The following is a 144,179-nucleotide window of genomic DNA, read 5'->3' on the forward strand; positions in this document are numbered from 1 at the left end:
TAAATCATGTTTATTATAGACTGAATCTCCAGAATTTCATTAACTTTTACTTCAATGTCAATAATCAGGAACCTGAAAAAAGTTCCACTTATTTCTTCCATAAAACCTATTCACCCCAATTTTCAAAACTGTCTATGGTACACTATTTGCATTCATATGTGGACACACGGAGATTTATGCTAGCATTGTATAATTTGTGTGTCTCAAAAGTGCATGTGTATGTTGTAAAGCACATGTATTTGTGAAATACATGAACATGTATACTTTCTCCACTCATTTTTAGAAAGTCCATGTGCATATTTTATATACAAAATAATGATAACAATGTATGCAGGCCTGCAATACTTTAGAAAATGAGGCCCATAGTTTGTGGTGCTTTGTCTCTCCTACTATCTTGGGCTGTTCATTCTATTGATGGTGCTGCTCTGCTCCTCTCATGGTGCCCTGGGCTGTTCATGCCACTTTGGATGCTGCTCTGCTCCTCTCATGGTGCCATGGGCTGTTCATGCCACTTTGGATGCTGCTCTGCTCCTCTCATGGTGCCATGGGCTGTTCATGCCACTTTGGATGCTGCTCTGCTCCTCTCATGGTGCCATGGGCTGTTCATGCCACTTTGGATGCTGCTCTGCTCCTCTCATGGTGCCATGGGCTGTTCATGCCACTTTGGATGCTGCTCTGCTCCTCTCATGGTGCCCTGGGCTGTTCATGCCACTTTGGATGCTGCTCTGCTCCTCTCATGGTGCCATGGGCTGTTCATGCCACTTTGGATGCTGCTCTGCTCCTCTCATGGTGCCCTGGGCTGTTCGTTATGCTTTGCCCCCTTTATAGTGCTTTGGGCTGTTCATGACACTATTGGTGCCAATTTGCCCCACTCTTGGTGTCTGGGAGTGCTGTTACTTTGCTCTGCTGCTTTTGGCAAGTTTCATTAATTTGGATAGAAAGTCCCAATATTAGAGTCCAAAATAGGATGCACTGCTTCCCCCATTGGTGTTAATGGGAATGAATGAACTTGGGAACCAAAACTAATAAAAATGAATAAAAAAAATAGCATCTGAACCTAAATTATGAACCAAACCAAACGTTTTTTTCCATGCACTTCCTTAATCTCAACACAAACAATCTCCTCTTATAAAAGGTAGAACACATAACATCTATGTTCACTTTTTAGAATCTAAGTAAATTAGGGAGGGAACTGCTGTGTTCATTCTCATTAGAATTTCATGCAGGCATCGTCCTGTAGACCTCAAGTCTGAATACAACATGAACAGCTGATGAATAAACTCAGAGAAGGAAATATAACCAATAAGCAGTGTGGGACACACAAAAACACAAAATGAGAAAGGAATAAAACTGAGAGAAATAATAATAAAGCCAAGAGAAAAGGAAGGTGCTGTTCTCAGTAATCCAGAAACTGAAATACTGTTGCCTTAAGTGAACTCCATGTGGCATATGGAATAATCCACTATTCCAATCTACAGCAGAGATGTGCTGTAGAAAAAAAAAACACATTAAAAGAAATTAATGCACTGTTACACAGAGATGATAACAGAGGAAGCATGCTGATAGCCTCAAAAATTAAATAATCCATTATCCTATTCTCCTGCTTAGATATGTGAGAACCAAACTGTGCTGTGATGGAATCTTCTACTATTTTTTTTTCCAGCAGACTTTCGGAAGAATGTTTTTCATGAGAGAATAATCTACACCATTCTTTCCTTCAGCAAAACACCATGAGAAATGAACTGATCAACATTCAGATTGGCTTCACCGGGCAACAAAGCAGTCACAGGAAGGTTAAAAAATATCAGTTCAGTACATTTTTTTTTTTTGTTCAGGGAACGCAAGCATTTTGTATCTTTCAAGGTCTTCTCAGGATTTTATTTTTGTCTTCTGCTGCAATTTGTGAATTTTGCTTTTGGTCTTCTGCTTTTTTGCACAACAGGCTGGAAAACCGGGCCGTCTGGTCCAAAACAGGGCAGTTGGTAATCCTACTTGCGGGGGAAGATGGGTGGGGGAAACAAAAGGGCCTGGTCACTTAAGGCAGCTGGGAGGAATGCCTGGAGGGAGGGGTTATTTAATGTTTATGTTGGTTCAGCAAATGAAATAAACCACCCTGCTTCCCCACCCGCAAACACAAATGAACTCACTGAAACAAAATGTCCCCCTGCACATTCCTAACGCTTATTACTGCTCTCCAAACTTTCCACTTTAGCTCTGAGGACCAAATTTTCATTAATGATTGAACAGTGGATATCCCAGAAATTTCAAAATCAAGAACTTAAAATTTAGCATTGTGGTCCACAAATTTAGTATCGAGTATGTACAGTTTAGTTTGAACTTCTTTTTTCAAGTAACAGAAACTTCATTAAAATGCCTAGATATTTATGGGCCAAGTATTCAAAGATATCCACTTATCTAGCTTATCCGGATAACTTGAAGGGATATTCAGCGGCACTGCTTATGTTGCTGAATATAATCGGATAAGTTCTATTCAGCTAAGTGGTGGCTGCTGAACATAGCCAGATATTCAGTAGCTAGTACTACTTAGCCGGATAAGTCCCTATTTAACCAGCTAAGTAGCACTAAATATCAACCTCATATTTTTCTAAGGACTTGGTGGCCACCCACATAAATTCTAGGATTATAACTTTAGATCCTACCAAGCTGCTGGTCCGTTCAGTCTGTAACATCTTTTTAATTTTGGTCCAATAAAAGGTATCACAACAAACAGAGACGGTAACTTTCGAAGGGGTGAGTGGGCGCACATTGACGTGTGTGCATCAGTACGCACTCAGGAACATGGAAATTTAATAACATATGTGCGCCTACGCACAAATGTTATAAAATAGCCTGGTACATGAGCTTTTAAGGCCACATAGGTACCTTTTAAAGAAAGGAACCTGAGGGCTCTTAGGAACTCATAATGCGACATCTTATTTGTTCATCTATTAAAGGGTATCAGGTCCTACAAGAATTCCAGTTCTTAGAGCAGGAAACCTTGAGAGCTCTATGCCTAGTAACTACAACTAGATACCATCATAAAAATGGACAAACTAGCTGGGCCTTTAGTCCACATCTGTTGTCATAATCTATGTTCTATCTTTCCCCTTCCTCTCCTTCACAGATAGTGAGTCTCACTGCAGAAGGACTCCCAGCCCATATCACCCCAAGGAAAAGGAGTCCAAGTCAGGAATGTAGCTCATGTCTCCAAGAGGACAGAGAGAAAAGCATGAGCCATTGCTCTATCCCTTTGTATCTGCATTTTGGTTTAACAGATGAACAAAAGAAGTGATGGATGTGTTATTAGAAAACCTAATCTGAATTCTTCAGTAGTAAGTGAATTGCTGAAGATTAAGACATTAGTTCTGGGGAAGAGAGATCATCTTATTTATTATTTAATCTTAGCTCTAAAGAATGTTTCTATGAATTATTAAAAACTTGACTTATAAAGACAGTTGCTTAGCTCAGAGGGGGATGAAAACAAACATTACCTTTTGAATTCTTCATTTTTGCGCATATGAATGAGCTGATATATTTTCATAATAACTTGAGATAGCAATCCAGGAGTGAAAGCTGGGGGATCAGAGGGGTCAGAATGAAGGTCCATCATACTGGGTCCAACAGTGACCAATCCAGGTAATAAGTACTTGGCAAGTACCAAACATAAAAGATCCCATGCTATTAATGCTGGTAATAAGCCACTGTGGCCGAAAACAAGGGAGGCGCCAGTGGGCCATGAATGGATCTCATTCCGCTCGTGGTCGTAGATGCGGGAAGCCCCGATGGAAAGCGAGCAGAGCCCATGCTGCTTGTGGCCGAAGAGGAAAGAGGCCTGGTGGGCAGCAAGTAGAGCCCATTCCCACTCGCAGATGAAGACAGAGGCCCCAGTGGGCCGCGAGCGGAGTCCATTCCGTTCACAGCTAAACACAAGGGAGGTGCCAGTGGGCCATATGCGGAGCCATCCATCTTGCAGCTGAAGTTATGGGAGGCCCCGATGAGCGTGAGCAGATCCCATCCAACTCATGGTCAAAGAGGACAGAGGCCTGAGTGAGCCGCGAGCAGGACCCATCCCGCTCGCAGCTGAAGGTGAGGGAGGTACCCATGGGCTGCGAGCATATCGTGGCCGAGTACCAGTGAACAGCTGACATCGACGCAGCCCGAGAGTGTGTGTGTGTGTGTGTGTGTGTGCAGAATGATAGGCACAAGAGAGCATGTGTGTGATTTGGAGCCTCTGTGCCTAAGTGAGGGTGTGTGTGAGCTAGAGATTTTATGACGATGCATGTTTATGTGTGAGAGGGAGCCCATGTGAAGGGATGTATGTGAGTATGAGAGAGAGCCTATGTGCAGTGGTGTATGAGTGTGCAAGAAAGAGAAGGAGCCTGTGTTGAGTGTGTGTTTGCTAGAGACAGATGGAGCTTATGTAACTGCCTGATATCTTTATGCAGACTACCTTTATGCAGATGATGTCCAAATCCTCATTCCAATTACCAAATCTCTGCAAGAAACCCTTCATCTTTGGAATTCATGCTTCACTTCCATATCCAATCTCCTTGCTGATCTATGCCTAATTCTCAATGCCAACAAAACTGAATTCCTCCTCATCACCCAAGATGGCAACTACCAGCTCCCTAACACTCATCCAGTGGCACCACTTTATCTATCTTCCCCGGGTCAGAAACCTAGGAGTCATCATGGATAACCAACTGAATTTCAAAAGCTTTATCAGTAACACCGTGAAAGAATGCTTCTTCAAACTCCAAGTATTAAAAAGACTCAGACCCCTTCTTCACCCCCGTGATTTCAGATCAGTTTTGCAAGCAATTATATTCTCTAAAATTGATTACTGCAATTCTCTTTTACTTGGTCTCCCAGATATCTCCCTAAAACCTCTACAATTGCTACAAAATGCCACTGCTAGGATTCTAACTAAAGCAAAAAAAAGGGACCACATTACTCCAATTTTAAAGAATCTCCATTGGCTCCTTATAAAATATAGAATCCTCTACAAAACCCTCTCAACCATCCATAAATCTATCTACAAAACCTCACACCTCAACCTCAGGATCCCATTGCAGTTGCATTCTTCCTCCCGTCCGTTGAGATCTGCCCAAAGAGGCTCTCTAAAAACCCCTCCAATCAAGATATCTTCAAACAAAAGAGCCTTCTCCACAGGGGGTCCTAACCAATGGAACTCGCTCCCTTCAGACCTTAGGCTCGAACAATGCCCCATCACATTCAAAAAAAGACTCAAGACTTGGCTTTTCACCCAAGCCTATGCCTGAGTTGGACTTTACTAACACTCTCCCTCCCTGGTCTATTCATTATGTCTCCCAATGCTTAATAATCCCAGAACATTTACAATTTACTCCTGCCTAAGATCGTCCACCTGTCACATGTTTGATCCTAACCGCTAGTTTGTTAGATCTCTGTTATTTAAAAATTACGTATTTCATAATGTGTTAGTTAATTATTCCCAAGTTCCTCATTTCCTGGTTCTCTGTAAGACACACGGGTTATGTCTTTTCAATGTTATATGTAAACCAAAGTGATTAGTAACATTGTTACCAGAACCTCGGTATTTAAAAATGTTAAATAAATAAATAAATAAATGTAAGGGGGAGGAGTGTGTGCAATAGAGAGAGTGAATCTATGTGAGTGTGTATGTGAGTGCATAAGAGCGAGGGAGCCTGTGTGGGGTGGTACATGAGAGAGAGTGCCTGTATGAAGGGGTGTGATTGTGTGAGAGAGGGACCTGTTTGAGGGGTGTGTGTACTTTTGTGTGAACGAGGGAGGACCCTCGTGTGAGGGTATGTGTGAGAGAGAGTGGGACAGAGTGAGCCTGTGTGAAAGGCTGTATGAGAGAGTGGTCAAATTCTAGGAGTGGAGGGCTGCAGGGTGGAGATAGTGGAAGGGGTTGAGGGTGAATGGGGAAAAGGAGAGATAGGGGAGAGTGGAGAAGTTAGAGCCCTAGAGGGCAGAGTGAAAGGGATCTGGCCAGGGTAGAAGGGAGAGAGGGTAGAAGGGATACTCCTAAAGTGTACTTCTAGGGGAATTCTGCTCAAAATATTTAAAACTCTGTATCTTTGAATAATAATTTTTCTGTATTACATTGTAAGTTAATTACTCAAAGACTGTGATCTATATTGTGTTATTTTGACCAATATAAAGTATGCAGAATTTAAAAATTTTGTGCACAGAACTTGAAAATTTTATGTGCAGAATTCCCCCAGGAGTAAACCTAGTCCATCTTCAGTTCACCAAAAATTGCAGAAAATAGACAAGTCAATTTAACCTGCACCAGCCAATTAGCAGGTATAAAAGTGTACAAATAAGTTAGATAATTTCTATGCATAAATATTTTATAAAATAGCAACTTATGTATATGCCTTTGGATACGACCATGGAATGCCCTTAAAGCACCCCGTTTTTGCGCAAGTAAATGAGCGCACCACACCAAAGATACGTGCGTGCTTTTGATATTTATAAAATAGCCTGTACAGGATTAGATGCTACTTATGTGCATTATATACTACATTTCCATGAGTAACCCATTTGAAAATGTAGTCAATATTGTATTTATAGGGAGCAATATTGAAAGCTCTTGCACTGCTACAAAGTCTGCAGGTACATTTTAACTACAAACTTTGCATTCATTTTCAAAGGAAGACTGAGGCTGATTTTCAAAGGGTTTAGGAGCCTAACTTTGGGAGTTAGGTTCCAAAATTGGCCCTTTTGAAAATTTACTAGGTCTGAGTTCCTAAATGTAGGCTCCTAGATTCACTAGTCTCCTAAATTTAGGAGCACAAAACAAATGGGCAGTTATGAGGGCATATTTAATTATTTAAAAACACTTGTAATCCGCCGATCCAAGTGATATTCTCAATGGAGTACAGCAAACATATGAATGCATCTATACATAAAGACAATCTCATCAAATTTAAAATACAAATGGAGAAAAAAAGTTAGATGCTTAGCATTAGGGATGTGAATCGGGCTTCGGACGATTGAAAATATCAGACGATATTTTCAAAATCGTCAGAAATCGGGGGCTCCCCCAAAACGATAGGAAAACCCCACAGTATTGATCGTGGGGGTTCTCTTTTCGTTTTGGGGGAGGGCGGGAAAAACGGCACACAAAAATAACCCCTAAACCCACCCCGGCCCTCTAAAACTAAATCCTTTGCTTCCCCCACCCTCCCGACCTCCTCAAAAACATTTTACAGGTACCTGGTGGTCCAGTGGGGGTCCCGGGAGCGATCTCCCACTCCTGGGCCGTCCTCCCACTCCCGGGCCATCAGCTGCCACTAATCAAAATGGTGCCGATGGCCCTTTGCCCTTACCATGTGACAGGGTATCCGTGCCATTGGCCGGCCCCTGTCACATGGGAGGAGCACTGGATGGCCGGCGCCATCTTGTCTCAGAGTTAGAGAGTTTGCAAGATCTTTCTTACCCTTATGCTCTAGAGATGAGCAGCTTGCACTCCTCTTTACTACACATCTTGGATTCAGTGTCTACATATGACTCTCTCTCTCTCTCTTTCACCCTTACCTGGCACTTATGTACTTGTGCACACCAACCCCAGGAGTCCATGTGACTGTACTATCCATCTTGTTACCAGGCATGGAGTTAATTACTCTTAGTAAACTAATAGTCCATAGGCATTACAGGAGTATTAAAAAGACCGAAGGAACTCTTCAGTGAAAACTGAGTTTAGCAAGTATGTGATACCTTTGAGGGCTATTAGTTCTTTGCTGTGTTTGCGGTCTTCTATCTTTAATCCCAAGAGTTAGCAATTACTACACTACATAATCAGCCTGTGACTCTAACTGTAAAATAATATTACCATCATCTATTTATCTAGAGAAGAGAGACTTGACAGAAATATGTACCTGGTGTGCTCCATTCAACTTTGACACCCCACAGTGTAAAACGCTCCACTGTCTGCACATTCTTCATGGATGAAAAAGTTAATTGAGTGAAATGAACTTTACTTTTTTAATTACAATTTGCATCGTCAACAGGGATGGCGAAAATGCTTAAACTCTGAAACAGTCTAAATGCATTTCTTAGAGGGTATTCTCTCTTCACAATGTATTTATATATTTCTTTAGTACACTGCTACCCTGTGTCATCTTGTAAGATTGCTTGGCTTAGTTTTTCTACAGGATACAAGCTTTCTCTATTCTGATTGGTAACTGTTTGAATGTTGCTGAATTGCTTATTGGATTTGTTCCTGGCTTGCTCGCTCCCTCTCTCTGTGCCCCTCTCATCTTTCTTTTGGTCTTCTGACCAAAAGCAACCCGGAAGAGCTTACTTCCTGAAGAACTTTCAGTTGGCTCTTGGCATGTTAACCTCTTCCAAACTCAGCCTCAACCTCCCACAGGAGCATTGCTTTTCACCTTATAATCATAGTCAGCTTCTACTACCCTTCCAGTTATTTCCTTCAGTCTACTGGGCTTCCTGACAGAACTTATCCTACCTATGGCTACTCTTGATGTCTTCTCATTCCGTAAAAGTTGAATTGCTCATCATTCTAGTAAATGTTCAGTATTCAAGAATGGAATTTTCACTGGTACCTGAAGCTGGGAAGAAGGTTTAACTGTCTGTCTAGGCTTTCAAGCTAGAAATCAACATCTGAGGGCAGTGCAGTGAAAAGCATGAAAAACTAAAGGGATTATTGGTCAGAGGTTCCAGTAAATGTTTAGCTGAGGACTCTCAAGTGAGAGAAGCGAGAAGGTCCCCTCTCCCAATTTAAGCATGGACTTGGATTTGCTGCTCATATCTCTCCAAAGTCATTCACACTGTGCAACCCAGCCACAGAGCAGCGAGTTTCAGTTATTTAGCTAACAGAACTTTTCAAAACCTGCTACTCCTTCCCCATCTGTGATTGCAAGGCAACCTGAAGGAACATGGAACATGGTTACCTCTTATTGAGCTGGTCCTGCCCTCAGAGTTTGCCCTTTAGTTTGAATTCTTAGACAGTCAGCTAAACCTTGTCTTCCCAACTTCCAAATATCAGAGAACTCAGTTCTTTAATGCCAAACAATGTTCAACACTCACAGAGATTAGCGCCATACAGCCACAGTCTGGTAAGCTGTTATGAGTTCAGGCCCTCAGCAATCAGACAAAAACCACTGCCGCTTGTGATAGAAGTTGTAACTACTAGCAATTAAGGCAGATTAACAGCGAATGGGAAATAGATGTAGAAAGTAAGGTGACAGGATGATGGCTTTCTAGGAGCTTGAAGGAGAGATGTTAGCATGTAAGAGCCTGCTTCTAAATGAAACCTCAGCAGAATATTAGACAATCCCAGATTGCTTTGAGTCAAAGGACCAAAAGGAAGAGGAGAGAGAAACCAAGCAGAGATAGAGGGCAAGCACGAACATATCCAGTAAGGGTTCAGCAACATTCAAACTGCATCCAATAAGTAAAAAGAGAGCTCTACATCATGAAGAGAATCTAAGCTGTGCAATATCACAAAATAGCACCAGATGGCAGCAAAATAAATATATGCTTATAGAGGTTAAATCTCAGAACTGCTCATATGTGCCCTGTGGGACTGAGCAGTGATCCTCCAGGCCTGGAGACATAAGCACAGCCTGACTCCAGCCTTTCTTAAAACACTATATCTTTAGTAGTAGCTTGAACATGGACACATCAGTAGACCACCTTCGCCTTCAGATAATGTATTCTCTTTACTCACATTTTACTACTGCTTCCCTCAGTACTCACACAGCTTTGTCACAGCTCAGTGTTTGGACAGCATTATTCTGCAGGAGCTGCCTTCCTTCTGGAGACCCAGGCCTGCTCTGACTAATCCACCTAGGCCCCAGCTCTTATTTCTCCCCTGTTGGGCCCCACCCACAGAGCTCTCTCTCTCACAAGGGGAATTAAAGTGAACCAGGCACCTTGCCTGATCCTGCACCAGTTTAAGGGGGAACATAGGAGCACTGCATCACATGCCCATATATGCATGTATAATATGGGTACACGAAAAGTTGTTACAGTATTTTATAACCTGCACAGAAAGGATATGTGCAGGTTATAACATACAAGCACATATGTGTGCAGAAATGCTCACATATGTAAAAACCACAATCTGGTGACAGTTGTGTTGGGGAAGCCATGGCCTTCATGGCTGTGAGTGCTGCTGGTTGTGGGAAGGGCCCATGACCAGCAAATGTTTCAGTGCCCACCCCTTCTAAGTCCCTCTCTCTAAGCCTCTTGTATTCAGCTTCTGGGGAGAACAACGATGGAGTATCTTTACCATCTGGGGACCTGGGAGGTTCAACATGAGTTCCAAAGAAGGTTCCAAGAATTGTTTGGCTTTGGAAGGATATGGAAAAGCATCATCTTGTTGATACACTTCTACAGGAGAGGTTTCTTCAGAGAGAGGGTTGTCATGTTGAATAAGGAGAGCCCTGCCTTCCCAGCAGGGGCATCTACATTCATGATGAAGAGCTTCAAGGAATCTGAGTAGTAAGCAGAGCTTCAAGTCAACAGAGTCTTAGGTTTTTGCTTAAAGCATAGGTCAGTAAGTGATGTGTGCCAGCAAGGCGGTCTGAGCCACTGTAACCAGAGTGGCACAATGTTCTTGGCAGGAGGGACCCCAATGGGAATTCTGCAATGTAGGTCAGTCAATAGAAGGTTGGTGGAATCTGAGCCAGGGTAACCCAATAATAACAAGGTTGACTGTCTTAGTAGCACATAAAATCAATCTGCATAGTTATGGGCAAGGTGGCCATAATCATGTAGTCAGGCAGAGGCTCGCCCTAAACTAAAGAAATGATGCAGCGTGTGGTCAAGGCAGTAGTGGGCTAGTCATACTGGCACAGTAATGAATCCTGAATGAACTTGCCCCCGACTCTGGAATCAAAGAATACCTCATTTTGGACAATGTGCTTCTTGAAGGTGAGGCACACCAAGTTCTACCAGCTGCAGAGAGGAGGCAGGATGATGAATAGGGAGGAGGAATAGCCTAGTGGTTAGAACAGTGGATTATGAACCAGGAGACCAAGGTTCAAGTCCCGCCGGGTATATAAAAATAATAAATAAATAAATAAAATGATTCAGGACTGTCTTCCTGACTAAGCCCCCATTCAGAGTGTTTCCCAGCTTTTTGGGGCAGTGGCTAGTGAAATGCCCCTGCACGGCGCAGTAGAGGCAGACGTTATTCTGTCTCCTCCCCCATTTCTCTTCCTCACAGAGCCAAGACTACCCAACTGCATAGGTTTTTTTTAGCAGAAATAACCATCATAGGATTTGAGGTGGCCTTCAGGGGGTAAGATATTTTCTTCTCCTAGGCTTGTTACTTAAACCTTAAACCCACACAGATAACCAGGGCAATGAGTGCTTCCAGAAAAGGTGGAAAATCCCGACCTGCCAGTTTATCCTTTATTTTCCCCGCTAACCCTTGCCTGAAGATGACCATTTGACTGTCCTCACCCTACCATAGCTCAGAGATCAGGGTGTGAAATTATATTGCATACTCACCCATGGTGTGAGTGCCTTGGTGAAGACGTAGCGACTCCATGGCTGTAGATAAAATATTTATTTATTTATTTAAAATCTTTTCTATACCGTCGCTAAGTTATATACCATCGCAATGGTTTACATGTAGGCACATAAATTAGTGTAAGTGAGGGCGTACAGTAGTACATTCTAACAAGTGCTGTTAAAGGTTCGGTAACAATATATCATTAAAGACAATCAATTGTTCATTGAAGTAGGTCATGACCAACTGTACCAGTAAGGTACTGTTCAGGGGTAACATTCATTTATTCATAGTGGTGTAGAGTTTATTTATTTATTATAGTGGTGTAGAGTTTGTAGACCACTCTACTGTGTATTCCTAAGTGTTGTGCGCCAGTGTTCTTTTGCCTATTCCTGTACATAGTGCAGTTTAATAATTGTACATAATTGTTTCGCTCCTCCAATGATTGTACATAAATTTCATTCTGTAATACTATCTATACCCTATTCCCCCTCCACTCCCCTTCTCCCTTCACCCCTTCCCCCTCCTTCAATAATTGTACATAAATTTCAATCTGTAATACTATCTATACCCTAATTTTCTCTCATGCATATTCATTGTGGATATCCTGAAAACCCGACTGGCTGTTGGGCCCCCAGGATAGGGTTGGGGACCACTGAGTTAAATGAATACCTGATGGAACATGATATAATGCACCCGAATCAACATGACTTCAGAAAAGGCCACTCAACTGAAACTCTTCTTCTTTCTTCATTCGATACATACATCACAGTTTTGACTCCAACACAGACTTCATAGTAGTTCTGTTAGACATTTCTGCTGCATTTGATACTCTAGAACACAAAATACTAATATCTAGACTTCAGTCCATTGGACTGCAAGATACAGTCCTAAACTGGTTCAACAGTTATCTCACTAACCGCTTCTGTCAAATTAACATTGGATCTTGTTCCTCTTGTTCTTCTACTCAAGCCACAGGAGTCCCACAGGGTTCCTCCTTATCACCCATATTGTTTAATATATACTTATTACCCCTCTGCCAAATATTATCAGCATTAAATGTCCAATTTAAAATTTACGCAGGCGATATACAGATTTTCGAACCGTATAAATCCTCATGGACTGATACCCTCTCTTTGATCCAGATTTACATTAAAACTATTGAACAATGGCTTGCTCATAGCAGGTTAAAACTAAACGCAAAAATCCCCAAAATTCTATTTCTAAGTGTTATTGAAAATCCTACTAACAGTAGTCCACCATCTCACATTACAATAGGAAATGAGAAGATACAAATTAAAAAAGTGGCTCGTAATTTAGGAACTCTATTGGACATAAACTTATCACTAACTCAACATATTTCCAAAACTGTTAGGAATTCAGGAAGAACAGTTATCTTGGTTTACAGCCAGTCTCGGTGTTTCCCCTCTTTCCAAATAAACCATAACCTTCCTTTATTGAAACAAAGGGCATCAAACCTACTAATAACAAATAGTAACATCTGAAGGAGCGGCAAGATTTAGATCATCCTTTTGATAAAATTGTTTTCGAATTGTTCACAAAGGTGACGAAATGTACACGTTGCCATTTTCTGCCTTGGTTCAATTTGCCAACACTTTTCTAAGTCAGATGTGTGAATCTGAATACACAACAGCGCTGTATGAAGAGGTTTACGCTGAACAGAAAAGGAAAAACATCTGTTCTGTCTCCACAGGTATTTTTATGTCGATTCTCTGTAGTCCTGCTTTCACACAGTGTCCAGCTTCACAGTAGCCCCTCTGCTACTATTGCTAATGCTGTGTTCATAATTTTATTCCGCAAAGTTTCTTTGTTTACTGCGAACTGGTGGTCAGCCTGCACCTTCAGTGCAGCTGGATCTAAAAGGAAGCAGGGATTCTTGGGTATTTGTAACCCCCATCCCCAGCTGCAGACTGCTACCTCTTAGGGCCATTAAAGTATTTATAATCTCTTTGGGGCAGAGAGCTCTTCTTCTTCCCTTAACTCCCAAGCGGTGGATCCTTTCAACTGGGAGAAGAAAGGGTCCTCTTAAATCCCAGTACCGAGAGACCACCTACCTCCGCTTGAATTCCTTGGGTGAGGGGAATTTTTTGCACTCTGTGTGCAATGTGCCCAAAGAAGACGCAGGAATCACAGGATTAGTATCCAAAATAATAACCTTACTGAAGACAATAATGGATTGATGGCACAATAAATACGAATGACAGCACCACAGTCTTTCTGGCTCTTTAGTACAAATCTTGTTCCTCTATCTGTGCAAGAGTCTTTTCGACAGGCCGGGAATCCAGTCACCCTCCTGGCTTAGGTTAAGTGGTGATCCCCCTGTGGTCAGGGCCCCTTTTTGTGGTTGGGAAAACCCTTCCCAGATGGCAAAAAACAGTCCCTGCAAAGAAAGTGATTTTCTCTCTCTCTCTCTCTCTCTCTCTCTCCAAGGCTTGTAAAACCTGTGGATGGATGCTCTCTCTGGCAGATGGAATCTAACGCACAATTAGATGTTCTTTGTCTTGATGGGGATCCCTGATAGAACTGCAGGACTCACAGGTCTGTGCATAGGTAGGAAGAGGGGCAGAAAAGATGCTTCTTCCCAGATCTTCAAACTTAACTTCTTCAGTTCCCCAAAATAAGTAACACCTGAGCTCCCTTGCAACAGGTCACACCAATTCAGGGGCAGGTCTTCCCTAACCCTGGGAGTCCTGAACACAGGGTTCCTCACTCCTTGAGTCCCAGAAAGGCCCAGGTGTTCAGCAATGCTCCTAGCAAGCAAAATGTCCAAAAAATCCAAATTAGACCCTGGACAACCACTCTGTGCCTCTGAAGAACAGCAGTGTAGCCCTATCCCGCACTGAAGGATCTTGGATGGATTCCAAGGCCTCAAGTAGGCCAAAAATGCAATGCAGAAAAATCTCCAACCTTCCTCTCAAACTGCCAACTAAGACTCTCCACAGAGCCCTATATATAAAAAACAAAAGCCCTATAAAACCTCTTGCAGGGGATATCTATTACAGCACCCACAATGGGAGGGGCTGCCAATGAAAAGATCCTCCCCCTAATTATCTGCACTAACATATTGCCCCAGGGCTTACAGGTAACCCAGAAAAGATCCCAGGTTACATGTTTTTCCTCTGTTTTCAGTCAGCTCTGATTATCTCTGATCAGCCATGTGTGATTCAGCAGCTAATTTGACTTTCCAACAGAATTATTCCTATGACCCAGACTATGCTGGTTCCTGTCTCCTCTTTATGCACAGTAAAATTGCTCCCTCTCTCGTCGGTTCCTGAACCAATTGCTCCATAAAGCTATCATTTATTCCATCCAGGAACGTTATCTCTCTAGCGTGACCCGATGATGCATTTACCCAGTCAATATTGGGGTAATTTATTAATATAATATTAATAATATTAATAATTATTAATTATAAAATAATTAAAATTATTAATTATTAATAATAGTAATAATATTGGGGTAATTGAAGTCTATTAACACAAGGAGTCGTCAGTTAACCACCGCAACCAAAATCTAGCAATATCAAGATGGACCAAAATGAAATTTAATAATGATAGCCTAAGAAGGTGTTATCAAGCCTGACGTTGTGCAACTTATTCAAGACACCAACCGGTCTTCTCAATCATTCACCTTCTATATATTTTATTAAATTCAAAAATATTTTTTCTTAAAGTTTTCTATTTTTACTCAAAACAGTCCTCCATCAATGAAAAATAGACTCTTAACCAATTTTTGCTTTAACATATGACAGCCCAACACGGCCAGTGTTTCACTCTTAAGCTTCTTCAGGGGCATGTGAAAAACGTGCAGATAAGAGTCTTTCTCCCGTTTATCAAGACATAGCGTCTTAGCAATTGTAAGAGTCTCTCTCCTATAAGCATGAAAAATAAAATATCTTTAGAATATTATCACATAGAAGATGAATATACTTATCTTTAGAATGATCAAGCTACCCGTTTATCAGGACATAGCGTCTCAGCAATTATAACCGGAACAATTTGGTTAGCTTCCCTAATTTCTCTTAGCATTTCACTGTCCGTCTCACCATCTTGACCAGGTGGACGGTAGTATACCCCTATCACTATAGTCTTCCCCGACACACAAGGGATTTCAACCCATAAAGATTCAATTTTGTATTTAGTCTCATGCAGGATGTTTATCCTGTTGGACTCTATGCCATCCCGGACATAAAGCACCACACCTCCTCCCGAATGCTCCTCTCTGTCATTGCGATATAATTTGTACCTCGGTATAGCACTGTCCCATTGGTTATCCTCTTTCCACCATGTCTCTGAGATACCAATTAAGTCTATGTCATCATTCACTGCTATACATTCTAATTCTCCCATCTTACTTCTTAGACTTCTGGCATTAGCAAACAAACATTAAGTTTGTTTTTTGTTTGTATTTTCATTCTGCTTTTTAATTGATAGGGATAAGTTAGAATTTTTTAGCTCAGGTGAGTTTTTAGTTACAGGCACTTGGACTACTTTTCTTATTATTGGAACCTCACTGTCGGGATGCCCTAATTCTAATGCATCATTAGTATCCTTTAAAGATACCTCTCTCCGAACCATGCGCTGCTGAGCGACTGTCGGCTTTCCCCTTTGTTCTAGTTTAAAAGCTGCTCTATCTCCTTTTTAAAGGTTAGCGCCAGCAGTCTGGTTCCACCCTGGTTAAGGTGGAGCCCATCCCTTCGGAAGAGACTCCCCCTTCCCCAAAAGGTTCCCCAGTTCCTAACAAAACTGAATCCCTCTTCCTTGCACCATCGTCTCATCCACGCATTGAGACTCCGGAGCTCTGCCTGCCTCTGGTGACCTGTGCGTGGAACAGGGAGCATTTCAGAGAATGCTACCCTGGAGGGTGTTAACCTCTGACTTGGAACCAAGGGTTCCTGGATGTTTTTTTCTAATGTTCTTCGGTCAGCTCTGGCCAAGCCTGTGTAATTCAGCTGCTAATCTGACTATCCCCACAGAATTATCCTAATTTTACCTTTCCTTATTTCTGTGGCCCAGACTGTGCTGGTGGCTGTTATCTCCAACAGTAAAACTTAATTTGAAATGCCCGTTAATAAAGTTTGTAGGTGAAGAAGCAGCCTCCTCTGTCTGAAAATAAAGACTGAGTTAAGCTCTCTGTGCAACAGAGACAGAATAACATCAGCTATGTGTTTCATTTTGTGGACCCAAACTCACAGAAGCATATCATAACGTATTTTATTTATCTTACTTATATTCCACCTTTTGGTACTTTAAAGCACATTACATTCAAGTACTGTAAGTTTAGCATTTCACATTTCACAATTCACTATTGATTTTACATTAGTTTTTCATAAAAATTCATTAGAATTCTGATTTTTCCATTTTTCTTACATAAATATACTCAGAGGTTTCCTTTGTGTAATATAAACTTACTAGATTTTAACTTCAGACAATATTCTGTATTAAACTTTATAGCAAAAACACCAAACTCTTTCAAAGATTTATTCACCAAGCAAGAAATGTGCTTTTCACACAACCTTATATTCCAAGTGTGCCTCAACACTCTAAAATACACATTTATCCCCATGTGAACGGCACTGATATTATGAACTTAATTTGGCCTATTTTAATTTAGAATAAACAATTCTAGTGTTCTCTTACCTTGCACTTTGTGCAGCCATACTATAGCTTTATTTCTGTCACACTTTTGATGTACTGCTTCTGGGACATGAGGTTGCATCAGGCTGTCATTTCCTCACGGGACAGCACGATGCCCTGATCACCTGACTCTAAGAGCCAATGGAGTGCAGGGGAGGATTTGACCACTGAGAAAGTTGAGATGACAAAGGGCTCCATATTCAGTGTGTTTGTCCAGCTTAGTTTGGCACTTAGCCGGGCAAATGCCGAGATTTAATATTTCCCAACTGCTGTCCCTCCAGTTTATCCAATTAATAAATAGCCAGATGAGTCTTAGTTGGATACCCAAGGGTGTCCGAGGGTGGAAATGGGTTATCTAGCTAAGGGGGTCATTTATCAAGACATGATATTTTACTATAGGAGGGGCGAAATATCGTGGGGGAATTCCCATGATAATGGGTTCCTCCCCAGTAAAATATTACAGCCATCTCCCTACGATATTTTTTTATTGAGGAAAAAAATCGCAATAAAAAATATCATGGAAAAAGGCCTAAAACGCACGTCGGCAGCCCTCTTCACACTGGGCTGCCATTTTATAAAAAGGCCAGCATTGGCCCTAACCCAGCCCCTCCAATGTGCAAAACCCCCACTGTGGATCTGATTAGACCCCACCCATCCCTCACCAACTGTAGAGGCAGTGCAGCATTGAAAAAGTATAAATAATAGAAAAATAATTGTATCTCAATGCTCTGCACCCCTACCCAATCCCCTCCCCTTTCTAAAAACCATCCCTCTAGTTCAAAACCCCTCTAGTTCCAACACCCCAAAGACATCCTATCCCCTCAACTCCCCCAGCCACTCAGCCCTCCCCCGACCCCAATAGTAGATATAATCCCTGAGAGTCTAGAAACCCCCCACACTGACCCCACCCCCTGTCTATGAAAGAAATCCTTGGTAGTATAGTGGTTTACCCCCACCCAACAGATCCCCCCATAACTTTAGAGCAATCCCTGGTGTCCCTAGCTCTGGGCCAGTCAATGCCATTTTGCAAAATGGCCCAGCCATCCTTTGGCCTATCACATGTTAGAGGCAACGGCAGTCAATGCCATTTTGAAAGATGGTGACAATCAGCCTAGAGACTAGAGCGTAGCCACAGTAGACACCAATTATTCTTTCTAAAGATATGGGGAGTCTGGGAGTTTGGCCACAAGACTACCAGGAACTTTTTTCATAGAAGGGGGGAGTCGTGTGGGGGGGGGGGGCCATTAGACTACCATGGACTACTTCTACTGTTGGAAGGGGCTTGGGAGTGGCCAATGGGCTTAGAACCTGGGGAAAGTTTGTTTGGAAAGAGAAGGGGTTTGGTAGGAGGCAATTATCACTATGAGATTATTTTTTCTATTTTTTACACTTTTTTATGGCTGCGCTACCTCTAAGGCAGGGCATGGCCAAGAGTCTATCCAGACCTCTGGGAGGGCTGGCACATTGGAAGGAGGAGGATTTTTTCAGGCTGTATGACCTTTTAAGAAGTATCCTGGGGGCATTGGGATGCACATTAGCATTCTGATACCCTGGGATTATTTAACAACAACTCCAAAATTGCTTTATGTACATTTTATATACATAATATTGTCTATGAGTTAGCTATTTTGCATGTATTTGTAAATTTTATGCATGCAATTACATGCAGATAGGCTAATTTAAATGGGGCAGATTTTTTTAATGCACATATTATCACCCCAATATGCGATGATCACACAATAAACTGCATTTTACACACAATAAGCACTGTTTTTTGTGCATTGATCGATTATTACAACTTAGTAAATTTACTCCTAAATTAGCTAGATTTTCCTAATATTAGCTGGATAAATTTATCTGGCTAACTTCCTGATAGGTAGGTAGTACACCTGCAACACTGAATGTTTGGTATCAATTAGATGGATAAGTTTATCCTTCTAATTTATGTGGATGCCTACTGCTGAATATTGCTCTCAAAAATTCAGATCCACCTCTTGTTCTTTGATATGCAGTTAAATAGAGAGAAAGAGTTAGGAAAGCAGAAATGTGGTTTGTGACTTTACCCTTTAGACATTGCGAAGGGGCAAAGCAACACAGAAACTGAGAAACATGATGGCAGAAAAAGAACATTACACCCTATCTAGTCTGCCCATCCACACCAACTAATCAGCTTTACAATCCCTACCACTCCCCTCTGAGATATCCATGCTTTCTTGTACTCTGATACTGTCCTTGTCTCCACCTCCTCCACAGGGAGGATGTTCCATGCATCCACCACCCTCTCTATAAATACATATTTCCTTAGATTACTCCTGAATCTACCCCCTTTCACCCTCATCCCATGACCCCTCGTTCTAATGCCTCCTTTCCTTTGAAAGAAATGGAAATCTCAGAGGTATTTAAATGCTTTATCATATCTACCTTATCCTGCCTTTCCTCTAGGGCACACATGTTCATATCTTTAAAGCGAGAACCCCGCGAAAGGGGTAAAGTAGTACCAGCAGAGGGACAAGGGGTACCAACAGTAGTGGCACAACCATCCAAGGCACCACAAGAAGGACAAAGCAGCACCAACAGTGGCAAAAACAACCCAAGGCATTGTGAAGGGGATAAAGTGTCGGAAGAGATGGTTCAAGCTTTGTGTTTAAAGCAGTCTAACAGAAAGGATGCACACGCCTCTTAATAAGTTCTGAAAAATAGTTTAGTATTTATTTGAGAAAGCAAAACATTTATACAGAATAAGAAAGTGCACTCTTTAGAAGCTGCAGGGAAGATCAGAAGATGAAACAGGAAGCAGCAAACAGGAAGAGAGAGAGAGAGAAACAAGGTGTGTCTTATGACATCAGCTCAACCTCCTTATCCAATCACAAGCAGTAAGTGCCAGCAGAGGAAGAGGGAAAACATATTAACGTGATCTTATTTTACATGATTGTGCATTAGTTCAATACACAGAAACATGGGTAAAAAACTTCCCTGCCTTTTACACTTTTAGGAACTGATGTTTGCCAACAGCGGCAGAAAGATCCATGACATAAGTGAGAGGGGCAAGGGATATCAATAAGAGTGACAAACAGCCCAAAATACCCAAAGAGTGGCAAGAACACCTCAAGGTATCATGAGAGGGGCAGGACCAGGCCGGGAAGTAACAGTGGCAGAACACAACACAGGAAGGCCCTCAACCGGGACAGAGGTCGGGGTGGGAGAAGAAGGTTTAACCAGGAGAGAGGCAGGGTGGGAGGAGCAACCGTGGTAAAAACAGCACAGCAAGGTGCTCACTCTGAGTTTTGAATTGGGTCATAGAGTTACATTTTCTTTGTGTGGTGGCCCCCTCGGGATCTCTCCACCAGATGGCCCGAGCCTAGGACGTGGGCTTAGAAGTAGGATAGGATCATACCATTTCCTAACAGCACCCCCAGGAAGACTGGTTGTAATGGTGAGCTCCTGTCTGCACAAAAGCAGCAGGGGGGGCGTTTGGTGTGGCACTCTTTGGTTAGATTCACAACGGGAAGGCGTATTTCTGTGGGTTTCCGTATTCCTGGTGGACTGGGGGCAGCTTATACCTTTCTTTTCCCTATCCTCATAGGGTAGGTTGACTCTAAGATTTAGACGTTAGTTTAAGGAAATTTTTTATTTTCTTGAGTCTCGGACTCCCTAGTCCTGCCTCAGGAAAAGAAATCTCCTGCCTCGGGTAGGATAGGGCCAGAGGAGCTGCTGATTCCATCTCACCCCCAGGGGCTGGGCACTGGTGACTCTTAGCTGTTTGAGCAAGTAGTTTGATGTGAAGGGTTTCTTGTTTTTTTTCCCATTTTTGCTTGGGAGGAAGTTTTGCCAAACAGAGCAGAGAGGAGAGGAGAACTGAGAGTGAGAAGGATTCTCATCTGGAGACTCCCACCAGAGTCTTCATCCTTGGAAAGAGAAAGACGATTTTTTAGTGGGAGACAGAGTGCATAAGGACCTCGGGCATTGTGAGGATCAGAGACCCGAAGATATAAGAGACCCAGGCTCCCCCTGAAATGCCCTGGAAGGTCAGATCAAGTCAGGACCCCAAATCTGAGGGACCTATTCACAGACAGAGAAAGAGAGCAAGAATTGAGAATAACGTTGGGACATGGATGTAGCCAGATTCAGTCGGTTACCCCGGAAGATCTACAGTAAAGTTTCGTTTTGGAACACCTATCCACAGTGTCCCGTCTGTTTTGTTTTGGTTTTGTTTTTTGGCACCTGCACCAACCATAACTTACACCCAGTGAGATGCCAAGAGCCCCCCCGCAACCCCAATTCAGAGAATTCACATCCCAGGGCTGTGGGACTTTGCGAGGACTTAGTCCCAGGTCTGAGTGTGACCCCGCACTTCTCAGCCTGTCCAGAAGAAGGCGGCTACATTTGCAAAGTCTGAGTATGACTGAATCAGAAAGTGTGCATTCTTTTCATAACATGGACCGGTTTCGAGCTTTGAGTCCAAGCAAACTTAAACAGAGAGCACATCTGGTAGTTTTAGAAAGAACAAAATGAAAAAAAAAAATAGCCAGAGATTGTCCTTCCTAAGATTCCAGTACTGCTGCTATGGAGAAGGAATCTGCTGATATACTGATTAATCACCAAACAGCACAATTTATTAAAAGGGTCGGCATTTTTGAGGCAGCCTGTGCCTCCCATCTGCAGTGCTATTGTTACAAAAGAAAAATAAGTGTAACGGCGCCACCACCACCATGACGGAGTGAGAGGCATCCGCGTGCTATGAATGGCCTCTATTCTGTTCAGGGAGCACGCACTAAGGGTGGAGAAGAGGGACAATTTTCAGAGCTGGATAAACCAACTTGTCTGAAAACTGAGGGCTTCCCCAGCACGCAGGCATTCAGCTGGGGTAGAAAGAGGTGTTCCCGAGCTGAGTAGGGGGAGGGGGCAATCTGAAAAGTCATGCACGATTTTACCCCACTCGCACAAAGAGCTGCTGCTGCCTACCCGGGTACTTTCTCTTTAAAAAATGCTCCTCCAGATTGTTCTGGTCACAGGGTTAAAAGAAAGCCCGCTCTCCTCTGCTGTGTTCAATTTCCCGTAGGGTCATTTCTTGACACAAAACATCTGAGTTTATTGTTGCTGCACTGCATGAATAAGTGGCCTTTCTGACTGCGTCCGCTCTTACCACTCACTGAATGGCTCCCTAGTTCTCACTGCTAATTCTTGCCACATGCCCCAGGAATTCTCATTCAGGGCCTGAGTTGCCAAGAGCTGATATTCAGCCGGCTGTGTGTGGCCAAAGTTAACTGGACAACTTTCCTCAGTTAACTTTTTCTGGATATTCAGCCCAAATAAGGTTACATAAGAACATAAGAACATGCCATACTGGGTCAGACCAAGGGTCCATCAAGCCCGGCATCCTGTTTCCAACAGTGGCCAATCCAGGCCACAAGACCCTGGCAAGTACCCAAACATTAAGGGCTAGATTTTCCTATGTCACAGAGTTCCCTGAATCGCACGCTAATGGGGGGCGGGCCTGCGAAAGCTGGCAGCGATGGCACCTCTGCGGTGCCATCGCTGCCAGCTTTCGCACCCAATAGCACCATCATAAAAGGTGGTGCTACTGGGTGCGAAATAGGCAGCGAAAAGGGTTCTTGCCTTTTCACTGTCCGCGATGTCCTCGCGACGTCCGCCCTGGTGCCGCCCCGACTCCTCCTGTTCTGGTCTTGACGCCGCCCCCATTTAGTGATCGCACGCGAAAAGTCCCTTTTGCGTGCGATCGCTTTGGAAAATAACCCCCACAGTTTATTCCATGCCAGTAATAGCAGTGGCTATTTTCTAAGTCAACTTAATTAATAGCAGGTAATGGACTTCTCCAAGAACTTATCCAATCCTTTTTTAAACACAGCTATACTAACTGCACTAACCACATCCCCTGGCAACAAATTCCAGAGTTTAATTGTGCGTTGAGTGAAAAAGAACTTTCTCCAATTAGTTTTAAATGTGCCACATGCTAACTTCATGGAGTGTCCCCTAGTCTTTCTACTATCCGAAAGAGTAAATAACCGATTCACATCTACCCGTTCTAGCCTCTCATGATTTTAAACACCTCTATCATAACCCCCTCAGTCGTCTCTTCTCCAAGCTGAAAAGTCCTAACCTCTTTAGTATTTCCTCATAGGGTTGGACTGACTATCTGGTCTAAAGTTAAGCAGACAAATGTGTCCGGTCAGCTTCAGACTTGCTATTTATTGGACCACTGGATAATATCAGCGCTGGTTGACCAGGCTTTAACCATGCACCTCTTTTGTTTGGGCAACATTTTGCTGGTCAACGGGTGGGAGGGGGAGAAAAGAAGGGGGAATTGAAACAGCAAGGTTTGTCCAGCTAATTCCCAAAGTAGGCTGGACATCTATGGCTTTTCTCCTTTTCTGTTTCTAAGTAAAAAAAAACAACTCAATGAATCTCTGTCTTTCATTTTATCATTCATGTATTCTCACTGCATAACTCACTAATTCTTCTGAAATCAATCACTAATCCTCACTGTCCTCCAGGTGATCCAGCCCTTATATTTCTGCATCAACATGAAGTCCAGCAGCTGGGAGAGGGATAACAAAAATTCATTTCATTTTCATCGCTCATGAAGGGGAAGGATTTTGCAGCCCAGTAGAACCTGCCTCTGTTGTTGACCCGTCTCTTCTGCTCAGGAATATTGATGCTAATCCCTACTTTCCGTACTTTGCCTGCACTGCATGGCTCCCAGCTCTCCATCCTCGCATTGCAGCCTTACCTTCAGAAGGTGCGCACATGCCAGGGTCATTCTGAGCACTAGAGGTTGGCGCAACGTGCAGGAAATGACTTGAGCTCATGAGGAAGATGCTGTCCCTTCATCTGTCGAAAGTGGGGAAATTTGTTCCTTGAATGGCAAGTGGCCTATTGCAGACAAGACGTTGCTAAGGGAGGTGCTTTAGGAGTATTTCCTGGGATGTGCAGGAGAGATGGTGTGGGTTATACAGTAACCTTTCTAATAAGGACAACTTTATTAGAAATCAATCATAGGGCAATGATTTCAAATGGTAAGAAAATGCTTCTGTCCTCTTGCTTCCTTTCTCCCTCCCCTCCAGTCCTCCCTCCATTTTTTAATCTTTCCGACTCCCTGTTTCTCCCGCTCTTCTGTTATCTCTTTTCTTCCTGCTCCTTATCATCTTTCTCTTTTTTCGTTCCTTTTTCAGAGCTGGAGTGAATAAACTGCATTCTACACTCAGAGATGAACTCTTGGGTATAGCTTTCATTAATTAAAACCGCAGCGCTCAAGAGGTCAATATTTATTGTATTTGCTGCTAGGAACATTAAGTTTATTGCCTTCTCCTTTGTTCACTTAAAAAGAGTTCCTCTTTGCATGCATAATGCTATTCACTTTTTAACACTTTTAAGTTTCTTTAAATTCAATGAAATACAGGAGGGGGTCAGCTTCCTTGCAACTTGCAGATTGCAGCATATTGCAAGAGGGTAATAATGTTTCGAAAAACGGTGGAGTAAAATGGTTTCCATGGTACTAAAGTTCAGAATTAAATAAAAGCTGTGATCAGGTCTGGATTTACAGTCCAGTGAGCCCCTAGGAGGATTATCTTTCCTGGGAACTTTTGATTTCTAGTCACTCTGAGACTGTCATGGGGTAGCAGGAAACAGTAACAGCATGCTCACAAACTTTATCTCGCACACATTCACGACTTCACCCACACGCACACACACATACATGCTCATTCTAACACATATGCTTATTCTCACTCCTCATTCACCCACATACATACATTCTCACACACATATGCACACTCACTCCTCTCCCTCTTCCACACACACATGCATTCTCATATACACATGCACACTCACTTACTCCTCTACCTCTTCCACACATATGCACTCACATACAGATCTTCGATTTGGGAGCCTCTGGATAGTGTGTTCATGGGTAGAGCATGTACAGAGTATATTTCTGTGTAGCTTCTGCTACTATGTTTGCCCTGGTTTCTCTAGCATCTCCGGGTTTTGGCTTTCCTCCACCTTTTTTTTGGGGGGGGGGGTGTTTCAGAGATATGAATTCTCCCCCTGAGCATGTGCAAAGGGTCTTTTCTTTGAGGACCCTACCCTAAGGACTGATCAGGTTCTGTCCGCTCCCCTGGCAGAGACGGACCCAGGAGTTTTTGGAGAACTGAAGGGGTTTGGGAAGTAGAGAGAAGAAAGGGATATTGTAGGATTTTGGAGACTTGTTGTCATTTCTATCCGGTGAAGACGAGTTCCTGAGTAAAAGGGCAAACCCCCATCTGGAAGGACTGTTCTTGTGCCGAGTTAACAGCAAAAGAGGAGCTCTGGGGATCTGTGATTAAGAAGAGAGTTTTTGTAAGCTTCTGTTTTTCTCCCAAATAGAGGTTTCTCTGCTACCCCAGTTTATGATTGTTGATGAGGACAATCTTCCCACCCTCTATGAGGAAGGGATAGTGGAGACTGAGTAAGGTGGAGGAAGGAGCGTGGCTAGAAGATGCTCCCTAGGTAAAGAAGCCGCTCCTTCTCTTGTGATGACTTTCATTTTGCTATTTATGATTTTTGCAATAGTGTTTTGGATCATCTCGTTTAAGTTAAGATTTTTCACTTGAACCCCTAATACTGGTTTCCAGCCATTCTTGTTAATAGTGCATCATTTTCAAAGCAGATCAGGCACTGGGAGAACCCACCGAGCCGAGCGTTTGAGCGTTGGATGAGTGCGTTGTCCCATTTCTGCACCAGGGGGCCCTTGAGATGTTAACCTTCTCCCCGTCAAAGGAACCCTGACGTCCAAACGGCTGTGTAATTTACCCTGGGGAGAGAAAGATAGGCCCGGGGGGGGGGGGGGGTCTATGTAACATCCTGGAGTCAGCCCCCCCTGGCAAACCAGGGGTCTCACTACATACTGTAGGACATCTCAGTGCATTTTTAACAGGTTAGCTTCTTTTGCTGGTATTCATATAAGCCGATTCTCTGCATGTTCATATTTATCTGTAGACCTCTGAGACTCTAAGGCCTTCTCTTGCAGATCACTTCCAGGCTTGCCTTCACTTTTCTTGCTTTTTTTTTTTTATATATTTCTTCAGTTTCCAAAACACAAAACTTTTCTACTTCCAGTGCTTCCCTCCAGCTAAATCTGACTGGCCTTTCCAACTGGGGACCTCATTATCTGAGTTTATAACAGAAAATATTACATCTTGCCCTTCACCTTCCTCCTTGCCCCTCCTTCCTCCAGAGCACTGGGCAGCCAATACATTGCTCCATCTCCCAGTAGCCAAATCAACTTATTCTATAATACTAGCATAAGCAAAAAAGGGAACCACTGGAACAGCACCCAGCTACAACCCTATTTATCAGATATGTAAGAGAGACAGGGCAGATTGCACAGGGTTGGTACAGTCTAATTTTGCAATGTTGGGAAATGTATTGATCTTCGTCTGGATATATTGTTATGTATGAGGGAGAATATACTGTTGGGAAGATAGATTCTTTGTTTGTATATTGTTTTAAGTGTCTTGCATTTTAAATCGCTTTGAGTTGTTATGAAGTTAAGGCAATGCATAAATGTAAAAAAAAAACCAACCACTCCTGCAGACATACCTAACCAGCCACAATGACTATGCCTGAGATAATTCTGCATGCAGTGCCAGTGTATGCAGATCTATCTCATGCATATTCATCGTGGTTATCCAGAAAACAAGACTAGTCAGGAATGCCTCCGGAACAGGGCAGTGAAAGGATGATCTGAGGGACAGATGCAGTTTATAGATTAGCATTAACAGGGAGCTTTGTGTATTTTAAAGGAACCTGTGCAGGCACTGCAGTCAGATGGGGAGCAGCTGGCAGCGTCTCACAGTTGTGCTGAATTAGAGGAGATTCACTCTATTTCCAGCATGGGCTAGAAGTAAAACACAATGACATCTGCAGAGCTTGTGAAGACATTTCACGCAAAGCGTTGTCGTGCTGTGCTGATTGTGACGATATCATGAGCATCAAAACAGGGCTGTACCCAAACAGGTCTGCTGTGGGGTGCTGGAGAGGAAAGACTAATCCAAGAGGTATCAACTAATTCCGAATCCTCAGAGACAGGATGAATCAGACCCGTGTATTTCACTTCCATCTCAGCATTCTTACATTTGTAGTTTTGCATTCTGAATTCTGGAAAGGACCACACTTTCCAGAATCTAACAGAATGGGAGTTACTAAGACAGTCCAGTTTTAAAGTGTGTTTATTTGGAGTTAACTGAGGCAGTGACGGGGTCAGTTTTCAGGAGGGCTCCTAACCGGCACTCTATGCACCCTACTTTTTAGTCTGCTCAAATCAGCCAATATTTCCTTAAAATATTTTTTTAAAAAATTGAAAATCTGCCCGCGGCCCGGAAGACGGACGCTCAATTTAGCCGGCGTCCATTTTCTTAACCCATGGCTGTCAGCGGGTTTGAGAAAGAACACCGGTAAAATTGAGCATCTGCTGTCAAACCCGCTGACAGCCGCCTCCTTTTACCGCAGGCCCTAATTTACATACCTGAGTTTTCTGAATCACGCGCGTGTCGGGAGAGTGGGCGCTCGCCGGCTCTCCCGTGCATTTTTCTGTATCAGCCTGAAAGTCATGCTGGTGAAAAAGAGAGCAGAACGCTGTTTTCGGTGTCAGTATGGATCTTCAGAGAGCGATGTGAGAGCACTTGGTTGGGGGAGAGAAGGGAGCTTGGAAGGGATGACCTGGGAAGGAATCCAGCCACCCTGACTCAGCAGGGCATCAGCATCCGACCCTTTCCCTCTTTGCAACCACCCTGTACTATGGCAGTGAATCACCCTCTAGTTATTTGACCTGAGCCCAAACATAACCTGCCTCGCTATCTACTGACAAGGGATCCATTTGGAGGCCCCAGAATTCTGCAATATCTTCTTAATCACACTAAACAAGGATCCTGTTCAGCAAAGCAGCAGCAACCCCTGATGCCGAGAATAGTTCTCCAAACTCTGTTCAGTGTTGGGTTGTTGCGTTCTGGCATGTTAACAAGATAAGCGTGCACCAATTATTGAAGAGTTTTATTGGCAATGAAAAATAAGAGACCTATGATGATAAAATTCCCCATAGTATGAAGTATTTTGGAGGCTCAGTATTTGATATTCAATGTAAGAATATGCAACATCCTGCAGAAAGGTGGATTATAAATGAAGTATAGTTTTACAGCGCCATGGTCTTCATTTCTCTGGCCCTCTGTCTGCAGTTTGCTGAGCCTTGTCAATAGCGTGCAAGTTTAGAAAGTGAACTCCATATTTCATACAGGCATCAAATTTTGGGTCAATGGCAATTTCATGCTATTTTTGCACGTAGGAAGATCATAGCATGCTATTTATCTTGCACAGGCCAAAGCCTCATTTGAGCATGATGTTCCTTCATATGCATGGACACACTAATTTTACCACGCTCGCAGTAAGGTCTGTCTGGGCCACTTTAACACGCACATTAACGTTTATTGCATCTGTCCCTACGCCTTTGAAAATGTTCCCCATAATGTATAAAGGAACTGCTTTTAGAAAACACGGTAGCATTGAAATGGATTTCGTATACTTCCCTGAATCCTTCCAGATCTGCACACCCTATTATGTTTGTGCTGAGACAGAAATCTGGGAGTAAACAGTGAATTATATGTAACAACTGCAATTATTCCAATAATATTTAAAACAGGGAAACAAGTGCATTGCTCTGACAACTGGAACTAGCGGGTCAACTTGCAGATGCTATTTTGAGAAACATTTAGAACATTTGAGAAAGCCCAAAAGCCTCACTTAAAGCTTGTTGGCATGACAAAGCACAAATTAATTTTTTCATCTAAGTGCATCTGTGTTGGTGGGGGGAGAGACAGGGAGGGTTATAATAAGAATAAATGGAATTTAGCAATTATGGTCTGCAAGACCAGAGTATTCATTTATACATTTTTCTTTTCTTTTTCATCTGGGCATTTCTTTTGAATATGTTTCAGTTGTGTATTTGAAAAATTAATAAATATATAGATTAACAAAATCATATTTATTGGTAGAAATTTTCAGTATTACAATAGCAAACAATATCACAATACAGTTACAAAACTGAAATAACATCACTGTCTCGCAAGGTGAGGTTGCCGAAACAATTTCTGTTTGGAAAGAGTAGGGAAGTCCTCCTCAGAGGGGTCCCCTTGAAATGCTAGGGAAGTAGGGAGGCAGGGACAGGACTCCCAGCGGAATGACACATAATGTGTCAATAATCATATGTAACCCCCCCTTTTGGCAGTTACGGGTGGTGAGTGATCCTTCTGCAGTCCTGGAACAGACAAAAAAACAGAGTTCACACCGGTTGGTGACCAGAAAAAGCTGGAAGGCCCAAGGGAAGACTGGCACACAAAAACAACAATGGTCCACAACCGGATAGTGTTCCAAAGAAAATAAATTATTTTAGAGATCATAGTAATAAGAACATAAGAACATGCCATACTGGGTCAGACCGAGGGTTCATCAAACCCAGCATCCTGTTTCCAACAGTAGCCAATCCAGTACCTGGCAAGTACCCAAACATTAAATAGATCCCATGCTACTGATGCCAGTGGCTGTTCCCTAAGTCGATTAATAGCAGTTAATGGACTTCTCCTCCAGGAACTTATCCAAACCTTTTTTTAAACCCAGCTACACTAACTGCACTAACCACATCTTCTGGCAATGAATTCCAGAACTAAACTGAGTTGAAAAGAATTTTCTCCAAAATGTTTTAAATGTGCTATTTGCTAACTTCATGGAATGCCTTCTATTCTAATCCTTCTATTATCTGAAAGAGTAAATAACTGATTCACATTAACCCATTCTAGTCATCTCATGATTTTATAGACCTCTTATCAATTCCCCCACTCCAAGCTGAACAGCCCTAATCTCATTAGCCTTTCCTCATATGGGGAGCCATTCCAGAAAGTTAGAAAAATATTGAGAAATACAATCCAGCATTTAATATCGGTAACCCTACCAAAGGTCAGTAACTTACTCAAAAGGTTCTAACACTTTCTGGATGGTTCCTGCTGTCCAGGATTCACCCACAGTTTAGGGAGTTCTGTGTCAGATGCAGAACTCTTGCCCTCTGCAAACATCGTCTGTAAGGAGGGGTACTAAGGGGGATGAGGTAATGCTAGTTGCAGAGACACAGATGCATGAGGAAGATAGGATGATATAAGGGGGAGTTGCATTCTCCCCAGGAGGAGTGAGTTTTGGGAAAAAGCTATTTAAGATGCTGAAGAGGCATCTCAGGGACGAGAAGAGTGAAGGAGTACTCTGGAGCGCGAGGGCTCCTGAGCCGGTAGATTTCTGCAGATATTGAAGATTCCTGTTAGCCATTCAGAGGGAGGAAACCCTAGGAGAGAGAGAGGGTGGAAGTCCTGCTGGAGAAGCTGCAGGAAAAGAAAAGATTTTTATTGGTTTTGATCTCGAAAGAATGTTACCCCGAAGGCCTTGGGGCTGAAGTCTGAATGAGAGTCTTATCTTCAAAGAAATATTTGAAGACATGGGAGAAATTTATTTGAGTTGCTAAACTTTAACCTGTTACTACAAATTTAAGAAGCTTTGCTCTGAAGAAATTATATGTTTCTATTTGGATTTACAAAAAAAAAATAAATTATATTTTGGAACCAACTCGAAGTGTGGGACATTGGATCTTGTGTTTTGGTAAAGCCTTCCCTTGGGTTTCCCAGAGATAGTCTGGTCCCCAATTGGCGATCCCTGGTGGCCTTTAGCTGGTCCTAGGATTGCAGCCACGGCACTCACATCCCTCTGAAGCTCTGAAGGTGATCCCCAAGAAAAAGGGGGATATGAAAAGCAGTTTGTCAGTCAAATTATAAAAACCTTCACAGATATTACTCGCAGTTTAGTCTCAATCATTGCTGCAGAAAATCGCCTAGATATTTTTCCCTTTCCAGCTCCCCACTATGTCTCTTCCTTAAGACCCCACTGAAAAACATTGTCAGGAAATCTTCACTTCTTACAACACTTCTGCCACGTCCATGTTCCAAGCACCACGTCTACGTTCCAAGCTCCACGTCCACGTTCCAAGCTCCACGTCTACGTTCCAAGCTCCATGTCTATGTTCCAAGCTCCATGTTTACGATCCACGCTCCTGACTCCCAGACTTGAACTGTCCTCACCGCAAGGGCACACTTTCTCCTTGTTCCATGCTGGAAAGTTCCCGGTTGCGCTGCGTCCCATCGTCAGCGCAACTGAATTGCCAAGCCTTGAGCGTCCCGAGCTCAAAGCCGACGCAAGCTCTAACAATTTGGTTAGACCATCTCTACTCCTCTCTTGCTGCTGACAAAATAGGACCACAAGCACCCAGGATGTCTCCCCTCTTCTAAAAATAACTAAATGCTAACCAAATGAAAACAAACTTTCATTTGCATTTCTCTTCATGTTATTTTAAAATGATACAAAACGAAACAGCTTGTTTTGTTAGTGTTTTTATGTTGTTTGAAAACAAATGAACATTTCTATCAATTATTGGAGCTGTTTCCATGGGAGGAACCATAAATAGATGGTAAATATTTTCTGCTGCTATATTTTCCAAGTAAAGGGCCCTTGTTTTGGGAGCTGCGTGTTCTGCGTCCTGTGTGACCACTGATCAGCAAGCATGCCTTTAGGAGCAGCCAAGAAATACAGGGAAGCCTTTGCAGGATGTGAGAGCTTGTGAGTAAGGAGTGAATTAGGGGGTATTAGTTTTGTTCTTACCCCTTATGAGAGAGAGAGTAGGAGCTGGAATGATTATTATTATTATAGTTATTTGAAATGTGATTATATTTGTAATATTTTATTATACTGTATGTATTTTATCATTGTCGTAACCTGCCCCAGGTCATTTTGGGGAGAGGGCAGCACATAAAAATAACTCTGGAGGGCTTTAAAGATTTACTTTCCCACTGTACAAACAAAAGTATTGTTATTTTTTTGTGTCACCAAATGAGGTGACACATGGTTAGATTAGCATCCTAAATTTGAATACATTTAAAGAAAAATATACACATGTATATTGAGCACATGGTTTGGTGACAGACACAAAAGGGGTTTGAAACTTGGGAGCAGTAGCGCCAATTGTCAAGGCTTCAACCTGGCTATTGCCTGCTCTTGCATCTTTCATATGCATTAAACGTTCAATCATCTTAAGAAAAAAAAAATGTTAAATCTAAAGTGGAGAATATTTTTCATATTTACCTACCTCATGCTTGGATGAGAAATGTGTGAGCAGCATTCAGGCTGGAAGCTGTTGAGGAGTGTTGCATGTCCTTGGGAAATTTAAATATCAGTAGATTTGTAGGTGGATATGATTGTCCAGGAAGGGGAGGGGGCCTGGGAGAGAAGTACATTTAAAAAAAAATAATAAAAGAGGCTAGGATGCTTTCCTCAGAAATGAGACTGAAATCATACAAAGATGCAGAAAGAATCAAACATTGCCACTGATCCTGCCATGATCCTCATCCATTCACTATTCATTTCAAATCTTATTTAATGCTGTTAATACATTTGAATGTATTAACAGCATGTAGTTATATTTAATGCATTTTAAGGAAACCTCTGGACATATTGTGCTTTATTATGTGACATGTCCATTATAATGCCTAAGTTCTCCCTGAATTCCCCTCATTAGTGAAGCAGCAGCAAGTAGAGAGATTCTGCCAGCGCTCAGCTGCTAGGGAGTATTTTGACCGGGCAAGTTCTGAAAACCTCTCTGCTTGTTTTCTCACAGTTACCTCTGCCCATGCCGAACGTGATCAGGACCCCACAGAAAATGCAATTAGAAATTCTAAAGCCTGACTGAGAGATAGCCTGCAGTACAAAGGATCTCCTGGGCTGAGCTGCTATTTAAAACAAAAAAAAATTGAGGAACTGGATACCACAAAGATTCATGAATAAAAAAGAAAAGAATTTAAAATAGCACATACCTGCCACTTAAAGAACTGCATACTTCTCACTAGTATTTTGTGCCATCTGATATAAGTTAGCCTTGACAGAACTGGTAAGTCCTTGGTTTTTTAATATTCCCAAAACACTGCGTTGTGCATTTTTTTTTTCTTATTTAAACATAGGGCAGAATGCATTGGAATGGAAGCAACTCGGCAAGTCAAGTGGGTTGGTCTCCAGTGGTGTTTCCTATGTAAAATCCTTGCATTTTCTCTCTTTTAATACCACACATTTGGTTCCATCTTCTTCTGCATTCTGTAGACCTTAACAAAAAATATATACTTTAAAATGTTACTAAAAAGGCATTTGTGGTGGGGACAAGTCATTAGGGATCCTTTTGGTCAATCTTGGATTTTTATCTCCCATATCTAAATTTTCAGTGCTGCTAAATTGGGGCATTAAATGATATAAAACTTTCCATGCCTAATGAAGAGGAAGGAGTAGGAGAAATCGGAAGTTGCCATTGGCATTTTGATTTGGGGTTTGGGGAGGGGTTGGCCTGGCAGTTTCCTTTCAGCCTTCATTCTTCTGACTTTTGGGAAATTTTGCTCTTTTAAGAAATATTCTGTAAGACTGGCCAAAGCTGATTTTAGATGGAAGGGGGTTGATGTTTATGATGTTTATGTACATGTTTAGTTTTATAAATTTACAATTATGGAATGCTGAATTGTGAAATGTCTGTTATTATATGCAATCTTTTAAATGTATGTTGTTTTATAGTATCTGGATGTGTAAATCGCTTTGAGTTTTTATGAAGATAAACAGAAATAAATACATTCAGATGTTCCCCTTATTTTTTATATTCCACGTCCAACTCAGCCCAGCCATCAGCGTGAGGATGCTGCTTGCATCCATGAACTGCAGCACCCTTGGGATAAAGCAGATCCCAAGATGGGTCACTGGGTATCACTACTGATTGATGAACGGGGCTGCAAGGGCTGCATCTCGACTCCTAACTCAAAGAAGATTGCAATATCCTGATAGAGACCGAGGTGATTATAAAAGCTGAAAAAGCCCAGATGTATATTTAGCATTCAGATAAAAATGACTCCAAACTGCCCGTCTCATCTGATAATAAGCAGGCTGCGAGTACATATAAGAACAGAAAACAAATAAGCCTACTTTAAAATGTCTGTATGCAAATACGGGTCTGAAAAAACCAGGAGCTTTAGAAGGTTTGGCGCTAAAGGAAGATAAAGTCATAACAGGCATTTCAGAGGCCTGGCGGAACTGCAGTACCAGGGTCAGAGGTTACATCAACATGACAGGGCAGATAAAAATTTGTGGAGGGGGCATTATATGTCAAGGATGGCATAGAGTCAAGCGGGATAAAAGTTTTGCAGGCAATAAATCCTTATGGCGAGAAATCCCAAGGGTGAAAGGGAAGACTATAGTAATGAGGACATAATAGCGTCCACTTGGCCGGCAGTCGTTTGGCTTTCCTTCAACCTTTATTTTTAATGCACGGAATAATTCTTGTCTGGACCTCAAGGATGATAATTTTAAACAACGTCAATGCTTCCTGCAAGTTTTTAAGCTTGTGAATTGACCCTTTTTGTTTTGGTTTTTTTCTAACCAACTTCCTCATTTTATCAGAGTCTTCCTGCTTATGGTTAAAAGTTACTGCAGACGTTTTCCTTAGCATTTGCCCTCCCACGATTATGTTAAATTCTATGACACATTCTGATCACTGTTGCCAAGCAGATCCAGCACCTGTATCTCTTGCACCAGATCCCGTGATCCACTGAGAACTAGATCTAATATGGTGTCGTCGTCCCCTGCTCGTTGGTTCCATGAGGCAGTCATTGGGGGCATCTAGGAACTTTCCTTGCCTGTCCTGATGTGACATTTACCCAATCAATATTCAATACTCAGATAACCGAAGTCTCCTGTTATTATCGTGGTGCCAGTTTTGCTCTCCATTCTAACCTCTGTTAGTATTTTCCAGTTTTTCTTCAACCTGGCCAGGTGGGCGCTATTATATGCTCATTACTATACTCTTCCCTTTTGCCCAACTGTCGGCGTGGTTTAATAGCATGGGGAAAGTGGCAATTAAAGCCAAAAGGGCATCATTCAAAAACTAGAAAGCAGATCCAAATAAAGAAAATAGGGAAGCAAATAAACATTGGCAAGTTAGATGTAAAAAAAAGTAATTAAGCAGAATTTAAAATACCCTCTTAGGGGGTAGATTTTCAAACATATGCGCACGCGTCTGTGTGCGCGTGGTTCCCGGTGCGTGCACATGGACGTGCTAATTTTATAACTTGTGCGCGCCGGCGAACGCATGTTATAAAATCAGGTGGCCATGCACATATGTGTGCCAGATTTTACAATCTGCGCATGCATGTGTGGGCGGCACGGGCAAGGGGGTGCTCAACGTTTGCAATTTCTGCGCAGCAACGCAATCGGGCCTTCTCCAGTTTCCTTCCAGTAGGGAACTTCCATACCCCCTGCCTAAACTCTCTCCCTCTTCCCCTCTCCTCCCCACTCTCTAAACCCTACCGATCTATTTTTTATTTTGAGGCGGCCTGGCACTGGTGCGTGTTCCAGGGTTTAAGCACATGACCGTGCCCCTTTGAAAATTCGCCCGGCGTGCTCAAGGCCCGTCCACATGCATAAACCCTGGGATTTACCCACACAGGCATTTTAAAATCCTCCCCTTAGTATTCCCATAATGGTAATATTTATCTATCTATCTATCTATCTATCTATTTATTTATTTAAACAGTTTTATATACCGACAACCGTTTGCACATCGTGTCGGTTTACAGATAACTTAAAACCAGGGTATATATAGGCATTGCCTTTACAGGGAACAAATAATAAGTAATAAATAATAACAAGTAATAAATAATAATAAATAATAACAAATAATAGCAAGTAATAAATAATAACAAGTAATAAAATCTTTTCAAGTACATTTGAAGCAAAAAAAACCTGTGAGGGAGTCAGTTGGAGTGCTAGATGACCAAGGGATAAAAGTATTGCTCAGGGAAGACAAGGACAATTAAATTAATTTTTTTGCCTCTGTTTTTACTGAGGAGGATGTGGGGCATCAAAAATAATATTTTTGAGGTGATGACTGAGCAACTAAACAAAATCACTGTGACATCAGAGGATACAATAAATCAAATTAACAGACTAAAGAGTAACAAATCACAGGGACTGTATGGTATTTACCCATGAGTTCTGAAGGAACTCAAACAGAGAATTATAGACCTGTTTTTAATGAGTTGCAACCTATCGTTTAAAGTAGCCATGGTAATAGAAGATCAGAGGGTAGCCAATGTGATACCAGTTTTTTGAAAGGGCTCCAGGGGTGATCCAGAAATTGTAGACCAGTGAGCCTGATGTTGGTGGCAGGCAAAATGGTAGAAGCCGTTCTTAAAAACAAAATTACTCACCACATAGATAGACATGGTTTAATGGGGGAGAGTCAATCTGGATTTTGCAAAGGGAAGTCTTGCCTCATTAATTTGCTAGATTTTTTTTGAAGGATAAATAAACATGTGGATATAGTTGATATCGTATATTTGGATTTTCAGAAGGCATCTGACAAAGCCCCTCATGGAAGATCATGGAATTAATAACTGGATAAAAGACATAGTATGCAGGGTGTAGGACCAAATGGTCAGTTTTCTAAATGGAGACAGTTTTTTAGTGGAGTGCCCCAGGGATCTGTAATGGGCCCTGTGCTATTTAACATATTCATAAATGATCTGGGGAAAGGAACAAGTGAAGTGACCAGATTTGCAGACAATACAACATTTTTTCGAGGGATTAAAACAGAGCCAACTGTGAGGAACTGCAGAAGGACCTTATTGAGACTAGGAGACGGGGCATCTAAATGGCAAATGCAACTTAATGTGGACAAGTGCAAAATAATACACATAGGGAAAAATAATCCCAACTACACGATGCTGGACTTTGTTCTAGGAGTCTCCATCCAGGAAAAGGATCTCAGAGTCCTTGTAGACAATACCTTGAAACCTTCGGCTCAGTATGGTGGTGGTCAAAAAGGCAATAGAATGTTAGGAAATATTTGGGAAGGAATAGAGAACAAAATTGAGAATTTCATAATGCCTTTGTATAGATCCGTGGTATGACCCCAACCTTGAATATTGTGTGCACTTCTAGTTGCCCCATTCCTAAAAAGACATATTGGACATGGAAAAGGTACAAAGAAGGGCGACAAAAATGATAAATGGGATGGAAAAGCTCCCTTGTGGAGAAAGGCTAAACAGATTAGGACTCTTTATTTTGGAAAAGAGAGAACTGAGAAGGGATTTATAAAATCATGACTGAAGTGGAACCAGAAGGCAAAACTGACCAAGACAGACCAGTCGTCTTAGATTGATGATATTTATTTGCACACATATCATGATAAAAAAGCCCAGCTCTCGATATACTCAGCAAACTATGGTGAAGATAGGAGTCGTGGCGTATAATAATTGCTGCACTTAGCGCACCATTATAGGAGTTTGACGCTGCCTGAATCTTTTATTTTTTTACTATAGCAGAATTTTAACTTTCAGAGATTGAAATATTGAACCAAAAAAAAGTTCTTTTAAAAGCCCCTGAAGCAGCCCTGTGCGAACCTCGGACAGAGTTGGGCTTTTTTATCATGATATATGTACGAATAAATATCACCAATCTAAGACAACTGGTCTGTCTTGTTCAGTTGTGCCTTCTGGCTTTGACAGACCGTCTTCCGGTCTGTTTTTTGGGACCCTCCCTTCTTCTAAAGTGGAACCAGTAAACAGGAAATGGTTATTTGCACTTTCAAATAACACTAGGACTAGGGGACACACCAAGAAATTAGTAAATGATAGATTTTAAAACATCATAGAAAGTAATTTTTCACTCAGCATAGTATAATGCTATGGAATCTGTTGCCAGAAGATGTGGTCAAGGCAACCAACATGGTAGGGTTGAAATGAGGATTGGAAAAAGTTCAAAAATAGCCAGATAGACTTGAGAAAGCCAGTGCTTATCCCTGGGAGTAAGATACTAATTGGTATCTGCCGGGTACTTGTGACCCAGACTGGCCACTGGGAGATAGGATGCTTGGCTCGGTAGATGTTGGTCTGAAACTGCATGGCACTTCTTACTTTCTTAAAAAAATCTGTGCAGTCACTTGCTAATGTGTAAGCAGGAATAAACTATTGCAGCATCCTCCAGTCCAGGTGCTGTGGTAGACATGGTACAATCCTCCACTCTATACTGCATGACATTGCTGCTCCAACCACATTCCTTAGGATGGATCCCAAAGGGAACCTACATGTTGACAGAGAGCTTAAATAGAAATATTGAGGGATGAGTGAAAGGGGGGCTGTGCTATTTATAAAACAGCAGTACCACCACCTACTCAGAGCAGAACTCACCTTCGCGGCTAGCTGCAGGTTAGCTTTCACTCTAGTGAGTGAGAACAATCAGCAGGAATATTTTTTTTTTCTAAAATTGTTCCCATTTTAGTAAAATACAAAACAATCTCATGGTTTTTTTTTTAAACATGGTTTTTATTAAATTAACAAGGCAGTGGGTCCATGGTTGCCTACCTTTTATTCTTCCTCTTTTCCTCATGGCTGGAACCATTAATTGACTGCCTAAGTACTGGCCCCTGGTTGGTGGCCTGAGACATGACAAAAGAACAGGAAGGCCACTGGTCATTGACTTGGTTTCCTAGTCAACTGAAACTATGTTTTTTTTTATATATTTACATGCGGGTCCCCGTTGAGAAAGTAAACATCCCAGCCCACTGACATTCACCTGACTTCTTTCTGTGTTGACCTAATTAGGTTTAAGGGTTCCCTGACACTCAAGAAAAGCTTGGGGGACACTTGCAGACATTCCTATAACTTCACTCCATTCAGGCACTTGTGTTTCCTGTCCCCGGTTATGAATGGCCTCACTTCTGAGTAATATCAGTTATAAACTGCATTTTACTTTTGCAACTGTATTTTGTGAGTCATTTCTATTTCAGCGTTACTTGTGGGGGAGGAGGGCAGACATGAAATGGAGAGCAATTAGCATTTCAATTGATGCTACGTGAGGATAGCAGCAGGGAATTATGCTATTTAACAGCTGTTAAATGGTATTAATTGGATACTTCAGACCGTTACTTGGACAATTCTGTGCATGCAACTTAAAACCCTGTGAACATACTGTTGACTGAATACTTGGGGTGATGTGCACGGTACGAGAAAATTGCTCCTGTGAAAACGTCTGCACCAGTGCAAGATCCATTTGGACGTAAAAAGCAGGACCGCTGCAAGGGTCTGTAGCGCCCCTAGGCAGACCAATGTAACCCCCCCCCCTCCCAAAAACCAACACCAAAACCCACCACCCTGACTTGAATGTGCCCCCTCTTTCAGTGAGATATATAGAGTCATATTCTCCTTCTTAAAATTCTCTCTCCCTGCCCCCCCAAATGTTGCTTACAGTAGCCGCGATCACCACCGATCCACTTTTAAATATGACGTTCTTCCCTATCAGTAACATTCCAGTGCCTATAAAAATCCAGTGCCGGAGGCTGTTGCCTATGTTGGGCTATGTGGCTACATCTGAGCCTATGTTACTACTTTACTATGTATACTTACATTTGACATCGGAGAGCTATAAATGTATTCTATAACATCAAGAAAGAATCCCCCTTACAGTCACTTCTCAATTAAAAAATAAATTGAATATTTATTTATTTAGATTTATATTCCGCTTTTGCACTTTTTCACAGCACTTCAAAGTGGATTACATTCAGGTAGTATAAGTATGTCCCTATCCCCAGAGGGCTTACAAATCTTACAATCCTTCTGTCCATCTTAGGTCACTTATGCCATCCACCAACCCTGAATAAAAGGTACATAATTGTAGTGATTACCTGGAAAACACAGTAAACCCCACTCTTCTTCTGACTGAGCTGAAGCCCGGGTTTCACACCTTGGTTCCTGCCCATGGATTTCACTAGTGACAATCTGTGGTTTTATTCCTTGTAAATCTCCCCTACTTCCTTCTGCTCAGGATGACAACACACGGAAGAATCCGCTAACCAAGGGACACAGTCTATACTCCCTTCAGAGCCTGGTACGAGGCTATCCAGGTCCAGCGCTCCTGAGTGTGCAAACCGGGCATTTGCATGGAGCAGCACACCCATGAGGGCGGCAGACGGGCCCACCATGAGCAGTGAGAAAGCCCATGTGGCCACCGATGGACTCCATCCCACCAGGCACAGCGGAAGAAGTCAAGAGACCTTGCTAACGCTAGTGGGCCCCATCTCACCTGGCGGCAGAAGAAGAAGGAGCTCATTTTGCGGCTCCTTCTTGTGTGTTGGCTGGCCAGCCCTGTGGTAAACCCTCATGGTGCTAGCACTTCCTGTATTATCATCTCATGCAATGCGAGATGAGGCATACAGAAAGTGCTAAGACTGCAAGGCCTGAGTACCACAGGACCAGCTGGCACAGGAGGAGAAGCTGCAGGAAGGACTTTAGTAGCAGTGCAGCTTATCCTCTCCCAAGGAATAAGGCATGGGGTGGTGGCAGCAGCAGAAAAGGAATTAGAGACCCATGGACACTGCTTGCATAGATGTTGTTTGTTTTTGTGAATGGGAGCTTGGGGGCATGGGTGTGTGTGTGTGTGAATGGGAGTTTGTCTAGGGGGGATGAGTGTGTATGTGTGAATGGGAGCCTGTCTGGTGGGGGAATGGGTGTATATGTGTGAAGTGTGTGTGTGTGTGTGTGTGTGTGTGTGTGTGTGTGTGAAATGGGAGTTTGCCTAGTGGGGATGAGTGTGTATGTGTGAATAGGAGCCTGTCTGGGAGGATGTGTATGTGTGTGTGAGAGAGAGAGAGAGAGAATGAATGGGAAGCTATCTGGGGAGGGATGGGTGTGTGTATTTGTGAATGGAGCCTGCCTGCCTGGGATGGGCGTGGTGTGTGTGAGAATGGGAGCCTGGCAGGGATTGGTGTGTGTGTGAATGGGAACCGGCATGGGGTATGTGTGTGTGTCAATAGAAGCTTGCCTTGGAGAATTACCGTAGTGTTTTATGTTATGTTTTGTTTCAAATTGTGAATTTGTTATTTTATTGTTTGCCATTTGTAAATTTGAGATCTTATGTAGGTTTTTATTGTACACCCACTTTGAGAGGTTTTACAGGTTGGTACATTATAAAGTATTAAATAATAATAATAAATAAAAGTCCCATATCTAAAGGCAATGGGCAAAACTAAAAATGAGATAATCATAAGGGTAATTAACCTTTTTGTTTGGAAAATAAGTAATGAGGAAAAAGAGAGACCACAATGCTTAGTAAATGAAGCAGCTGAAAAGGTAAGGAAAAAGCTACCTGCCAGAAAAGCTGACAGAAGATGGGAAAGTAATCAGAATGCAGAGATGCAAATGGAGAGAAAAAATAGCCAGGTAGGGTAAAAAGGACAAGACTTTTAAGATACTTTAGTAATAGAATGAAATGCAAAGTGGCATTGGGAACTCAAGAGGAGGAATGTGGAGAGGATGACGCAAAAGTGAAATTGCTTAATAACTATTTCTGGTTCAGTGCTCGCTGTTGAAAGGTCCATAGAGAGGACCACATGAAAGAATACAAATAGGACTGGAAGTGAACCTCAATCAATTGTCAGGCTCTAACGAAACTTAAAACAGATAGAAAAAGAGCCAGATAGGTACATCAAAGGGTTTTAAGGGAACTCAGAGGCATTCTGGCAGCTTCGGTGGAAGATCTTTACAATGCTTCTTTAGAGTCGGAAGTAGTTCTGGAGGACCGGAGACGGGCAGATGTGGTTCCTATTCACAAAAGTGGAAATAAAGAAAAGGCTGGTTAGTCTGAGCTCTGTGGTGTGCAAATTAATGAAATTGCCGCTAAAACAGAGAATAGTGAAGTTTCTGTAATCCATTGGATTACAAGATTTGAGGCAGCACGACTTCACCAGCGATGGGTCTTGTTAAATGGATCTGACCAATTTCTTCAGTTGGCATGACCAGAGATTTAGCTCAGGGGAGAGTGCTAGGTGCAGTATATATGGATTTCAGTAAGGCCTTTGACTCAGTTCCACATAGCGCTCTTGGTATGGACCCTAAAGTGACTGACTGAGTTAGAAATGGGTTGAGTGGGAGGCAACAAAGCCTAATGATAAATAGCATTCACTCCAAGAAGAAGGACGTTACTAGTGGTGTGCTGCTGGGATTGGTCCTTGAACTGGGGGTTTTTTTTCAACATTTTTGTAAGCGACATTGCTGAAGCATTATCGGGAAACGTTTGTCTTTTTTGCTGACTATACCAAAATCTGCAACAGGAAAAACAGCCAGATGGGTGTGGAAAACAAGAGGAGGGTTCTGGCGAAACTCAAGATATGATGTAGGATCTGGCAACTATGATTCAAATTTTAAAAATGGAGAGTTATACATTTAAGGTGCAAAAACCAGAAGGAGAGGTACAGTAAAGGAGGCTAAATTCTTCTATGTATGGAAGAAGTGCAAGACCTTAAGTGGCCAATCAGGTGGATAAGGCTACAAGAAAAAACAGAAAGATATTTAGGTGCATAGGGAGAGGAATGGTCAGCAGAAAAAAGGAGGTGATATTGCCCCTGCATAAGTCACTGGTGAGATCTCATTACTGTGTACGGTTCTGGAGACCACACCATCAAAAGGATACAGTTGGAGTTGGACCAGAGAGTGGCTACAAAAACGATTAGTGGTCTTCATTCCAAAGCAAATGGGGGTAGACTTAAAAATCTAAACATGTACATGCTAGAGCAGGGATTTTCAACTCAGTCCCTGGGACACACCTAGCCAATCAGGTTTTCAGGCTATACATAATGAATGTGCATGATTTAGATCTGAATGCGCTGTCCCCGCTGTGTAACTTCAAATCTATCTCGTGCATATTAAATACCTAAATATTAATTGTGGATATCTTGAAAACCTGACTGGCTAGGTGTGTCCCAGGGAGCGGGTTGAGAATCCCTTGCCCTAGAAGAAAGGCGGGATAGAGGGAGGATACGATAGAAGACATTTAAATAATCCCAAGGTTTCCATGCAGGGGAACTGGGCCTCTTTGAAAGGAAAGATGTCTCCAGAGTGAGGGGTCGTGGCATGAGGGTGAAAGGGGGTAGACTCCGGAACAACTTTTACGGAGAGGGTAATGGATGCATGGAACAGGCTCCCCATGGAGGTGGTGGAGGCAAAGATGGAATCTGAATTCAAGAAAGAATGGGAGAAACATAGGGGGATGTGTGAGGGAGTGGTAGGAAAATCATAAAACTGGTGAGGTTGGGCAGACTGTCTTTTTCTGATTTCATGTTTCTACTCAATATATCTCCCGATGTATTCTCTTGGAAATCACTCAAGGATTTAACCGGCATGCTACCTTTTCCTACCCCTTCGCTGACAAACTTTGCCCCCCCACCCACACTCACACACACACCCACACACACACACACACTCACAAACTCCACCCTGAGGTTCTTCCCTCGCACTGAAGGATTTATAGCAGGATTCAGATTCCCTTAGGGGGCCGAAGCAATAAATATGCGCAGAAAGCGGGCGCTGAACAGTCAGTGCCTGCTTTCTTAAAGTGGCCCCAGGAGCCCCCCCTAGGGGCAACGTGCAATATTTAAATTAGGGGGGGGTCACGTTAGCTTGCGCGCCCCTAGCTCCTCCTTGCTAAGGAGAGCCCGATCGGCGTCGGCCATCGCCGGTTAGGAAAACCCACGCCGCACAGCCAAGGGGGCTCAGGAAACGGACGCTTGTCAGCTGAGCGTCCGTTTCCTGCACCCGACTGCCGGTGTTTTCTTTTTAACTTGGTTTTTTTTTAACTTTATTTAGTTTTGTTTTTCCTCCTACTTAATATCGCAACGATATTAAGAAGGAGGCAGTACAGAAAAGCAGTTTTTTATGCTTTTCTGTACGTTTTAAGCGCGCTCAGCTATGAACGCCTGCTCCGGGCAGGTGTTAATTTCTGATCGCTAAATGTGCGGTCCTAGATGCACGTTTTTTTATTTTTTTTGCATCAGGAATGAATGCTTGATAGCCTCATTCACATAAGGGGATTAGTTAGCGTCTATACAACCCGTGTCCAACTGCTGAGCGCGCCGTATTGCAGCGGCCCCTTGATGTGTGTGCTAGGAGGATCTCCGTGTCGTTCACCAGTCGGAATAACTCTCGGCGACGGGGATTGTGTATCCCGGCCAGGAGCCTGGCATTCCCTTCCATTACTGTTGTCTTCTAAAGACTCTCCGTATTTCTCCTCCAGCCTGCACAAGCTGCTTTATACATTGCACATTCTCTGACTCTCTAGAGCGTATTCACAAGCGTTCACCGGGCACTTCCAGGAGGACCTAAACTGCAGGGGTTCAGACTCTAAGGGACATAACCACAGAAGATCATTCATCAAAATTTATGCCTTTAGGACCTCACTCACTATGGGGGTTTTTTTTCCCATTTTGTGTGTTTAAGAAAAAGACCTTGATGAATCTGGTCCTTATTTTTCTCGTGTGCATAATTTTTTTTTTTTACGTTACTTCAAATTTCACACAAGAACCAGATCAGGGCAATGCATTGTACTTGACGTTGGTGTTTTATTTGCAAAATACTTAAGTTGACTTGCCTACAGTGAAACCCTGCAGCACAAATTGGAAGCACTAGGATTTCTTTCAGATCAGAAATGGGAGAGACTGACTATTTAATCCAGTCCGGATGGGTGTCACAGTTATGACTTCTTCACTTTTATTTTTGAACTTTTTGTTACTTTTTTGTTTGAACAGCAGGCACATCTTGTAAAGCTTCCCTTTCCTGGTTCTTTCTGTCTTGTTTTTTTCTTGTGGGTGCTACCTCTTTCTTCCCTTCATTTTCTTCTCTGAATTCCTTTGACTTGTTTTTCCCATCTTGTTAATATTATACCCTGCTCTCTTTCTTCTGCCTCTCTCTGAGACCTTATCTTATTTTTACTCTTTACCTAATTTATGTGTTTTCGCTGTCCCTTGCTGTCCCTTTCCGTTCCTCGTTTTTTCCAGCCGCAGTCTCTTTTCTTACTGTTTATTCCTTTCTATTCACTCACACTCTCTTTTCTTGGTGCTTTTTCCTTTTTTTTCTCCCTCTCATTATTCACAGGATTTGACTTACGAGAATTAAAAAAAAAAAAATCATACTTAATATGTGAAAGAAGCTCTATATATTGTTCTTCTAGTTGAAGCTGAAACAAAAGATGCAGAAATATGAAAATGAAGGATAATGGAGTGGATGGGCTTTAGTCTGAAGCATTCTGGTAATGGATATAAGCTCTGACATCTGCAATTATCTAAACATCGGAGGCCCTGCTAGCTTATGCTGAAGGTCAAAAATGTTTTAAAGCAATGTGGCTGGAAAGCGGAGGCAGACAGCGATCAGCGGCCTGAAAAATGATCTCTCCTCTGTCTGGGAAATCATTTGCATGTATCCGAGATTCTGCTCTACCCCAGAATAACTTTAGTCGAAAACACTAATAAATAGTTGAGCTGGACTGGTTCATTTCCCAGCCTTCGCTGGCTTATTTCTCTCACCTGTGACTCCGGCAGCACTGTGACTCCGGCACACTCGCCTCCGGGGGGAGCTCTTTCGTTTTTCCGTATGGAGGATCTCGCACCATTTTTTTTTTTTTTTTTTGCGGCACCCCCTCTTCCTGCTGGAGGGGCAGGCTGACAAGTTTTCCTGTTTGAGGTCTGCCCTGATAAATCTCTCCTTCTCTGAAGGGTAAATAATATGGTCGAAAGCACCAAAAAGCCTCCCGTTCACACCCCCTCCCTCCCCCAAAACAGGATGGCTTCCTGCAATACCAAACACTCAAGCTACCGGCTAACAAAAAAATAAACACCACAGACGACATTTCCATTCCTGGCTGCTTTATAATCTTCAGGAGCAGACCAGAGATGTTTCTCACCTTGAAGCAGCTTGTTTGTCTGCAAGGCTTCGGCGAGGGGGAATGCAGGGCACGTTTTTGAAAGGTGCATAGACGGAGCTGTCAGAGATGGTACGTGGGTGGCAGAACTGTTATTGCTGCCCACTTGGCGATAGGACAGGGTGGGGGGAAGGGGGGATGAAGTTTATTGCTGTTTCAGCACAGGGCACTAAATTTCCTAGCTAAATATGACGAAAGCTTTAATGCTGTGTAGCACTAAGTTATAGGGAAGAAATTTTACAAAAACAATGATAATTTGGGGAACGATCTGCTTTTTGGTTGTCCTGCATTTTGCCACAGTTCTTGAAAGGTTCGAAACACTAGGCGCACGTTTATTTGTAGCCTGGAAGCATCCATCCTTCCGCAGTTATCCCATGAGGTTTCAGAAACTGTGAGGTTGTTTTAAACTGTAAACCCTGGTTCTTCCTGATCATAGCCTCATTGACTTTAGACATGTTTACTGCAGTAACTATTACTTGTCCGTCTCTGACCAGACAAGTAAGTTGCTTGCATCTACAGAAATGAGAAACCAGGGCGTCCCAAACCTTTAGTCAAACTGAACCCATTTAGGCAATTGAAAATTCTATGACCCCAGAGGATGAGCAAACCAAGCTAAGAGGGATGTGATCCCTCTTGAACAATCACTCCTCTCTTCCCCTCCCTGCCCTCCAATTGATCCCCTTCTTTCAATTTCCACACCCTCCAGTCAATCCTCTCTCTCAACCTCAAACCCCTTCAGAGGACCACCTCTCTCTCAACCTTCACCCCTCTTACATTCCCCAGCTCTTCTCACCTTCCCGGTCCATCCCCTTTCTCTCACCCTCTCCAGCTTTTCTTGCATCCCCCAGCTGATCCTCATCACCTCCAAGTCATTTTTATAACACCCAATTGATCTACAGTCCCCTCCTCCCCTCCAACCATTTTCACACATTCTCCTTAGCTGATCTACTTTCACCTCATCTCTTCTCTTACATCCCCCAGTGGATCTTCTGTCATTCCTCTCCTCTCACTCTCCGCAACCAGTCTCTCTCCAGTTGATCCAAACATCTCCATGGTCAGGGTCAGTGGCTTCACTTTCCTTTGGGCCCTTAGTCAAATGTAGATGACAACGAATGAGAAGAGAGAGCAGGCTGATGACGGGGGCAATATTTGTCTCTTGGGTAGGTTCAGTGGTAGGTGAGGAAAGAGGAGAAGTGGCAATCTCCACTGGCTTGTGCACACTTGGCCCTCTCTTCCACTCTTGGCAGGTCCCAAGCCAGATGGTCATCTGCAAGCAGCAGCATTAGTCATGAAAGTCAGCATGGGGGCCTATGAGCCAATGCTAACTCATAGCCCATGCAGTGGTCCTTTTGATCCTTCCTCAAGCAGAGCTTCCCATTGCCACAGAAATTCATGCAAGGCCAGAGTCACTGCAGAGCCTGTGGAGTGCATGCTGGCTCACAGGCCCCACGCTGACTTTGCCTACTAAGGATGCTGCTAGTGCGTGAAGAACGCTGTTGTTTGAGGCATATGTGACCCCCCCAGCTGAAGATGTTGTGACCATTTTGGATACCAGTTTGGGAAGCCCTGTGCTAAGCAGTAATAGTAGGAAGACCTTCAAGCAACACTGTGTGAAAATACTATTTGGCTCTTGTGGCTCAATGGAAGTCAGGGGAGAGGGCATGTTCTCAGAGCACTTTCTTTTCTAAGGCCCTATCACCTTGCTGAGCAAAAGGCTGAGGTGCTAAACTGCAGTGATGTTCGTGATCTTGATAACACATGTTAAAAACAACATTAACATGCATCTCTTCCATAAAGTGTGTGATAGGACTTTTTAATGAACATTATTTAACTACCGCAAACATCAGTACAAAATATAGGCATAACAGGTAAGAAACTGAATAATGAATTCATAGGACAAGTTTTGTAATATTACTTGTACGATAAGATGTTTAAATAATTAATTAATTAATTGATTGATTAAGCAACACACATTAAAATGTACAGATAGCAAGATATCCATTAAAGCAAGAAACTTAACTGCTCCTCCAAGAGATATAATTAAGGGTTTTTTTGGTATTAATGTCTGCTTTATTACACTAACTAACAGGAGAAATTTAATGCATAAGTGATTAGCATACCATTAACATGTGATAGGCTGTAATTGCATCTTTGACATCAGCCTCCAAGTGAACTAGCAATCTTTAGCTCGATGAGTGATGTCACCCTGTAACGTCCCACTGGATGTGCAGTAACCACTTTCTGTCAGTAGAGGCAGTGCAGGGACCCCTGATGGAGATTTTTCTGTTTGTGTTTCTCCTGGGTAGAGAGAGGAAGCAAAGTTCTGATCTTCCCCAGAGGAAAGAGAAGGTCGTAGAGAACTGGGAAAAAGAGCATCTCCCTGGCGTTACCGCTACGCCCACCTGCTGCAGAGCCAGGACTCTCTAGTTTGGAGTTCCTATCGTTCACAGAGGAATTCCTGAGAGCCTTGGACATGGAGGAACCACATTAGAGTTGCAGGACTATAAGTACCCGCGTGCAGGGGAGTAAAAGCAGGACTGGATCAACCTGTCCTGAAAATCTGGAACCAGTTGGCAACCCTAACCACATGAGTAGAGAAATCTTTGTGCTTTGATCTAAAGAAACTACCAACATGGTGTTTTAAACCGGAAAAAGTAATAGCCCTAGAGAATCGGATAGGGTCCTAGACAGCAGCAGGCAACTGGATGAGTCCTTGTGCGGACTTTCCTGTTTCATCCCAAAAAGCTAGTCAGGGTTACACAGAGGAGATATTAAATCAATATCCTATCCACACACACTTTGGACATTAAGGAGGGAATTTTACTGGCAGTTGTGCACATAAAAATAACATGGATGCATGAATTTACTTGTACATGTGTGTCTGATAGTGTATAAACCTTACGAGCAGGTGCATATTTGCAGTATCACATGTAAACTTTGGTCAGGAGGTCCCGTCTAGAGTGAGCTCTGCGTCAGGAGGGAACACAGACTTGTGCTTTGTTTGCCACGTCCCCTCTGTAGGCACTACAAATCCTTGACAGCAGAGGTTTGAGCCTCCCCCAACAGTAACGTGGCTGCAAGTGTAACCCTTGAAGTTCAATTTTCTTTATGACTTCTTGTGTCTGAAACCTGCACTTTGATTCCCAACCCAGTATCAGAAATGAATCCACACGCTCTTTAGTGAGTAACAGTTTTATCTTTACTGGAATGAATGACTGAAATAAATCTGTTCACTTCCTAAGCATCTGCATTTGTCATATAAACACATGTATATAGTACAAGAGAAAACTCAACTTTGTCATAAACTCATGTTAAGTATTTCAACCAGAATCAGCATGTGATATAGCACCCGACCTTAAGCAGTCTCTGAACAAGCAAAGTCCCAGATTGTATCCTACTGTGTGTCCATTTGAATTTAGAGCTGAAGAGGGCGTCAGTACTGCTCTTGCTTCAACTGCCAAATCCACAATACAGCAGCCTCTATCCGAAAGAAGAGCTTCAAATCCTGACAGGGCACAGTTCAACTACTCCCAAGTCGTCCACAGCAGGGTTCCAGAAAAGAGAACCTTAATCAGTACAGATAATATTTATTAATTCAGAGCAGGGCAGGAACTCTGTTCAAGCTGAGCAGTGATCTGTTTGCACATGCTCAGACAATCCAATTTTTATAAATCTCTTTAGGTAAAGTAAAAACAACTTCAATACATCTCAAAACAATGTTAACTAACATAAATACATTACACATGAATACAATTATAGAGGGCTGCTCACCTTAATCAGTACAGATAATATTTATTAATTCAGAGCAGGGCAGGAACTCTGTTCAAGCTGAGCAGTGATCTGTTTGCACATGCTCAGACAATCCAATTTTGAATCTCCTTTCCCCCCCCCCAGCTCTTAAAGAGACAGCACTCTATTGTCAGTCTTTTCATGTCACAATGATGATTCAACATTTCTCTGCCCTAGTTCCTAGAGGTATGTTACATGGTCCCCTCCTAAAACCTGACGTCCCCGGCAGGTATTTATGTCCACAGCTTATATATTAACTCTGTTTGTTTGCTCAATATCTCTTGCATCATACTACTTAGTTGCTGCATGGATATACACGTCTCCAATGGATTCCTTGAATATGACTGTCTCAATATGTTGTGGCTGTGCAACCCCTTGGGCAATTGCACTTCAAAGTCATCGAATCTACTAGGCAGTCTCCTTGGTCTCTGCGATCTTTGAGGTAACGGTAGAAGTCCTATTTTGGTCATTGATTCATCAAGAGTTTTCCTCTTCCCCGAGGAGGATGCACTCTGTTCTTCATTGACTGAGCTGTTCAAATCGCATGAATTGTTATGATTTACTGGTATACTAACTTCCACAGGATCCTCTTCCCATGACTCTGGATGAAACTCCTCCGCATTAGGATTTAATGTTCCATTTGACTGAATTTCACCAGTAATTGGACTCTCTTCCAGTTCAGCTGGATCTGAACTTCCGCTCTCCATGATAGAGCCATCCATACTATCCTCAGCGACCTCCTTCTGCTTTTTCATCAATTGCTTGGTACTATTGAATGGTTCACAGTGAATATCAGCCTCTTCTCTTCCAGAAATAAATCCACAGGGGCGCAGTAGATCCCTGTGTAACGTCCTTTCGGGTCCATCCCCTGTTTCTGGCTTCACCACATAGACTGGTATACCTTCAATTTGTTTTACCACAATATACACTGAAGACTCCCACCGATCAGCCAATTTGTGCTTGCCCCTCAACTTCACATTCTTGACCAATACTCTATCACCCTCTTCCACTGAGGATGGCATTACTTTCGCATCCCATCTGCGTTTGTTGGCTAGTTGATGTTTCTCAGCTTCCTGAGTAGCCAGCTCGTATGCATACTTCAACCTCTGACGTAACTCTCGTACATATTGGTGATGAGTTTTAGCATTATGACCCACTGGACTGATGCCGAAGCATAAGTCTATTGGAAGTCGAGGTTCTCTTCCAAACATGAGAAAAAACGGAGAAATTCCAGTACTGTCATTCCGAGTACAATTATAGGCATGTACTAGTGGCCGAACATATTTTCTCCAATGTTCCTTACGCTTATCCTCTAATGTACCCAACATTTCTATTAAGGTTCTATTGAAGCGTTCTACTGGATTTCCTCGAGGGTGATATGGAGTGGTTCTGGATTTAGTGCCTGCTATTCTACATAGCTCTGAAATGAGTTCAGATTCAAAATTGGCTCCTTGGTCACTATGGATTCGTTTTGGAAATCCATAGTGGCAGATGAAATTCTCCCACAGGGTAACAGCAACAGTTCTTGCAGTCTGATCTCTAGTGGGATATGCCTGAGCATACTTAGTAAAGTGATCCGTGACTACCAAAACATTTCGTGTATCCTTGTCGTCAGGCTCTAAGGTAAGGAAGTCAATGCAAACTAGCTCCATGGGGGCGTAAGCTTTTATATTTACCAAGGGGGCTGCTTTTTCTGCTCTAGCTTTTCTCCGCACACATCTTTCGCATGTCTTCACCCATTGCTCTACCCCATGTGCCATTCTCGGCCAATAAAAACGTGCACGTGCTAAGTCCAAGGTCCGTTCACAACCCAGATGGCCAGTTTCATCATGTACCCCCTCCAGAGCTCTATGACGATATTTTCTTGGAATCACAAGTTGTTGGTGTGGTCCTCCACTCCTCATCACTTTTCTGAAAAGTACTCCCTCTTGAAGACATAGTTTTTGCCATTCTCTGAAGAATAATCGCAATTCTGGATGCTCCCGATTCCTGTCTCGATCTTCAAATTTCTCACCTCTCTCCAGCATCATTATGACTTGGGATAAACATGGATCTTCCCTCTGGAACACTCTCCAGTCACCCAAGGTAAACCCAGGTAGGGTGGGTTGTCCAGGCCACAGGTCCGGGTCATCAAAATCATCTGGAACAGCATCTCCTCCTGCAGGTAAGATTTCCACCAAGGCACCAGGGCTGCACTCAAACTTGGAAGTAGAATGAGGTGTAATGGGAGTGTCGTAGTCTCCCGAATCTTCAGAAAGTATGTGTCAAAATAGAGAGCATCATGCTTCTGGAATGCCGCCTTACATATTACCTTAGATAGAGTGTCCATTCCTTCTTGATCTGTCTTCACACGAGATAGCATCTTGGCACCCTCTCCTCATATTTCAAAAATTCTTCATCATCTTCTTCAGGATCATGTGGTCTCCTAGACAACCCGTCAGCATCTATATTGGCTTTACCAGATTTGTATCCGATGTCAAAGTTGTACAGGGAGAGGGATGCTAACCATCGATGACCTGTGGCATCCAGTTTAGCAGTCGTCAGGACGTACGTCAGAGGGTTATTATCTGTCACTACTTTAAACTCTGCACCATATAGATAATCATGAAATTTTTCACAAACTGCCCATTAAGGGCTAAAAAATTCCAATTTGTGGATAGGGTAAATTCCGTTCACTTTTAGTGAGGCCCACGACTGGCATATGAAATCACTCGCAGTTTTCCTTCTTGAATTTGGTAAAGTGCAGCGCCTAGCCCTGTAGTGCTGGCACTCAGTGTGTAATACATAAGGTAGCTTCCAATTTGCAAAGCCAACACAGGGGCAACCGTGAGTTTTTCCTTTATAATTTCGAATGCTTTCTGACATTCTGAGGTCCACCGCGTACCCAATAGCTGCTGACTTTGAATCCGGGCTTCTTTCCTATCCTTTCGACTGTTTGTTAGTCCCACCAACAGATTACTGAGCGGCTTCACCAAGCGTGAGTATTGATTCACGAATCTTCGGTAATAGCCCGCAAATCCTAGAAAAGATCGCAGGCTCTCTAATGTTTTTAGGTTGTGGCCACTTAGTAATGGCTGAAATTTTCCTCTCATCGGGGAGCACCCCTTCTCTGAGATATGATGACCCCAAATATTTCACTGACTTCTGAAAGAATTTACATTTAGATGGAGAGAGCTTCAATCCACATTTCAACAGTCGTTGTAACACCCTCATCAATCGGTCCTCATGCTCTTCCAGTGTTGTCCGAGAATATTATAAGATCATCCAAGAAGGCCACAACTTCATGTAGATTAATATCAGTCATTACTTTCTCTATCATTCTTTGAAAACTTGCTGGAGCATTTGTCAGTCCTTGAGCCATTCTCTTAAACTGCCAGTTTCCAAAGGGCGTGGTAAAATGCAGTTTTAGGCCTATCCATTTCTTCTACCTCAATCTGATAGTACCCACTCTTGAGATCTAGTACTGAGAACCACTTGCTACCTGATAGGAGAGTGAATGTCTCCTCAATTCGAGGCAACGGATAGGAGTCTTTTCTGGTTATGTTGTTCAATTTACGATAATCAACAACCATCCTCAAGGTACCATTCTTCTTTCTAACCAATACCACAGGTGAAGCATAAGGGCTATCAGACTCCTCAATCACTCCTGTGGCTAATAGCTCCTTCAGGTGCTGCCTGAGATCCTCAAGTCAGCTGGGGATACATGACGTGTGCGCTCTTTTAAATGGAGTTGGATCCAACAGGGTGATTTTATGCATTATTCCTGGAATACATCCAATATCAAGGTCATGACAGGAAAATGCTCCTTTTTGCCTCTGATTAATTCTCTTTTCTATATGCTGTTTAAACTCTTCAGATATTGGAGAATCTCCGAAGTCTAGCGACACCTTCTCAGACTCCATGTTACCCTCTCCAATAGATTCTAGTTTAGCACCATCCTTATAGGTCGAGCCTGTAACGTTCATGGTCCTCACTATATCGACTGGCTCACCTACACCCAATGTCCTTCTAGGAGGCAAACTGATGCTACAATCTGATATATTCTTCAATAGCACCCTAGCCTTTGTGTGCGACTTACTGCCAGTTCGGATGAGTTGAGGTTGTACTAGTAAGCCTCCGGGTAGAGGATAATTTTCTGAAGCCTCAAGCAATATGGACAAACTCTGACCATGTCTGGGCATTCTCAGAATGCATTCCACTTCCTTTGCTTCATCCCTTTCGAACACTATTGGTCTGGTGCTGGTCAATCTAGCCATCATTGGCCTAGTAACTCTTTGATTGGAACTTTGATGAGAAACATAGGTCTGATATGTAGTTACCCAATTTTTGTCCATGGCTAACTCCTTAAGGTAATTTGGGCCAGCCAGTTCTTTACAGTCATGTATTAGATGTCTGAGAATATTTGTTCCCACTATTAAAGGCAGGGGTTTGTTCTTTTGATCGGGACAGACTAGAGCAAGGACAGAATATTTGTTCCCACTTCCACAGGCCTCCTTGGGAAACTGTACTTCAACTTCAATATACCCCAGATAAGGAACAGGTTGACCTCCTGCACCCGTAACACAAAGTAAGTCTTCTAGCGGGTATAGCTTCCGATGTGATAAATAGTCTTCATAGAAGGTTTGTGTTATGCACGTCACTTGAGAGCCAGTGTCCACTAAGCAAGGGCACTGCACACCATCCAAATAAGCGGTTGCAGAACAAACCTTTCCCACGAGGCGTTTCAAAACATCATCTGGTAGAGGACATGGTGGGATATGATCACTGGATATTTTTCTTTTGGGACTTATCTGAATTGCATTTGGTGCCTTTGTCTGCCCCTCGCAAAAGCACCTTTTTAGTTTAAAGGAGTATTTGAAACCTGCCTAATGCGGGGTATTTTTTTTTTTTTCAAATTTTTCCCGCAATTTCTGTTGGACTAGAGCAGCATTTACAGGATTGATGCATTCTCCCATCATGTGTCCATTCTCTCCACAGTTATAGCAAAATGAAAGTATCTTGGGATGATGCCTCCCTTTTTGAGGCATCTTCTCTACCCAAGAGTTTCTTCGCATCATGCTGTTTGCAATAGGGCTATTTACTATTTCTGAATTGGCAGCTCTACAATGAGTGATCAATGGGGCGAGCAAAACATTATCTTCTCCTGAAAATGTTCCCAACTCAGATCCCACCTTAAACTCACTTGCCTCTGGTGTCATATGTTGAGCAATGCTTATGTCATTTGCTAGGTAAGTCCTGCTTACAGGTTTAATCTGGGTAACTCCCAATTGACGTATCCTCCTAGATTCTTTCATGTTTCTTTCTTCCTCAATCGTTCTGATTTTAAATAGCAGCTCCGAGTACTGTGGCAGTTTCTTCGACTGGCTCTCTAATAAGTCCCTCAATTGCAGTCGGGTAATCAGGGTCTCCTCCCAGCACCCACGTACAAACTGTTGTAGTAACTTCCTGTCTGGGGCGAGCCCAAAGAAAATTCCCCGCTCCACGACTTTCTGTAACAGGACCTGAAGCCTTCTCAAATAGTCTGAAGATTTTTCTTTGCCATTCTGGAAAGTTTCAATAAATTGAAAAAATAATTCCTCTCCATTAGTTACACTGCCATATGCCTTCTCCAGTTCCTCTAAACACTGCTCTGCTGTGGCGCTTTTATCTATGTAAGAGACAATATTTAAAGCTGGAGGAAGGAGACTTTCAATTAATTTCCTTTTTTTTGCACCTGCGGTGAGATCGGATCCTGCAGTAATTGCTTAATTTGAATATGCCAAGTTTCATAGTCTCCTTCATTACTAGGTTTAGGGACATTTCCAGAGAAAACTTTAATTTTGTAGTACGTATGATTCAACTCTGCGCCCTTTTCCTTAGGAGTTTTGATCACATGCTCCACTATAACCTTTGAAACATCCGCAGGAATAGAAATTGGTGGAATGGAATATTGAGAAGAATTGACTGCCACAGGATGTTGGGTTAGCATAGCATCCAAGCACTTGGGGACTCTTTTTCGGCTTTTAACTGGAGTCTGCAATATACTCTGGGGTGATTGATCTATATCTCGTGTTTCTTTTTCTTGTGACCCCAAACTCTCAATCATGAGAGCAGATGTTCTTTTTCTCAGATCTTGAATATTGATTTTATGACTGTCAGCTATATATGCTAATTCTTCTTGAAGTCGATCTGTCATATCTAAAAGTATGTCACTCACTAGTGGGTCAGTGCATGCTTCAGGGGACATTGACTCAACATCCTGTTCTGATACTGTCTCATCTAAGACAGGTAAAATTATCCACTGACTGTCCAGTTCCCCTTTTAAGCTCATTCTTTCTAAAATAATTATAGAAAGCGGTTCTTCAAACTCACACAAAACTTGATCAGATGACTCAGCTCTTAAACGTTTCAATTTTGTAACTACACCTGCTGGGCTTAATGCATCTTCTACACTTGCTAAAGATATTTCAGGATTTACAGAACTCAGAATAACAGATCTATCAGGAATACAATCATAGTACTTGCAATACTCCATTTTGTATGAGAAAGAAACAAAGAGAATACTGTGCTCACTTCACTATTGATGCTGGGTCGCTCAGTAGCAGGTCAGACAGAGAGAAGAGAAAAAAAAAAAACACTGCCCCACGTTGATGCGCCAAAATTTGTTGTAACCCTTGAAGTTCAATTTTCTTTATGACTTCTTGTGTCTGAAACCTGCACTTTGATTCCCAACCCAGTATCAGAAATGAATCCACACGCTCTTTAGTGAGTAACAGTTTTATCTTTACTGGAATGAATGACTGAAATAAATCTGTTCACTTCCTAAGCATCTGCATTTGTCATATAAACACATGTATATAGTACAAGAGAAAACTCAACTTTGTCATAAACTCATGTTAAGTATTTCAACCAGAATCAGCATGTGATATAGCACCCGACCTTAAGCAGTCTCTGAACAAGCAAAGTCCCAGATTGTATCCTACTGTGTGTCCATTTGAATATAGAACTGAAGAGGGCGTCAGTACTGCTGCTCCAACTGCCAAATCCACAATACAGCAGCCTCTATCCAAAAGAAGAGCTTCAAATCCTGACAGGGCACAGTTCAACTACTCCCAAGTCGTCCACAGCAGGGTTCCAGAAAAGAGAACCTTAATCAGTACAGATAATATTTATTAATTCAGAGCAGGGCAGGAACTCTGTTCAAGCTGAGCAGTGATCTGTTTGCACATGCTCAGACAATCCAATTTTTATAAATCTCTTTAGGTAAAGTAAAAACAACTTCAATACATCTCAAAACAATGTTAACTAACATAAATACATTACACATGAATACAATTATAGAGGGCTGCTCACCTTAATCAGTACAGATAATATTTATTAATTCAGAGCAGGGCAGGAACTCTGTTCAAGCTGAGCAGTGATCTGTTTGCACATGCTCAGACAATCCAATTTTGAATCTCCTTTCCCCCCCCAGCTCTTAAAGAGACAGCACTCTATTGTCAGTCTTTTCATGTCACAATGATGATTCAACATTTCTCTGCCCTAGTTCCTAGAGGTATGTTACACAAGGATCTGGGTATGGCTCAGGGTATACAGATAAAGAGATGGTCAGTTCTGTCCTATCGCCCTGCATTCACTGTTCAGCTGAAACAACAATGCACTAACTCTGGTACTACTTATAGTCCCAAGGGCAATTAAAACACTTCCAACTCCGCTTTGTAAGGCATAAAATGTTCTAACCTGCAAAGCAGGGTATCCAAACAGAAAACGTAAGCAGGAGAGGAAATAAAAAGGCACAGTAGTTCAAATTTTACAGTGAAACCACTCTCCGCTGAGGCAAGGAAAAAGAAAAGAAACCCAAGCCAATGTTCGTGCTGCCTTTACACTCCGCTTTATGAAAAGAAACACAAAATTCAGGCCCCCTGCAAAAGTGTCGCAAAGGTGCCGAGACACGGGGTCACCCCCTTCTCACCATGGACTGTGGAGAAGCTAGACTTGCTATTGAGCAGGGCCTAGCTGGAGAAACTTATCTGGATAACTATTGGATAGCTGGGTTATATTCAGGCCCTTTATGATTAGCCTTTTCTATTCCTAGAATTCGATTAGGTCACGATGCTGCATCACAGTGAGGTCTGTTCTAATAGTCACCAGGATTCTGCGAGGGGCAGCCAGCATGCGCTGCAGCAGCTTCCATGTTTCAGAGCGGCAGCGGCAGCCACTGTAGGAAGCTCAGTGGTGCACTTGTTTGTCAGGCAGGTTTGCTTGCAGCTGGGTAAATGGTTCAGAAGACATAACCAAAAAGTGAACAACCGGTCAGCTGCCAGAGCACAACTGACCACGAGTCAGTTATCCCGAAACCCAACTTCAGAAAAGACAGGTTGTATTAGATGGGTAACCTTTGTTAACAGGTGGGGGAACAGACTACAGTCCAGCAGTTGTCGGGATGAACAACTAGTGACAAGGTAGGTCTGAGGTTGCAACTTGGGCAGTGCGCTGCTTGTTATGATTCATGCAGAAACACGTCTAACATTAACCAAAAAAAGGGGAAACCATGCTGCTCTGTTATGTATTTTGTTACAGAAAGGAGGAAATGCATGGATTTTCTACTGTTATTTTTTTAAGGCGACCTTTTTGAAAATGATCTGAACCTCATCAAGCTCTGGTCATTTTCAACACCGACGGCAGAAAAAGATCAAAGTGGTCCATCTAGTCTGCCCAGCAATCTTCCCAAGGTAGCCAGAAGGGAAACCCCACCCCAGGTGGGACTTGAACCCACAATCCCAGGCTTAGAAGGCCAGTACCTTATCCATTAGGCCACTGGGGTTATAGAGATCACATTTATTTTTGCCCTTAGTAATCCCTGGTGCAAGGCCCATTTGTTGCCAGAGGATGTGGTTAGTGCAGTTAGTGTAGCTGGGTTCAAAAAAGGTTTGGATAAGTTCTTGGAGGAGAAGTCCATTAACTGCTATTAATCAAGTTTACTTAGGGAATAGCCACTGCTATTAATTGCATCAGTAGCATGGGATCTTCTTGGTGTTTGGGTAATTGCCAGGTTCTTGTGGCCTGGTTTTGGCCTCTGTTGGAAACAGGATGCTGGGCTTTATGGACCCTTGGTCTGACCCAGCATGGCAATTTCTTATGTTCTGACCACTAGGCTACCACTCCACTCCAATGGTAGAACTCTTGCACACATGCTGCAAAGCATTAAAAAGGAGGAGTCCAGGAGCTTTCCTCCTCAATTCTATATTTTAAAAAGAGTGATTGGCATCTTAGTAGGCTCTAATTCCTTTAGGGAGAGTAATTTTATGGGGTAAAGATGTGCTTTACTTGCAGAAATGGCGGGTTATAAAACTGCCCACCCAATATGCTGGTAAACATTCTCGCGAAATTTATAAAATGTTACATGTGTAAAAATGAGCATATACCCACATAAGCAGCCTCTTCTTGCAGATCCCATATTTTATAAAAGTTGAAAACACGTGCATGTTTTCACTTTTGCACACACATATCCACATGTAAAAAAAAGGGGCGGTCTAGGAGCGTTTCTGGGGGGGTCCAACACTTGCCTGCACAACTTGCTATTTTAAAAAATGCGCCCATACATTTGCCAACGTCCGTGCATATTTTTACATCTGCTAACTGATATTAATCCTGGTTACTGTGTGGTACTGAATGGATGGGGAGGGGGGGTGAACTGGGGAGGGGGTTCAGGCAGAAGAACCAGGAAGGTCTCTATGACCTGGAGAAGGACTGGGCGAACTGGTGGACTAATTGATGTGTACTTAAGTCCTACTTTTCATTAGCACATGAAATATTTATTTATTTATTTATTTTTAACTTTTATATACCGACATTCTTGCATTAAATATGCGTGCTTATAGTTTTAAAATAGGTAGTACACGCATTCAATGCATTGATATACATGGTTTCAATGCCTTGCACGTATTTGCACATAAGCATGCATAGGTGCATGTGTTGCGGGGTAAATATATGAATGTTTTATAATATGCACGTGGTATGTGCAGGTTATAAAATACCATGGGGAAACAGTGCGCAGCCCTATGTGCCCCTGCACACAGTTGTTTAAAGGTCATCCTTACAGTCTGTATGTGTGCACATCAGTTTACCCGCAGTGAGCAGAGATATTCGCAGGGGGCAGGACGGGGAGTAATTTGCACTCATGTGCATACTTTAGCAGTTTCAAAAGTGTGCGCCTGAGTGTTCCCAAAAAATCTCATATTAGCAGGTGTAAGCGTGTGCAGGGGGTTTTGGTGGTGTAGTTTTCGAAAGGAAATTATGTGCGTGCTTTGCTTTCCCTTTCAAAATTGGTATAACTAACTTATGGGTGTGTTTGATTTCAAATGTATATGGGCTATTATAAAATTAGCCATTGAAAGGACTAATAAAACATGCAGTAGCTAAGCGTTTGAATTAAGCACACAGTCTGTTCTTCAGACTGACTAATACAATTGTTTCATTACTGGATGTATAGTTTCTAGATGTCATTAATGAGTGCTTCATGGCGCAACGAGAGGGTCAGCTACTTTAGATCTAGTCCTCGCTGGAGTGCAAGCTCTAGTGCAAGAGAATACTATAATTGGCTGTTTGACAATAGTGAGGTCCATATCCTGCAGCATGGCCACCGCTGATTATTCCCGGGTAACTTTAAATTAGCTGGATAAGTGTATCAGGCTGACTTTTAGACCTCTAACTTATCTGGTTAACTTAGCCAGACAAGTCTAAATATTGCTACATAGCTGGCTAAGTTAGCTGAATAAGCAACTCCTCTCCATTAAGCCCTTGTCCCACCCAAAACTTAGCCAGCTATCTACTTAGCGCAAGGATAGGCAACATCGGTCCGCAGCCAGGGCTGGATTTCAGGATATCCACAATGAATATGCATGAGGTATATTTGTATGCACTGCTTCCACTGAATGCAAATATACCTCATGCATATTCATTGTGGATATCCTGAAATCCAGACCTGTACCTGGCACTCCAGGACTGGAGCTGCCTATCCCTAACTTAGCTGGATAAGTTAGAAACTAAAAGGAGTAGGGACCAATAATAAAATATATCCTACTATGTCCGGCTAACACGCACAGGATATTCAGCAGCACTGCAATGCCGCTGAATATACCTGGATAAGTATTAAAGCTGGATAAGTGGTAGCCGCTGAGTATGGCTGGAAATTCAGATACCACCATTTAGCTGGATAAGTCGGAACGTATCTGGCTAAGTGGTGCTGAATATTGGGCCCAGTGATCATAATGGGGCAGATTTTAAAAGGTACACGCGCATTCTATAAAATCAGGGGTCAGTGTGCGCAAGGGGGTGCACACCGAGCCCTCGGAGAGACCAGCTGGCTTTCCCATCCGAGGCCGCTCCAAAATCAGAGCGGCCTCGGAGGGAACTTTCCTTCCCGCCCCCCAACCTGAACAAAAAAAAAAACACAATCCCCAGGCACAGCAGCCTCTGGCCACGCCCCTGCCCTGCCCCCAGACTGCCCCGCCCCTTTTTGCAAGCCCCGGGACTTACATGCGTCCCGGGGATTTACGCATGTCGCCGGGCCTTTTGAAAATAGGCCCAGCGCGCGTAAGCCTTTTAAAATCTGCCATAATGTAATCAAATTTGATAAGATCACTGGAGGGAGAATATTAAATAAGACCACCACAGTAGCTTATAATTTTAAAGAGGGAGACTATTACAAAATAAAGAAATGAGTTAGAAACTAAAAGTAAAAGGTGCCAATATTAACATATAGCCAGCTATGTAACTTTAAGCCTCTTATGGGCCATGTCTAACTTATCCAATTAACTTAACCAGATAAGGCTCAAAACAGCAATTTAGCCAGCTAAGTTAAAAGAATAGGTAATGCCACTCAGTTACGCCCACTGCCCTCCACTGACTGTACAGCTAACTATTTAGCTGGATAAATCACGTATCCGGCTTAGTGGTATCACCAGTCTGATTTATTCAGCAAAATAGCATTTGAATATCTACCCCAGCAGTTGCCAAGGTTAAAAGTTTGCATAGGCCGTGGATATGGTTTAAAAATACAGTCTTAGAAGTCCAGGTAAAATGTATTTTATGCATTTAAAAAAGTCTCAGGGAGACCAAACAACTGCCAGCATGGTTTAATAGTGAGGTGAAAGAGGCAGTTAAAGCCAAAAGAGCATCTTTCCAGAAATGAAAGCATAACCCTCTACCATGGATCACTAAAAGAGAACTAAAATGGTGGCCTGGGTTTATATAGCCTGGGAACTCTCCTATATAGTCTCCCACTTTGGGGAGCTAAAACCCAACAATAAAACTACACCTATTCCCCCTATGTCAATGGGACAATCCTCTTAGTAGGGTCCCATAGGATTCTCTACATATAGACATGGCTTAATGGGTCAGAGTCAACATGGTTTTAGCAAAGGAAAGTCTTGTCTTACAAATCCATTAGATTTTTTTGAAGGTGTAAATAAACAGGTAGATAACGGTGAGCCGGATGATACAGTATAGTGTATTTGGATTTTCAAAAGGCTTTTCCAAACTACTTCATAAGTGACTCCTCAGGAAATTGAAAAGCCAGTGCCCCATTGTGGATTGGTGCCTAATTAAATGACAGGGAACTGAGAGTAGGACTGAAAAGTCATTTTTGTTAATGAAGAAAGGTCATTAGCGGAGTATCACAGGGATGGTTATTGATTGGGACCTGTGCTGTTTCACGTATTCGTAAACGATCTGGAAAAGGAAACGAGTGAGGTGACCAAGTCTATAGATGGCGCAACATTTTTCAAAGTTGTTAAAGCAGCAGCGGATTGTAAGGAACTGCAGATGGGCCTTGAGAGACCAGGAAACTGGGCATCTGAATAGCATACCGTAAGTGTAAAGTGATGCACACAGTGGAAAAATAATCCCAACTACAGATACATAATGACGGTTACTATACTAAAAGTCACTACCCAGGCAAAGGACCTTGGAGTCTGAATGGGCAATGCATTGAAATCCTCAGCTCAGTGAGTGGCAGCAGTCAAGCAAATAGGAATGATCCGAAAAGGAATGGAGACTAAAACTGAGAATATCATCCTGCCTTTGCTTCAAGTCATGGTAACACTGCACCTTGAATATTTATGCAGCTCTGGTCGTCCCATCTAAAAAAAAACAACACAGCAGAATTAGAAAATGTACAGAGCGGAGTGGTATTATCAGCTAAGTTAGCTGGATAATCCCAATTTTCAGCATTAACTGGCTAAAGTAGCTGGATACACATATCTGGCTAACTTTAAGATCACAGATATGTCAGCGGCATACCCGCCCCACTGAATATCCCGGCTAAGTTAGCCAGATAAGTTTATCCACCTAACGTTGCCAGTTGTCCAGCATTTACAGAGATGAGAAACGATGTGAAGATGAAGGAGTAGGTGAAGGAAATACCGGAGATGGGGAAAGAAATGGAATGGAAATGTAGAAGAGAGATAAATGGAACGAAGAGGTAGGACAGAAGAGAGCTGAGAAAAGTGAGATGCTAAGGAGAAGAAATTATGGCGAAGGGAAGCTGTGAAGAGAACAATGGAGAGAGTGAGGGAGAAAAGAGGACAGAGCTCAGGTGCCTGATGGCTGCAGCAGTAGGTTTGGTGCTGATTTTCTGCCTGGCCTATCCAAGTCACCAAAAAGCACGAAGGAAGGCGATCTATAATAGCCGTCAGGATGAAAGAAAAGAAATAGATGCCTGTAGTCTTAAAACAATCCTTTATTGCAGTGGAGACACAAGGGTAGCCTTGTGTCTCCACTGCAATAAAGGATTGTTTTAAGACTACAGGCATCTATTTCTTTTCTTCTATCCAAGTCACCATCCTGGAATCATTGGGAACTGCAGTAAATGACTTTCTTTTCCTCACTGCAAAGGGACTGGAAGGTGGAGACTGCCTCTGGCCTCCGGCCTCAGCCTGATGCCCTTTTTGAATTGTTTTTTGTTTTTTTTTTAGAAAATCAGCACTGGGCAGGTGGTGGCTGTATGGTAGAAAGAGCACATGGGGAGGGAGGAGTTAGAATAGGTGCATCATGGGAATCTCCCCCCTGCACATTTACAAAGTTATATATGCAACAGTATTGTACCACCACCCTTTATTTATTTATTTAACATGTATATACCACTTATCAACATTTCTATGTGATTTACAAATATTCATAAAATCAAAAGCACATAAAATTATTATTTTCAGCTGTTTATTTTGCTGTATAGAATCATACCATTTTATCTTATTTGATGAGCACTGTTCGTCAAAAACTGTAGTAGAATACGCACGAATAGTTTGCAAAGGTGGAAGATGTAAGACGCTACACAATGGTTTGTAACTTGTGGTTTATTATCTGTTAAATATTACACCAATTGGAGTATGCAATGTCTACTCATCTTCCAATAAAATATCATTTACAAAAAAAATAGAGGCAGCCTTGGAGGCACAACGGGGAGGACTCCCCTCTCTCCTCTACCGCTCATGTTTAATATTATGTGCCCAACAGCAGTGCACGCCCACAGTAACATTTGAGGGAAGATTAATTAGAAGGACAGAAGACCAGAGGCCTTTTCTGCCCCACTTCCTTCTAATTGCCTAACAACTATTTCCATGTAAAACTTCAGGGAAGGCAAATGATATACAATTATCATTCTGATAAAATTGTTTCTAAATGTATTGATAACACATTTGCTGTATCATGGGAGCACAAGCTTTCCCTTTATGCAAATGCCTAATTAGATCAAATTCCAGCTCATGAAAATATCCGTTTGCAGGGTTTTCTGCACGGAAAGAGCATTTAGTCATGCAGCAAGAATTGGCATAAGCTAATTTCTTTCTCTCTGCTTTGCTTTGTTCCCTTCTGTTTTTTTTTTCTCAGTCTGCCTTCCTTCCTTTCTTTCTCCTTACTCGGTCCCCCTTTCTAGGTCCATGGTTGAGGTAAAAGAGCCATGTCTGATTCTGCCATGAGCGTCATTGATGTGGGCAAGGTGAGAGTTCTTTTTTTCTCTTCAGGTTGAAAGCTTCGGGGAAAAGTATTTTTTTCAGTTTGGCTTTAGTAAACAGACTGGCAGTTGCCTGTTGCACTCTCATGGCTTTCAAGGCTCTGCTAGCCCCAATCTATGCACCCGAAACAGAACCACAGTACACTCAGTGGTAACCTTGGAATATACCTGACCACCGGTAACCATGGAATAGGATATATTTAATTATAAAATATATTTTCAAAATGCCCGCAGAGATCATAGTCCTTACCTGCTTGATCTTTACAATATTGCCTTATCCAAGTCTCCAAGGAGCTCCTGGAAACTCCAGAATTTCTCTGAGTAAAACAAAGTTTTGCCCACAGAAGTGGGGAATTTGAAAATTGTGCCCCCCTTCCCCACTGCAGGTGAGAACCCATACAGGTCATGGTGCAAATACTTTTACCCGCAACAAACAATGGGGTGGATTAGGCTGGTGAAGGGAGAGGATATTCTCATGACTGTCCAGACTTTCAAAGGAAAAATATATAAGGCACTACAGGCTTTTTCTAAGAAGTAAGATGGGAAAGTTAGAGTGTATAGCAGTGAATGATGATATAGACTTAATTGGCATCTCAGAGACATGGTGGAAGGATGCTATACCAGGGTACAAATGAAATCGCAATAATAAGGAGAAGCAACCTGATGGGGGGGATGGTGTTTTTTTTTTATCCAGGATGGTATAGAGTCCAACAGGATAATGATCCTGCAAGAGACTAATGCACAATCGAATCTTTATGGGTAGAGCATCTTTATGGGAAGAGTATAGCAAATAGAGTATACTACCATCCATCTGGCCAAAATGATGAGACAGACGATGAAATGCTAAGAGAAATTAGGGAGCTAACCAAATTGGTAGTGTAGTATTAATGGGAGATTTCAATTTCCACGATATTGACTAGGTAAATGTAACATCAGGACATGCTAGAGAGATAAAGCTCCTGGATAGAATAAATAACATCTTTATGGAGCAATTGATTCAGGAACCATTGAGAGAGGGAACAATTCTAAATCTCTCAATGGAATGTACGATTTGGTGAGAGAGGTGACTGTGGTGGGGCCACTTGGCAATAGTGATCATAACATGATCAAATTTTAATTAATGGCTGGAAGGGGGACAATAAGTAAATTCACAGCTCTAGCAATGTACTTTAAAAGGGAAACTTTAATAAAATGAGAAAAATAATTTTAAAAAAAGAGAATTTGAAAAGAAGTCAGCCATAGAGGCAAAAATTCATAATAAAAACTTTTTAAAATAAATCCGAAGCAGGAAGCCTGTGAGAAAATCAGTTGGACCATTAGATGATCGAGGAGTTAAAGGGGCACTTAGAAAAGATAAGGCCATCCTCAAAAGACTAAATGAATTCTTTGCTTCGGTGTTTACTGATGAGAGTGTTGGGGAGATACCCATTCTGGAGAGTTTTCAAGGGTGAAGATTCAGATAAAATGGCCCAAATCACAGTGAACCTGCAAGATGCAGTAGACCAGATTGACAAATTGAAGATTAGCAAATCATCTGGACCAGATGGTATATACCTCAGGTATATGAGATTTCAGACCTATTACAAGTAGTTTATAAACTATCATTAAAATCATCCGTTGTACCTGAAGACTGGAAGATGGCCAATGTAACACCAATATAGAAAAAGGACTCCAGAAACTCTAGACCAGTAAGCCTGACTTCAGTGTTGGTAAAAATCATGCAAACTATTATAAAGAATAAAATCAGAGACATATAGATAGACATGATTTAATGGGACACATCCAGCATGGAAGTCTTGCCTCACAAATGTGCTACATTTTTTTTGAAAGGGTGAATAAACATGTGAATAAAGGTGAACCAGTAGATGTGATGTATTTGGATTTTCAAAAGGCATTTGACAAAGTCCCTCATGAGAGGCTTCTAAAAAGTAATAGGATAGGAGGCGATGTCCTTTTGTGAATTACAAACTGGTTAAAAGACAGGAAACAGACAGTAGGATTAAATGGTATGTTTTCACAGTGGAAAAAGTAAACAATTGAGTGCCTCAGTGATCTGTACTTGGACCAGTGCTTTTTAATATATTTATAAATGATCTGGAAAGGGATACGACCAGTGAGATGATAAAATTTGCAGATGACACAAAATGATTCAAAGTAGTTAAATCACAAGCAAATTGTGATAAATTGCTGGAGGAATTTGCAAGACTGGAAGATTGGGCATCCATATGGCAGATGAATTATAATGTAAACAAGAGCAAGATGATGCAGATAAGAAAAAATAACCCATGCTGTATGTTAGGACTTACCACCCAGGAAAAAGATCTGGGCATCATAGTTGATATGGCAGATGAAATATAATGTAAACAAGTGTAAGATAATGCATATAGGAAAAAATAACGCATACTGTATGTTAGAAGTTACCACGCAGGAAAAAGATTTGGACATCATAGTTGATATTACATTGAAATTTTTGGCTCAGTGTGCTGTGGCAGTCAAAAAAGCAAACAGAATGTTAGGAATTATTAGGAAGGGAAAGGCAATACTTGTGCAATTCTGGTTGCCACATCTCAAAAAAGATATAATTGCACTGGAGAAAGTACAGAAAAGGGCAACAAAAATGATAAAAGGAATGGAACGGCTCCCCTATGAGGAAAGGCTAAAGAGGTTAGGGCTGTTCAGCTTGGAGAAGAGATGGCTGAGAGGCGATATGATAAAGGTCTACAAAATCATGAAAGGTCTTGAATGTAAATTTGAAAAGGTTATTTACTCTTTTGTATAATGCAGGGACTAGGGGCACTCTATGAAGTTAGCAAGTAGCACATTTAAAACAAATCAGAGAAATTATTTTTCACTCAACACACAATTAAGCTCTGGAATTCATTGCCAGAGGATGTGGTTAAGGCAGTTAGTGTATCTGGGTTTAAAAAAAGGTTTGGAAAATTTCCTGGAGATGTCCATAAAATAGTATTAATCAATAGGGAATAGCAACTGCTTGTTGCTGGCATTAGTAGCATGGGATCTATTTAATGTTTGTATACTTTCCAACAGGATACTGGGCTTCATGGACCCTCAGTCTGACCCAGTATGGCATATCTTATGTTTTTATGTATTATCCTCAGTATGCAATTGGTGATTTGCTCAAGTCTAGAAGTTTTTGCAGAGGATGAGAAGCCATCTAATTTATCCTAATCTCCAGTAACATCAGCAGTTCTACAATAAAATTACAGAAAATTCTCCAACACAACATAGAAAACCATAAAAGGGTTTGATGCATGGGCAGTCTTGGGAATTGCGTCTGGAAGCCATGGACATGATTTATGACCCTTTATTCCCATAACTAAATAGTAGGGAAGACTATTATCAGATCAGACCATGAGTTGCTATTCAGTTCTACAGAGAATTAACACAGTTCAGGCCTATTAGGCCAAATTTCTTTAGATAGTACAGAACTAATAGTACAAACGTTCTACTCTTTATAAATCAATAACTGAACTTTGAATTCCATCTGTATTAACTATTGCCATTTTTGAGGATCTAGAGTCTTATTCCTTCTCATTACATTTGTTTTACTCTGATAATTACAAAATACAGTATTCAATTTTGAGAGAGGGCAATTTTCAAAGCCATTTTCCTGAGTAAACTGATTTTTGAAAATTGCCCTAGATTATTCTGCCAAAAAGTATGCGCAATCTTCCATAGCATGCAGACTTTCTGCTAAACTGCAGGGAGACCTTCCCAGCCTGGGGTATGTTTAGGTTGGGGTGTAGGGGGGAGCAGGAAATTAAAGGCACACATTGTATTTTCAAATCTACATACATTATTTTATATTGATATCACAAATTACTTCCCCCCCCCCCCCCATTCTGCTGACTTTCCCACCTCTACTGAGATGCGTTACTATGAAAGATTCACTGGGCTCAGCTTGCAGTGTATGAAGTCTATCCTCTGTTGAATATACTTATAGGCGCTGTGTGAAACGTTTTTCTCTCTTCCCAGTATCGGACAAAACCAGTGATCGACAAGACTGAATGGGACAGCTTCTTTGGTGAAAATGGCTTTCCTCTGCATTCCCTGGAGTTTGTGCAACGCATTGTTTTTGAGCGGGTGAGGACAGCCCTTCTATATAGAAAAGTCCATGCCGGTGTAATTAATTTTTCTTTTTGAAGGATTATTTACTGATCCCGACAAAACAGGTTTGAAGACTTGAATTTGGCTTATATGTGACTTCAAGTATTATTTTAGGTTTCCAGGCTCACATGTGTCTTTTAAGCTAATATTGAAGTATTATGTTTTTTATACTTTATTATGAGGCATTATCTTGATTTTTACTCTTTCTCTTGTCTATTAGGCTTTTATGTCATGTTTTTTTGTTTTTACTTGATTTTAGTATGTATGTTGTTATTGTAAAGCACTATGAGCCCTGTGCACCTAGTGATCCATAAATTTTAATCAACTGTTGTAAACTATAAACCAGCCAGCCCCCTTCCCTGTTGGGGAAGCCAATTTAGATCTCATGCCAAAACATTTGCCCACTCCTACTGCAAAGGTAGAGTTAAATGTACTGGACATGATGAAGGGCTAGGCACTGTTCTAGCAGCTTAAGCCCTTCATGGTCACCAGTGAATCACTGTATTCTGGTGCGAGCAATCTGAGGTTTTCCCTTTCTCACTTGATCAAGTATGTTTAGCATTTCATGTGGTAGGATTAATGTAATGAATTTTTGGACCAGTGTTACTGAGTTTTTGTGTTTTTGAGTGTACAACACAGAAAAATTTATTTTTGGGTTTTTTGGGTTGTTTTTTTTTTACTGTTTTAGCAGTAGCAACCAGTTGATGATCACAGAACAGGCATTGGGTGGATCCAGCTGTGACAGAATTTAGCAATGATTGGGATATAGGTAACTGGTTCTGGACAACTCAATAAAAAGTAATTATGGCAATGTGGAGCTTGGGTGGGTAATTTTGGGTGGGTACAGATTAAAAAAAGAGGAGAAAGTTCATGGTAGGAAAAAGAAAAGGAAAGCAGTGTCTCTCAAGCAAAACAAGCCTGGAAAAGTAGCTCTAAAACACTGAAAGAATTAAGGGAAAGAAGCATATACTGTAGATGGATGCTGATGATATTTAGCTCATTGTCCCATTAGGGAAAGATGTGAACAGGGCCTTACTGGAGTTCAATAGTAAAAGGTCAGCTATTGCAGATTGGCTTGTTCAAAGCAGGTTGAATTTGAACTACTCTAAAACTGAGGTCCTCAGAATAAGAGTTGTGAACCCAGAGATGCTGCCATTGTGTTACAACCACGAAGAAGATGAAAGATCTGGGGCATGATTTTGGAGTCTAAATTTGACTATGAAGTGCATGTGGCTAAGACAATTCAGATGGTTTATGGTAAGTTAAGAGTAGTAAGGAAACGTCAGCTGTTTTTGGAAGCGAATGATTTTAAGAAGGTAGTTCATTCACTAGTGGTTTCACACCTAGATTACTGCAATGGTCTATTTGTGGAACTGACGAAGCATCTCATTCAGGGGTTATAAATATGCATTTCCCAAAGTGTGGTAATTTGAGTTGTGTTGTGGTATTCTAGGAGAACATCTTTAAGGAAGATACATAGATGTGAATTTTAATACCCACGTGCATGTGTGCACATGTGCGTGTTTGTTGGCGTGCACACCTGGGCGTGCCGATTTTATAACATGCCCGCGTTTATGCTCGTATGTTATAAAATCAACTACCTGTGTATACATGCGAGCATGATTTATATCGATGCGTCCATGTGCGTGAAAATGCTATCTCGTGCTTGTAAGTGGGGGGAATGTTAGCCAGTATGTGCGGTGACGCATTAGGTCGATTTCCCATTTCTCAGTTCACCCCAGTAAAGGAGTGGTTCCTAAACCCCCTACCTAACTTGCCTCCCTTTTACACTACTAGCCCCAACCCCTAAAACCCCACTGACTACCCTAATTCTTTTAATCGCAATTCTTACATGCAATCCATAGCAGAAGCAAGTTATGCCTTTGTGGGATCCTGGCGCGTACTTGTGCGCAACACTGACTTCATGGCGCTGTCCCGGGCCGCCCATACCGTGTCCATACCGCACTCATATCCCACCCCTTTTGCTCAAAAGCTTTGTAATGCGTGTACCGGGAAATACATTAGTGGCCATGGGTCTTTTAAAGTCCGCGTGACTCGCGCACTTCTGAGTCACAAGCATATCTCCCGGCTTGGCCGCTCGCATGGTTTTTAAAATCTACTTGTTGTTGGTTTACACTAGCTTTCAATAGGGGCTCATGCCCAATTCAAAATGTTGTTGCTCATTTAGTTAAATTGGTATTGACTAAGACAACGCTCTAGTCAAGGGGCATTACTTAACAATTCATCTTTTAAGAGGGCGTAATGAGTGCACATCAGAGCAAGAGCCTTTTCTGTTGTGGCACCCATTTTCTGGAATACGTTGCCTTTGACCATTAAATAGGAATTGAACTATCTGACTTTTCACAAAAAACATTAGACATGGCTTTTCGCCAAAAATGCAGTGGGCTAGATGTAAACCTATGGGTAGAAAAGGTGGTGCTTGGCATAGTGTTGGCTGGCAGTGTGTGAGATGATTAGTAAGATGTTGGGTGAGTGTGGATAGTATCCAGATTTTTCATATCTTATTTGTTATTGTATTTGTTGTACTGTACTGTTGTATTGTATTTGTTATTGTAAGTCATTCAACTGCCTTGGGATGTCTAAAATCAACTACAAGTTGAATAACTTGTAGCGGAATATAAATCTAAAATAAAAAAATAATTGTTCATCAGTGTTTGAATAGATGTTCAATAAGATCAAATTCAAATTTCTTTCAGGGTATTCTTTCGACTGTGAGACCAGAGGCATGGAAATTTCTGACGGGTTACTATCCTTGGAGGAGTACCTATGATGAACGACTTATAATTGATAGTGTGAGAAGGTACCAACCAAACCTAATCTCGTAAATCATTTCTGGATGCAGTTTATTCAGTCAGGGCGTAATTCACCCAAATTATTTTTAGTTTCCAGAGAGCAAATAGTGAAAGAAAACTCAGATAGCAATTGTTGTGAAAACAGATATTCTGAAGATATTTGACAACAAAGAAAAAATGTTACTGCCTAAACAAAGACACTTCATAAGTGCAACTTGAGGCACCATAAACATTACATTAAGACCTTCCTCTCTGACCTCCTACTACTTGTTAAAGACTTAAAGCCTGAAATTCAAAAAGATATAGGCATCTAACTTTAAGAATTCAGCACCTAGATATGCCTTAATAAAAATTCCAGCCCTTGCCCCTCCCTCACCCCTACTAACCATTTAAAATTAGTATTCTTAAAAATAGGCAGAGCCAAAGCTGGGACCAAGTCAGGGGAGTGAAGTTAGGCATTCAATGCTGATTTATAGTACTAGGTGCCTATCTTATCCGTCTTAATTTAAGCAAGGCCATGTCTTGCCTAACTTTAAGTGCTTCAGTTTGAGGCTTATATTCAGCCCAAAATTAATAGGGGCATGCAGTCAAAAGAATTTAATTTTAATTTTTTTTTATTTTTAATGCACACTAAATCCCATAGGAATATGCAGAGTCAAAAAATTCATTCCAGTTCATTCATTTGTTTTATAGGTCACAGTTCTTCATGTGGTTCACTTCAAACAAACAAAACATTTTCATTTATTTGTTTTATTTGTAAATTTGTTTACCATTATATTCAATGGAAGAAGTTATTCAGACTATTTTGGTCTCCCACATTGGGATTTTCTAATCATATCTAATGAAACTGGTGGATAGACTTCATCAGAAGAGGGAAGGCATGCCAATGCATCAGACTATTTCAACATGGCACCAAAAGTGGCATGAAGAGCTGAAAGACCCGCAATGGGGCAAAACAGTATCAGCAGTGGCAAAATTTCTTCATAAGAACATATGAACATAAGAAATTGCCATTCTGGGTCAGACCTATGGTCCATCAGACCAGCTTTAACAATAGAGCTTTAACAACACTCCAATTGCTTTTGAATGTGCTACTTGCTAACTTTGTGGAGGGCCCCCTAATTCTTATATTATCTGAAAAAGTAGATAACTTATCGACATTTACCCACTCTAGTCCTCTCATGATTTTTTTTAACACCTTATTTTAATTTTTCAATACTCCTTCAGCATAACATAGCAAAATCATAGACCTCTATAATATTTCCCCTCAGCTGTCTCTTCTGCAAGCTAAACAGCCCTAACTTCTTTAGTCTTTGCTGCAAAGTAGAGATAGAGGGTAAAAGCAAGTGAGAGTGGCATGAAGGCCCCAAAACATCATAAGAGGCACAAAGCAGCCACCCAAAGTGACAAGAACATCCCAAGGCTCCAAATGAAGGGCAAAAGACACCAACTAAATTTATAGAAAGCCCTAGGCAGGGAGAAGTCAGAGAAAGTTACTGGAGGATGCCTAGCAGTTCACACTTGAAGTTGTCTTCCCTGGAGACTAACATGCTACTGACAATGTATACAATTTTCTTTAGCCACTAGCTGTTTAACATCCTGTAATTCAGGGAATCCAGGACACAATTATTCTTCTGAATTAGTTTTTGTAAATACTGCCTCTATCACCTAAGAAGCAGTAATAATGAAAAAGTGAGGCTCTGGTTTTAGAAGTTGCACTTCTGCTGCTTCTGTCTTTGCTGTGGAATAATCTTTTGAAGGCTAAATACTGGAAGAAACCAATAGCTGTAAGAACCGTAAGGGAAGGTAGTTTGAAGACAAAGTCTAAGAGGACAAGAAACCATTAAAGATAACTGGGTAAGGCATGTATAAAGCAACATATTTCCAGGGCAAGACCATGAGTCGGTAAATACTGAAAGGGAAGGAGATTTGAAAAGAATCTCAAAGACAGTCAGAATAAAGGAGGAAGCACCATATGACCCTAAGGTACTAAGACTGCTTTAGAGTATTTGTGGCAGCAGTGATGCTGATGATTGAAAAGAGAAATGGTAGGAGCAGAGAACAGAACAAGAAGAGTGATTGAAAGCCTTCCACGGTGTATTTCATGGGCTGAAGTAGAAGGAAGAATGGCACCAAAAACCCAAGGTAACAGGAGGGCACAGCATTACCTGGAGTAGCATGAAGGACTCAAGTAGTGGTGCAACAAATATACAAAGCAACAAAAGACAAGACCAAAAGTTGGCAAGCAATATAGGAAAAGCGGATTTTAAGAGAACCTCAACAACAGCCAAAGCAGAGGAGGAAGCACCCTAGGGTACCAAGAATGGCTTCCCTATTGGGTCTTCTCCATGGGATCACCCCACTTCCCAACCTGGGGAAGAACAGGGTGGCCTCTCTATTCATTTTCAGCTGTGCCCTTCCACTGGAGAGCAGAGGCTGGGTCTTTTTGGTACATGGCAGTGTAGGGTGCTTTACCCAGTCAGAAGCATGGCTATCTTGTTGATCCAACTAGTAGCATATGATTCTGTCAAAAAGATTGAACATTATGAATAATGCACATGTTAAATACACATGGCTGGTACAGTGAAACTGAGAATGGCTCATTAAGTCAGTTATGGTTCCCATCTATTACATTGTTACACTGATAACTATGGTAATTGTACAGCTATAAATGGTAAGTGTGTTACAGGTAATTTTGCAGTCTGATAATTCATATAATGACCAAAATATATACAGATATGGTATCAAAAGATTTAATGAATAACAATTGAAGGTAGAACACAATCAGCAATGTGTCTTAATGCTCCTCTATCCCTGACATGGGACCTTGTTTCGCCGAAGCTTCATCGGGAGGAATAAATCACATTGGAATTAATTATAAGGTGTAGGAGAATATTGCTTTAGGAATTGAAACAATGTAACCATTTGTAAACACAGACTTGAAACAATCTCTGATCGGACACTTAAAGAGACTTAAACTGTGGCTTATAATTAACTCCAATGTGATTTGTTCCTCCCGATGAAGCTTTGGTGAAACACAGTCCCATGTCAGGGGACAGAGGAGCATTAAGACACATTGCTGATTATGTTCTACCCACTAATGTTATTCATTAAATCTTTTGACACTATATCTATATATTTTTTGGCCATTATATGAATTATCAGACTGCAAAATTATCTGCAACACACTTACCATTTTTTATATTATTTGATGTGCTTTGCATTTTTTCCTCATCTTTTGTGGACTTGTAGAGCTACTGCATGCCAAAAATTGCCGATCCCCAAGACATAGTGCATGGAATCACAACAGCACACCAACATCAAAACCTCTACGGCTTAGAGTGCGAAAATCACAAACAGCACAAAGTGTCATTAAAAACATACTTATTTTCACAGGTTTTTGGTCTGGACTCACAGTGAATCTGGTTATAGAGAAGTTAAAGTATAATTGAACTCACTTTCAATTATTTCAGAGGGCCAATCTTTGATGTCCTTTGTTAGTTATTTTTAGTTGTAATCCACTTCAGTCATTTTGTAAGAGGGCAGAATATCAATTCTTTTAAATAAATAAAGCATAGAGTGTAGTAAATCACAAACATCACATGTCTCAAAATCCCCAAGGCATAGTAAACAGCACAAAACATCTAAACAGACCTAGACACCAAGACGTAAAATTAGAAAAGTGAGGTAGGACGAGAAACTTGTTTTTTTCACATTGTTATTTTGGGGACAAAACACCAGAGTATAACCAAAAGAGAAGCAGGGTAAGAAAATTAGACCAGGATTGTAAAGAAGTAGAACCAGATGAGAAGTAGGGGGTGGGAGGAGAAACTTGTATTTTTTTTTCTTTTTTTCACATTTTTATTTTGGGGACAAAACTCCCCGGTATAACAAAGAAAAAAGTAAGTTGGGAGAACTAGGCTGGGATCCAAACAGCAAACAACATGGAGACAAAAACTACCAAGGTTCATCATAGGTGTTGCAGGTAGGCAGAGTGGTAACATGATGCCCAAGGTGGTACATCTGGGATATGGCAGCTAGACATAGTGGCATCAAAACCTCTAAGGTACTTTCACTCATCTTGCCACTCACATGAAAATTCTGGAAATCCTAACAAAAGCAGATTGATTTTCTAACACACTTCTGGAATTCAAATATTTTGTGGCATCCTTGAAGGGCTTCAGGTTTTATATCAGCTGCCTTTTCACTACCCAATCATGATGTCTCAGGGAGTGATCCACACCTATCTCTTTTTCCAGAGACAGATCATGAAGAAGTGTCTGCTGCTCCACTAACCTCGTGACAAACAATAACCATCCCAACAAATTAAAATGCTCTAAATGGCCATCATAATAGGCACTTCCGGCTAAATAGCCACCTTCATTTCCTTATAGTTAATCATCAGCCAAAGATATAAACATTTTTTTAAAATGTTTATGCATATAAAACTGAACTCAATCTAAATGAGATGCGGGCTCCCTGACACGGATCTGTGTTTCGTAATACTGCGTAATACAAGATCGCTGCCATCAACTTTCAGGCAATCATGTCTCAAACTGATGCTGTGGCAGAGATAAAAGCAGGCCGTTAAACATATAGGGGTAGATTTTCAAACAAGGCGCGTTGGCGTACTTTTGTTGGCGCTCCAGGCGCCAACAAAAGTACGTGGAGCCGCGCATATCTGCTAAAAACCTGGATCGGCGCGCGCAAGGCTATTGATTTTGTATAGCCGGCGCGCGCCGAGCCGCGCAGCCTACCTCCGTTCCCTCCAAGGCCGCTCCGAAATCAGAGCGGCCTTGGAGGAAATCCTCTAACGCCCTCCCCTCACCTTCCCCTCCCTTCCTCTACCTAACCCACCCGCCCGGCCCTGTCTACACCCCCCCCTTACCTTTCTCCGGGGATTTACGCCTCCCGGAGGGAGAAGTAAATCCCCGCGCGCCAGCGGGCCTGTTGCGCGCCGGGACGCGACCTGGGGGCGGGTACGGAGGGTGTGGCCACGCCCCGGGCCGTAGCCACGCCCCCATACCCGCCCCCAAAACGCTGCCGACACGCCCCCTAAACGCCGCGACGATCGGGCCCGCCCCCGACACGCCCCCAACACGCCCCCCTCGGAGAACCCCGGGACTTACGCGAGTCCCGGGGCTCTGCGCGCGCCGGTAGGCCTATGTAAAATAGGCTCACCGGCGCGCAGGGCCCTGCTCGCCTAAATCCGCCCGGTTTTGGGCGGATTTAGGCGAGCAGGGCTCTGAAAATCCGCCCCATAATACAAAATATATAAAAGTGCCTATAATGCAGAAAAAACAGCTCAAAGTGATGTAATACCACAATACCACCGCGTGCAGATTACTTCTGCTCCAGAAGAGCAGTAAGTAACAAAACAAAAAAATTAGGGATAGGTAGAGTTATGTTAGGGATCGGGGATGAGAGGGGAAGAGGTAGGAAGGGTAGGGTTAGGTTTAGGAAAGTTCCTTCCCAGTCCGCTCCTGGAACTGCGTGCACATGGACATGCGCAGACGTTTTAAGGTCAACCTCTAAATGAATGCAAATCCCTAAAAACTGAAGAACCTTAGATGAGCTGAAATAAATCAAAGCACAATGTTGCCATTTTTCTGGGTAGGATTGAAAACAACACAAAACAAAACAAAACAACAAATGTCAGTAAGTTCCTTGTCATTTTAAAAAATTACAAGCTATTAAATATCAGAAAATTATTATTTTGCTCATTAATAGCTCATCATGGTTAAAAGGTATATTAGGTGTATCAGCAGAAATAATAAATTTAATAGGGGTGTGCATTCGTTTGCAACATATTGGCAATCCGCAACGTATAGGGCCATATTTGTTGTATTCGTTGCGTCACGAAAAGTATCGCGATTTCCCACGAATACAATGAATCTTCACCAAATTATTTGGCCGTCTAAAGGAGCGAATTTAAACAAAACCCCCACCCTCATGACCCCCCCCCAAGACTTGCCAAAACTCCCTGGTGGTCCAGCAGGGGTCCGGGAGCGATCTCCTGCACTCGGCCGTCGGCTGCCAGTAATCAAAATGGCACCGATAGCCTTTGCCCTTACTATGTCACAGGGGCTACCGGTGCCATTGGTCGGCCCCTGTCACATGGTAGGAGCACAAGATGGCACTGGCCGTCCATTGCTCCTACCATGTGACAGGGGCCGACCAATGACACCGGTAGCCCCTGTGACATAGTAAATTGTGTCACAGTAAAATAAAGGTGTACCAGGAGCACTAGAGAGATCTAAAAAGTACCTGTGGGACTGCTCCCGATATATGAGTTTCTTCCTGAGATGGAGAGTGGACGGGGTGGAAGGGAGATGAGTTGGTGCTATGCGGTTATTACAAAAAAAAGAACAAATATTATCTTTCTACTGTACATCATGAATAATATTGAAAAAGTTAACTGATTGTGAAGCTGATTGTTTACCTTCAAAAAAATGTTTGATTCAAGGATGTTATATGAATTTACATGTGTACTTTGAATTTTCAAAAGATATGCATGTAAATGACATAAGACTATAAGACGTGCTATGCTGGGTCAGACCAGGGGTCCACTGAGTCCAGCATCTCATCTCCGATAGTGGCCAATCCTGTTCACAAATACTCAGCAGATCCGAAAGAGTAGGTCCATTTCCTGTTTCCCACACCCAAGGATAAGTGATGGCATTCCCCTAGTTTATCTGGCTAATAATTGTTTATGGACTTTTCTTCCAGGAGCTTATCCAAATCCCTTTTTAAACCACATCCTCCAGCAATAAATTTCACAGCTTAATTGTGCATATAGTGAAAAAATGCTTTCTCCAATTTGTTTTAAATCTATCCATTAGTTTCATGGTGTATCCCATAGCCCTTGAACTATTTGAAAGAGTAAACAACTGTTCCCTATTTATCTGTTCCACCTCACTCACGATTTTATAAACTTCTATCATATCATCTTTCAGTTGTCTCTTCCCCAAGCTGAAGATCCCTAGTCTGTTTAACCTTTCTACATAAGGGAGCTATGCCGTACCCATTATAATTTTTGTCGCCTTTCTCTGCGTCTTTTCTAGTTCTGCTATATCTTTCTTGAGATAGGGCGACCAGAACTGCACACAGTACTCAAGATATGGTCATACCATAGATCTACTGTATGCATAAGGACTTTCATTTTCAGTTTCTATTTTATTTTTCCCAGGAATGTTGCAGTGTTTATTACAACAAGAAAAAAAATGATATTTACCTGATTTCTCCTGCGTTTGTTCTTGTTATAATAAACACTGAAAAATACCTTTGTAAAATAAAGTAAAAACTGAAAACAAAGGTCCCTATGTAGACAGAGGCATTATGGCAGGGGTGGCCAACTCCTGTCTTCAAGAGCCACAAACAGGACTGGTTTTCAGGATATCTACAATGAGTATGCATGAGACAGAGTTGCATGCACTGCCTCCATTGTATGCATATCTATCTCATGCATGTTCATTTTGGCTGTCCTGAAAACCTTACCTATTTGTGGCTCTTGAGTACTGGAGCTGGCCACCCCTACATTATGTATTCTCAGTGTTGTTCTGCATTCCTTTCCAAATAATTCCTAATATTTTATTTGCTTTCTTAATCACTTCCACACACCAAGCTGAGGATTTCAACATATTGTCCACAATGACACCAAGATCCTTTTCCTGGGTGGGGACTCCTAATACAGAAGAAAGCATTAGGTATCCGTAGTTGGGATTATTTTTCCCAACATACAGCATTTTGCACTTGTTCACATTATATTTCATCTGCCATTTAGATGCCCAGATTCCCAATCTTTCAAGGTCCTTCTGCAGTTCTACACACTCTGCTTGTGTTTTAACTACTTTGAATATTTTTGTGTCATCTGCAGATTTGATCACCTCACTCATTGCTCCCTTTTCCAGATCATTAATTGGTAAGTTAAACAACACTGGTCCCAGTACAGACCTCTCCTTTGGGAAAACTGACCACTTAGTCCTATTCTTTCTTTCCTGTCATTTAACCAGATTCTTATCCGTAATGAGACATTGCCTCCTATCCAATAACTTTTTAATTTCCTGAAGAGTCTCTCATGAGGGACTTTATCAAACACCTTCTGAAAATCTAGTCAGCTCAATTTGTCTACATGTTTGCTTACCCTTCAAAGAATTCTAATATATTAGTTAGTAGTTTTTGCCTCCTTGGAAAATCTCCTCACATTCTCTTTTAGCTTATTCTATTAGTGTTTTATATCTAATTTGCCAGTGCTTTTCACTTTCCTATTTTCCTCATCAGGTCCTGATTTCCATTTTTTTAAAGGATACCATTTTGGCTTTAATAGCCTCTTTTACAGCACCATTTAGCCACTGTGGTAGATGCTTGTTCTTCTTTAAACCTTTTTAAATTTGTGGAACGGATTTTATCTGGGCTTCCAAGATGGTGCATTTAAACAGTTCCCATGCCTCATGCAGACTTTTGACTCGTGTTACTGCTTCTTTTAGTTTCCTCATTTTATCACAGTCACCCTTTTTAAAGTTATATGTTACCACAGCAATTTTATTTTATTTCCCTCCAGTGATTATGTCAGAATTGACTGCAGTATGGTCACTCTTACCAATTGGTTTCATCATCATTACCCTTTGCACCAGATCCTGCATTCCTCTGAGAACTAGATCTAAAGTAGCACTCTCTCTCTCATTGGAGCACTTGCACATAACTTTATGCCACATTTTGCAACAGGTAAATTTGCGCCCATTTGTGTAGTCATATGACAACATGAGATTCAGACTCGAGTTATGTGGATATTGTGTATTTGAAAATCAGGTTCTTCTGTGCATGTATTTTCATAATTAGCTGCACTGCTGAAAGTTACCCCTTAATAATTTTTCTTGGGCATCTTTACAGACTTTTTAGTAGGGTTGCCGACTGGCAATACTGGTCACACTGATCCAGTCCTGCTTTTATTTCATTGTATGTATGGACTCGTAGATCTTAGAGGATTGATAGCTATGAATATGTTAATATAATGGGGTAAAATGAAAATCATAACAACCAGAGCAACAAAAGTCAGTCGGCAACCCTACATCTCAAAGACCTACAGTCAAGTCCAGAAGATCGCTAAAAAAACCATATAATCATTGTAATGATGCAACATTAACATGCAAATTTCAAGGATGTTTGACAGGCATTCTGTTTTCAAACTTTTATAGGAAACATTACCAAGATTTAAATGCCGTATTCAAGAAAATTCTGCCCTTGCTTGAAATGGAGCAGAAGGACTTCATCGAGGCCAAGTACATTATTGGTAAATAATGTAGTTCTTAGAAGAAAAAGAGTAGAGTCTCATTTTTTATTTTTATTTTTTGAAGAGATCAAGGTTTTAGTTAAATGAATTGAAAACATTTACAAGCAAAAAATATGCAATGAAAGTAAATGTATATTCATATTTTTGAAAGTCAAACTAATAAAAGTCAAATTACAATGTGGATGGGCCCATGGGCTTAGTGAACTATCATATAAAAGGTTCCCAGGGTGATCCCCAAGTCAAGTCTTCCACTCTCCAGGTTGTTTGGGGCTGCGATACCATGGAAAAAGCATTCAGAGCCCCCCAGGAATATGTTGCGCTTGGAGGTGGACCTTGTCCTGGAGCAGTGGAGAACGGCTCCCTGGTAGGGACCAGGAAGCACCTGCCCCCAGGGGGCAGAGCACAGGAGGAGACAGAGGCTAGGATGAGCTTCCCCACTGGAAGCCTGCATTCCCCTCCGGGTGGAGCCCATAGGGACCTGAACCGCTTGGACTTAGGTGGGCCTCACAGGGTCTCCCAGAGAGGTAGTAGAGAGGCGTGCCCACGAACAGCAAGGGAGCACGGTTAGACTCTAGGCTGTACGTCTGGAGGAACAAGGAAGGCCAGTACAGCATAGGCGATGACAAGGAAGGGACAAAGCCAGAATCAGAAGACGTGGTCAATGGCAGCCGGGGTCAGAATCCGAGGATCAGTCCAAGGAGTAGTCAAGGAAGCAGGGGTCAAGTTCCAGAGATCAGATAAGGTCACAAGGCAGGCAGAGATCAGGATCCAGGCAGCAAAGAGAATGGTCAAGGAGCAGGCCGAGGTCAGTACCAGAGAGACAGTCCGAGGGTACTACCTGGGGAAACAGGACAAACAGACGCTGGAACAGAAGGACGCTGGACAAGGCTAGAACAGTAGGACGCTGGAACAAGACTGGTACAAGACTGGTACAAGACTGAAAGCAGAGGCAAACTAGTACACATACAGTGCCGACCCGATTGCCAAGGCAAGGAAGTGCAGGCAGGGGCTTCCTTATATCGTACGTTCAATCAGGGCACGCCGCGGAGCTAGGACTCGCCCCTGGCCCTACAAGAGGCCGGGCAGTCCATGTGTGCATGCGTAGGGGTGTGGCCAATGCCACTGAGGATGCCGAACTCCGGCGTGAGGCCTGGTGCGCAGTGGAAGGCCCGGCGACCGCCGCTGCAGGACGCCGAGGCCTGGAGGACCTCTTGGCTGCCACTGGGGAAGCCGACCCATGACCTGCAGAGGAGCTAGCAAGGTGAGCAGGCCCGTGTGCGGGCCGAGCGCAGACGGGGTGCGCAACAGAAGAGGGTCAGAGTTAAGGTCATCTTTAAATGTTTGGAAATCGGGTGGTATACTAGAGAGAAACTACATAGAGCAATCAACAATTTAAGATAAGACCCCCTGATGCAGTTTCTTTGAAACGCCAGCTGATGTTGGGGAAGGCTAACTAACATAAAAATGTTTTGACAACACTTTGTGAACTGGGGATGGAATTATATAGTTTATATGTTAAATTTTGCAGTACATGTAATTGAAAAAATTAAGGAAAATAGATTATATTGGTATTCTTATATGGACTGTATGAGTGAATGATCAAGAGGTCCAGGATACTTCTCTTTTATGTTGAGTTTTGCACATACTCTCAGCTTTCTAACACCCATAAAGGTATAATAAATATGCAGGTATAGATTTGCCTTGTAGACAATTGGTTTTACTGTCCCTCTATTCTGGTGTTATTGTTCAAGGACAGTTTGCTTGGCTTTTGCTTTCAGTCTCATCATCATGGATGACATCTAGTGGCTGGATTCAGAGTCTATTGTTATAGGGTTATGGAAGGAGCTCAGGACCGTCACTTCAATAAACATAATAGGTACATTGGGATGAGGTGGGATGGGTGTGGGATATAAAATAGAAGAAAAATCTCTGGTTAGCTATAAATCAAGTCTCATGGTGCCAGGATCCCAGCCTTGGTTCTGACTGAGCTGGAGGCCAAAAGGAATAGGAGGAAACTGCCAGGTCAAAAAGAAAATAATTGTATCACAGTTTACAATATTGAAGAAAAATTGTCCAGCCTGAGATTGACTGTAGCCCTGTAATAGATACACCACTCTTGTCTAATAGCTATACTTCATCACTTATTAGCATGTACCAAATTATTATCAGTACCATCAGTACCAAAGCCAAAAATCCCAGTTGCAGACTCTGGAGAACAGTATTTTGGGCTGTATGGACATAGTTAATGTTGACCCCACCCCAATTATTTGTAATATTTGAGTTAATACAAATTAGCATGGCACAAAACAACAAACGTTCTTATTTCCTATAAGAAAAATAGCTTCTGGGTATTATATTCCTTGATTTGTTGCCATTTCATTTTCTTAAATTCTAGTTATTCTCTTTAATGTTCCTCACTCCATCGAAGCATCACAATTATGGAATACTTAGATACTTTCTTTGGCCATGGAAGCTAATTTGAATATCCTTTCTATCCTGGTGGATGCCTGGAATGCCCTTCCGGAGGATGTGGTGAAGACCAGAACTGTGAAGGACTTCAAAGGGGCGTGGGATAAACACTGTGGATCCATAAAGTCAAGAGGCCGCCAATGAAGAGTGGGTGACTCGCCAGAATGATGGCTACTGCCTGGAGACAATACCCTTATTAAATAAACATACACATGCTTACTGTGACTCCAACATCGCTCTAAGCTTCAACAACAAGAGGAAATGTGGTAAAAAGGATTCACACTCACAAAGAGGGGAGTAGCTGGCTTGTTACGGCGGTTACTACCCCAAATCAAATAAGCCTGATACTTCACTTTCAATGCATATACAGCATAGTTCTCTGCTTCAACGGCAGGGGAGAAGAAAAACTGATACTTCACACATCCAGCAGAGCTCTCTGCTTCAACGGCAGGGGAGAAGAAAAGAGGGTTCGCACTCACAAAGCGGGGAGTAGCTGGCTTGTTACGGCGGTTACTACCCCAAACCAAATGTGCCTGATACTTCACTTTCGATGCATATCCAGCATGGCTCTCTGCTTCAACAGCATGGGAGAAGAAAAACAACCAATAAGGGCTGTATAACATAGTCTGCGTAAAACAAATAAGCAAGGGTGTAGCTTGCTTATTGCGGCGGCTACTACCCCTAACTAATCAACCTAGATATTTTACTTGGATGCAGCTCCATCACTGCTCTCTACATTAAAGGTGGGGGTGGAAGGGAAATAGAACCAAGAGCTAAGAGAAACAGATAAGTATGAGAGAAAAAAATGTGAAGCTTGCTGGGCAGACTGGATGGGCCATTTGGTCTTCTTCTGCCGTCATTTCTATGTTTCTATGTTTCTATTATTGATTGAGAATTCTTTCTATGACAATTATTGTAATGATGCTCTTCATTCAAATCTCTTTTCTGGTCATCCATTCTTCTCAGCCTCTCATTTCCTTCTTAGTTACATTCTTTCAAGATGGTCCATTCTAGATCACATAATGCAGTGCTTTTCAGCTCGTACTCATGGGCCCATACAAGTCTGGTTTTGAAAACAAAAATTTCATAATAGAATTCAAAAAAGCATGGGACAAGCTTAGCTGTGAAGGAGTAATGGGTCTAAGACAGGAGTGGGCAAACTACAGCCGATGGGTCACAATCGACCTATGGGTACTTTTCTATTAGCAGGCAGCAAACCTTGTCCTAGCCAGAGGCAGCAACAAAAGTTCTGGGTGCATTGATACATTTCTTTCTACTGCTATCCAACTGGCTGACCATACACTTCTTCTCATTCCCAATTCCCTCTTCATGCTTCCTTTCCACAGCCCAATGATCAACTTATCCTAGATTTTTTTTCATTACTATAGACCTGACTTCTGGATTCACTACATCTTATAGGCCAACAGTGACAATGGTGAAACTAAAAGTCAGGGCTACAGTGATAAAAAAAAAAAAAGAAAACTCAACTGTGTGCATACATGGACGAGGCATACATGGACGATTCAGGAGAAAACACCAGAAATACCCAGAGGAGTAAGGGGCCTTCAAGGTTGACTCGAGCTTGCACCAGGGGCCGTGAGGGGTCCCCCTCAGAGTTATAAGGGGAGAACCCCTGCCTCTTACCTGGAGCTCTGACAGGGAATCCCCTTACAGACTCTGGTACAGGCAAGGGCTGCAAATGTTGCCCACTGTAAAAAAAGATTTTTACCCATATTTACTACGATATGGTTATGATCCTAATGAGCATGGGATAGCCAAATGTTTCAGATATTGACCACTAGTTTTGATGGCTATTTAGATTAGTACACAGACATGTACTAATCCAAATAGCCATGGGATGGGGCCTGAATGCTGGTCTAAGGAGGGAACATGTAAGCACCAAAAAGAAGACAACAAAGCCTGAAATAGCCTAGCAGCAGAGATGATTGAAGGCCAACATCATAACAGAATTTAAACTTATTTGGGACAGTTTAGAGGACAATGGTTGGAACAAGGTTGGCAGGCTGGGTAAATAAATATGATTTCATCATTTTTGGAAAGCAGCTGAAAGCTTTTTTGTTTAATAAAGTGTAATTTCCTGTAGTCAACTTTGTCATTTATCTAGTAAAAGCATGCAATAATTATTTACTTTATAATGCTATCTGTTATGTTTTGTATTTTAATCATTTTTATGTATTTTACTTGTTTTACTTTTTGCTTGTACTCTGCTTAGTAACGGTTCCTGTATAAGTGAAATAGAAATTGTTAAAAATTAAAAAGAAAAAAAGACATGGAGGTGGGCGCTGGTGTTAGTGAGTATGGAAATGTACCCCAAGTGGCAGAGAACCAGAGAGGAAGAATAGATGTGCCAATTGGTTCATTTCTGTCTTCATCTACTATGAATCTTCTGTGTTTTCAGAGTTAAAAAAAATACAATTAACCAGCATTTTAAACCAAATACATGCAAATATTCTTTTTGGTTACTAGAGAGTAGAAGCACCAGAGGTGACACCCACTGGCATAATGTCTCTTTCTTTATATGTTTGTTGCACTAGACCAAATTGTTGATATAAACCTCTGGTGCTTCTTTCTGCTTCTAATAGGGTGTGATCTGAAACGGATGCAGGATAAGGATAGTGAGGGAAATGTCTTTGTGAACAAAAGTCAGTTGGAGAATCTTTTGCTTCTGAATTATGTTTCCAATTCAAACTCTGGTAAGAATTTAAAAAAAAAACAAAAACCTACGGGGGTCGTATGACATAGTGAGGGCAAAGGTAGCGCCGGCGCCATTTTGAATATTGGCAATACGGCGCGAGTGCAGGAGGTCGCTCCCAGAGCCCCGCTGGACTTTTGGCAAGTCTTGTGGGGGTCAGGAGGCCCCCCCCAACCCCTCCCCTTTCCCTCATTTAAATCCTAACGTCGCGATGCAGTGGTTATCGTGTACCTTAGGGTGGTATCACATGCAATAACCTGCCTATCGCAGCTTGATGAATGGCCCTGTTAAAGCCCAATAGAAACCAGGAAAAATGTGGATAAGAAGCATATTACACGCCTGCCTGCCATGGAAAGTACAGTTTAGATAGGAAGACCGAGAAGAAAAGAAAGTATGTTCACAAGTGCAAATGAATCATTTTAACCCTATTAATCTTGAATATGGCCTTCCTTAAGAAAGACCTATATCAGCACCTCCAGCACAATAGGTATCCGTTAATAGGTTCCTTCCCCTCCCCCACCCCCCCCAAAAAAATGTGTAATTTTCTGTCTATTCAAGTTGGGTTTTTTTTTTTGTGCAGCAGTGCAGAGCTAGCAGTAGAAACATGGACTTAAAAATAGATGGTCGCCAGAAATTCCCCGGCCAGGGTCACAACTGATACATTTTAAGGTGACAACGGTGATTCATTGAACAGGCCAGCCCAAAAGCAGAGCCCCAACACGATGAAGTCACTCGGAAAGCCTTAATCCTATGTAAGACCGCCTGAAGCTGTTTCTGGCCTCAGCGCAAACAAAATAGTCAGGCCAAAAGTGTCAGTAACGCTCGTTTCTCTGGTCCTCCAAGCCCTCGCTGGGCTGCAGAAGGAGCTGCCCCCACTAACCAGCCGACACCATTTGTGCAGACCCTATCCCCCATCACATGCACAGGCTCCTACCAAAAACAGGAGGGACAGTCCATGCATGCAGTGAGGCAAGCATAGCCTCCCGGTCACCCTCTGCCCCAGTTAGTCCCTTCCTCCCCTCCCCCACCCCATTCCCTACAGTAAGTCCTTTACCCACCCCTTACCCCCTCGCGCCCACGTAAAACCCTCTCATCTATCATTCTGCTGCCGGAAAGCCTCTCCTCTTTTACTTCTGCACCAGAAGGTCTCTCACCTCCCACTCCCACGCCAGAAAGGCAATGAATTACTGATGGTTAAAAAAAAAAAAAAAAAAAAAAACTTGTGCTGCTAATTTTTTCTTTTTTTTTTCTTTGCAGACTATCAGCCAGGATTCCATGAAATGATGATGCTTATGCATCTTATTTTAGACCAAGAATATGAGACGTTCTGGATATTCCAGTTCTTCCATCAGAGGACAGTAGGTTTCCTTCCAGCTCTTACTGCCCCACGTTTCTCTCCCCCTCCCTCTACCTCCCACCCTCATTCCTCTTCCGTGCTCCGCAGCTACTTTTTTCGGCTCTCACACTGGCTACCTGCGCCGTCCCCGTAGGTCTACCCGCGTGCCTTCCATTCTCTTTCCGTGCTGTCCGTGGCTTTGATAAGGCTTCGCGTTTTTTGCTTGCCAACTGCAGCTGGGAAAGGCTAGCCCCAGACTGGCGATTCGGTTGCGATTGTTTGCCAAAATTACAAATACCCATTAAATACGTTTGGGAGGTGGACCCTGATGTGGTTAGCATTGCAGTCCCAAATTCTAACCTCTCGTTACTGTAGTCACCGTGAGATTCTTTGATCAGATAACTGTTGACCGTCAGCCCTGCCAGAATAAATCAGTACGTGCCTCATCCATCCACATCCCCTGTCAAAAGCATAATTAAATTGGGATGCCCCGATAACTCACTGGCAGTAATGTCATATGGAAAGCTTGCTTTTGATTTTCTCCTTCGGCTGGATAACTAACAGGAAATTACCCAATGGGAAAATAACACCTGTACACCCTGTAAGAATGACTCCTAGGAGCCATTTTGCTCGGCATTAAGGGGTCCAGGTACTAACTTGCTCTAGAATATTTTTCACATGTTCTCATTCAAAAATATCATAACCAAGAAAAGTGCAGGGAACTTGTATAGTCCAAATTCTTGTAAATTCTTTATTTTATATCTGCAACTCCACTGTTATGCAGTCGATTATCATCAGGAATAGTACAATATGTCCCCCGACACGGTCCCGTGTTTCGCCGAGGCTGCGTCGGGAGGGACAGTGAATTTAATCAAGCAGTCTTACAGTAGACTTCAAAAAGTTCAACAAGGAGCGCCAAGAATTTACAAGAATTTGGACTATACAAGTTCCCTGCACTTTTCTTGGTTATGATTTGATTGCTGAGTGCAGTTTGGCTCTGTGTTTGTTCGGACTCATTAAAAAATATAACATGTATGCTAAAAATGGCACAGAGAAGGCTGTGCAAAAAATTTTGGCATGAACATACAAAAAAATGAATCCCAATAATGTATACCTTGCAGTAGAGTGTCTATTAACCCCTGTCAGATCCCAAGAAATACTGGGAATCCAAAAGGTCCCTTTTATTCCTAATTAGACTGAAAAATGACTCAGCCACACCCAAATTTGCTACAGCTTACAACTTCCTTTCATGTTATGTGTACACAGAGAACAGCTTGAAAGAAATAGTGAAGAATTTCTGACATATGCAGTTAAGAAATAAATGTATATATCTAATAGTATTTCTCCATTTGTTCCATACAAGATAAACGTCAGAGAACTAACAAACAGAATGTCAGTTCTATACTCAAACTCATGTTTATTCAATGGGCTAATAACTATTAATTAATCTTGTGCTAAAGCCTTAATTATGCAATATAATGGCCTATAAGTTATGAACAACTACTGGTTATATCTAGTTTAGTTTAGGCATGCTTGCTTTTTAGCCCACTGTTTCATATATCTACCCTTAAGAAGTTTCTGCCAAATATGAATATATGTCCCTAAATCTTATTTTTCACTGTGCAGCCTCAGGATTGCCAGCCATAATGCATCACTACCTGGGAGAATCTAACTAGACATTCCCATTGGATGTGGCACCCCCTCAAAATACAGCCCGTACCGCAAGCTGCCTTTTCAGACTCCCCTGAGCTAACTGCCCCAAAGTGAAAGGGTTAATTAGCACGGGGTATTTCATCTTTACACCTCCTCCATCAAGATCAGTCACCACAACAGAGATAGCCCTCCTTCTGGAGACAACCCCAAACCTGATGCTGTCTGATCACCCCCCTCCAACCCAAGACGGCCCCAGATACCCTACTCTCCCAAAAGACCCAGATCCCTCCCCTCAAGTCAACGTATCCCCCTCCCCCTGCCATAGGCAGGCCTACCTGAATTAGTGCTTACTGCTCTGGAGGGTCACAGTCTTCAGCAGCGGGAAGCTTCAAGACAGGTGTTAAATTTAAGATCTTATTGGGCATGCCCAAAATAGCATGCGGAAGGCAGCAAACCATGTTATTCTCTGTTTTTGAGTGGACAGTCTCCTCCTCCTCCTACAGCTCACTCAGGAGCAGGCTTGGGATCCTGGTGCTATGGGTCTTCACAACTACCTGTGGATTTTTTCCCCCTCGCCAACATATCTCATCTGGTCATGGCGGTGACAGTCCTTGGCTGGAGACCATACGCCAGGGCTATCTCCAGAACCTTTCAATCATGGGCTCTGAATCCAGCCACCCTTGAGCTATGACTATGACTCATCCTCCACCGGGGGTTGTAAATGCCTGCCACCGCAACCCCAGCCAGCCAGGAAGCTGAAGTCCCTACTTGGGAATGAACTGGGGGGCCTTTTGCATGCCAGTGTACAACACTTCCACTGAGCGACCGGGCCAGCACGTACCATGCTGTTTGGCAGGTGCCCACTAAAACATAATTTGCATGTAAGCATATGCAAATGTTAGCATGCACCCGTTAACATGGAGGGGAGAGCTGAGTTACATTCAGTTTAGCGTGCAAGCCATTAGTGCATACCGTTCTATTTTTGTACACGTGTGCCAGCTAAATGTTAGTGCACCCCCCTCTAATTGCTCAGCCAAAGGATGAATGTTCGACATGGACAGGGTCTGCATTCCTTGCCGGAAGACTGTTGCTACATTGCCGGAGTCTAGTTTGGCAAGGGTAATGTCAAGCCCTTGCACGTTTTCTGAAATTGTAAAGAGTAATTAATCAAAGGCATGTTAAATTAGAGTAAACTAAACATTTTAGACTCATATCCACCCGCCCACATTAAGTTAAGATGCCTTGGAGCAATTTGCAGTATATATAGTTTACTGTGTGCTATTGTTATATTAAAGCACACCCTGCAGGGTGCACAGCTTAGAGCACATATTTGATATTCATGCACACCCAGGAGGGTTTCATTGGTATTCATTTATATTCTGACTTGTTATTTTACTTCACAGTCTATAAAAATAGCATGCAGGCAAATATTTGTTTAAGAATGAAACTCAATTATGATGTGTTCAGCTGCTATAGTGGAGCAGAGCTGCACTATGAGATTGCTGCCAGGCCTTGTCATTAGTTAGTGTATCGACATGTCTACCCCTATGTTAAGCGAAATTATGTAATGCACAGCACTGAAACCTCTCCCACTGCTCAGCTCTTCCTAACTTCCTTCTGTGTGCTCTCCTTCTTTCTGCAAGGGTTACAGCTGCCTGTTGAACTGTGGGGTTCAGAAAAACCTGCAAATGCTGAGGGACATCATTACCATCCTGGACCCTGCTTTATCGGCCTATCTAGGTGAGATCGTCCCTCCCCCCCACCAGGACTGCATTTGCTGGGTACCAGCGGGGAGAGGGCAGGAGCACAGCAACAGAATGTTCAAAGGCATTTTGTTTATTTACAGCAATTTATAGCTTGTCCACTTGCCAGGACATCTGTTCTAGGCGGGTTATCGCCGAGAGAAATTGTAAAGTATGTTGGACTACCGTCTGCATGGAAAGATAGAGAAAAGTATGTCGAGGGTGGAGAGGTAAATTTGTGAGTTTGTGAGGAAGAGAAAGAGAGTGTTCCAAGATACAGAGTAAGTAAGAGAGGATTTATAAAGGGGGTTCCTTCCATTTATTGCCTGTAGGGAAAAAGTTGTATAAAGCAAGTCCAGAAGGGGAAAGTGTTATCTATGCACAGTTTAGGTGTAAATGATGGTACCAGCCACTAGGTGGAAACCAAGTATAATCTAGTTGAGAGATCAACCTGCTTTCTGTTTTAATGGTATTTGAAATAGACATGGACAAGGAGTCAAGGTGGCACATTTGCCAACTTTCACTTGTGAAAATTCCGAACACCCCTCACAAGAATGATGGAATACACAGCAGCCCCAATAAAGCACACGTTTGTTGTTGCTGTTTATTGAAACCACTTTTAACTTACAATGGAATTGCAATCACATTTTCTAAAATAAATAACCTCCTTATTCTACTTTCCTGCTCTATATCCCCATCTTCAGTCCAGCATCAGTATTCCCCCTATCCTCACCGTTTCTCTTCCCCTCTATCCTATCCTCTCTCCCTCTCCCTCTCTCTCTCTCTCTGTCTTCTCTGTGCATCTCTACTCCCTCTCTTTTCCCCCTGACCCCACCTGCATTTACAGAATAAACATATTTTTTTCATTTTCTATCATGTATCCCTGGATCACACATCACCAGCAGAAATGAGCTAAAAAAAATGTAACATAAACTTCAAAATTTACCTAAATAACCAAAAATTACAGCACATCCCTAGACAATGCCTACCTTGGCCTGACATTACTTGTATCTGGCAACTTGGCTAAAAGGCATTTCATGCAAAACTCCTAAGAGCCTTAGATGCAATAAAGAAATCCCTGGTCAGTTTTAGCCACCTAGCAAAACTGCCTTTAAAAGCATTTGACAGTATTGCATCAACAATTTTAGAAAATGGATACAAGACCTTATTTAGATGACATCTAACTGTTAGAGACAAATACAGAATAAAATGACAATAAAACATAAATAGAAATGTGCAGACAAAAATTGAACTGGAAACCCCAACACCCATGGCTACGCTACAGACAGGGTGTTCTGAAAAGGCAACCACGAGCAGGGAAGGGCCATGGAGGACTTTCATTAGCAATTAGAGGTGAAGGTGTTCTGATAGCCATTTAGGAGGCAGGCTGATCAAGTCCCATATCCTGTGGGGGGACATTTTATTTGTTTTATTTATTACATTTATAAATTGCTTTCCAATTTTTACAATTAAAGCTTCCAAAATGATGTACAAAACAAATAACATAAAATTGCAATAAAATCATAAAACCAAACAAGACATCCTCCAAACAATGGAAAGGGCTTACAAAGACACTTCTAAAATTACCATAAAGTAGAGGTAGCATACCAGGAGCTGACTCATCTGAAACTATTGGTGATAATATAAAGGAAATCGTACCTGAGACATCATCATAAACAAGCAAATTGCCTTGATAACAGGCATCAGTATGGCTCTAAAACTTCTTGGTGGTAGTGTAAGGCTCAAGGCTAGGTCAGAGGATGCGGGCCTTTGGTGCTAGACTGGAAGGTTAAAATCCGGACAGTTTCCAGACATTTTAGCCCTCCGGCTGGCTTCCAAACACTGTCTCTAAAGTCTGTACTATCTGCAGAAAATCCAGACAGTTGGCAACCTTAATTGGTGGGAGAAGGAGGAGGTCATCTGAAAACTCTGAGCCAGTCCTGGTTTTGCCCTATGTTATGTATGGATTTATACTTCTTGGTTTGATGGGGATTTTGTTTAGCAAAATCAATAGAATACACTCCTCTTTTCAAAGAAGGAAATATGAATATTGAAAAGAGCTATAGTTTCGTTTATTATCTTCTTGAACTGCCTCTTTACAAATACAAAGTGATGTACATTAAAATACAATATACATTCATAATAACAAATAAGATAGAAGTGGTCCTTTCCTCCTCCCAGAATTTGGGGAAATCAATCATCTTGATCTGTGTTTCTGCATGGAAGGTGCAGTGTGTATAGAAGCCTTGCTTACTAGGACTACTATTCACAAGTTTCAAATTTGTGTTAATTCAGCTCCCTTTTCTGTGTCTATTATCATGGGGGCAATATTCAGCAGCTGGTTGGCTTGCAAAGTTATCCAAATAAACTTAACTGGCTAACTTTGTCAGGATATTCAGCAATGCCACTGAATATACCTGACTATCTTGAAGATAGCCAGACAACTTTATCCAGCTAATTTTAGGACTATTCTATGGCACAACCAGATAACTGATCAGGCTAACTTAATTCTGTGCAAAATGCCCCTATGTTATCTGACTAAAATTTAGTCGCATAAGTGGCAAAAAATATTTAAAAGTCAGCAAAATGTAGCCAGATAACTCACAATTAATCCAGTTTACTGCATTGAATATGACCCCCCCATGTGTCCAATATGTAAGCACATACTACTCTATGTACTCCTGGGGGAATTCTGCACAAAAAAAATTTTAAATTCTGCACACAAAAATGTAAAATAGTGTACACAAAAAGTTAAAATTCTGCATACTTTATATTGGTCAAAATACACAATGTACATGACAGTTTTTAAGTAACTAATTTCAAATGTAATACAGAAAGCAGTTATTACTTAAAGATGCAGAGTTTTAAATATTTTGAGCAGAATTTCCCTAGAAGTTCACTGTAAGAGAGTCCCTTCCACCCTCTCTCCCCTGCTAGTCTCCTTTCACTCTCTAGGCTCTCTAGGCTCAACCCCTTCCACTCTATTTCCACTTCCAGAGTTCGACCCCTCTCTCAGTATTGTCCCTCACATAGGATCCCTCTGTACCTCTCTCTCTCTCTCTTTCTCACACACACATACACACACCCTCATACAGGCTCCCTCTCTCACACACACACATGCATACATACACATCCCCTCATGCGGGCTCCCCTCTCTCTCACGCATACATACACCCTCACACAGGCTCCCTATGTCTCTTTCTCACACACCCTGCACACTGGCTCCCTCTCTCTCTCTCTCACACACATACACACACACTTATCCCTTCACACAGGCTCTCTTCCTCACACATAAACACACCCTCACACAAGCTCCCTTTCTCACAAACAAGCACCCTCACTCCTTCACATACACACAATCCCTTTTTCACACACACACCAGCTCCCAGTCTTTCACACATATACACACTCCTTCACAATCACCTCAATAGGCTCCCTCTCTCTGGCACCCACACCCATGCACCTTCACACATGCTCTCTCTTACCTCCCCTAGGCTTGTAGTCTTACACACACCTCTACATTCAGCCTCACTCTCTTTGAAGCCTGCTTCATCTTCAACTGAGTGGGACGAGCTCTGCCAGCGGCACACCAGGGTCTGCTCTATCTTTGCTGTGCGTGGGATGGACTCCACTCACAGCACACCAGGGCTTGCTCTATTTTTGCCAAATTCTGTGCAGAAAATGGAAATTCTGTGCAGAAGAATTCTGTGCAAATTCTCCACTCTGAAGTAGTGCAAAATTCCCCCAGGACTATCTGTAGATACATGCTAGAAGAAATGTAGGACATGTCCCAAGAGGGTAGTGATGGTTTTAAGCACCTTCAGTGCTCTGTTTCTTGTTTTCATGTAGATGAGAAAAGTATAAGAACACTGGATTTCCTCACCCCATGGTTTTGCCTCTTCTTTTTAAGAACATTCAAATACTTTGATGATGTGTGGAGACTCTGGGAGGTAAGACTGGAATGAATGAATGAACTTTATTTACGTATATATATCATATTGTATTTCCTACTGAGGAATCTTAAAGTGCTTTGTGAACATTGAGACAAGGAGGTGGAAAGTAAAACAAAAGCCAGAGATTAACTATCACTTGTGATTTAACTGCTAGCGGAACTATTTATCTTCCCAGTGAATTTCTCAGGTATCAATTGGGTAGTCCTTCTAACCTGCTGAACTTATAGTGAGGGAATATTTTATTTGGGGGGGTGGACATTTCAGTCATTTCAGAGCAGTTGATTGCCCAGCCAAATAAACCAGCTGATGCACCACTAATGTTTAGATCCACGTAAATGGTGAACTTGTTGATCTTAAAAACGGCTTCCCACTGTGCTGTTGAATGCATACCTTTTTTGGATGCTAGCAAGGGATTTCCAGGACAAGCTGATCCAGTCTTGGTTGTAACCCATGGCCAGCATGGACTTGTAGCCTTGCTTTTCTTAGAGAAATCAATAGGGACACCAGAGCTACAGGTCCATGCAGGCCAAGGGATAAAACCAGGACTGGATCAGCATATCCTAATAATCTGGAGTCAGCTGGCAACTCTACAGTGAATGATGTCATCATACCCTGCTTCATCGTGAAAGAAAGGCAACATGTGGAATCAGAGTTTTTGATAGAAGCATGCAAACACGTCATAGTCAAACTCAAATCAGGGGAAATCTAGCCCAGTTTGAATTCAACAGAATTTCTCAAGTTTCCCACAATATTCTGCTTGGGAAATCAGTCCATTTTCCCCTCTCTTCTGGAAAGATCTAAGTGAAATTCAAAGGTTTTCAGAAAATCCCAAACTGGACCTGGTATATGACTGGACCTCTAATGTCCGGGTTGGTGCCTACCTCAGCACCAGTGGCCATCAGACGGTATGGTTTGCTATAATGGCCAAGGTGGAAAGGAGTCATACAGACTTCAAAGTCCTGGATTTCAGAAAGAACAGCTCTGGTACAATGGGGCGGCAGAGTGGGAGAAGTGGAGGAACAGTGGACTAAACAAAACCGAGCTATAGCAAGGGTGACAGATCTGTATAGCACGAAAGTTAATAAACATAAGTGGAAAAGAAAACCACTTGGGTTTTCCAAAGAGGTGGCTGAAAAAAAATAAGGGCAAAAAAATTAGCATTAAAAAGACGTCAGGATGGCCAAAGCACGATGGCCAAAAGAGATCTTTATTTCAATATAAAATACATAGATAGATAGATAGATAGATAGATGATGGTTGCTAAGGGTGCATATGGTAGTAGGGTAGATACCACACCATTTACGAAAGAGAGTGTTTATGTGGGACTAGAAAATCTAAACATGGACAAACCCATTGGGGCTGGATGGGATGCACCCAAGGATATTAAGGGAGCTCAAAGATGTTCTGGCAGGGGCCACAGAAGGACTTGTTCAATCAAACTTTGGAGATGGGTGTTTTCCGATAGAACTCATTACAAATAATTCACTTAATAGACAAGTTGAGCCCAACTAGTAGAAAGCATTCATAGAAGGTTTCTAACAGGAATGTATTGATGAGAAATAGCTAAGGTTCACTTGGGACATTTATTCCTAAATAAAGATCTGACACAAGTAGTAAAATATACTATGAGAAAGTAGGTTTGATTTACCAAAATTCATTAATATTTCTGCATTTGTAAGGCTATTATCTCTTATTCTCTCCATCCTAACCTTGGCTATTATTAGGGAGATGTTGCGCCTGATCTCCAGTGCTTCTGCCGGTTTTCTGCCAATTCCCGGCCAAGTGCTTCAACACTCACATGTGTATGCAGCTTTCTTGAGAGCTATTTCCAGGACCATTCAAAAGGTGCCCAGGGGATGCAACATGGAAAGCACCACTTGTCTGACACCCCCCCCCCCCCTCAGCGCTGAGCCAGAACTGAAATCCCTGGCTCACACTGAGCAGGGCAAAATGTTCACCTCCGTGCCACTGGGCCAGTTTCCATCGCTTAAACTTAACATTTAAAAAAATTAATATCAAAGATATCCCAATAGGATCATGATTTTATCTGCTTCCTGACCTTAATCCAAACCAGCACAACGTACAGAGTAAACACACAGTTTCCAGGCTGCTTGTGATGGATACAGTGCCTTCCGATGTTTCCTGTGGTCCTGCTGAGGTTTGCTTTAACTACTGCATTTTTCGTATCCAACTGCTGTGCTTTGCAGCTTCTCTTTGTAGAGGACAGAAAAGGCTATTTTTCTCCACAGACACAATTAATAAAATGGCGAGAAATTAAGCCAATTAATCCGTAATAGTCATAGTCCCTTGTTGCTGTGTCGTGTGATCGCCCGGCACTTTTCTAGGCTAAATCCAGACCATGCTAAATGTTATTCACTTTGGTGAACAGGGACTCTTTCTGCTGTATTCCTGCGCCTGCCCACAGTAAAAGTCTTCCTTGTTCTGCGGGGGAGCTTGCATGTACATTGTGCCCGTGGCTTTCCAAGGGGAACTCTCCCCAGGGCTGCCCCTTTGTCTGGGCCAGCACAGGTGCCGCAGATACAGAGCAGCACTTGCAAACATCTGAAAGTACGCACGGGGATCTCACAATGAAATCCCCGCCCGTGTTTTAGAGTTCCCGCCATCAGTCAGTACACCTGCTTTCAGCCATGTTCATGAGGAACAGGGCAGTTTTCAAATGGAATTTTTACTGCCATTCATGTGCGGGATTTTATAGCCACCAAAGTTGCTGCCTGCTTAAAGACTGAGAAGACCATGAAGGGCCCATATCCAGAATCTCTCAAGACCCAAAATCAGCTAAGAAGAAGAAGGCAAGGATAGGGATGTGAATCGTTTTAGGACGATTAAAATTATCGTCCGATAATTTTAATATCGTCTTAAACCGTTATGGAACACAATACAATACAGATTCTAACGATTTATCGTTATAAATCGTTAGAATTGTGAGCCGGCACACTAAAACCCCCTAAAACCCACCCCCGACCCTTTAAATTAAATCCCCCACCCTCCCGAACCCCCCCCCAAATAACTTAAATAACCTGCGGGTCCAGCGGCGGTCCGGAACGGCAGCGGTCCGGAACGGGCTCCTGCTCTGAATCTTGTCGTCTTCAGCTGGCGCCATTTTCCAAAATGGCGCTGAAAAATGGCGGCGGCCATAGACGAAAAAGATTGGACGGCAGGAGGTCCTTCCGGACCCCCGCTGGACTTTTGGCAAGTCTCGTGGGGGTCAGGAGGCCCCCCACAAGCTGGCCAAAAGTTCCTGGAGGTCCAGCGGGGGTCAGGGAGCGATTTCCCGCCACGAATCGTTTTCGTACGGAAAATGGCGCCGGCAGGAGATCGACTGCAGGAGGTCGTTCAGCGAGGGTTCCGGCGCCTCGCTGAACGACCTCCTGCAGTCGATCTCCTGCCGGCGCCATTTTCCGTACGGAAACGATTCACGGCGGGAAATCGCTCCCTGACCCCCGCTGGACCTCCAGGAACTTTTGGCCAGCTTGTGGGGGGCCTCCTGACCCCCACGAGACTTGCCAAAAGTCCAGCGGGGGTCCGGAAGGACCTCCTGCCGTCCAATCTTTTTCGTCTATGGCCGCCGCCATTTTTCGGCGCCATTTTGGAAAATGGCGCCGGCTGAAGACGACAAGATTCAGAGCAGGAGCCCGTTCCGGACCGCTGCCGTTCCGGACCGCCGCTGGACCCACAGGTTATTTAAGTTATTTGGGGGGGGGGTTCGGGAGGGTGGGGGATTTAATTTAAAGGGTCGGGGGTGGGTTTTAGGGGGTTTTAATGTGCCGGTTTTTCGATTTTTCGATTTTTAACGATTTTTAACGATTTTTCACGATATTTTACCCCCCCAAACGGCAACAATACGATTCCCTCCCCCTCCCAGCCGAAATCGATCGTTAAGACGATCGAGGACACGATTCACATCCCTAGGCAAGGACAGTGTTTATCAACCCTTTGCTGGACTACAAATCCCAGAGTTGACAGAAAAAATACAGACGCGGTTTGGAGTTAGCTGGGAACTCTGCACCTCTGGAAGAGGCGGAATCCGGGAGGTATCCCGACGGGATGTTTTTGAGGGTGGCCTGACGGTTTCCTGAAGGGGAAAGGGCAATGTTATTATTAACCAATTAAAAGTGAGCAAACGGAGGTCGAGGGAGGTGAAATGATTTTGCTCAAGGTTATGCAAAGAATTGGAAACCCTTCCGTCCCTCCCAGGAACTTCCCTGACTCATAAAACCACGGCAAAAGCTGAACAGAAAGACAAGTGATTGTGCAGAAAGGGAAGGATAAGCCACAGGAAGTATGCGCAGGATGGAGTATGGCAAATCAGAACTGAAGGGACAGTGGGTCCTTCTACATCAGCTGTCACATGACTCCGCGGAGCTATTTTGTCTCATTCATAATCCATTTTGCATTACGTAGCCCTGTGCTCTCAACAGCATATACAATTCCCAGAACACCTAGGTATAGCAGTTTGAAACAACAAGTAAGTCTTGCCAAAAAAAAAAAAAAATCCGGGTAGGGTTTATGGTTTCATTTGAATCATTAACATCTATACAAACTCTGCTGTAGTGTGTTCCAGGCCAGTGTTGGAGGTTTCTGAGGCAACAGAGCATCTGGCCGAGTTTTAATGTCTTGCTTTGCAGTACATTGTGTACAGTACCAGTGTGTATTAACTGACAATTAATCATGATATACTACACACTGTTCTGTGACTTATCACATTAAATTGGGTTAGGAGCAAATGAAAGCCTCAATTCTGCTATAGAGCAATGCCTTCTTATCATACTAAATCATGTTATCCTGCCAGGCCTGATGCGATAGGGGTAAATATTGAGTGCTTATCCCTGAGCCCCAAGCACAAGGAGACCCCTAGAATCCCACAAATATATTTAAAGAATAAATGACAAAAGTGGGGAATGATTGTATAAATATAGTTACCGAGGTATCTCTCAGAAATTGATGTTTTTAAGTGTAGGATGTCTGAACAGTGCTACGAGCCTGATAAATACAAGCTAAATACAGTAGAGCATCTTATATCTGAAATGGTCAGAACAAGGTTATTCCGGATAATGGATATTTCCGGATAATAGGATGCCTTCCTCCTTGCAGCCGTCATGATTTAAATAGCTGACCTGACACCTGTGAACCTCATGAGAAGGAGAGATGCTGGCCGCAGGAGGAGCGGGTTGAAGCAATGCCAGTAGGAAGAGATGGTGAAAGAAGTGCCAGGCTTCCGGCTATGCTTGCCAGCCGGGTCGGGTCAGGCTGAAGGGGTAGGAGTTTGGTTGGAGGTGCAGGGAAGGGGGGAAGTGATAGAAAAAGGTGCCAGCAAAAGGGTGGAAGTCACTTTCACTTCTTCCTCTCCACCATTCTGTGGGCTTTTGCGGACTTCTGACTGATTTTTTTCTGGAAAATGGGTCAAGATGCTCTATATCATTAATGACATTTTTGGACCCTGACTATAAAATATTCACAGTACAAAGCCTTCATAAAGGCTTAATATTACTTGTTTTTCAGACATCGGCGATGCAGTATTCAAGACCATCATAACACCCATTCACCAGGTCAAATATAATCATCGGTCTCTGATTTCATTTTAGGTATTTCTTTTTATTTTTTAGTATATCTTATGCAAATAAAATGAAGAATTACTTTCCTCAAAAGCTTCCCTTTTCACTCATCCAAAGGCACCAATAATTCACTGAGCCAATGAGACTTAAGTAGGCAATCCCATCCAGAGGCATCAATAATTCTTTGAGCTGAAGAGAATTCAATAGGCAACCCAACATAACGTTATGTTTCGAAGACTCTGCATCAGGGGTGAACACACTGCAGAGGATTTCACTGACATAGTGGCATCAAGAGACTTCTGTTGTGTCATTCTAAAAAAGAAATACTTAAAAAGAAATCAGAGACCAATGATTACATTTGTGTGTGAGTCAATAATTATCTCCACACTTACGTATGTTATGATGTCTTGAATACTGCATATCCGATGTCTGTATAACAAGAAATATTAAGCCTTTATGAATGCTTTGAACTGTGAATGGCATACTTTTTGCATTCTGTCTTATAACTCTGCTATTTTTGGTAATTCATAAAGAATTCAATACCAGAAAAAGGTAAAATGAAAGAAGTATTCATATGATTTGCCTGAAGTTTTTTAAATGGAGAGAGATGGCAAAATTTAATTTTTGCCTTAGATTGCAAACATTCTAAGTCCATTATCAACAGTAAAATAATGACATGCTTTTATAAATTGCCCGATCGACTATTGGCAATGCCTGCCTCTGATCTTAACTTTTTTTCATTCTTCAAATAGTTTTACAGAAATATTTTTCTAGTATTGAACAGATTCCACTTTACTCCAGTCCGCTCAGTTGAACCATAAATTGATTAATGCCAGGTCCTCTATAGATCACTCTGGGATTGTCTCCTCTTTCCCAGCACGGGATTACTACTGAATGTTTATTTATTTATTTTTATTTTTTTCTATACCGACATTCTTGTAGATATTTTTTCAAATTAAATTAAATTCCATCTTTTCTTTTTTTTGTGAACACCACTACTGGCTCCCTGCTGCATCATGGAACTCTCCTACAATGAGTATCTTATGGTCAGTGAGTGAGATGTGGGTGGATTTCAATGAATGTATTGAGCATCACCACCACCACACTAAGGGCCTCAGGTGGGCCTCTTCCCTACCAGTGAACCCCAGCATCCCAGGAGCTATTTGTGTGATGCTATGGCAGAAAGAATTAGAGGTCCAGGGCATTGAAAACATTCTGGGAACTGTGTGGCTCTTCCATTCAGTCTACTAAAGGAAGGGGAGGAGGCAGATGGCACACGAGCAGGGTCCCAAAAGTGTGATAGTGTTGGAGAGTGATGAATTAGACCGATTTATCTTGTTAACTTATTTGTGGAACCAATGGTTTTAGCTGGAAAATGCGGGAAAAAGAAAAGATGGCATCATTCTCATCCAAAAGAGGTGAAGATGGTGGTTTCCAACTAAACCAGCTCTCTGCTTCAACAGCAGGGGAAAAGGGGAATGAAATTCAGATAACAACCAAAGAGGGCCCTGTTACAGTCTAGGGAAACAAATAAGCATGGCGGTAACTTGCTGGTGCGGTGGTTACTACTCTTAAACAATAAGCCTACATACTATTAATGCAACCCCATCATTTCTCTCTGCTTTAACGGCAAGTGGTAACAGGAAATTGGATTCAGATAGTAACCAACTAGGGCCTTGACTTTTACGGTTTAGGAAACTAATAAGCATGGGGGAAACCTGCATGGTGTGACAGATACCACCATAAGCTTGCTGGGCAGAATGGATGGACCATTTGGTCCTTTTCTGCCATCATTTCTAGGTTTCTAAGATAGTAGATGTGCACAGGAGCCAGACAACCAGCAGTGCATCATCTACCACTAGCCACTTAAATGCTTTTGATTCTCCCAGGCAGTGGGGAAAGATGACTTGGTATGAGAAGAAAAAGATACAGCACATGCATGCCCCAACCAGCCAGGGAGTGTGAACGAGGAGCTTTGGGGTTTGAACATTTTCAGTACACCAGCTAATACAAGCCAGGCCTTGAGCAAGTGGCAAATCCTTCTTTGTCCTGGGTGGGAAATTGCAGCCGGCCATAGTACTCAGCGGAGGGTCACACCCTGCTCACCAGAGAGTCATCTAGCAGTCTGATCAGTGGGGCTGTACCCAGTACTGCGTTAGACCCGTCGATGGGGCCTGGAGTAATTATATTGAGACCAGATGGAGTGACGCTCTTATACCATGGAGGCCATCTACAGTTATCATTGATGGAGTGCACCATGATGGCAACAATGAAATGTGCAGCGTGCCATACATTTCAATGGCCCCACCTGGTAGCTCTACAGTGCTGCCACTTTTGTGCAGTAATGGTTTTGGAAGCTGATGCCAGTGCTGGGATGACCTAGGACAGGGGTGGGCAGTTCCGGTCCTCGAGGGCCACAAACCAGTCTGGTTTTCAGGATATCCTTAATGAATATGCATGAGAGAGATTTGCATGCACTCTGCCTCAGTTGTATGCAAATCTATGTCATGCATATTCATTAGGATATCCTAAAACCTCGACAGGTTTGTGGCCCTCGAGGACTGGAATTGCCCACCCCTGACCTAGGATATCAACACAGAATCATCATTGGTGAGTCTTTTGTCTCAGATGGTGATAGGCCGAAGGATCTATTAGCCTACAGAGACTGTTGATGGAGAGCAGGAGAGCCTCCTGGGCCAAATTCGTAGATGCTGAGGAGCATGTGGTGCTGGCCCTAGAAGAGTCACAAGCAGATCAAGACCAGCCAGAATTGCAAAGACCACTAACTACTGCTAAGCCTCAAGTCCAGTCACATTTGCTCAGTTACAAATTCATGAGTGATTCACAAATATTGCTGCAAGCTAGCTGGACAGTGGTGAGACAGAATTATGACTCCCACAAATGGAATGTGGTGTTGAGTGTGGCCAGTACACATAGATGGTTCTCTATAATTACCCCATGCAGCAATGTATTAATAAGAGGACTTGGAAGCATGTTAGAATTCTGCAGGATGTGCGTGGGCCACAAGTCAACTTACTATAGCTCGGGGATTTCTTCTGGGATATCTCGAAGTCATGAGGCATCCCCAGCATCCTCTTTTGATGGGAGGGGTAATCATCGTAGCATCATAGTAAATATCATCTGCCAGACCAGGAGGGCTAGAGGACTACAATGTTTTGGATCATTCCTTAGCCAGAGAAGTACAGGATCAGTCCTGGGTAGTCCCCAGTAACATTGAAGCTGAGCAAACCCAGAAGAGAGCCTCTCAAACCAAATGGATGGTACGGAGAAAAGTCAGAGCTCTGTATGGCCTCTGTTATTCATGTTTTTCTGTATACATTATGAACTCGGTGGATTTGGGAGCATGCTGACAAATGTATAATCATCAAGGACAAAATGGATAGGGAGTTCATGAGACGTTATCCAGATTATTCTTAGGAAATGGAGAAGTGGATCCGCGAAATGAAAGTGAGCAGGAATGACTACAAACACGCTGCTCAATACCATCAGTAGGATTGTTTTGTTGATAAAGCCCAGATAGAGTGTTTTTTTGCCAAATTGGGTTACGGTTAAAAACCCCATCCTGACCATTACGACCCTCTCCCTCCAGAAGATGAAAGACGAGGGGTATGAATAACTTGGTACTGTGGCCATTTTTCTCTGAGTAGCCGAAATGAATTCTGATGTTGCAGTATTATGATATTTCTCAAGTTGCACTAAAGTTTCAATAAATGTTGAGAGTTGTAATTATACTTGGCATTTGGTGGGAGGGTGTTTTCTTTCTTGTTTTACAGACTTATCTTCCTCATTGGAATTTGAAGAGCCATCACAGATAGTGAGAACAGTTGGAAGATGCCTTGCCTGTCATTAAAATGTTTATTGAATGTTTTACTCCCAGTTTCAGGATGGGAATGTAGTTTTGGTGATCTTATTGAAATAATGAATGGTGTGCTTGTTAATTGGGTTTCCAACAAGAGAATGAAAGAGCACAGATGGCGTTATAAGTGATAGGGTTTTAGTGAATATGTTGATTGTTAAATTATTGATATATGATGGTTAATATATAAAAGTATGAAAATTCCATAAAAACAGAAAGATTTTTTTAAAAAATCTAAAATTAAGGTGTTCAGCATATTCATTTAAGCATATTTTGCTCTTAATTGGGTTTAACTCTGGTATACTAAAACTGAATTTGCAACAATTTATTCAAAGATTTATAAATTATTTTATTCCATTTCTCAAAATGCCTCAGGGATTTTCTTGTTGTTCCATGGATTTCTTTTTTCTATACCCTTGGTCCCATGGTTGCAGGAACACTTCTATAATTTTCCCTCCTTTATATAGGTTAGATTTAATGGTTCCTTCTCCAGGGGAGCCTCATGCACGGGAATATTGGAAAAAGGCGACTATATTGTAATCTTCCCATGAGGATTGCACAAGCATGGTGATGTTTGTATGCATGTCCTTTCTTCACCCTGGAGATTGTGATTTGTACACGGCTTCTCATAGTTTTCTGTAATGTTTCCTGCCACGGCTGGTATGGGCTACGCCACTGGTGGGACAGTTCCATCCACATTAGTGGTTCTCCCTGCATGGGCTTGGTGGAAGGGGCTTAAGTGTAGCCCATGGAAGAGGAAGAGGCCCCTGTGTGCCTTGACTGGGGATGTTTTCTCTAGCTGTGAAGTATGGATTTCATCAATTATATTATTGATTCTTTTAGGAAGGCTTGCCAATTTCCCCCTGCTTCTCTATGGGCTTCAAGCCTAGTTGGAACTGGGCTCTATGGAACCTGAGCCTTCCTTCATATCTACCTGGGTTCTTCCTCATTTTCTTCTTATAATCCCCAATCTAGGTCAGCCAGCGCAGTGACCCTTGGTCAGGAACTTGGTATGCATGCATCTTGACACCGGCCACTAGGTGGTGTTGTGAATATGATGGCTGATCCTACCTCCCACAGGGCCCATGAGTGTTGCTTTCATGACATCCCTAGTCCTGATCGTGGCTGGTCCGAGATTCAGAAGAAACAGGTTTGGAAAACTATAAAGAATGGTATCTCTGCAGGCATAAGATACAAATCATAATAAAAACCAGGAAGCTCAATTATTTTGTTTGTTTTAAGCTACCAACTGAATTATTCAAATTATCTCAAACATTGTTTCTTCATATTGCTGCTGGAAAATGGCATTTTATTTCCCCAACTTGTTTTCTTCTGTCACTTTTTTTTTTTTTTTTTTTGTTAAATAAACTCCTTTTACTTCCCTGGAGAGTTGGGCGATGCTAAAAACGGCTTTTGTTGTGCCATATTTGTGACTTGTTTGGGAACATTACCTAACCAGCTGGCTCATGACTGTAAAATTGTGATAATTGGACAAAATAATAAGGACTAATTGTTATGAAAACTTTATTCAAACAAGGCTGGGGCACGAGAGGAAGAGAACAAGGACAAAATTAGAAAAGCTAAACAATGAGGCAGCTGGGCTGCTGTGGACTATGGGTTACCAAGTATGCTTGCACTCCAGAAGAAGGCAGTGCTAATTTGCCAGCTGAAACCACTGGTTCCAGATGTTGGTTACATTAAAACTGAGCATGTTTAGAACATGGAAAAGTTTTGTAGGACCTGCATGCTGTGGATGGCAGAATGAGCAAACAAGGGAAGAATGCTATTTACAAAAACTATATTGGGCGGAGTGCACAGATAGAGGGGGATAGAGTTTATACAAGTATAGGGAATGGGTTGAGAGAGAGGGCAGGTATGAAGTTGTAGATTCTAGCATTTAAGGCAGATTAACAGCGAATGGGAAATAGATGTAGAAAGTAAGGTGGCAGGATGATGGCTTTCTAGTAGGTGCTTGAAGGATAGCTGTTAGCATGTAGGAGCCTACTTCTAAATGAAACCTCAGCAGGAAATTTTACAATCTCAGATATTCCTTGGGGTGAGGAACCACTAGGAAGAGAAAAGAGAACACAGATAGAGAGAGCAACAGGAACAGATCCAATCAGCTCAGCAACATTCAAAACAATATCCAATATGAAAAAGGAATACTACAATATGCAGAGAATTTGAGCTGAACAATATAAAAAATGTCCCCAAGTGGCAGCATAATAAGAAAACATATATACATATACATTTAAATATACTCTGAAGGCATTAGTACAATTTAGATTGTACTATATGGGTAGGCTCCTGGGAAGCTTGTGAACTGCCACATACAGCGTAGCATATGACAATGGTGATATACCAATAATAATTTTTTTTTAACTTTTTATTTATTGAAATTGTATATATAGAAACAAGAATACACTCATTGTGATACTTGGTTTATTTTGTATTGTCTTTCTAGGTGTTTCTCACCATGGAGCCTTGCAAAAACTTCCAGGTTCTGATAGCATTCTGCATACTGCAAAGAGTGAAACATCAGATTATGCAAGAGAGCCTGGACACCACTGCAATATTACAGGTAACATCAAGGCACAGGCAGACAGAGGGTGGTGAAGTGGGATTTGGAGCAGATATGCTCTAGCGTTTAGTATGATGCAGACGCCTGAGCCAGTCCCACTGGCTCTTGTTGACAAAATATTCGCTGCTGGCCCTGAAATGATTTTCAACATTGATTGTCAACAAAATATTAAACTTTGATGCCAGATATGCAGACTTGTAATTTACAAACACAAATAGTTCAAAATCGATCAAACCATAAGGGATTGCCAATAGACTAGATTCACGGCGCCTCTGCTTTGGGGCTTGACTCACTAAGGCTATTCTTCCATTCTGATGTCTGAGGAAACAAGTCTTGATGAATCGGGCCCTTGGTCTCTTTTTCCGCAGCAAACTAAGTTGATGTTTCTTCCATGAGAAGTGTGTCTGCGCCAGTGATGTACCTGCCATGAAAAAGCTGAATCTTAGTGAAAGGGTAAACGTGTGTCAGCCTATGTTGTGTAAAGTGAAGATCGGATCTTGTTCCACGTGCACACACACGTGAGTCCCTCCAGAAAGAAACGAGGTAGTGCCCAGGAGGAAATTCCCTGAAAGCAAAGTCGGAAGAGAGACACATTTTCAGTCAATGGATAATGGGAGAAAAGGTGAAAGACTAAGGAAGGGAAAACAGGCATGCAAAGGAAGGAGATGCACCAAAGCTTAGGGAAACCAGGCAGAGATGTCTGTTCTCAAAAAAAAACAAAAAACAACACAAAGAAATGGTTCTCAGCCTGTGAATGGGGACCTGAATGTAGGTCCCTGAAGATAGGCAGACAGGTCACCAGAGAAGCGGCTTCCCTTTGGAGTAAAACACAAGTCAGTTCAGATTGCAAGCTGAATACAAATTGTCAGCTCTAGTTATGGACTATAAACTTGAGGCATTTAAAAATTTATTTTTTTTTCATTCTTCCTTAGGGGTTGGAATATAAAATTGTGATCTGGAATTGTTTGAGATTATGCTGGGGCCCTTAGTTTGTCACTTTGGGCAGAGCTCGGAAGTGGAATCCCCTTGCTCTGTACCATCCCCTCTCCTCCTTTCTCCCTTATAGTAGCCCTCCCTCCCTCCCTCCCTCTCTCTTCCCCACATTCTGCTTCCTTGAATGTCAAGCACAGAACTGCAAACGCTCTGCTTCCTCATGCTTTAATTCCCCACTCCCCCCCCCCCCCCAGCTCTGCTGTTTCCCAATTCTTTCCCTCACTTCATGCTTCCTGCCGCTCCTTATTAAGAACTTGATTCACTAAGGCTTTTTTTTTTCCTGTTTCTTGTCTGTGGAAAAAAAAAAAGTGCTTCATAAATCAGCCCTAAAATGAGATAATGATGAGAGAGAATGAAGCAGAAGAAAAAAAGAGGGAGGGGAAACATATTACAATACTCCCAGGTACCGTATTGGCTGCTGTGGGGACCCTGAATGAAATGCATTTTCTATTTACAATGTACCTATGCTGTTTTCTCCCTCAGGTCTGCAATGATATGACAGATCTGGATGCAGACGAGCTGATCTTTGATGCCTGCTGTGCTTATTCTACTATTGTGGCAAAAGCAGTATGTAATGAAGACATCCCCCTGTTTCATTCAGTTTGCTCGCTGAATAGTGGTACATGCTGCATGGTGCTGGGGTCTGGTTGTGGGGTAGGGGTGGGGGGTGGTGGTGCTGAATGGTGCCGGGTTCCAGATGCTGCTGAATACAGAATGGTAATCGGGTGTATTCTAGTGGAGGGTGCTGATGAGCATTGGAGAGTCGCAGCCAGGCATTCAGCTAAATCTCCGATGATGAACATGCACCCGTTGGTGTGACTGCCCCTAAATTCTGATATGGGCACACAGGGGAAAGGCTAGCACCCACACCAGGACCCTGTGTATCAAGACAGGCTTACGCCTGGGCAGTCTGAAAGGGGCTGCCCAAAGAGAACAGGTTCTGGTGTTTTTTTTCTCCCTTTCTCTGCCAATGATAAAATGCTTTACAAAATAGGGTAAGGGTATTTACAATCCATATACAACACTATACACAATGCATCCTGTTAGTTTTCCAAATCCAAAAAAACATGTTACCAGCAGGATAAATACCCACTAAGCACCAAGTAAAAAATATGTTATTGGTCATATTTTTTTTTCAACATGTAACGCCCCCCCCCCCCGGGGCGTTCCTGGGTGTGGGACCTACCTGGTGGGAACCCCCCTAGGACAGACTCCGTCGGTCCTCATGTTCTTGGCGCCTGGTGCCTCCACCTGGGGAAGAAGGCGCTAGTGGGTGGGATTTCCCTCCCTTCACCCCAGGAAACTAATGGGACTGTGAACAAGGCTGGAAGTACGTGCAAATATATACAGGTTTATTAGACTAGACAAGTAAATACGTTTCTACATGACTATGTACATTGCTAATAGGATGTCAAGCAGCACACTTATTTACTTGTGGTTAATAGTCTCAGGCCGTACAACTATATACATTTCTACAAGGTAGCAAGAACATTTAATATTTGGCAATGTGGGGTTGTTGGCCCCCAGTGTATACCACCAGATAGAATAGAAAGGACCTCTTGTGTTCCCTCTTACTCAAGTATTATTATCATCCTCCCCCCTTTATCCCAAGTCTCGCCCATATTAAAAGATGCAACTGGGCTGGTGGACAGTGTAGGCCTGGGGGGATATACTGTATCTAAACCGTCTCCTTCCACTCTGCTGAAAGGTCCATGCCAATGCTGGGAACCATGTTCTCCTGGGGGACCCAACTCCACCTCCCAGTCTGTCGCTGGTGTCCATGTACTCCTGGGAGACCCGACTCCACCTTCCGGTTTGCCACTGGGGTCCCCGCCCTCCTGGGGAACCTGACTCTGCCTCCTGGTCTGCCATTGGGGTCCCTGCCTTCCTGGGGGACACAACTCTACCTCCTTGATTGCTGCTGTGGTCCCTTTGCTCAAGGGGGACCACCCCACCTCTGGATCTGTTGCTGGGGGCCATGCCCTCCTGGGGGACCCAATTCCACCTCTTGAATGTCACTGGGGGCCCCTTGCTCAAGGGTGACCGCTTGATCTTCAGATCTGCCATTGGGGGTCCCCTCACACAAGGAGGGGCCACTCCATCTCTCGGCCTGCTACTGTCCTTCAGTTCTCCTCCCTCGGTAGGAAGGTTTTTCCTGGCTTGGGTTTACAGCTCCACTAGGCTCATAGCTATTTTAGTGGTCTGTGGTTCTGGCCCTCTGCAGTCTCAACTTTCAGTGATTTTAGCTCCGCTAAGCTCATGGCCAATCATTTACTGTTACCCAGCCTGGATAAGTCACCTTTTCTCAGCCTGTTGTTTGCTTTATCTGTTGTCTGACCCTGTATGGCTAAAACCTAGTCAGGCCCACAGAGAGAGAGAGAACATGTGCACACTCCTCCATCCTGCCTGGCCATCCTCACTGTTGTCTGGGAACTTTGTACCCATGTGTCTGAATACCCTTGTTAGTCAGGGTGATAATCTGTTTGCTTCCTAGAATTGTTTTCCAGTACATTTCTCTCATAAATTCCTTTTCCAGTCATAGTTCTGTAATTTAGGAGTTTGGAATCATTTACTCCCCTTTATCTCTCAGATAAGTAAACACTTAAAATCTTCAATTTAATTCAATGTGTGCATCCACATTGCTTCCTTTCTTCTTCAGACATTTGTCTTAGATACCTGTACCCTGATAAAAAGACCCCCATGGGATGTTTTATTTTGCAGAGTGCTGGGCTGACTGTGGAGTATCATGCCTCTATTGGAGAGTTGTAATGTGTGTAATCACATGTCTCTCAAGGTGCTGCATCGCCAAGTTCCCTTCCATCTCTTTTCCTTCAATCTTTAAGAGCAAGGGACAGATGGGGAGGAAAGAACAGTGCTTTGAGGGGGGGGGGGGGCAGTGAGCGGGCTGCTCTTCAGCGCCCCCTAATGGTTTGCACCCTAGGCTACTGCCTAGTTCACATAATAGGACACACCGGCCCTGCCGCCAGTCACCCACAGATTTCAGGTGCTGACCAAGACTCTTGCTCAAATCTAGCGCGTTCCCATTTGTGCTGGCATCACTAGTGATCACACCTCTTCTGTGACTAGAACCTCCTGCCCCGTACAAGCCTGCACATTCTGGGGTCAAGTATCAAAGTATCTGCATTGGGACAAAGCCTGCGGGTGTTTTTATCCACGAGCTTTGCACTACTTATCAGAATGAAGATGATTGCATATTTTCACTTTGAAACTTGCCCTGGATGTTTCTACCTGCTGTTTGTGGGGGTAGAATTTTCCTGCAAAAGTGCAAGTGAAGTCTGGGAAATGCAAAGTTGCATGCATCCTTTTCCTCTTTTGCCCTAAACGTACTCCCAGGAATGCCTCCACCCAGTGCAGCTAATAGTGTGTGTGTCATTTGAGAAGGTGCAAAGTGTTTGCCCCATCGAGGAAAGTCAATCACAGACAGCCAATGAATGCAGGTAAATTGCTTTGAAACTTGACCTCTTTATGAAAACTCACTGTGCAGGAGGTTTTAAGAGGTAGGAGGATGAGAAACGGTCCCTAGGCATGAGACTCCAGGTGTTTGCAGTCGGCATGTTCCTTGTGACCTGGAAATTGCGGAATAGAGGGATGTTCATATTGGATTGTTCTTACCGTTGTAATAATGCCTCATTGAATGCAATTAGCGTAGTACAATAGATAACAATAATGACCCTGACAATGTCCTTGGAAGACTTTTACACTGTACATTTTCTGTGTTCTCTACAAATTCAGGTTGAACTTGTTTGAAGGCACAGAACCAGTGACAAAGAGAGACAAAAGGCAAGCTAGACCAAGAAGTGGGGACTGGGCTGGGAGAGGAAATGTACATGTGAGAATGAAGCACAATAAATAGAGATCCAAGCGTTCATACAGAACGGTTTTGTGCTACAAAACTGTTCCATTTTGTTGCAATGATGTGTTTGTCTCATCTACCCTAGGGTTTATTTGAATTAGGAAAACGTTAAATGCATGGGACTAAGTTCTGTGTGGGCCCCTTAAAGGGCCAAAATGGTAATTGATTTATATTGAAAACTGGCTCAAACCTTCTGAAAGCAGAGGATCTATCAAAACCTCTCTCACAGGTAGGAAAGGTGGCCGCCCGGTTACTTGTGCCACGGAAAATACCTCAGCCATGTGAAATATGGGTATATTACCTCTCCAGACTTTATAGCTAGGACTACAGGGGGCTAGTGACTGAACCTAAAAATACAAACGCTTTGTAGGCTACTTGAGAACCTGGATGTGCATTGGTATAGTCTGCTAGTGTATCACAGACCTAGTGCAGATTGGGAAGTTAAGCCAAATAGGTTGCTTAAATATTCTGGGTCTTCATTTCTGAAAGGACCACATTACATGGCATGGAATGGTAGACATACCATTCTATTAATTAGAAATCTTCTCTTTTGATTTATAATTAAGCAAAAATAGAACCTTTTCTGACCACCTAAAGTCAATTTGCAGATCGTTCCCCTTCCCAGTAACTGCTACCAACCATTCTACAAAGGGAAAAGGTAAAAGACGTATGAAGACACAATAGCAGAGCTGCCAACTGATCTGGCTTTCCTGTGTAATCACATGGCTCTGAGCCGTGTAGACTGGTTAGAAGGAGGAAACCTATGATCACACACAGAGCAAGGCTGCCTGCAGCTTCTTCTGTGCAGGGCTAAAGATAGGGAAAGAACCTGTTCTTTCATAGTCACCAAATAACAGGAAGGAAAAAGGAGGTCCCTCCCACCTGTGGCACCCTAGTGGCTGCACCCTGGAACTAGTGGTAAAGAGCCCTTGACAGCATACCTTACAGGGTGTTCCTGGTTCCAGTTGTGACCTCACGGGACCCCCCCCCCCAGGGCAGACTCCATCAGTCCTCAGGTTCTTGGCACCTGGTGCCTCCCCCTGGGAAAGAAGGTATTGGTGGGATTTCCCTCCCTTCCAGGAAACAAATGGGACTATGAAGAAGGCTAGCAGTATGTACAAATATATACAGGTTTATTAGACTATATAACTATATACATTTCCACATGACTATTTATTTATTTATTTTTAATTTTTATATACCGACATTCTTACATTAAAATGCAAATCATGCCGGTTTACATATAACAGAAAAAGCAGGAAAAAATATTTCCATAGTCAAATACAGTGAACATCTGTAATAAAATTGTTAACAAAGGCATAAGGTAAGAACATGGGTAAAAAAAAAAAAAGATTACTTAACAGAAAAAGTAAATGAAAAAAAAATATTAAATGAAGCACAAAGAGTTGCACGAAGGGGTGCACAAAGGGGAGATTGCGCCGGGAGCCCCCCACTGGACCCCAGGTAATTTAAAACATTTTGGGGGGGTTCGGGAGGGTGGGGGATTTGTTTTAAAGGTTCGGGGTGGGTTTTAGGGTTTTTTTGGTGTGCCGGTTTTCCGCGCCCTATTTAACGATTATCTGACGATAATTTTAATCGTTCAAAAACGATTCACATCCCTAGTGTTTAGTGTTCCTTGAGTCAGTCTCTACACAGTCTCTGCTTTTAGTGATTTTAGCTCCGCTAAGCTTTTTCGCTGTTATCCAGCCTGGATGGGTCATCTTCTCTCAACCAAAAGGCCAAGGCACAGGCAGGACCATGGGAAGAGTTTGTTATCCTTTGATTTAAAGTGATATTTCACTGCAAGTTACCAACAGTAGTCCAGGGGGCCGTGACATGCAAATTCCCCTACCTGAGTCTCTGACTCATCTATTCAGTGGTAATTTAAGCACCTTCACAGTAAGGGGCCTGACAACTTTTTAAATCTCAGTCTGTGATTCCTGGGCTGGTAGCTCATTTTACATAGCTGAATTGTCCTTGTTTTCTATGCTGCAGTTCACTTAAAGTTCTCTTTACTCTCTCTCCCGTGGGAGATGGGGTTTCAAGTGGGAAGGAATTTTTATAACCACCAACCCCCTCTTCCCACATACAAGCATTGGCAAATTAAAGAAGTCCCATACACTGGCTACAATGTAGTGTGCAATTGATAGCAGGCTAGAGGGCAGGGGCAGAGCACTTTGTTAGGAGTAGAAAATAGTTAGGGTGTACTGCTCACTCAGTGCTACTGCAGATCCAGCAAGTAAAATGTGATTTGCTCTGGGAAAGGATGAACTAGGCCTCAGCTACTGTGAAGAATGTGAGAGCTTGGGGTTTATTGGGGTGAGCAGAGATTTTGGGAAAGGCAGGGAATAAAGACTGGATGAACTGGGATTAATTTAGTTAAAATCTGGGATTCAAGCTTCTTAGTAGGGATGTGAATCGTGTCCTCGATCGTCTTAACGATCGATTTCGGCTGGGAGGGGGAGGGAATCGTATTGTTGCCGTTTGGGGGGGTAAAATATCGTGAAAAATCGTGAAAAATCTAAAAATCTAAAAATCGCAAAACCGGCACATTAAAACCCCCTAAAACCCACCCCCGACCCTTTAAATTAAATCCCCCACCCTCCCGAACCCCCCCCAAATGAGTTAAATAACCTGCGGGTCCAGCGGCGGTCCGGAACGGCAGCGGTCCGGAACGGGCTCCTGCTCCTGAATCTTGTTGTCTTCAGCCGGCGCCATTTTCCAAAATGGCGCCGAAAAATGGCGGCGGCCATAGACGAACACGATTGGACGGCAGGAGGTCCTTCCGGACCCCCGCTGGACTTTTGGCAAGTCTCGTGGGGGTCAGGAGGCCCCCCACAAGCTGGCCAAAAGTTCCTGGAGGTCCAGCGGGGGTCAGGGAGCGATTTCCCGCCGCGAATCGTTTTTGTACGGAAAATGGCGCCGGCCATACGTGTATGGCCGGCGCCATTTTTCGTACGGAAAATGGCGCCGGCAGGAGATTGACTGCAGGAGGTCGTTCAGCGAGGGTTCCGGCGCCTCGCTGAACGACCTCCTGCAGTCGATCTCCTGCCGGCGCCATTTTCCGTACGAAAACGATTCGCGGCGGGAAATCGCTCCCTGACCCCCGCTGGACCTCCAGGAACTTTTGGCCAGCTTGTGGGGGGCCTCCTGACCCCCACGAGACTTGCCAAAAGTCCAGCGGGGGTCCGGAAGGACCTCCTGCCGTCCAATCGTGTTCGTCTATGGCCGCCGCCATTTTTCGGCGCCATTTTGGAAAATGGCGCCGGCTGAAGACAACAAGATTCAGGAGCAGGAGCCCGTTCCGGACCGCTGCCGTTCCGGACCGCCGCTGGACCCGCAGGTTATTTAACTCATTTGGGGGGGGTTCGGGAGGGTGGGGGATTTAATTTAAAGGGTCGGGGGTGGGTTTTAGGGGGTTTTAGTGTGCCGGCTCACGATTCTAACGATTTATAACGATAAATCGTTAGAATCTCTATTGTATTGTGTTCCATAACGGTTTAAGACGATATTAAAATTATCGGACGATAATTTTAATCGTCCTAAAACGATTCACATCCCTACTTCTTAGCACCAGGTCAAGCACTTTTATAAAATAAAAGTAATAAAACAAAAATTATAATAAAATGCAAAACAGAAATCAAGAAATTATCTTTTCCTAAATAAGAAACAGAAAATTAGAAAGTACCCAATTTAAGACCCCGGCCAATTATCATGTCATAAGAAAGGCCCATGTTAGTACATTCACATTTTCAAATCCTGCCTTTATAGAGCTTGCAACAAGGAAAATAACTAGGATTTCAAAAGTGTCCTAAAATCAAAAGTGTATCTTAGTCTTAACATAGAATTCAACAGCTGTGCAGCAACTGTAGAAAACGCTTTGGCTCGTCATCTGTTTGAACAAATCTCATCTACCGCTGGGACACCGGGATAACCGATCTCAATACTCTTTTGAGCTCATACCAGCTCAGCCAGGCATGGGGATGGTGTGGCCCCCGTCTTCCATAGCACTTTAAAAGTGTGGGGAAATGGGGGGCTTTACGTGCACGGTGAGTCCTTGGTTTGCCTTATGACTCGTATTTTCCCCGGAGACAGCTCATTTCCTTTAAGCTAACCTGCAGGTTAGGCTCTGAATTTACAACACACTGAGGCTGCTCGACTACAAGAGAGGCACTGACAGTACATCTCCCGGTTTCCTTGGGGAGCTGTAAGATTGTAACACCCTGCAGTGCAATGACTAGACGAGAAATGTTGTGGGGAGAAAGAGAGTTTTTAAAAAAAAAAAGGGAAATAAATCACTGGGAAGTTGCAAATGAAGGCTCATGGTATCAGGGTCCCAGCCCTCGTTCCAAATGAGTTGGAGGCCCAAAGACGCAGGAGGAAATATTCTGTTGTTCAGATTGAAACTTCCAAGGGAAAAGGAAGGTTGGATCCCAATGTATCTAGGAACAGTTGGGAGCCTAACCATTTCTTTCCTCTGTGCAAATAAGGGTCAAAACTATAAACCAGCCAGGCACAAGCTCCAGTTTCTGAAACTACACAAAACGAGGGTTGTGGTTCTTTCCCCGGCATAATCTTGTCACCCAGAATTCCCCTTGACCCGGAGGATGCTGATCGTCAAGCCTTTGCTTTGATTATTGGAGAAACCCAGGGGGGGTTGGCAGTTTTTGATTATTGCCTGCCTCCTCCCCAAAGCTCTGGTTATGCTGGGGAAAAAAAAAAAAAAAGAAAGAACGATTAAGGAAAAGAATGTTATTGTGCTTTGAAACTTATATTTTAGTTTTAAAATAAAACTTCAAAATCCCATTGACTGCAGAGGTTACAGCCAACCTGGTAAACGCAACGGTTAACGGGCAAAAAAGCTCCTTACCTATGAGGTATACATTGCGCCACCGCCACAGGAGAGGCTCTGCGAGATGAAAGGAGGTGAGGAGAAGACGAGGACGTGAGCTGCAATCCCGGCTGTGACGGCTACGTGAGCTCTGGCTGTGTGAGAGAAGAAAAGGGCCTGCTTTGAGCGCCGTTCCTCAGCAAACCCATTGTCCTCAGGACTGGATCAAGTGGTGGGTAAGCTGTGGAAAGTCTAATGATGAAGGCTGGATGCCTTTTACTAGCCTGCAAATTCGGAGAAATGTCGAAAGGGACCCAGCAGCCCCTGCCAGTATCAAACCCAAGCCATTACTGCACAATGCAAGCCCGCTGAATCGGGATTTGTTGTGCTTTCCAAAGAAAACTGGAGCAGCAGTGTGACCAAATGAACCTTCTTTGTCTGTTTTTCTACATAATTGGCTTGACAGAACAAAGTGAAAATGAACAATCCCTGTTCCCCCATTTCTCTTTTTTGTTTCAGACCTCAGAAGTGTTTTTGACAGCTAATTTTGTCGATAGGAAGCTAGGTGGAACCTAAACGATGCCGTGCTGTTCATCATCAAAACTCCTATGCCAGTAGCACAGAGATCTTTGTGAATTATGGAAATAAACTACAATCTCACCGACGCAGACCGCTGAATCTGAGGACAGTGGCCCTCTCCATTAATGTCCTTTGAGATTGCTAATGTGACAAGCAGAACACAGTACAATCCTTTGAAAATATGCAAAAAAAACCCCAAAAAAACAGCTGCTTGAGATGTTGGGCGAGAACCTGTAGGCAAGATAAAGGCATTCTACAGCCTGTGGAGATATCCCACTTTATTCCCTTCTCTTCTCTCTCCTGGTCTCTGGGGATGTGGGGCAGTGCTACTGAAGTATACCCCTTACCTCCCTTTATATGAGATACAACAGACCCAGGAAAGGACAGACCTGTTTGTCTCAGAATCAAACGGCTTTATTTTCAGACATTTCAGAGTTACCACTTAGAACAAAATAACATCTTATGCTAGGCAAGAAACTTGTAATAAATCTATAGTATAGAATACGCTTTGATAATTACCTTAACAGATATGAATCAATAAGAAGAAATTTAATATCACCTTGGCTGCAACTTGCTCATACTTTAAAACACCCCTAACTTGCTCGCCCACAGACTATGCCAGGAATTAACCCCTTCTCACCACTTTGAAGATCCCTGGTCTCTGAGCCGTGAGGGAAGTGACAGCACTGATGGGCGACCTCTGTCTCTGAAGCTGCTGTGGGTCTTGCCTCTGAACGAGGACAGAAGACTTGCCCAGCTCCCTGGGAAGACACCCCCCCCCCCCCCCCCGGCAAGTGTGACTCTGGAAAGAATAGCAGGGCTGAAGACCTCTTCCATGCAGCGCTTTCAGGAAACCGTCGGGCCGATTTTAAAAGTCCCGCGCACCTAAAAAAAAACAGGGGTTATGCGCACGGCCGGGCCCTGAACGCACCGCGCGCATTTTGACAAAGGGCCCGACCGTGCACGTAACCCCTGTTACGCACAGAATTGCTGGGCCAACTAAACGGGGTGGGCCGGGGGGCATAGTCTAGGCGGGGTGGGGGAGGGGTGGGCTGGGATGGCGTCTTTAGACTCTGTCCCGGGGAAAGCGTGCGCCGGCAGCCAGACTAGCAGCAAGTATTAAAATAAAAAATGAAGGGGCCAGGTAGGGTTAGGTTAGGGGTCAGGGAGGAGAGGGGAAGAGGGAGGAAGGATAGGGTTAGGGTTAGGGGAGTTCCCTCCCAGTCCGCTCCTTGATTGGACAGAGAGCTGACCAGGTCTTGTGACAGGGCTGACCTGAATGCAAAGCCCCTTTGTGACGGAAGGGTCCTGTCTCCAGTCAGGACTGAGCCACGCTGACGGGTTTGGATCTGCATTTGCACGCACACACCTGGCCTGTGAGGTCTTTCTGAGCCCCTTTTGGAAGGACTCGGCATGTAGGCAACAGACTTGCTTGTGCCCTCTGCAGTGTTTGCTAAGACAAGACTCTTGTTGTTATCAGTGCTTGGCAATCAGATAATTCAGTCACCACTTTAACTAGTTAGAAATTTAGTATTTCTGTATTTCTCTGAAATGCAGCTCACCTCTTCTTCATTTTTCTGCGTGTAAAGTAGTAACCCTGGGGTTTTTTATTCCTACAAACTCAGCAAGGACTCCATTTGTTGTGGTCAAGCCACGGCCAGGACAAGAACACAGTCAAATTTTGCTGGTCACACCGAGGTCATGGAGTTTGATCCCCATACGGTACATGATCCTATTTCCAGGAGAAGCGAATAGGGCACTGAACTATGATTAAGCAGACGTTCTGGGATACGACTCCTTCACTGCCAGACATTCTCTCTCTCTCTCTCTCTCTCTCTGACCATCAATAAATCACTTGAGCTCCCCAGGCTTGAGAATCTAGCTGAAAGTAAGGCATTTGTCATAAGCTGATTTTCCTGGTGAAATAAGTAAAAGAAAAGAAAAAAGAAAAGAAAAGTGTGAAAACCAGACAAAGAAGCTGATAGTTTGAGGTACTGCACAAAGAGAGGATGTGAGTCTTTGTACTGACAGGAGGAGAATAAAGAATGAGGTTGGATCTGGATAGGAGATGAGAGGAATTCAGATTATACGGGATGGAAAATGTTATCACTTGAGGCCTTGTCAGTATGAAGAACCAAAGAATGAAGAGGAGTGACATGAAATACTTACATCAGACTGTATCTGTTTGTGGTAGATAACAGTCCAACTACTAAAGGGAACATATTTACACTAAATAAGAGAGGCTGACGAGTAAAAATGAAGAACACCGGGTGTTCTCCTTTAAATATTTACCCTACAAGGTATTCAATGATCCTGGATTAAATAATGTGTGCATAGGGAAAAATTGTATTTTTGGTTGTTCTTTTTCTGTTCCTTTCTCATTTTTTATTGTTGCACTCTTTTTGTTTTGTTGTACACATAAAATAAGCATAAAGTCGTACTTATGCACATAAAATCAGTTTTCCGTGCACAAAAAATGTAACGAAAGGAAACAAAACACGCACAACCCTATAAATTAATATCCTTAATTGAATGCCACCGATAACCTCCTACTTTAATTCTTTTCAGTCGTAGCCTCCTATTTGTTATATTTTTCTGACTGTCTTGACTGGATTAGAAGCTCCACGGAGAAGGCACGGTCCATTCTGTGTCTCTGAATAGCGCTGCATACATTTGCTATGCACTATACAAATGATTAATATTAATGTCATATTTTGATGTGTTTGTTCATTGTTTTACTAAAATGTTTCACTGTTATTGTGTCAACTGATCTTCCATACACATTCTTTCAAAATTAAAAATAATACAGAGGAAGACTGTATGCATATTATAATTATTAATCATCTTTATAGCACATACTAAAGGCTTCACTGGTACTTTTGTACTACAAAAAAAACCCCACTCCAGTTCCAAAATCATTCTGCAAATTCTGTACCTACTTTTCTACTGAGCTGTTTTCTCTCACAGTTACCAAAATTACAGCCTATGACTTAGATACCCATTCTGTAGGCATACGCTGGTCCCCTGAGCCAGCTAGTCCTGACGATGAAAGGTTATGTATCCCTGTGCCAATTTCCTGACCTATCTAATCATAGAGGTGAAAGGGTCTCTCTAGCCCTCTGCCAGTTAGAGTTGTGCTTTTGAGGGGGTTTTTCATGTTTATACCAAAACAAAACAAACAAAATATTTTGTTTGTTTAATTTTAAAATAAATCTCGCCCTTACTACCCAAAAAAACCTCTCCAGGGGCCTCTCCTGATCACCCAAGCCTTCCCGAGCCTGTTTCGTGTCTGCCATCTTTAAGGGGCAGGAGCCATCCTCAGTTGCACTAAAAGACTCAGGGCTCAAGCCTATAGGGGGCTCTACCCTGAGACTGTGGGAGTCTGACCGAGATCCCCAGCACATCACTGGCAGGGTATGACTGGGGCTGTCCCAGGGTGGGCTGAGCACATTGTAAGGCCAGCAGGAATTCCCTTACATTCTGGGCTTATCATGACTGCTAAATTTAATTATCAAAATCTCAGGACAAGGGCCCCTATGGGCCTGAGCCATGAGCCTTTTAAGTGTCTAGCAATGCCTCCATATTAAGGAAAAGAAAGTTAAATGTAACAGCAGAGCTCCCCAGCCCTGGTCCTCAAGGGCCAGAGCGGGGATTTGCCCCCCACCAACCCGCTCCACTTACGGTCTGTGGAAAAGTCGGCCTCCCTTTCTCCCAGGGAGATTTTCTGTGCGTTAGGAAAGGAACTGGTTTTGTTTTTGTGGAGCTGCTGATTTATCCCAGCCCATGATGTTTTGGGCACTGCTCTTTTGTAATTCATATTTTTTGCTCAGCTTATTAACTGAGACTCAGCTGACCCATTCTTTAATGAGACATGAGGCATGAGATTGAGTTGGGTAGGGTATTATTATTTTATAACTTTGTGTTCAATTATGAACTGCTTATAAACTGTTTTGAATTTATTTTTTATGAAGTGCACTTAAATTGTATCGATGAATTGTATTTTAATATACTATAAATCACTATTGGATTGAAAAGGTGGGATATAAATGCAAGATTAGATTTAGATTATATTCAGTCCAAGGGTACCCATAAACACCAAGTCGCACAGGTTTTCGGGATATCCCTAAGGAATATGCATGAGATAAATCTGCATATAATTGAACCAATCTACATGCAAATCTCATGCATATTCATTTGGGATAACCTGGAGCAGAGTGGTGTCCATGGGGACTGGAGGTTGCCTACCCCTCATCCAGTCCTAGAAGTGAAAGGGTCTCTATCCCTAGGCAAGTCCCAGAGCCATTCAGTCCTAAAGGTGAAAGGCTTTGCATCCATGCACCAGTTCCCTGAGTTATCTAGTCCGAGAAGTGCATCTGATAACATGAACTTCTGTACTAAAAAGCTTATTCCTCAATAAATGGCTTAATCTATAAAGTGCTACAAGTCTCTGTGTCATTTTTGCTACTACACACTAACATGGCTACCTCTGTAGAGGTGAACGGCTTTTAATCCCTGTGCCAGGCTCCTGAATCATCTGGTCCAAGAGGTCAACGACTCTGTCCTTGTTCCAGACCCCTGAGTCATCCAGCCCTACAGGTGAAAGCGTCTGTATCCCTGTGCCAATCCCCTGAGTCATCCAGGCCTAGACATGAAAGGCTCTGTGTCCCTGTGCCAATCCTCTGATGTATCAAGATTCTCTAGTGCTGTATGCATTTGTACACCATTTGCAGCATTATTATTTAGTCTGTAGGAAAACCTGTTATCAACAGAGTTCCAAATATTAATTTTCATGTTGTAAACAGCTCCCCACAGAGCCTAGACGTGCTGTTCTGGAACATTTCTCGCTTGTTGGTTCAAGCACAGCATAAGGGCAAAGTGAAAGATTTCAATTCCCATGGAGTGTTGCAGTTCCCATTAAGGGGAAATAAAAATAGCGAAAAAACACACATGAAAATGTAAATGAAACCAAAGCAACCTCCGTTCCAAGCTGCAAAGTCTTCAAAATGACCTTGGCAGACTTTGAGCACCTTGAAGTGATGTTGATCAAAAGTGATGGGGAAGTAGGAGCTCAGACACGGAGAGCACACAGAAAGATTGGAAACATTTTTCCGCACAATTAAAAGCAGACTACGGGACTAGAAAGCCAGTACAGCGAGACTGGCGGCCCACGCTGTATTCAAGGCGCATGCCACAATACAGACTAGCGCCTCCAGTTAACGAGAAAATCCAATATTTTGTTTCGTTTTTCAGTTTGGGAAATCCACCAATTTGCTCTCATGTTTTCCGCCCCCCCCCCCCCCCCCCGTGGTAGGACAGCACTGCAGAAGATCAAAGCTTGCATCTCCTAGCCAGCGCCCAGGTTTTAAATCAGGTCCTCGTTTCCAGTCCTCGCATTACCTGTGTTAAAAGAACTTCCACGTCCTCAGCTGCCCTGCAAATAACCTCCCTGCGCCCAGCCCTCATTCGTACACAGAAGAGCCCACTTCCGTCAGCTGCGCTGCAGATACTTAACTTTATGTGGTGGTCATTGCTGCTCGTTATCTTAAGCTTTTATGGACAAAGCACTCTCTTTAAAGTAGAGATGGGCCAAACAATCATTGATCCTCAATCAGAATTCTAAATTCTGCCACTAAACAGGATATTTGACCACGGGCAAGGGCGAATGGATGGCAATTCTCATAGCACTCGCTCAGGAAATCAGTGTAAACATGATAAGGACCAATACTCAAAAACCCCTACAATGGCTAAAGTTAGCCAGATGAGTTGTCTGGGCTACTGAGTCCTGCTGAGTGTCCCTTTAATAACGTTAACTGGCTACCTTTAGCTGGATAACTTTCAGCCTAACTGGCTAGCATTGAACATCGCTGGTTAGGTTTAAAGTGATCTGACTAATGATAACCGTTTAACTTCTGATTTAGGAGGCTATATTCCAAAAATATACCTGCATAAGTGATGACACACTTAAAAAAAAAAAACCCAGTCTGGGTTGGCAGCCAAAACTCCCCTCCCCCCATCCCTCCAAATTAATTTTGAACAGCGTGGGGCTGAAAGGACCCTAGAGGCAGGCCAGCCCCTCGCCCCCTCTCAGGGAAGCACATTTATTGACAGGCCAATATAACAAATTAGGGCCCGCGGTAAAAGGAGCGGCGGCTGTCAGGGAGTTTGACAGCCGATGCTCAATTTTGCCGGCGTCGGTTCTCTCAAACCCGCTGACAGCCACGGGTTCGGAAACCGGACGCCGGCAAAACTGAGCATCCGGTTTTCAACCCGCGAGCCACGGGCTGATTTTAAATTTTTTTTTTTAAATTATTTTTTACTTTTGGGACCTCCGACTTAATATCGCCATGATATTAAGTCGGAGGGTGCACAGAAGAGCAGTTTTTACTGCTTTTCTGTGCACTTTCCCGGTGCCCGCAGAAATTAGCGCCTACCTTTCGGTAGGCGCTAATTTCTGAAAGTAAAATGTGCGGCTTGGCTGCACATTTTACTTTCTGTATCGCGCGGGAATACCTAATAGGGCCATCAACATGCATTTGCATGTTGCGAGCGTTATTAGTTTCGGGGGGAGGGGGTTGGACACGCTTTTTCGACGCGCTATTACCCCTTACTGAATAAGGGGTAAAGCTAATGCGTCGAAAACATGCATCCAAATGTGGGTTATCAGTGGCGATATTAAGTCGGAGCTCCCAAAAGTAAAAAATAATTTAAAAAGAAAAATTTTAAATCAGCCCGCAGCTCGCGGGTTGAAAACCGGATGCTCAATTTTGCCGGCGTCTGTTTTCCGAACCCGTGGCTGTCAGCAGGGCAAACTGTTTTTGTTATACACCCTTTTTAACTAGCTTTATTCTTTTGAACAGAGCCAGTTAAGCCTCAGGTTATCCAGCCACACACAGCCAGATAACTTTAGGGCTGATCTGAGGCAGTCCTAAAACTATCTAGCTACCTTATCCGAATACAGCTGAAAATTGGGTAAGTTGGCCAGATAACCTAGCTCCGTAATATCACTGAAATGACCCTATGTTTATCCAGCCACAACTTAGCATGAATAATAATTTATCTGAATAAAATTTAGCTGGATAAGTGCCCTAGATATTCATAAGTAGGCATTTAGCTTGATAACTCACAAGTTATTCTGTATCCATGGGAAAAGGCCTCGATGGATCAGGCCTTTTGTCTTTTTCTTTTAACTGTCTTCTCAGTTTGCATTGTCAATTTTAGTTGTCTGCATCCAACAATATCTAGGATAAGAGTTTAAGACTGCATACCTGGGTTTAAAAAAGGCTTGGACAAGTCCTTGGAGAAGAAGTCAATAAACTGTTGTTATCCAAGTAGACTTGAGCAATAGCCACTACTTATCACCGTGCGATAGCAGCATGGGATCTGTTTGGGGTATTGCCAAGTCCCTGTGACCTGGATTGGCCTCTCTTGGAGACGGGATACTGGGCTTGACGGACTTTAGCTACGATCCAGTATGGCAGATTCTTATAGTCTTATCACTAGGATGATTATTTTGGCTCACCTCTGTTTTTCAACCAGGGACAGCCCTGTTCTCTTCATCTCTGCCACAGAGGCTTTGAGATGCCAGCGGATACTGAACGTGCAGTTTTGGAATTCACTGGGAGAGAATGCAAGCCTAGTTTGTGTGTCAGCTCTGCACATTTAAGTGAGATGCACACAGGAAACCACAGAGAAGCCATCAATTTAGCGAGGTGTCAGGACATGCAAGTCTGGTTTAACTTGCAGCTCGGCGGTGTTAATTACACGTTGTATCCCTTGCAAATAGATTTTCTTCCTTTGCCTGGTGAAATCCTTCTCACCTCCCTCCTGCACCTTTCTGCTGGGGGGGGAGAAATTAGATTTGTTGCAGCTGGTAATTTATTCCGAGGGAGATGGCAGAATCATTCAAAACTGAATATATTTGTATTAATTACAGCCAATCCCTGCTGAGATTTTTAACAAGATTACTTCATTCCAGCACTCGTTCTGATGCCCCTAGGTATTTCATTTTATTGTTTGGAGCCTACAGGGGTGAGCAGAAGGGGTCAACTGTTCTTCTCCTGAGCTGGAGTGCAGCGAGCTGGCCAGCAGGGATGGGTGGTGAATAATTCCAACCAGATCTTGGCTGTGTTACTGAATCTGGACTGCAAAAGCATTTGGCTGATATCGTTTTAATTCAGCCCTCAAAAAACCTTTCTTTGCACACATTTGGAAATCTCACTCTCCTCCCCTCTCAGTCTCTCATTCTCTCCTCTCTCTCTCTCTCCTTCCTGTCTCGTTCTCTCTCTCTCTCGACCAAAACATTAATATATTTAATAAACGTAGCAGAACCATAGAAGGTGCCAACAATTCCATATCATAAGGGATAGGATGATAATCCAGTCCTGGTTTTACCCCCACTGCATGCTGGGATTTGTAGTTCCACCCTGCCTCAGAAGCACCGCCTTGCTATTTACACAATAAAAGTGAAAATCAGGACCAGCTCAGCCCGTCCCTTACGGCATGGGCTTGATGACAACTCTAGAGGTGGAAGGAGGGTGGGGAAGGCCTTGTCTTTGTAATTCAATTTTACCAGCACTTCAGCCAGGAATTAAAAATTACATTTGAAATTGAAAGCAAGCCACCGAGGACAAAGAAACAGAATCAATGGCAGGCAATGTCAATAGGATTCACCCTAATTTTCCAACTTTCCCTTTCCTCCACAATGAACCTGCATCTCTAGGGAGCTTAAATCAATGTTTGCAAATTAATATTTAAAATCAAATCATCCCGACTTAAAGCCTTGATTCATTTCACAGAGAGATGGGGTAATTGAGATGTCCAACATGCACTGCTTAAGCTTTATCTCAAGGTTTTCACCAGAACCCCCATCACCTTGAATATGTAACTTGCCTCAGGGTGGAGTTCCTCCCCTCCCCCGCACTTGGATGTCCTAGGCCACGGGCGAGGGTGTGACGGTAGGAAGGGACTCACTATATTCCCTGAGGGACACCTCGGAAAAGCCCTCTGTCCTGCCGGGTGTTGTGTGGCCCAATAAGGTGACCCGCCCAGTCTGTCTCCCAGGGATAAAATATTTGGAAACGTGTTGTGAGGGTACGTTGGTCCTAAAGACGCCTCTGCAATAAATGATTCCTGAGGCAAAAAAATTGTAACAAGTTTATTTTACTAGGAAAAACAAAGAAATGTATATTTTAAAACCCTATGGCAATAAACAATAAAACAGATGCATGAACTCTTTAATAATACTGCCAGAAAAATAAAAACATTTTTGCACAGTAACAACCATTAGAAATGTCAAACAATTTAAACCTTTATCTTTAATGCAAAATACCTCAAATCACTATTAATAATAATATACTTTTTTCTTCAGAATCTTATATTATGTCCAACCAGAAACCAGATGTTGTCTTTGGCTATCTCTTTGCTTTGTTCTAACTGTCAGGTCGATACACTAAGGCCGCGTTAGAAAGAGTGCGGCAGTGCCGGGCGCACCCTCGTTCCCCGCACGCACAGTCCTGCTCACCTACCGCTCGATACTCTATTTAAATTGCTTGCAAATGCAAGCCGCGTCTGCGAAGCGTTAGGCGAAGGGTTAGGCCCGCGCAACCCATTTTACTGCACCTATACAGTATCCTGGGTGCGCTGGTACCTGTCATTTCAACTGACATTTGAAATGACAGGTACCAGGAAGTGGATGGTTCCCCCCCTCCCAAAGCAAGGCGCAGGCGAAAAGTAAAACAAAAGTGTAAAAAAAGTAAACTTACTAGCGGGAGCCGGCGGGCGCGCGTTCATCCAGGCGGCGGCAGCGGGAGCCGGCGGACAGGTGGGCGCACGTTCATTGAGGGAGCGGCGGGAGCCGGCGGGCGCGCGTTCGTCCAGGCGGCGGTGGTGGGAGCCGGTGGGCGCGCGTTTATCCAGGCGGCGGCGGTGGGAGCCGGCGGGCGCGCGTTTATCCAGGCGGCGGCGGTGGGAGCCAGCGGGCGCGTGTTCATCCAGGCGGCGGTGGCGGGAGCCAGCGGGCGCGTGTTCATCCAGGCGGCGGTGGTGGGAGCCGGCGGGCGCGCGTTCGTCCAGGCGGCGGTGGTGGGAGCCGGTGGGCGCGCGTTTGTCCAGGCGGCGGTGGTGGGAGCTAGCGGGCGCGTGTTCATCCAGGCGGCGACGGCGGGAGCCGGCGGGCGGGCGGGCACGCGTTGATCCAGGCTGCGGCGGCAGGAGCCGGCGGGCGGGCGGATGTGTGTTCATCCAGGTGGAGGGAGCCAGCGGCGAAAGCGGCCTCCAGCAACCCCCGCCAGCAGTGAATGAATGCACGCCTGTGTACGCCCGTGCAATTTCGGGGCTCAAGGCGTGACGTCACGACGTTTGACGTCACGGCACGTGACATCGGCGACCTCTAATGCCCTGCCTTGAGCGCAAAATTGCACGGGCGTACACAGGCGAGCATTCATTCACTGCCGGCGGGGGTTGCTGGAGGCCGCTTTCGCAGCCGGCTCCCTCCGCCTGAATGAACGCACGCCCGCTCGCCGGCTCCCGCCGCCGCCACCTGGATGAACATGCGCCTGCCAGTTCCCACCGCCGCCGCCTGGACAAACGCACGCCCGCTGGCTCCCACCGCCGCCGCCTGGATGAACACGCGCTCCGCCCGCCCGCTGGCTCCTGCCACCGCCGCCTGGATGAACGTGCGCCTGCCGGCTCCCACCGCCGCCGCCTGGACAAACGCGCACCCGCCGGCTCCCACCGCCGCCGCCTGGATAAACGCGCGCCCGCCGGCTCCCGCCGCCGCCTGGATGAATGCGCGCCCGCCGGCTCCTGCCTCGATGACCGCACACCCGCCCGTCCGCGTGGAGATGGGGGATTCGGAAAGTGACATCCAAGGTATTTATACCCATTTTTAGGTTTTCTTTTCTGGGAAAGTTTGCCGTCTACTCTTAACCCTTGCCTCTTACGCAGGGGTAGGGGTAGGTGGTAATTTAGCAGGTTAAACGCGGGGCAAAATGGCAGGGTAAAATAGCGATAGTCGGGGAGCGCGTTACTGTATGGGAGGGAATAGCTAATTCGCTCGTTTACATCTGATATACATGCTGTGCGGAAGGGGTTACCCGGGGATTTAAAGAGGCGGTGAGGATGGGTTAAAGGGGATAGTGTATCGCAGGAAGGGCTAACGCGGCCGGAAAGTGAGTAGAAAGCAGGTTAGGAGCAGGGTAACCGCGGCCGCACTTTACAGTATTGAGCTGTGTGTCTGTACTCTCAAAGTTGAATTTGAAGAAAATGTAGTGTTTTTTCTCTGCACTGGCTCTTCACATACACAGACTCTGGAGGTAAATATCCTTAGTTTCTCTCTCTCTCTCTCTGGGTGCTAGTGTGCCACGCTGATCTCTGGGTCTTTCTTTCAGGCAGACGGGGTGTACTCCGCAGAAGCAGGGATTTCTTCCTATTCCCCTGGCTATACCGAATCAATAAAAGAGACTAGCCTCCCCCTGGCACCGAAAATCTTCCACAAGCTAATTAAACGAGTTTGCTAGTTAAGCAAAGTAAAAGAATAAACAAAAACCCCCTGTCTTGAATATTTCTTAAAAAAAGAGGTACAGCACACTGTTCATTTTCACAGAGCTCCACCCTTCCCTCTAATAAAGAGGGGTGAAATAGCCTCATGGTCCTTTCCAAAATTTAACCATTAACTATCCTGCCCCCTTACCTGGCGCAAGGATCCAGGAAAAACCTCCGGTCAAAAAGAAACTTCATGTGCCTCTGTCATTTTCCTAAGGCACGCACTATCACTATCACTATCCTAAGGCATGCACTATCACTATCACTATCCTAAGGCACGCACTATCACTATCACTATCCTAAGGCATGCACTATCACTATACTAAGGCATGCACTATCACTATCACTATCACTATCCTAAGGCACGCACTATCACTATCACTATCCTAAGGCATGCACTATCACTATACTAAGGCATGCACTATCACTATCACTATCACTATCCTAAGGCACGCACTATCACTATCACTATCCTAAGGCATGCACTATCACTATACTAAGGCATGCACTATCACTATCACTATCACTATCCTAAGGCACGCACTATCACTATCACTATCACTATCCTAAGGCATGCACTATCACTGCTATTGTACCAATCTCTTTCCTTGTTCCCCTTTAAATTGGTGGCTGAATATTCCAAGTTCTTTTGATTTTCTCTTGGAGTATGGCAGGGTCAGTATAGCTCTTCTGCCCTAGCCTAGCCGTGCCCATCTTGTGCCACTAACCCTTTTTTCAAATACCCTTTGACCTCAGAGAGCAGATGCCTGCTGTGGTGACATCGCAAAAGCAGTGCCCCTTTTTAAAAGTCCTCACAAACCTTGTTCCTGCACTCACCAGCATTCCCCATTCCATGCCACAGGTGCCAACAACCACCTCCAGTAGATTTTAACTTTTTTTTTTTTTTTTTTTTTTTTAAAGCAACGGTGGTGTCTAAAAACTCCCCAGAAGCAAGTCACCTTTTCCCCCTGGTATTCCTATGCCGGGCGTGTCACTGCCATGAGCTCACAAAACTATCCCACCATCAGGCTACGGTGATTGATAGGATTTCCTCTCTCTTCCTTCATGGTGTAGAGGGGAAGGATTGTAGAACAACGGGCTGCAGGTAATAAATATCTCAACTGGATTCCTGCTTGAACCGAAGCTATAGGAGTCATTCCTTGTCCAAAAAAAAAATGTTCCAAAACATTTCTGTGCAGGTGATGAGGGCATATATTTGGGCACCCCCATCACTGCAATTGCCCCAGCTCTGGTCTGCCTTCTGGGATTTTAGTTTCTCCCCAAGCACAGTAGTGCAGGACTCTCACATGGCCCATGTTAAACCCCGGGGCCATGGCTACAGAAGAGAAAAGCAAAAACAACTTTTTTTGTTTTTTTTTCCTTTTTAGAAGTCAGGATCTCTCAGCCCTGCTCCTGACTGAGCTGCACTGGAACCTGATCACCCCCCCCCCCCCTCCTCCAGCCAACACCAAATCGTGCCAGCAAACATGTGCCAAACAGCCTGTGCCAGTGCCAGCGAGAAGCGCCAGGGGGCATCTTCAGGGGGCATGGGTGCCCCCTCTAACCACAAGTAAAACCAAAATATACATTTCATTTTTCTCTGTTTTGTCCACAAATAATTCTCTTTTTTTTTTTGTCCTGTACGGAGATCCAATGCTCCAGCAATCTCCTGTACCCAGGACTAGATTTACTGCTAGTGCGCCTCCGGACAAGGGACTTCCCCTTCCTCTCCCTTGACCCCTTCCATACCCCCTTGGCCCTTCCTGGGTCCTGTCTCTCCTCTCTTTCCTTTCTCATTGGGTGTATAGATGTTTAAGTAAAAGCTTCTGAGGGAAAAATATAAGGAAAATTCAGAGCCTGTATACTCACTGACCCTAGAGTAGGAGAGAGAAACCTTTCTGCCTCAGATGAATCACCCTATTAGCAGATCCTTAGGGAGTTCCACTAGCAGTTTCTGTGAAAAAAAAAATATTTGCTGATGTTATTTCTGAGTTTATCCCCTTGGAGCTTCCTATCATTACCTCTGGTTTTCTGAAAAAGCTTTGCTTCTTGTGCATTGATACCTATCGGTCTGACTCATATTCCCCCTGCCTCTCCTCTCTGGTAGGTTGTATATTGAGATCCCTCATTCTCATAGGGCTCTTTGTACAAATCCCACATCATTTTGGCCAGATTATATGGCAGATTAGAATGGGAATAGGGATGCAAGGCAAAGCTCACCGCGATTTGGATTTTTCCCTCACTTGATCTCAGATTCCATTCCCCAAATTCTGGAACCTTCCTATTTTACCCTTCTCCCCAGATCCCGGAACCCTACAAACCCTGATCCCCGATCATCCCTCTTCTGGTTCCCCTGCTATTTTCTACTCCCTTCCTCAATCCTAGAACCTCCCCCTCTGTCTCAGATTCCTGACCCTTCCCTCTATATCTTACTCTCCCCCCTTCCATCTCCTATTCGCCCCCAGCTCTGCTCTGGGGGATGTGCTTTTGTTTAAAACAACATTTCCCATTTCGTTTCATTTTATTCTGAAAATTAAACAAAACTGGGTTTTCATTTTGTTTCGTTTTCATGGAAGCGGCCACCACCGGTCTCAGCCCTGGCCTCTCTGCCAAAATTCCCCAAATTTTAGAAACTGAAGTCCTTTCGCCCCTCCCCAGCCCATCTTATCCCATCTGTGGGGTCCACAATGGGACAGGAGTAATCCCCAGTTGCTACGGCCCTGTCAGGGGCCATTTTCTGGTATGGATGCATCTCCCTACATCAACACTGGCGCCATTTTGAAATATCGATCTGTTGGGGAAGGAGCAATTGAGGATCACTCCGGCCTCATTCAAACTTGTGGACCCCATGGAGGAGATAAGATGAATCCAGGGTGGTGGGGGAGGGGCTTCAATCTTTAATCTTTGCAGCATTTTGGGGGGGGGGGGGGTGTGAGATACTTTGGCCCTTTGTTTTATTATTTTGTTTGGTTTGCTTTTCATTCCTTTTGTGTATTTCGTTTCATTTAAATGAAATGAAATAAACCATGAATGAAATGAAAAGAATGATAGGAACAAAACCCAAAATGAAATGAAAAAAAAAAGTAAGGGTACACCACTGCCCTGCTCCCCCCCCCCCCTCTCTATCTCCTCCCCCATCCCCAGTCCTCTCACCTTCTCCTCACCCCATTCTTGGTCCTCCTCTTTCCCCTCTTCCCAATACTTGGTGCTTTCCTCTTTTTCGCCTGTCCCCACTTCTTCTCCCTGTTCTGATTCTTGGGATCTCTTTTCCTTACACAATAGAAACAAAATAAATTACACAAGAAAATATTGGACAAGCACTGAAGGCCTCTGAGGGAGAGGAAGGGACTATAAAGCTGAGCAGATGATGTAGATGGGCAAAGCAAACTGGTTGGGATGTGCGATCTTTACCCATTATCATGTTTTTTATGTTTCTAGACACAAGCAAAGTTAGAAAACTACCTAATTTTTCTAATGTGTAACCCCCCTCTTTGGGGACCTCCTGGAATGCAGAGGCACACAATAGATCCTGGAGCCACTTCTCTACCTGATCCTTGGCTTCTCTTCACTCTCTCTCTCAACAGGCCACCAGGGTACCGGGGAGGAAGATACACCTCCGTGGCCCTAGGCCTCTTTCACAGGTGATGCTCATTGTCCATTTACTCAGATTAAGGCTCTGTCTCTTAGAAGAATTGGCAGGACAACTTGAATGGTGCTCCCAATAAATAAACTTGAAAGTCCATTCCACAAACAAAAATCAATGTCTATGAATCTTCAAAATCCAACACAAAGATTCTATAGTGCCTGCTACTCTCTGAAGCAATATCCCTATAGGGTAGGGACCACCTGTAGTATCCACTCTCCTGGGCAACCAAAACTGCAGGCTCTTGGCAAAAAGGATATGAATAACCCTGGCCTTCAAGTAGGTAAAGTCCCAAAACACCTTGTTCTTCTCAAATCCCATCTCCTCTCCGGGGAAGGTCAAGCCCTCCTTCAGGTGGTAATAGGGCAGAGCAGCACCCTATCCTGATTCCCTCAGGCAGGGGGGTTGTCACTTCTGCATTGCTCCGGGGGGGGGAAAGTCTCTTCAGGCACAATACTTAAATTGCAAAGTCTCTTAATCCTATTGTCTAGACTGGGGGGGGGCGGAGGGGTCTGGAAAGGGTCCTCTCAAAAATCTGTTCAGTCTAAGGGGGATCAATTAGGAGGCCACGATATTTTATCGCAGGAGAGGCAAAATATCACAGGGGGTGTTCCCGCGATATTTTCCCCCCTCCCTGGCAAAATTATCATGGCGATCTCGGCGTGCGATTTTTTTTATCACAGGAAAAACGTGTGATAGAAAATTGCGTCGTGAATGCACACAGGATGGCAGCCCATCTCAACTGGGGCGTTAGCATCCCGATGTCCCTGGAAAAAAAATAACTACACCACCCTGCAATGCGATAAAATAATGTGGCTGAATTTTCCAACATTAGCTGCGTTATTTTATTTACACTGAATTGCTTATGCATGCAAAGCGGCTAATTTTAATACAGGTGGAATTTGTTTTTAAAAAAAACTATGCGATATTGCAAATATCGCACGACATCAGCGCAATATGGCTATATCAGATGATAAGAAGCGTTTTTCACGCGATAGACGCTGTTTAACATGTGTTACGGCCATGTTGCAGCTTAGTAAATCTAGCCCTGAGTTTGTATCTGACGTCTGAACCATGTAGGCCGGGACACGGCAGTCCAGAGGGGGGTGCAGCTGCAGGTAAAAGGTAATGTCTTCCTCCGTGAAGCGGGGGCCACGGGGTGGTCACCCCAATTCGCCCCTCACTTTCCCCCCCAGGACAGCCCTGTCTGTTCTTTTAATAAACCGGCTCCATAGAACTGAAGAGCGGCAACGGAAGAAGCTGGCAAATAATTGGTGTTTTCCTCTTGCAAAAGGACTGGCCCGTCTACATGGAAGTAGATAGGGTAGAAAACAAGAGAATCTACGGTGCATGAGGCATGCCTACCTGACAACAGCTAGAGAAAAAGGCACGAGAAAAGGAGGGAGGATCAGAAAAGAAATTCTGTAGTAAATGGAAAAAAAAGAAAAAACACTTAGGCAAGAAGCAAAGGACAAATTTCACCATTTGTCTTTTGCCTTTATTATTATTTTAATGCAAAAATGTTGTGCCTACGTCTTGCCAGCTCTTAGGAAGAGGCACAAACAAACTGAGAGAGCCTGGCACATCTACTTTGAGGCTCTACTTGATATCAGAGCCTAATTGGCATGTAAAGGCCTTTTTCTCCCTCCCTCCCTCCTCCCCCCTTCTACTCATTGCAGAGAAATAATGAGTTTTAGATTTTGTGCCCACGAGGAGTATTACATGAGAAATAATATTAGCCTTCTTCCAACGGCCCCATCAAAATGCTCAGGATGAGGAGCTGCTGAAATTAACAGTGCAAGCACATTTGTCCTTTTGTGAACGTACCGGTGTGACTTTGGATTTAATATGCCCCTACGTTCTTATAATGAACGTCTTCAGAAAGGCAGAGAACAGGCCCGGGTCCCGCAGAGATTACATGGCTACCTAACTAGCAGTAATATAAAGTGGGGCTGTAACTATGGCACTTTCAGATGCCGAAACAATACACCGAGGAAATTCCAATGGCTATATTACATTTCTTTCATCCTTCCCTGCAAGACCTTTTTTTTTTTTTTTCCCCTAACTTCTTCCTATCTTGCTTTCATCGGAGAATCAACCTACATTGCCTCCAGGATGATCTCTCTATTTTTTTTTTTTCTCTGTGACGTCCATTGACAGTGATGGGGGCCTAATACTGGCAAGACCAGCCGCGTGTCACGCGAACAGGTCAAGCTATCCCCTGAACCCGCAGCCACCCCCCTTTCCTTAGAAAATAATTAAAAAAAAAAAACGGAGCAAGTTTATAGATGCAGTGAAATAAAACCAGGACTAGCTAAAGCTCACCAGATGAACAGAGTGGGAAGGTTTTTAGATCCACCCTTCCCTCAGAAATTGCAGTGCTTTGATAGCCTGATCCCATTTTAACTTTTCCCCAAGAGAATTCCCCAGATATATCAACTAAGGATGAAAGACCAACATCGGGAGAACCCAACCCCAACCCAAGAGACCAAATCAGGCTGGTTGGAAGTAAGGTAGGACTTTTTTGCTATGAATTGGGGACACTTCCAATAAGATTCCCAGTTAGCTGTTGGGTAAGGTTTGCATAGTAAAAACCAACAGGGAAGCTCTACCCAGTACCCAGATGTCTGAAATAAAAAGACACCTACCTACAGAGAAATACACTCATGTGCCAGCAGTCAAATGTAATTTAACCTTATTGACAAATGGACTTTAATTTAATTATTACCAATCAGTAAACTATATTTTAACACCCAAAGCCTGTTCCTGTCTGAGTTGTTCCAGCATCTCACCCCATGGGATGCACCTACAATCTATACACAAGTTGCATTCAGCGATCCGCAGGCCTGTCCCACGGACTGCCTCTCTTACCTCCAGCCCAGACCCCGGTTGCTAGCCACTGACCAAGAGAGACCATATGATGTGCATGCGGCAGATCACCATGCTCCATCTACCTCCTCTGCAGGGCTTCCCGCTGTCTCACAACAGGACTCTGAGCCTGGCCTGCTGCCGATGCTGCTCCTGCCCCAGGCACCTCCTAGGGGTATGTGTGCACCAACGGCATCCCTCTTAAAGGGTGTTGCGTCCGTCGGTCTCAGATGGCTTTGACCTCTGTGCCTCACCTTTCTTCCTTCTCTCTCCTCAAGCCTTGGGAAAATGGCTGCTGCCGCGTCTTCATGCCGCTCTCTCCGGTGTCCCCAGATCAGCAACGGTGACAGTGTTCACCATGATTTTCCTGAGGGCCTCCTAGGGTGCGTGCTCGCACGCCACCCACGTCTATATCCACGTCATGGCGGGAACATCGGGGGCGTCCCCTCCAAGTGACGTCATCACATCCTGGTATTTAGCTAACTCAGTTTGTTAGCAAGGATTGGATTGCTTCCGGTCTAAGCTGCTCTGCTGCTTCCTAGCTGCCGCAGGAAGCTGTCTCTGCCTTCAGTGGCATTTCTTCTCTAACCTGGGTACCCGCTCATCGGGGGCCCTTCTGCTCTATTTCAGGTACCTACCTATCTGGGATACCAGGTACTCGCTCCTCGAGAGCCTGCTCTCCCTAACCTGGTGCCTGCCACTGAACAACTTCTGCCTGCTGGACCTTCAACTATACAGCTTCTGCTCCAGTGAGTACTAACCCTTTCAGTCTGTCTCATCTTCAGCTTCAACGCTCCGTGTCTACATCCGGGACCTGTCCCTGCTATGCCGCGCTGCCTACCACCTACTCGAGTGTGAGACTGGTCTCCTCTGCTGAGGACCCCTGGACTACTTCACTGGGTTACCTCCACTGCTGCCCGCTTCCCGGGCAGTACCATCAAGCTGTACAATAAATACAACTTCTCTGTGTCTGCGTGTATAGAGTCTAACCTAGTACTGCAGTTCCTCATGGGGCCATCTACGCAATACCCAAGAATCCGCTCCAACACCTCATAACCTTAACAAAGGGCCCACAGAGAGAAAACACCGGAGACACCTGAAGATGATGTCACACACTGGGGCCTGTAAGAGACCTCTTTGACAAGCCTTCCTCGCCTCGGCAATCAGTCATCTCCTTGGAGAAGTGCATTGCCGTTCCTGATTCCTGCGTGTGCTCTCGAGTTCCCTTGTCTTGTTCTTGGTTCCATTGGCAGTCTGGGTCGTCTTGAGTCCTTGTCTTCCTGGTCAGTCCACCTCATCTGTTTTCAATGCCTCGTCCTGCTCCTGTGGTCCCTTGTCCTCCTCTCATTCCTTGTCTTTGGATTGATCTTCTGGCCTTGACCTTGGATCAGACTTCTGGCTATGATCTTGGATTGGACTTCAGGATTGGACCCTAATGCTGCTTGACCTCCGCCTGCAACTAAGGTTACATGAGTAAGAGAGTAGTCAACATGGGTGAATATCTGAGAGTGAGTAGGAGTAGGATTCCAAGCTCTGGAGTCCTCGTAATCTTAGAGCCTCCTCTCACTGAGGAGCTCCATAGGATCTCTCTCCCAAGAGGAGTTCCAAGAGGATTGGGTGGAGGAGAGGTATCCCAGGGTGGAAGTGGCTGGGAGTCCAGAAGAGAGGAAGAGCTTGGAAGAGTTGATAGACCAGGGTACTGAGAGGTATTGGGTAAAGGGCATCCTGCCTGGGAATGTTTACCAGAATCAAAGGGTAATTAAGCCCAAATCAGCCTGAGACACCAAGAGAGAGAGAGAGATAGTCAGAGGAAGAGAAAAGGACCTTTGATTACAGTTACCAAACAGGTACTGGGAGAGCTCAGGGTGGAGGAGGGCACCTATCCCAAATCACTGACCTGTTTGAAGAAGAGGTGGAAGGAGACTGTGATTTTTTTTTATTTTGTGCTGTTTAGACTTGCTTTTAATTGAATGTCCTATTTTATTTACTTGTTAATGCTTAATTGCTTTGTTTGTATTTGATATTGTTGTAATCCATGTTGCACAAAAAAGTTTGGTAGTAATGTGGAATATAAATATTGTAAATAAATAATGTGGGGGTAACATGGGAAGGAGGGGAAGGGGAAAACAGGGTTGGTGTGAGTGATCTGGGGTGGGTGTGCATGTGTCAGGGAGTGACTGGGGGTATGTATGTGGGGGCTCTGAGAGTGGCTAGGGGTGGAGTGTTAGTGTGGTGTGTCAGGGAGGCGCTGAGGTTGGGGATATGTCCCTGTGTGGTTGTTGTCATGGAGTGACTGGAGTGGGGGTTTATGTGCATGGCAGCATTGTCAGGAATAGGTGGTTTGGCTGGGGGTGTGGTGTGTAGAGGTCTCTAAGAGTGGCTGGGGATGTGGGGTGTCTGGGGATAGCTGGGGGTTTGGTGTGTGGAGGTGTTGGGGAGTGCCTGGGGGTGGAGGGGGTGTGTGTGGGAGGTGTGTTGTCAGGGAAAGACTGTGTGTGTTTAGGGGGGTGGAGCAGCTGGGGATATAGGCAGGTCAGAGTGACTGGGGATTGAGGGGGTCTGTGTGGGGTTGTTGGGAGTGACTGGGGGTGGGGATGTTATAGGGAGGGCTAGAGGACTGTGGGAGGGGTGATGTCAGGGAGTGACATGAAGTGGATGTGGGTGCATGATTGGTAAATTGTAGGGGGAAGGTTGTTTTTGCTTTTTGTGCTGGTGGTACCCGAGAAACTCCACCAGCCATTCTGGTGCCTATGCTGCCACTGCACTAACTGGTCCTGCAATTTGGATGTTGGCCAGGGTTGCCAGGTAATCATGAAAGAAGAAGCACTATTTGCCAAAAAAAACAAGACTAAACACATGAGATTAAAACTACTTTTATAAGAAGGTATTTATACACAGAAAACACTTAAAAATACTTTTGTGAGTGTAGTGGAGGAAATACAGTGGCCTACAATAGTATTCAACCCCCCTAAAATGTCCATCAGAATTTTATGGATTACAGGACATTACACAGATTGTTCCAGACAGTATGGGCTAAAAGTACATTTTCAAACTCACAATTCATTATTCAGTAATGACTTCTATCTAGCCATCTTCCCATGCAGGCCAGTATGGACTTCTCCTCCAGGAACTTGACCAAACATTTTTTAAACCCAGCTAAGCTAACTGCATTAACCACATCCTCTGACATCAAATTCCAGAGCTTAATTGTGCAATGAGTGGAAAATGTTCTCCTGTTTGTTTAAATGTGCTACTTGCTAACATCATGGTATGCTCCCTAGTTCTTCTGTTATCGAAAGAGTAAAATGGAAAACATCACATACTTCTTACTCCAAAACAGGTCCTTGGAAATAGAATACATCATAGGGGAGAACCTAAAGGAACCTTGTGTTTGTATGATAATTATAGGATAGCAAAGATTAAACTTCTATAAATAGAAATTATTGTTGAACTTTAAAAAGCATATGCTGTCTGTTGAATTAGATTTGAGGGAGAACTCAGGGGATATTTGAGGAGTATTTTTGGTGGCTTGATCATTTGTAGTTTAAATTGTTGGACAGCTGCTTAGAATGCCTAAGAATAGTGGTCATTGAGCACCATTCTGACCATTATAATTGAAGAATGTAATATCAAACCTGTGGATCTCTGACACCTGGTTTTGAATTGTGTTGAATTGGTTTTAGTTCCATTATAGGGAAACATTTCTCCTGGCCGCGTACGTCATCAGTCTCTGTCCAATTTGCAAGAAAGAGCCAGGCACATCTCCCATCATAACTGTCCTGAATTAGCATTACAGGGTCAGAACAGAGTTCAAGGGTAAAATGCCTGCCCTCAGTTTCCAGCCTTTTACCGGAATGTCTCGTTGTTTGCATTTCACTGAACTTTGCGGCCACTAAACGTCCTAACGTATTGGAGCCTCCAGCATGTCAATTACCGAAACATCTCCAGCACTGGGCTGAAAGCCGACAAGAGCGATGTGAAAGGGCAAGGTAAATGGATGCCCTGCTCTCCCCTCCCACTCCTGTCAAATAATCCCTCCATTGCAAGGTGAAGGCAGGGGTGAATGCAGTAAATCTGACCTTCTGAAGCTGGTTCTTTAATCTGCTTTCTGGATAAATGGATGACTTCACTTCTCAATGATGTCAGCCTGGCCTCTTTCTTGTGCATTAAATTTGCTAGAAAATGTAACTTTGATGCTTTTTTCCTATGTGTGACCTTGTAGAACATTAAAGCAGGTGCTGTATTTGGTAAGCCCTTAACGGAAATGCCCATTAATACTAGATAATATTTGTAAGTGGCTTGAAAGGAGCTGGCTTCCCCTTTGCCTCAGCCCCTAAGTTCCAGTAAGTGTTTTAAGAGGAAGAACTGCATCGTTTTGCCGTTAACATCACATTTCCAAAGGGGACAAATGAAACAAGGCTGATGGAATTCTCTGGGTGAATGCCTCTCTGTGCCTGATATCCAAAGCTGAAAATTGATTTCACCAGGAAGCCAAAGTGACTGAGAACAAATTAGAGGTGACTGTTTTAGCTTGCTAATACCTCAACATTTGGAGGATTTTCCTGCACTTCTTCACCTCCAGATGAGACTGACAAACTACTTCTTTTAAAGCAATGGTATAGATTAGCAGAAGTAATTTCAGTCCCAATGTCCTTAAAATGAACAGTGCTACTGCATTATTTATAGAGGAAAATGGATAATTAAAACAGATTCATATTTTAGATTTTTTTTTTTACCTGTTTTTATGTCACTCCTGAATATATTTTCTGGATAACACACTAAACATGTTACTTCCTCATTCCTTTCATAGACTGTCAGGGAACTTGACTATGGTATGGAAAGCCACTAAGGATTAGGTCCCTCCTGAAATTCACTGATGACCACCAAAAATTGAAAACTAGGTTCAAAGGTTTTACATAATATAGGAACATAAGAATTGCCATGCTGGGTCAGACCAAGGTCCATCGAGCCCAGCATCCTTTCTCCGAGAGTGGCCAATCCAGGTTGCGTGTACCTGGCAGATCTAATTCCTATTACTCAACCTTGGGGATAGCAATAGCTTTCTTTAGTCTACTTGGCTAATAATGTCTTATGAACGTTTCCTCAAGGAACTTGTCCAAACCTCTTTTAAACCCATTATGCTAGTCGCCTTGACCATGTCTTCTGGCAACAGATTCCACAGCTTGATAGTGCTTTAAGAACATAAGAAGAACATAAGAACATGCCATACTGGGTCAGACCAAGGGTCCATCAAGCCCAGCATCCTGTTTCCAACAGTGGCCAATCCAGGCCACAAGAACCTGGCAAGCGCCCAAAAACCAAGTCCATTCCATGTTACTCTTGCCAGTAATAACAGTGGCTATTTTCTAAGTCAACTCTAAGTCAACTCAATTAATAGCAGGTAATGGACCTCTCCTCCAAGAACTTACCCAATTCTTTTTTAAACACAGCTATACTAACTGCACTAACCACATCCCCTGGCAACAAATTCCAGAGTTTAATTGTGCTTTGACTGAAAAAGAACTTTCTCCGATTAGTTTTAAATGTGCCACACACTAACTTCATGGAGTGCCCCCTAGTCTTTCTATTATCCAAAAGAGTAAATAACCGATTCACATCTACCCATTCTAGACCTCTCATGATTTTAAACACCTCTATCATATCCAACCTCAGCCGTCTCTTCTCCAAGCTGAAAAGTCCTAACCTCTTTAGTCTTTCCTCATAGGGGAGCTGTTCCATTCCCCTTATCATTTTGGTAGCCCTTCTCTGTACCTTCTCCATCGCAATTATATCTTTTTTGAGATGCGGCGACCAGAATTGTACACGGTATTCAAGGTGCGGTCTCACCATGGAGCGATACAGAGGCATAATGACGTTTTCCGTTTTATTCACCATTCCCTTTATAATAATTCTCAACATTCTGTTTGCTTTTTTGACTGCAGCAGCACACTGAGCCAACAATTTCAATGTGTTATCCACTATGACTCCTAGATCTCTTTCTTGGGTTGTAGCACCTAATATGGAACCTAACATTGTGTAACTATAGCATAGGTTATTTTTTCCTATATGCATCACCTTGCACTTATCCACATTAAATTTCATCTGCCATTTTGATGCCCAATTTTCCAGTCTCACAAGGTCTTCCTGCAGTTTATCACAATTGCTTGTGATTTAACTACTATGAACAATTTTGTATCATCTGCAAATTTGATTATCTCACTCGTCGTATTTCTTTCCAGATCATTTATAAATATATTGAAAAATAAGGGTCCCAATACAGATCCATGAGGCACTCCACTGCCCACTCCCCTCCACTGAGAAAATTGTCCATTTAATCCTACTCTCTGTTTCCTTTCTTTTAGCCAGTTTGTAATCCACGAAAGGACATCATCACCTATCCCATGACTTTTTACTTTTCCTAGAAGCCTTTCTTGAGGAACTTTGTCAAATGCCTTCTGAAAATCCAAGTACACTACATCTACCGTTTCACCTTTATCCACATGTTTATTAACTCCTTCAAAACAGTGAAGCAGATTTGTGAGGCAAGACTTGCCCTGGGTGAAGCCATGCTGACTTTGTTCCACTAAACCATGTCTTTGAGTGAAAAATTACATTCTATGATTTGTTTTGAATCTGCTGATTGTTAGTTTCATGGAGCGTCCCCTTGAGCTAGTATTATTTGAAAGGGTAAACAACAGTCATTTATTTACCTGTTCCACCACACTCATGATTTTATAAACTTCTATCATGTCCCCTTTAAGGTGTCCCTTTTCCAAGCTGAAGAGCCCAAGCCTGCATAGCCTCTCATCATAGGAGAGATGTTCCATCAACTTTAGCATTTTTGTCACTCTCCTCTGCACCCTTTCTAGTTCTGCCGTCTTTCATGAGATGGGGCGATCGGAACTGTACACAATATTCAAGGTGCAGTCACGCTATGGCTCAATGCAGAGGCAATATGATGTTTTCTGTTTTATTCTCCAATCCTTTTCGGTTCATTCCTAATATTCAATTTGCTTTATTGACCGCCACTGCACACTGAGCCAAGGATTTCAATGTCTTGTCCGTAAGGACTCCAAGGCCCTTTTCATGGGTAATGATTCCCAATACAGAAACCAGCACCAGGAACCTGTAGTTGGGATTATTTTTCCCTATGTGCATCACTTTGCACTTTTCCACGTTAAATTTCATCTGCCATTCAGTTGCCCAGTCTCCTAGTCTAACAAGGTCTTTCTGTAGTTCTTTGCAATCCATTGCTTTTTTTTTTAAACAACTTTGAATAATTTTGTGTTATTTGCAACATTTGATCACCTCATATGTCGTTCCCTTTTCTAGATCATTTATGAATATGTTAAATAGCACAGGTCTCAATACAGATTCTTGTGTTATGCCACTAACGGCCTTTCTCCATTTGGAAAATTTACCATTTAGTTCTACCTTTGTTTCTGGCCTTTTTACTGGTTACTTATCTTTGGTAGAACACTGCTTCCTATCCCATGACTTTGTAATTTAGACGAGTCTCTCATGAGGGACTTTGTTAAATGCCTTTTGAAAATCTAAATACACTATATCAACTGGCTCACCTTTATTTACATATTCATTTACACCTTCAAAAAATTCTAAAAGATTGGTAAGATAAGATTTCCTCTGCTAAAATAATGTTGACTCTTTTCCATTAAGCCATGTCTATATCCATATGGCCAGTGATTTTGTTTTTAAGCATGGCTTCTACCATGATGCCTGGCACCAATGTCAGGCTCACCAGTCTATAATTTCCCAGATCACCCTGGAATCCTTTTTAAAATGTGACGTTGTTTTGACCACCTTCTATACAATGCTTGTTTATTCTTACACGATACCTTGGCAATAGCCCACAAATCCATTAGGCAGAAGCAGGGACAAAGCCAGGTCAAAATCAGGAACCAGGAAATTCATGCAAACCAAGACACAGTCAGGAACACAAGACTTATAAGAGGCCGGTATAGAGACCCAGAACCACAGGTGGTAACAGTGAACCAATGAGCAGGTGCACAGACAAAGATGAGGAAGAAATACACCAGCTAATCTGCGCTGGCTCCTGTTCGACCAATGAGAAAACAGCAGACAGGAGAAGAACACAAATAAGTTAACAGAAGTAGATTTTTTTGGAAGGCAGTCCCTTAGATCAGGGGTGCTCAAATCGTTCCTATGCCGCCCCCCCCCCAATCGGATTTTCAGGATATCTCTAATGAATATGCATGAGATAGATTTGCATGCACTGCCTGCTGTGTATGCAAATATTTCTCATACATATTCATTAGGGATATCCTGAAAAGAAGACTGGCTGGGGGGGGGGGGCCCATAGGACCGATATGAGCACCCCTGCCTTAGCGGTAAGTTAATTCATCTAAGGAGAGTGAGCCCTGAAATGATGAGAATGTGCTCATTGCTTGACAGACCATGACTCAGGCAGAATCGTAGGGCAAGCCCCAGAAGCAGTATTGTAGAGATAACCTGCATTACTTCCGAAAGATTTTTGGCATCCTGGCCCCCCTACATCATGTTCCATTACAGTGAAAGTATTACAAGACTAGATGCAAATGGAGCAGCAGTAAGTGTTGGTTAAGGGAATGGGAGAAGATGGAGAGGTATAATAGGGCTAATTTTCAAAGGGTTTGGGTGTCTAACTTTGGCAGTTGGGTGCCTAAATTGGCCCTTTTGACAATTTACTAGGGCAGAGACCCTGCAATTTGATATATCTCTATTCTAAATGTAGGATGTTTTTCAATGTTTGTGCTTTCTGCTCGATTATGAGGGTTATCACTTGAATTATAAAAAAAAGTGGCATTTACAAATATAGGTGGTTCATTTATTTTCATGTACAGTAGATGTGGCACATACAAGAATTTGTGC

The 144,179-nt window shown here is 43.1% G+C and overlaps 1 protein-coding gene, 1 long non-coding RNA gene and 1 other non-coding gene across 5 annotated transcripts; 1 reads left to right on the forward strand and 2 right to left on the reverse strand.

Moving 5' to 3' along the window:
- The first annotated feature begins 57,981 nt into the window (after positions 1–57,981).
- TBC1D21 (TBC1 domain family member 21) lies at positions 57,982–111,841 on the forward strand. 3 transcript variants are annotated; one of them, XM_029575748.1, is made up of 12 exons: positions 57,982–58,286; positions 64,711–64,819; positions 68,831–68,938; positions 71,680–71,783; positions 80,970–81,064; positions 86,137–86,247; positions 87,504–87,604; positions 90,879–90,975; positions 94,827–94,927; positions 106,845–106,961; positions 108,438–108,573; positions 111,708–111,841. In XM_029575748.1, exons 2-12 carry the CDS (start codon positions 64,781–64,783, stop codon positions 111,710–111,712), a joined length of 1,014 nt encoding a protein of 337 aa, XP_029431608.1. In that variant the 5' UTR covers positions 57,982–58,286; positions 64,711–64,780; the 3' UTR covers positions 111,713–111,841. The 3 variants fall into 3 exon arrangements, with proteins under 3 accessions (XP_029431608.1, XP_029431610.1, XP_029431609.1); XM_029575750.1 differs by having other exon boundaries at positions 108,438–108,521; XM_029575749.1 differs by having other exon boundaries at positions 64,757–64,819.
- On the reverse strand, positions 58,576–58,648 carry TRNAR-UCU. The gene has a single exon. It is a non-coding gene; the product is annotated as a tRNA-Arg (tRNA).
- Positions 111,460–118,014, reverse strand: LOC115075405. The gene is made up of 3 exons (XR_003852489.1): positions 117,879–118,014; positions 116,699–116,814; positions 111,460–111,541 (listed from the first exon to the last, which is right to left on the reverse strand). It is a non-coding gene; the product is annotated as an uncharacterized LOC115075405 (long non-coding RNA).
- Positions 118,015–144,179: the final 26,165 nt, after the last annotated feature.

Source organism: Rhinatrema bivittatum, chromosome 13 (assembly GCF_901001135.1).
Source record: "Rhinatrema bivittatum chromosome 13, aRhiBiv1.1, whole genome shotgun sequence".
NCBI classification, from domain to species: domain Eukaryota; kingdom Metazoa; phylum Chordata; class Amphibia; order Gymnophiona; family Rhinatrematidae; genus Rhinatrema; species Rhinatrema bivittatum.

What these genes read in the sequence shown, in the direction of transcription:
- TBC1D21 (XM_029575748.1), top strand. Translation starts at nt 64,781, where the DNA reads ATGTCTGATTCTGCCATGAGCGTCATTGATGTGGGCAAG. An exon ending in TGTTTCCAATTCAAACTCTG is followed by an intron (nt 86,248 to 87,503) that starts GTAAGAATTTAA and finishes TTTTCTTTGCAG; the next exon opens with ACTATCAGCCAGGATTCCAT. An exon ending in ACACCACTGCAATATTACAG is followed by an intron (nt 106,962 to 108,437) that starts GTAACATCAAGG and finishes TTTCTCCCTCAG; the next exon opens with GTCTGCAATGATATGACAGA.